The 144,179-nt window shown below is 35.1% G+C and overlaps 5 protein-coding genes across 6 annotated transcripts in view; all 5 read left to right on the top strand.

The window, feature by feature from the left end:
- Positions 1-944: 944 nt before the first annotated feature.
- On the top strand, positions 945-35,634 carry LOC127563238 (cytochrome P450 2J4-like). The gene is made up of 9 exons (XM_051999564.1): positions 945-1,217; positions 4,171-4,333; positions 17,268-17,417; positions 18,121-18,281; positions 19,508-19,684; positions 26,389-26,524; positions 27,834-28,021; positions 30,693-30,831; positions 34,170-35,634. The coding sequence occupies exons 1-9, from the start codon at positions 1,005-1,007 to the stop codon at positions 34,349-34,351; spliced, it is 1,509 nt and encodes a 502-aa protein (XP_051855524.1). The 5' UTR covers positions 945-1,004; the 3' UTR covers positions 34,352-35,634.
- A 4,275-nt stretch (positions 35,635-39,909) lies between these two features.
- Positions 39,910-60,776, top strand: LOC127563236 (cytochrome P450 2J2-like). The gene is made up of 9 exons (XM_051999562.1): positions 39,910-40,243; positions 43,718-43,880; positions 48,942-49,091; positions 51,686-51,846; positions 53,650-53,826; positions 55,471-55,606; positions 56,992-57,179; positions 58,328-58,466; positions 59,402-60,776. The coding sequence occupies exons 1-9, from the start codon at positions 40,031-40,033 to the stop codon at positions 59,581-59,583; spliced, it is 1,509 nt and encodes a 502-aa protein (XP_051855522.1). The 5' UTR covers positions 39,910-40,030; the 3' UTR covers positions 59,584-60,776.
- A 4,649-nt stretch (positions 60,777-65,425) lies between these two features.
- Positions 65,426-87,309, top strand: LOC127563233 (cytochrome P450 2J4-like). 2 transcript variants are annotated; one of them, XM_051999559.1, is made up of 9 exons: positions 65,472-65,776; positions 68,545-68,707; positions 69,325-69,474; positions 71,373-71,533; positions 73,321-73,497; positions 76,603-76,738; positions 77,996-78,183; positions 84,893-85,031; positions 85,979-87,309. In XM_051999559.1, the coding sequence occupies exons 1-9, from the start codon at positions 65,561-65,563 to the stop codon at positions 86,158-86,160; spliced, it is 1,512 nt and encodes a 503-aa protein (XP_051855519.1). In that variant the 5' UTR covers positions 65,472-65,560; the 3' UTR covers positions 86,161-87,309. The 2 variants fall into 2 exon arrangements, 1 of the variants encoding a protein (XP_051855519.1); XR_007953933.1 differs by lacking the exon at positions 85,979-87,309 and having other exon boundaries at positions 65,426-65,776; positions 77,996-80,662; positions 84,893-84,979.
- A 7,598-nt stretch (positions 87,310-94,907) lies between these two features.
- Positions 94,908-124,043, top strand: LOC127563232 (cytochrome P450 2J4-like). The gene is made up of 9 exons (XM_051999557.1): positions 94,908-95,206; positions 100,299-100,482; positions 107,148-107,297; positions 109,344-109,504; positions 111,289-111,465; positions 114,489-114,624; positions 115,881-116,068; positions 121,669-121,807; positions 122,733-124,043. The coding sequence occupies exons 1-9, from the start codon at positions 94,991-94,993 to the stop codon at positions 122,912-122,914; spliced, it is 1,533 nt and encodes a 510-aa protein (XP_051855517.1). The 5' UTR covers positions 94,908-94,990; the 3' UTR covers positions 122,915-124,043.
- A 5,408-nt stretch (positions 124,044-129,451) lies between these two features.
- The window catches only part of LOC127563237 (cytochrome P450 2J4-like), a 27,833-nt gene continuing 13,105 nt past the window's right edge, over positions 129,452-144,179 (top strand). Inside the window, exons 1-4 of the mRNA XM_051999563.1 lie at positions 129,452-129,761; positions 132,609-132,771; positions 143,613-143,762; positions 144,058-144,179. The exon at positions 144,058-144,179 is cut by the window's right edge and continues 39 nt beyond it. Of these exons, the coding sequence (XP_051855523.1) occupies positions 129,549-129,761; positions 132,609-132,771; positions 143,613-143,762; positions 144,058-144,179 (648 nt within the window). The 5' untranslated portion in view covers positions 129,452-129,548. The remainder of the gene's footprint in view (positions 129,762-132,608; positions 132,772-143,612; positions 143,763-144,057) is intronic.

Below are 144,179 nucleotides of genomic sequence, written 5' to 3' on the forward strand. Positions count from 1 at the left end.
GATTGTGAAGTCTGCTGAAGCCCCTGCATTAAATGTCAAAAATAAGATACATAAGATTTCAAATGAAAATTTTAATTATTTTGAAATATATTGGAATTTTATTTCATCATTTCAGTTATTCCAATGTATTCCTGCTTTTTTCTACTTGTATTGAAATTTAATTTCAATTATAATGGAATTTCATTACAATATGATCCAAATTTTATTTTGATTATTTCAATTATATTGGGATTTTATTCAAATGATTCCACTTTATTCCAATCACATTAGAATTTTATTTCAATTATTAAAACTTCATAGTGATTTTATTTCAGTTCATTTCAAATCTTTTGGAATTTTAATTATTCCAACAAAGTTGAAATTATTTTCTCCAGTCAAGTTCACAGACTGACTGAAATCGAACCACATACTCCGCAGGGTCTGTGAACTCTAATTTTAGAGCCCCTCTAAGTTAGTTCCCAAGCTAATTTGGAGTCAGTTTACAATAAATAGGGAGAAGAGTTCTGACTGAGCCAGCTGAGCAGGTTACAGTGAATGTTCTGAAACTTACAAGGAGAGATGGGATCTTGTTGGTTTCCTGGTCTCTCTGGATCCCACCTTGCTGCTCTTCTAAACAAAGGCTGAGGTTCTGGGTCCCTTCTTGCCCAAAAGCTCTTGCCCTGTGATTTGGGGCTCACTGGGTGGAGTTGTCTGTCTATGGAGCCTCCCCAGGTCTCTCTCACCAGGTTGTCTATCTGGTTCCCAGCTGATAAGCCTGGCGTTCTCTTCTGTGGAGTGGGTGTTGTTTGCTCCCAGAAGGCGGGCCTTGGAAGAGGGCAGAGGGCTGGGGCACAGGGCAGAGGCTGGCACTCTCCCTGGGTGGCCAATAAAACGAGCCCAGGGAGCAGCTCTACGGAGATAAACACAGCTGAAGTATAGAACATTGCTTCCGGGAGCCCCATATCAGGAAGAGAAGAGGGAGGAGGAGTTTGGCTTGTCTGGCTTTCCTGCTAGAGCTGAGAAAGATGCAGCTCTCTCTGGGAAACATGATCCCTTCTCTTTGGGAAGGAGCCTCCCTACAGAACCTCCTTCTGCTCTCTGCCATCGTCCTGATCCTGGCACATTATCTGCAGAGCAGGAGGAAACATCTAAACTACCCCCCTGGCCCTCCGGGGCTGCCCATATTGGGCAACTTCCTCCAGATGGACTTCAAATCCCCTCAAATCACCATCCAAGAGGTAAGGACTGAGATGGAAGGAGAGAATCCACTGGCTATGAACAAGGCACAGGAATAGGGGCATGTGCTGGGTTTGTGCTGGGGTGGGCAGCCCTAAACTAGGTGTCCATCCCTGCTCTGGCCCTACCTAGGAAGCAGCCTTTTGCAATGGGAAAGAACTCTGGGTTGGGGCACCAAGGGTTGGGTTCACACCCCCATTCTGACTTAGGGGACCTGGTGGAACTCCTTACATGTGGGGACTTTCCTTTTGTGCATGGTCAGGATTAGATGCCTACTGCAATCCCTTCTAACTCATTTTTTGTGAATCTGTTCCAATGAGATAATAATTGCAAAGTCTTTTGCACATTGAGGGCCACCCATTAATCATTAGATAAATGTCAGCTGTTATTACTATATATATATAAAGAAAAGGATAGGTGAGCTCCTTGAGAGACTGCTTTTTTTTTTTTTTGTATTCCAGGGCTTAGCACAGTAGCTGGCATACAATAATGAATAAATAAATGTTTATTAATTACTAGTCCGACTGGCAGAAATTGTATGGGCAGCCTCTGAGGTCCCTTCAAACTCTAGAAACAGAGGTGCTTATACTGGGCCATTGAATTTTAGTTTAAAATATCTTGTGGTCACTGCACTTTAATATTCTTGGTTTCCTTTATTTAATCCTATTTATTTTATTTTATGCATTTAAAAACTTATCTGAGATGGGATCAATAGGATGAACTAGACAGACAAAAGGACAGCAACAATACACACACACATACATATTTATGAAAAGTTAAGAAGCCATCGTACATGACCTAGATCTTAAGATTTTGGTCAAATTATGTGAAGTTTCTTAGGTTCTGTTGCCTTGTCGATCAATTATGGGTATTGGTATTGTGCTGCCAACATCCCAGTTATTCTTTCAATTAAGTTTACCAGACACTAACTGAATTTTTTAACATATCACACTGTGGACTTATATTCGATCCATTCTATTCAAACCCTATATAAGGATTGTTTCACCTATTTTTATGTCCTAGACCCCTCTGGCACTCTGATGAAATTCAATGGACACTCCATCAAAATCATGGTATTAAATGCATAAAGTAGGACTTTATATAAGAAATGGATTATAATAAAACTCAGTAATCAAAATTAAAAAAAAAAGAAAAGAAAAGAAAACCAAGTAGTCAGAACTTAGATCTTTTTCAGAGCAAGTGAATTTTTGAGAATTTTTTTTTGCATTTGAATGTGAGACTTTACATTTATCTTTTGAATTTGAATTTCATCTTATTCCATTCAGCCTGACTAGTGGTCCATTAATTTTTTTTTTGGTTAACTTCATCACCCAGCTATCCTTCCTGACTAAATGTTAATTGCAAATCAGATTAGCATCCCATCTGTGCCTTTACTGGAGTCCCTTCAGAATGTTATACAGTCCAGGGCCAAGCACAGATCCAGATTTAACCCAGTGGAGACAGCCTCCTTGGGACATTCATAAATTAAGTGTCTTGTCAAGAGTCATAAAGCTGACATGGGCCAGGGTCTGATTTGAACCCAAGTTTTTATGATGCTGATACTGGTGCTGATGCTGGGTCTTTATTCGATATCTCATGCTGCCTCCCAGGTAAGACCAACATGCTCCTTGCACATTTGTAAAGAATTTTCCATGCATTATTATGCAATTTGATTCTCAAAACAACCTATTATTAGAGAACTTATCCCATTTGATCCTCAAATATACCCCTTTGAGAAAGTTGTTACATGTGGAGAAACTAAATATTGGAAAAGCTTAAGTTCGTGGTTCCTGGTGGGCTAGATCAAAGGTAGAATCTGAATCCATATCTTACTAGATTTCATGTTATAAACCCTTATTCTATCTTATCCCTAACGTCAGTTCTTTTTGGGAAATCTAAACATCCCTAGCTTCTGAACTAACCATATGCTATCAACCTGAACTCCTTTACTGCTGTTGAAGCAGAAGACCAGCATTCTTGGGCCCTACTGAGCTGTGATGGCTTCAGATAAGAGTGTACTGACAAAACTATTAGAGTGCCTGTTACCTGAAAAGAAGCCTTGTTAAATTGAAGCTTAGCCTTGCTTAGCTTTATTAAGAAAAACTCATAATCATGTTGGCAACAACATTGTTTGATTTTTCCTTTGGGCTCTGACAAAGACCCTTATTCCATTTTTAAAGGCCTTTGATGTCAGTGGGTGAAAGACCAAATCAATAAATCAACAATTAGCATTTCATAAATCCTTGCTATGTATTGGAGACTACTAGGTGCTGGGGATTAAGAAAGCAAAAATAAATTTTCCCTGCCCTCTGGGAATTTACATTCTACGCACTCCAAAGAACTCCAGTTAGTGTTGACCTCTGAGTCATTTCCACACGTTGTGCTCTGAATTGTTCTTTGTCATGCATTCTTAGTCTAGCATGCTCCCTTTAAGGCTGTATTCACTTCCGAACCTGGAATATACTCCCTTTCCCCTTGAATCTTTTGATATTCCCAGGTTCCATCAAAACTCAGCTTCAGGGAGCCATTTTCTATAAGAAACCTTCCTGAACTCTCCTAGGTGCTAGTGTCCCCTGAAATAACTTAGAATTTTTTTTAATATATTCTGTGTTTATTTATACATACACAGATCATTTTCATTCAATTTCATTTCCTCAAAGGAACTATCTGGGATTTGTGACAGTCTGTTGAGTTCCTAAAACAGCATTTGGAATATAGTTGAATTTTCATTGTTTCTTGGGGTTAACTGATCTGAATTCAGTGAAACTGGATCCGATTGGATTGAGTGGACTCCATCAGAACTGCTGTTTCACATTGCTAGAATGTCATTTGATAATCATATAGACTAAAAAAACAAAAACAAAACAAAACAAAACACACACACACACACACACACACACACACACACAAAAGCTTGAAAGGCACTGGAAGTTCTCATCTCTAATTGTTTTTCAGCTTTGTAAGAAATATGGAAATATTTTCTGCATATATTTGGGCAATCTTTCTTTTATGATGGTTTCTGGATTGCCACTGATCAAGGAGGTTTTGCTTAACCAAGCCCAGGTGTTTATAGATCGACCTCAAGTTCCTGTCCACTCACATGTATTTAAGTCACTTGGTGAGTTCTTTGAATTATGATAATTTTTTTTTTCATCTCTAGGATTCTTTGAAAGATATCTTTGACTTTTGCCCTTCACCACACTGAAAGAGTCAAACGATTATATGTGGCTTGTGACTAGAAGAAATAAGATAGAAAAAATTGGCCTTTGAATTCTCTTTCATGTCGGGGAGATGGGAAAGAGCAATAGGATTGAGGGGAAGGGTGATGACAATGGTGAAGGGGTTCAGATTCATCCTATAGAAGGATCAGTTGGAGCTTTGTGGATTTATGTGAAAGGAGGAATGATAACTTTCTTCAAGTGTTTAAAAGCCTCTTACAAGAAGGGGAAAAAAAACAACTTCTTGTCTTAGCCATTTTAATTTTTACTGAGAGTGATTTAATTTTCTTCTCCCTCTTTTTAATTACATTAACCATTTAAAATCTATTTTATTTTTTCATAAAATGAATTTCTAGTTTTATTTTTTTAATTCAATGGTTCTTTTATTTCAGTTTTATTAATTGTATCTTTACTTTTTAGGATTTCCAATTTAGTGTTTAGTTGGGGCTTTTTAATTTATTCTTTTTTGAGTTTTTATGAGATTTATCAATCTGTTCTTTCTCTAATTTATTGATGTCTAAGAATGTAAAGATATATATATATATATATATATATATATACATATATATATATATATTTCTTCTAACCATTGCTTTTACTGAGTCCTATATGTTTTGATATGTTGTCTCATTATTGTCATTCCATTTAATGAAATTATTAACTGTTTCTATGATTTGTCTTTAGCCACATATTCTTTAAAATTAGGTCATTTGTTTCTGCAATTAGTTTTTAATTTATATTTCCTTGCACCTTTATAAAACGGAAATTTATGTTTTATGATCTGAAAAATATACTTTTTAATATTTTTGCTTTTCTGCTTTTGACTATTTTTTGGATAATATACAGTCAATTATTATAAAGTTACCATACTAAGGGAAAAAAAATGTATTCCTTTCTATTTCCATTCAATTTTCTTCAGATATGCATTATATCTAACTTATATAAAACTATACTCACATCTTTAACTTCTTTTTTATTTATATTCTAGTTAGAATTATCTAGTTTTAAGTGCAGAAGATTACAAATTCCCACTATTAGATTATTATCTATCTGTACCTAACTCATTAAACTTTTCTTTTAAAATTTTACCTGCTACATTATTTGATACATGTAGCTGCAGTATTGATATTGCTTCATTGTCAATGGTAATTTTTATCAAAATGTTGTTACACTTTTTATCACTTTAAATTAAATCTATTTTAGCATAACTTTGGCTGAGATTATAATTATTACTCCTGCCTTTTTTCCATAAGCTGAAGCATAATCAAATTTACTCCAATCCTCAATTTTCACACTGTGTGCATACCTCTTCTTTAAATATGTTTTTGTAAACTGCATATTGTGGAATTTGTTTTTATGCTATTCTGCTATTTCTTTCTACATAATGGATGAGTTTATCTCATTTACAATCAAAGTTTTAATCACAATCTGTAAATTACTCTCTTATTTTTACTATTTTTCTTTTTAACCTTTCTTTTTACCTTGTCCCCTATTTTTCCTTTACCCTTTTATTCTTTTTTTTTTTTTTTTTGGTCCAACCTTTAAAAATTTCTCTTTTGTCTATTCACCTAACCCCTATACTTACATCCATATACCCTTCTAACAGTTTCTTCTTTACTTTATTCCCCAATTTTATCACTTCTCTGGAAGTTCATATGATTATCAACTTATTTCAGCTGCATATATTGTTTTCTTTTCAACTCAAATGAGAGTAAGGTTCCTATATTACCAGTCCTCTACCCCACCTGCTTTTTCTATATTAGTTCTCCTTTTCATACCCCACTTTATGACGTACATTATTTTTTACCCTTTGCCTATCAATTTTTGGTTTTTTATTCATATGACCTCATCATAAACATAAACATTTAAAGAATGAAGGCATGAACTGAAACATGAGATAACATCTTCTTTGAGAACTAGGAGGCTTAGAAATTGGTCCTAAGTATGTCTAGGTAGTAAAGAAGAGAAGAAAAAGGTTTGGAAAAGTCATTGTAAAGACTTTGAAGAGGAGTCATTAAGGACAGAATAGAGTCATTGTCCAAGCATAGTAAAGGCTCAGCTGGAGTTAGCATTGTGAGACTGGATGAACCTGATATATCCTTCCAATTTGGACATTATGAGAGTCTTTGATTCTTTACCACATCATTAATGGCTCTTCTGCCAATCTTTTCATATTTAACTGTGAAATATTGTGTTTATATGCCCCCGTTTAGGCACTCTTTCTCAAATATCCCCCCACTCCCACCCCCAATTTAGTCATAGAACCATAGATTTAAACTTGAGAGAAAATTTAAAATTAATTCTGTCCAATCTCCTACCCCCATTTTACAGATGAGATCCTTGAAGCCAAGAGCTCATGAATACCAGTCATTTAAACCTAGACCTTCTTAACTACAAGACCAAAGCTCTAACCTAGGAATCATGCCTTTATTCCATGTTATATCTTTCATCTTCCCCCCCACACCTTAGTTTCTTTAAATCTTTGAAAAATTAATTTACACACTTAACTTTTCTAGAAAGCCTGCCATTGTCGATAATAAATTCTCCTATTTCTTATATCAAGGATTTTTTTTACTAGTTTTGAACTTATACATTAATTTATAATAATGACCCAATGCTTAGCACAATGCCTAAGATATAATATTTGTTGACTGACATTTATGCATATATAGGGAAGTTCTGGGTTATGTTCCCGACAAGGTGGAAATTTAATTTGCATTAGAAGTCAGTCAGCCTAAAACTGCCTTTTTCTCTGTCATCACTTATCTAATGTAGGGTCTTGGTTTCCTCCATGTAAAATAAGGCATTCATAGTAGATCTTGCTCAGGTTTTGTTTAATTTTTTTCCCAATTCCAATTGTAGAATCCTATGATCCTACTGATGTATCATTAGCAGAACAAGAATTTACATTAAATAATTAAGAGATAAAGGTTTGATGTAAGATCTCCAAATATAGTGAGGTATAAAAGAAGGAGAAAGAAAATATTCCTGGTTATATGGGGATGGCTATCTAGGAGAGAGGGAAGAAAGGCTAGAGGGAAAATATAAACATGTAAAGGGCAGGAACTCTGTATGATTGATTTAATCCTACAATAAAGTGTTAACTTAGTAGAATTGATAAGACAGTGGTTATCTAGTTTAGCATGTGAGTTTTCTAATTCAGTATGATTGATCATGTAATCCCTTTCTTTCATCAGATTGCTTTTTAGGTGGTTGATCATGTCTTAATTTTGAACTTGGGTGTAACCTTGGTTGCCATCATGCCCCACCTGTTTTTTGCCTGGGGACCTGGAGCTGAGCCCCGCCCCTCTCTAGTTTTTCTGAGTTAATCTATATTATGAGGCCCAGTGGAAGCCCTTGTTACATTTTGTATATGGAGTTTTGGGTCTTGTTCTCCTACCCTGTCCTCTCAATCTATCTCTATGTCAACATTGAGCTTTCAGATGCCTTATTTTATCACATTGAAAGCACTGATGAGTATCTCTGGAAGTCCCTTGACGAGAGGGACCCTGTCTTCCCATGTTCTGCATCATAGTATGGATATAAAAGGCATTTTTGCCTACTGTGGCAGTGTCAATCTCCTCTAAAGGAGCATCCTTGTGTAATCCCCATATAATTCTTCTACAAACCTCATTAACATTTTCTTTAACAAATTGTTTTATCATTATTCCTGTTACTGCATTTTCACCAATAGTTCATATGACAGCTATCTTCAGAAGTCCCACAAAAACAGCAAAGTGTTCATTTGGACCTTGCTCTATTTTCCTGAAGGCTTCCCCCCTCTTAATTTCCTGGGAAGGTGCCCCATGCTTTGATAGCAACAGCAGCAGCAATTTGCTCATATATGCTGTCAAAGGGTAATTAATCTGTGCTAACCTTTACCTGCTAGTTGATCAAAGATGACAGGAGAGCCACCAGGACAGTCTCTATCTTGAAGTCTATCTCCTCTCCCAGATCCCTTAGCTCTTATATACTCTATTATAAGTACATCATCATAGGTATCAATCTTGTAGAATAGGTGTCACCTTGTAGAATTATACTAAGTATTATCATTATTTTAATTCTACTGAGTTAATACCTTGTTTTAGGATTAATTCAATCATATTGAACTAGAGAATTCACATAGATAACCATTGTTGTAGGATTAAATCAATGATACAGAGTTTCAGCCCTTTATATAAACATTTTGAAAAAATATATATATTAATGAAATTCTTTTTGAAAGAATTTTTAAAATATCCTTTAAAAATCTAGATATCAGGAGAGTTGTCTAATAGTTGAGTCTTGGAATTATAGCAAGATGAAATATTTATTCATAGAATCTTTTAAAAATAACATGGGAAAGAGTTATTTTGCACAATTGTATGCCAATAAATCTGAGAATCTAAATAAAATAGATGAATACATATAAAAATATAGATTACCCACATTAACAGATGAGGAAATAAATTATTTAAATAATTCCATTTTAGAAAAAGAAATTGAACAAGCCAGTATTGAGCTCTGTAAAAAAACATCTCCAGACTTCTGGTTAAGATGGCGGAGAGGAGGCTCACAGCTGCATAAGCTCCATGCTTTCTCTCACTATCCATTTCATTACAAGCCTCTGAATCAATGCTTGACTGAAAAAAAACCCACAAATAGTTACCAAGAGAAGCCATCCTTGAGATCCGCCAAGAAAGGTCTGTCTTTACTGGAGGGCTGGGGCGGTTTTAGATCGGGCGCAGGCGGCGGGCAGCGGCAGTGAGGGCACAGGAGCAGACTGGAGAGGGGGTGGAGAGTGATCGTAGCCGTCTCTGCAGGGAGAGCTTCGCTACAGCTTTGGATACTTTGCTCCAGCAGCAAGTCAACAGCCCAGCAGAGAAGCTAAAAACACCGGGGCTGAAGAATACAACCCCAAACAGCTGGAGTCTCTCAGGACCTGGCCGCCTCCCCCTTCCCCCCCCTCAGTGACTCAGCACGCTTTGGGATCTCAGAGCGCAGGCGCAGCACAGTCCTGCTATTGCCTCACTGCTGCCCCCTGCAGTCTGTAGAGGAAGCTCAATAACACACCCAGCCCCCCCCCCCCCCCAAAAGAAAGACTCCAGTTTTTTCTGTTTTTCTTTGGTAGTTTGTCTCTGATTAATAGACAGAATGAGCAAGAAGCTGAAGAGGACTTTAACCCTTGACAGCTTCTATACAGATAGAGAGCAGACTCTAAATCCTGAGGAGACTAAAAACAGGCAGTCCCCAGGTGAATCCCCAAAGGAGGAGATCGTCTGTTCCTCAGCACAGATGAACCTCATAGAAGTGATTAAAAAGGCTCTCACAAGGGAGCTAGAAGAAAAATGGGAAAAGAGCCTGGAGAAATCAGTTAAAGAGAGAGTGGATAAAGAAGTAAAATCCTTGAAAAATAGGATTAGTGAACTGGAAACAGAAAACAGCTCTCTAAAAAACAAAATTGGCAAAATGGAAAAAAATTCCACAGAACAAAAGAACTCAATTGGACAATTAGAAAAAGATTTTAAAAAAGTGAGTGAAGAGAATACTTCACTGAAAATCAGAATTGAACAAGTGGAATTGAATGACTCGAGGAGTCAAGAATCAGTCAAGCAAATCCAAAAAAATCAAACAATGGAGAAAAATGTGAAATACCTTCTGGGGAAGACAACAGACCTGGAAAACAGATCCAGGAGAGACAATCTGAGAATCATTGGACTCCCAGAAAAACATGATAAAAAAAAGAGCCTGGACACTGTCTTCCAGGAAATTATCAAAGAGAACTGCCCAGAAGTCATAGGAACAGAGGAAAAAATAAACATTGAAAGGATTCATCGATCACCCACTGAAAGGGATCCTAAAATCAAAACACCAAGGAATATAGTGGCCAAATGCCAGAACCCTCAGATGAAAGAAAAAATATTGCAAGCGGCTAGAAAAACCCAATTCAAGTATCAAAGAACCACAATAAGGATCACCCAGGATCTGGCAGCATCCACATTAAAAGATCGAAGGGCCTGGAATATGATATTCCGAAAGGCTAAGGAACTTGGTATGCAACCAAAAATAACTTACCCAGCGAGAATGAGCATCTTTTTCCAGGGAAGAAGATGGACATTCAACGAAGTAAGCGAATTTCATCTATTTCTGATGAAAAAACCAGAACTTAACAAAAAGTTTGATCTACAAATATAGAACTCAAGAGAAATCTAAAAAGGTAAAGATTAATCTTGGGAACTATATTTTGACTATATAGATGTATAAAGAATACATGTATACCTTGTTCTAGAAATTGATGTGGAAAGGACATTGTACCAGAAAAAGGGTAAAGTGGGGGTAGTACATCTCATGAAGAGGCATAGGAAACCTATTATATCTGAGAGAAAGAATGGAGGGGGATGAATATAGTGGGTATCTTACTGCCTTCAGAATTGGCTTTAAGTGAAAAATCTTAAGACATATTCAATCTATGGTGAAACTTCTCCCATCTCATTGAAAAGCGAGAAGGGAAAAGTGGAAAGGGAAGGAATAAGCTAAGCGGAAGGGAATACGGGAACTGGGAGGGAAAGGGGTAAGATAGGGGAGGAACTCTAAGGCGGGGGGAGGGATACTAAAAAGGGAGGGCTGTGAGAAGCAAGGGGTGCTCACAAGCTTAATACTTGGAAGGGGGGAAAGGGGAAAGAAGGGAGGAAAGCATAAACCGGGGTTAACAAGATGACAAGTAATACAGAATTGGTCATTCTAACCATAAACGTGAACAGGGTAAACTCCCCCATAAAGAGGAAGCGGTTAGCAAAATGGATTAAAAGCCAGAATCCTACAATATGTTGTTTACAGGAAACACACCTGAAGCGGGGAGATACATGCAGGTTAAAGGTAAAAGGTTGGAACAAAATCTACTATGCTTCAGGTGAAGTCAAAAAAGCAGGGGTAGCCATCCTGATCTCAGATCAAGCTAAAGTAAAAATTGACCTAATTAAAAGAGATAAGGAAGGACACTATATCTTGCTAAAGGGTAGCATGGATAATGAAGCACTATCTATATTAAACATATATGCACCAAGTGGGGTAGCATCTAAATTCTTAAAAGAGAAACTAAGAGAGCTGCAAGAAGAAATAGATAGTAAAACTATAATAGTGGGAGATCTTAACCTTGCACTCTCAGAATTAGATAAATCAAACCACAAAATAAATAAGAAAGAAGTCAAAGAGGTAAATAGAATACTAGAAAAGTTAGATATGATAGATCTCTGGAGAAAATGTAATGGAGACAGAAAGGAATACACTTTCTTTTCAGCAGTTCATGGAACCTATACAAAAATTGACCATATATTAGGACATAAAAACCTCAAACTCAAATGTAGTAAGGCAGAAATAGTAAATGCATCCTTTTCAGACCACGATGCAATGAAAATTACATTCAACAAAAAAGCAGGGGGAAGTAGACCAAAAAATAATTGGAAACTAAATAATCTCATACTAAAGAATGATTGGGTGAAACAGCAAATCATAGACATAATTAATAACTTCACCCAAGAAAACGATAATAATGAGACATCATACCAAAATGTATGGGATGCAGCCAAAGCGGTAATAAGGGGAAATTTCATATCTCTAGAGGCCTATTTGTATAAAATAGAGAAAGAGAAGGTCAATGAATTGGGTTTGCAATTAAAAATGCTAGAAAAGGAACAAATTAAAAACCCCCAGTCAAACACTAAACTTGAAATTCTAAAAGTAAAAGGTGAGATCAATAAAATTGAAAGTAAAAAAACTATTGAATTGATTAATAAAACTAAGAGTTGGTTCTATGAAAAAACCAACAAAATAGACAAACCCTTAGTAAATCTGATAAAAAAAAAGGAAAGAGGAAAATCAAATTGTTAGTCTTAAAAATGAAAAGGGAGAACTCACCACTAACGAAGAGGAAATTAGAGCAATAATTAGGAGTTACTTTGCCCAACTTTATGCCAATAAATTCGACAACTTAAATGAAATAGAAAAATACCTCCAAAAATACAGCTTGCCCAAACTAACAGAGGAAGAAGTAAATATCCTAAACAGTCCCATCTCAGAAAAAGAAATAGAACAAACTATCAATCAACTCCCTAAGAAAAAATCCCCAGGACCAGATGGATTTACATGTGAATTCTACCAAACATTTAAAGAACAATTAACTCCAATGTTATATAAACTATTTGAAAAAATAGGGATTGAAGGAGTCCTACCAAACTCCTTTTATGACACAGATATGGTACTGATACCTAAACCAGGTAGGCTGAAAACAGAGAAAGAAAATTATAGACCAATCTCCCTAATGAATATTGATGCTAAAATCTTAAATAAAATATTAGCAAAAAGATTACAGAAAATTGTCACCAGGATAATACACTATGACCAAGTAGGATTTATACCAGGAATGCAGGGTTGTTTCAATATTAGGAAAACTATTAGCATAATTGACTATATCAATAACCAAACAAACAAAAACCACATGATCATCTCAATAGATGCAGAAAAAGCATTTGATAAAATCCAACATCCATTCCTAATAAAAACACTTGAGAGCATAGGAATAAATGGACTTTTCCTTAAAATAGTCAGGAGCATATATTTAAAACCATCAGTAAGCATCATATGCAATGGGGAAAAACTGGAACCTTTCCCAGTAAGATCTGGAGTGAAGCAAGGCTGCCCACTATCACCATTATTATTTAATATCGTATTAGAAACACTAGCCTCGGCAATAAGAGTCGAGAAAGATATAAAAGGAATTAGAGTAGGCAATGAGGAAACCAAACTATCACTCTTTGCAGATGATATGATGGTATACCTAGAGAACCCCAGAGATTCTACCAAAAAGCTATTGGAAATAATTCATAATTTTAGCAAAGTAGCTGGCTACAAAATAAATCCCCATAAATCCTCAGCATTTTTATACATCACCAACAAAACCCAACAGCAAGAGATACAAAGAGAAATTCCATTCAGAATAACTGTTGATACCATAAAATATTTGGGAATCTATCTACCAAAGGAAAGTCAGGAATTATATGAGCAAAATTATAAAAAAGTCTCCACACAAATAAAGTCAGACTTAAATAATTGGAAAAATATTAAGTGCTCTTGATCGGCCGAGCGAACATAATAAAGATGACAATACTCCCTAAACTAATCTATTTATTTAGTGCTATACCAATCAGACTTCCAAGAAAATATTTTATTGATCTAGAAAAAATAACAACAAAATTCATATGGAACAATAAAAAGTCAAGAATCTCAAGGGAATTAATGAAAAAAAAAATCAAATGAAGGTGGCCTAGCTGTACCTGATCTAAAATTATATTATAAAGCAGCAGTCACCAAAACCATTTGGTACTGGCTAAGAAATAGATTAGTGGATCAGTGGAAAAGGCTAGGCTCACAAGACAGAATAGTCAATTATAGCAATCTAGTGTTTGACAAACCCAAAGCCCCTAACTTCTGGGAAAAGAATTCATTATTTGATCAAAACTGCTGGGATAATTGGAAATTAGTATGGCAGAAATTAGGCATGGACCCACACTTAACACCATATACCAAGATAAGATCAAAATGGGTCTATGACCTAGGCATAAAGAATGAGATTATAAATAAATTAGAGGAACATAGAATAGTTTATCTCTCAGACTTGTGGAGGAGAAAGAAATTTGTGACCAAAGATGAACTAGAGACCATTACTGATCACAGAATAGAAAATTTCGATTACATCAAATTAAAAAGCCTTTGTACAAATAAAACTAATGCAAACAAGATTAGAAGGGAAGCAACAAACTGGGAAAACATCTTCACAGTTAAAGGTTCTGATAAAGGCCTCATTTCCAAAATATATAGAGAACTGACTCAAATTTATAAGAAATCAAGCCATTCTCCAATTGATAAATGGTCAAAGGATATGAATAGACAATTTTCAGAGGATGAGATTGAAACTATTACCACTCATATGAAAGAGTGTTCCAAATCATTATTGATCAGAGAAATGCAAATTAAGACAACTCTGAGATACCACTACACACCTGTCAGATTGGCTAAGATGACAGGAAAAAATAATGATGAATGTTGGAGGGGATGCGGGAAAACTGGGACACTAATGCATTGTTGGTGGAGTTGTGAACGAATCCAACCATTCTGGAGAGCAATCTGGAATTATGCCCAAAAAATTATCAAATTGTGCATACCCTTTGATCCAGCAGTGTTTCTATTGGGCTTATATCCCAAAGAAATACTAAAGAAGGAAAGGGACCTGTATGTGCCAAAATGTTTGTAGCAGCCCTGTTTGTAGTGGCTAGAAACTGGAAAATGAATGGATGCCCATCAATTGGAGAATGGCTGGGTAAATTGTGGTATATGAATGTTATGGAATATTATTGTTCTGTAAGAAATGACCAGCAGGATGAATACAGAGAGGACTGGCGAGACTTACATGAACTGATGCTAAGTGAAATGAGCAGAACCAGGAGATCATTATACACTTCGACAACGATATTGTATGAGGACATATTTTGATGGAAGTGGATTTCTTTGACAAAGAGACCTGAGTTTCAATTGATAAATGATGGACAAAAGCAGCTACACCCAAAGAAAGAACACTGGGAAACGAATGTAAACTATCTGCATTTTTGTTTTTCTTCCCGGATTATTTATACCTTCTGAATCCAATTCTCCCTACGCAACAAGAGAACTGTTCGGTTCTGCAAACATATATTGTATCTAGGATATACTGCAACATATCCAACATATAAAGGACTGCTTGCCATCTAGGGGAGGGGGTGGAGGGAGGGAGGGAAAAAAAAATCGGAACAGAAACGAGTGTCAATATAATGTAATTATTAAATAAAAAATTAAAAAAAAAAACATCTCCAGAGCCAGATGGATTTACATGTGAATTCTACAAAACATTTAACAAACAATTCATTCCAATTATATAAAATATTTGAAAAAAATGAGAGGAGTCCTATAAAATTCATTTTATGACACAGATATGATGCTGATACCTAAAGCAGGAAGAACCAAAACTGATAAAGAAATTATAGACTAATTTTCCTAATAAATATTGATGTAAATATGTTACATAAAACATCAACCAAAAGATTACAGCCACTTCTTAAAGCAGAACAGAATCACATTGTACACAGTAACAAGATTATGTGATGATCAAGTATTATGGACTTGTCTCTTTTCAACAATGATTCTAGGCAATTACAATAGATTTGTGATGGAAAGTGCCATCCACATTCAGAGAAAGAGCTATGGAGACTGAATATAGATTAAAGCATATAGATTTTTCCCTTTTATTTATTTATTATAATATTTTCCCCAGTTACATTTAAAGCAATTTTTTTTGCATTTGTTTTTAAAACTTTTGAGTTCTAAATTCTTATCCCTACTCTCAGCCCATTAAAAAATATATGTGTGAAGTTATGCAAAATAATTTTATAAAAGTCATGTTGTGAAAGAAAACATAGATCTCCTGCCATAGAACAAAACAAAAATCACAAAAATCCTCAAGAAAAGAGAGAGAGAGAGAGAGAGAATATATATATATTATTCAGACACAATATGTTCCCCAAGGACAAAGAAGAGCCACTATATATATATATATATATATATGGAGAGATAGAGAGAGAGAGAGTGTATGTATATATTATTCAGACAGAATTAGTTCCTTCTTTGAGTAAGGACAGGGTTTTTCATCAGAAGTCTTTCAGAATAGTAGTGAATCATTGTACTGCTGAGACCGTGCTGAGCACAGTCATTAGAACTGGGCATCCCAATATATTGATTTTTTTTTTTTTTTGTATACAGGACATTTCACTTTCCTTGAGCTCATGGAGAACTTTTCAGGATTTTTCTGAGAACATCTTGCTCATTATTTCCTATAGAATAATAATATTACATCCTAATCACATACCATAATATATTCAGCCATTTTCCAATTGATAGGCATCCCCTCAATTTCCTTTTATTTTATTGCCCTGAAAAGAGAGATGTTATAAATATTTTTGTGCATATAGGTCCTTTTCCTTAATATATATATATATATTTGGAATTCATGTATAATAGTGATATTTTTAGGTCAAAGGTTATGCATGAATGTTTAGTTCTTTGTGCATAAATCATATATTTTGATCATTGTGGAATGGTTCTTATTTTTTATAAATTTGAGCCAGTTTTCTCTATATTTGATAAATAAGGCCTTATTAGGGAAACTTGCTTCAAAATTATTTTTACAATTACTATTGTTAACTGTATTTCCCTCCATTTATTCTATTTTATTTCTCCTTTCACTCTATCCCTCCTCAAAAATGTATTGCTACTGACTACTCCCTCCCCTAATATGCTTCTCTTTTATTCTTCCCTTCCTATTTCCCATCCCCCTCTTACTATCTTGCAGAATATGATAGATTTCTATACCCATATTGAATATGTATGTTATTTCCTCTTTGAGTTAATTCTGATGAGAATAAGGTTCACTCACTCCACCTCTCCTTTTCCTCTTCTTATCCATTGTAAAGATTTTTTTCTTACCTCTTTTTTGGCAGATAATTTATACCATTCCAGTTCGTCCTTTCCATTTCTCTCAATACATTCCTGTTTCCCTAATTGGGTGAATTCCTCGGTATCAAGAATTGTTTGGTTCTTACCTTTGTATATCCAACACAATGTTTAGCACATAATAGGTGTTTTTTTGTTGTTGTTCCTTTTTTAAGTGTTCATTTTATTGAATTCCATTGCTAGAAGAGGAAATTACGACACCAACATAATTATAGATCTTTTGAAATAGTGATATAAATTATTAATATTCTTATTATTTAGGCTTAATAGTTTCTAATGGTCAAGCATGGAAACAACAAAGAAGATTTGCCTTAATGACCCTAAGGAACTTTGGTTTGGGAAAGAAGACTCTGGAAGATCGGATACGGGAGGAGGCCAGATATCTCATTGAGGCTATCAGGGAAGAAAAAGGTGAGCACTGGTCAGAGAGAGATGTTTTTATTTGCTTGTGATTGTCCATTTGTCCAAATGATCATTGCTCCCCAACACATGATGTTTAATCCTCAAAAAGGTTTTCCTTGCCTCTTTTATAGCAAATATTTTTTTTCCCATTCTACCTTTCCCTTTCCCTTTCTCCCAGGACTTTCTGCTCTCACCCATTAATTTTATTTTTATATATTATCCCTTCATATTCAACTTATACCTGTGTCATATATATAGACACATATATATGTGCATATATATATATATATAATTGCCATAATAATAAGAAAGTTCTAATGAATTACAGCATCATCTTCCCATGTAGGAATGTATACAGTTTGTACTTATTACATTTTTTATGATTTCCCGTTCCTGTTTACATTTTTATGCTTCTCTAGAGTCTTGTTTTTGAAAGTTAAATCTTCTATTCAGCTCTGGTCTTTTCATCAGAATGCTTTTCAATCCTTTATTTTATTGAATATCCGTTTTTATCCTGAAGGATTATCTCATATCTATTTAAGCAGTAGCTGGTTATGGACAACAATCATAAAGTAAAGATGTGCTGCTGGATGGGGAGGGAGAGGTGAGAGAAAATTGTTTAGGAGGAAAAGCTGGAAAGTTCTGCTTAGTTGTTTTAAAGACCACAATTGCCTTGGAGAGTAGCCTGTCTACTTTCTCTTCTGGTAAACAGGACAGCCCTTTGACCCACACTATGAGATCAACAATGCTGTTTCCAATATCATCTGCTCCATAACTTTTGGGCATCGTTTTGAGTATCATGATTCTCAGTTTCGGGAGCTGCTGAAGACTTTGGAGGATATTATGATGCTTGAAACCAAGTGGGAATGTCAGGTAACAGACTATCCTTTCCTGGGCAAGGCTGGCTCAGTCTCAACTGGGCCACATGCTTCCCCCATAGGGAAAGAAACAAGAATGGTTATGAGAGGTTGGCAGAAGCTAAATCTGTCTGGGAACATGCTTGTAAGCAATAAAGGGAAATGAAAATGGGAGAGAAAAGAAACAAGATTTTTATAAATAGTGACATGAAAGAACATGCCTGAGGGACCCATGCAGTTCCAGAATACTGTCCAAATAATGAGAAAAGGTTTCAATACAGTTTTAAGTTTGTCTTAAATCTATACCGAGATGACCAATTTACACTTATTATGCATTTACTAGGTGCCAAGTACTGTGTCAAGAGATAGGGATGCAATGATAAAAATTAAACAACCCACAACCTCTGATAGTTTACATTTTTTTGGAAGAAACAATATTCCTTCAAGTGAGTGTATGTGCAAATAAATAAATCCAATGGAAAAGAGAGAGAAAGAGAGAAAGAGGAAATAAGAGAGAGAAAGAGAAAGAGAGAGAGAAAGAGAGAGAGGGAATGGGAATGGGGATAGGAAGGAGGAAGGGAGGGAAAAAGTGGGAGGGGAATAAAAAAAGAGAGAACGGGAGAAAAGAAGGGAAGTTCAGAGACAGAAATAAGAGACACAGACATATAGCTAAAGCAATAGATTGGAAGAGACAGAGAGAAGAAACATAACTACAGAAGCATGGATGATTTAAAGACTTACATTTAAGGTGTACATATTTTAGCTTCCACCTCAGTGCCTTTGGACTGGTTGTCCCTCTTGTCTGGAATACTCTCCTTCCTTTCCTCTATCTCTTGGCTTCCTTCAAGAATGAGCTTAAATTTCGTTTTCTTCTGCAGGATGTTTTCCCAGTCCTTCCAATTGCTGGTGCCTTCCCCTCAGAATATCTTTCAATGAGTGTATATGTCTAGCATGTACTTAGTTACATGGTGATTCTCCCATTAAAATATGAACTATGACAGTGACTAACATAGATAGTTGGACACTAACCTGGATTTTAAGAGAGTACTAGTATGTGAGGTTTAACAGTGATTAAAGTAGAGTCTAGACTTCAGGAATGGTTAGACATGAAACTAGGGTAAGTTCATGATGAAAAAATGTCAAGAACCCTATCCTGACTTAGGATGAGGAAAATGAAGAGATATGATAGTCTAAGAAAAACTGACACTCATCCTTCCCCCTCTGCCCCTTTTTTATATTTAGTTCTTCAATCTGTTTCCTTGGATAATGAAACATCTACCAGGAACTCACCAGAAGCTGTTTAGAAAATGGAAGAAAGTAGAATCTTTTGTAGAATGTGTAATTAAACAACACAAAGAAGACCTGAACCCAGAGGAGCCTCAGGATTTCATTGATGCTTACCTGAAGGAGCTGTCTAAGGTAATAGAAATAATTCAAAAAGTGAGCATTTTGTGTTAAAAAAAAAAGTACAAAGTTGGGGATACATGTATTAAAATGTTCTAAATTTTATAAATATCTCATAATGTAAATATATTTCCTCAGTGACAACTCTGGAAGGTAAAGAATATAAATATGGAGCTTACCACTGGGAAACTCATGATTTCTATTTAGAATTGGAAGGGACAACAGGGCTCATTGAGTTCCACCCCTTGATTTTATAAGAGGGGAAACTGAGGCTCAGAGAGGTCACATAGCTATTAGGAAACTGAGGCTATATTTGAACCCAACTCTTTCTGTCTCCAAGTCTAGAATAATTTTTATTAATACCTTCTCAGGGATTAGGTCTTGGCCATGATATTTCATTCCTATGAATTCATCTTCCTACATGTCTTTTTTCCCATCTACAATATTATAGACCTCTAATCTCTTTATAATTACCATGTGTATATTCTTTGTAAACCTCACAACAATATAAAAATAAATTAAATCATTCATCTTATATATGGAATCAAAATATAACTACCTTTGTGAATTTGTGCAATATGTGGGCAGAATTGCAATCTAGGTCATTTCTAAGTATTACACAATCAGATTAAAAGTTGTAATTTAGACATATTTGACAAAATAAATGGAAATACATCAAAACATAGATAATATAAGACAATATACAGGCTCCAGAGATCCTTACATTTATGAGCCCCTTTCTATATATAAAACACTTGCTTTGATTCCAGCTTCAAGATTTTGTGATTATGTCCTATATATTTCATGAATGCTGGATCACTATTCATATTCCAGTTTCTGAATTCATTATCCAAGTTTACTGGGAACAAATCATTTGTCTAAGTCTCACTATTTTCATTTGAAAAATATATACAACATTAATGGCAATGCCTACTTTACAGCATTATGAGTGATAATTCTAAAGCATTTTGATTAACTTTCTATTAAATGAATGAATCAATGAGGTAAAATATTTATTTTTACCTAGAAAAATAGTAATGCTAAGAAATGGTAATAAAACTACTACCTAGTTGCATATGATACATCAAGGTTTACAAGATGTTTTTCTTCCTCTAAGCAGTACCAAAATATAACTAACACAGGTATTTACTCCATTTCACAGATGAAGAAACTGAAACCAAAAGAGTTTACTATATTTGTCCAACAGTCATGGAGCATGGATATATAAATCCAGCTCTTTGAACTGAGTTCTTTATTTTAAGTGCATGAAACAGCATAACAAGAGAAAGGTTATCTAGGCAACTGCTTTGAACATGGATAGACTTAGAGTTAGAAAGACTTTCCATATGACTGAGGAAAAAAAAAATCACTCAATCTATTGGTCTCAGTTTCCTCAACTGTAAAATGGAAATAATAACATGTTCCATTGCACAGGGTTCTCATGAGGATCAAATGAAAATCTATGTTAAACCCTTATCATAGTATTTGGCAGATGGTAGGTGCTATATAAAAATTGAACTATTTTTATTCTCCATTATCCAATTAGTTTTATTTGTGTCAGAAGAAGAAATAGCAGCAGCTACTAACTAGCATGTGGATGGGTGTGCAGTAGAGTTAAAATGAAAATAATATTAATGATGATAAGGAAGAGAATGAGAAGGGAAAGGAAAAGAATGAAGAAAGAGAATGAAAGAGATAAAATGAAAGAGGATGAGAGAGAAAAGAAGAAAAAATAGAAAAGATGGAAGAGGAAGAGAAAAAATCCAATACAAATACAGATGCAAATTCTATATAAAATTCTATGATTCTAGTACACTAAGAATCTCTACTAAGCACATATTCTGGTCAAATAATAGAACAAAAAACATAATCATGTTCAAAAAATCAAACGCTATATCCATTATTTTTTTTTAATGTAGCATTGGGTGATGGGAATAGGAGTTGGAACAGGGGAGCATGCACACAGGGTTGAGCAGTAGCATGATGAAGCAGAATGGTAGATTTTGGTCAAGGGTCAAGATTCATATTATTTATTAGGCCTATGACTCTGTACAATTAATGTAATTGTCTCTGAGTTTAACTTTCCTCACCTGTAAAACAAAGATCTCTCTTATTTACATGGGTTTAGTGACAAAAAGTACCTACATCCTCCCAATTTAACAAAAATAGACGGAAACAAGATGGTGGATTAAAGCAGAAAATTACCTAAGCTTTCCCTAGGTTCCTAGAAAAAACCTTAAATCAAGCCATTCAACAAATTCTGGAGTAACAGATTCCCTAAGAGGAAAGGTTTAAACAATTTTCCTGGCCAAAATATCTTAGAAGGACTACAGCAAAGGGCTGGCTCATTCGAGTTAAAAGGGAGCACAGCCCAGTGCAGGTAATATAGCAGTATCAGATTTAGGGAAGATCAAAAACAAATTTAGAAAAGGACAAGAATGTCAAAATCCTGACATATGAAACCCCAAAGGAAAATATTAGTTGGTCTCATGCCCCAAAGTCCTCCTGGAAGAGCTTTAAATAGATTTTTAAAATGACATTAGAGAGGAAGAAAAAATTGCAAAAAGAAAAATGAGCTATGCAAAGGAATCATGAAAAAAGAACCAAACAGCTTGGAAAATCAAGCAAAACACTGATTGAAGGAAAAAAAGGCCTTAAAAAGTATGATTGGCCAAATGAAAAAGGAGCTAAAAAGTTAATTGAAGAAAACAATTCCTTCAAAATTAGAATAGGGCAAATGTAAGCTAATGAATCTATGAGATATTAAGAATGAGTCAAAATCAATAAAAATGAAAAAAATAGAATAAAATGTAAAATACTTTATTGGAAAAATACAAATGGAAAATACTTCACCTGAAAAATAGGTACAAAAGGAATAAGCCAGAAGGAATCATACATTTTCAAGCTCTCTAGATTTCCTCTAAAAACATACAGGAAACTACTAAAAACATAATGTAGGACAGCAAATATAAAGAGATGAAGCAGGTATCTTTTTAGGAAATCTCAATAGAATCATAAAGAAGACTCTGTGGACTAAAGTTTGGCCTGAGAGAAGTATAAACATTTCATGGCTGACTCCAGTGAACCAATAGTCTACTTGGAGGGAAGCAGAGAAGACCTTAGAAAATTTCATTTTAACTTTCACTTCTCTCATGGCCTCAAGAACCTTTCCCTCATTTATGTTCACCTCATAAACTTACCTCAAAGATTTTCATTTAAAAAACAGCAGTTGGCTGAGTAAGGGAAGCTTAAAGAATTTTCTCCTGTTTCTGGAAGTTAGTCTCAGCAATGCTAATCACATGTAATCAATCTCTGGCTATGACAGTGAACAAAGAGAAGTGAGTACACATCGTCAGAGCAGTACCACAGGGAGCAAGAACATGTTCAAGACTCTATAGCTGGGATTCAGGTAAGGAAGAGAAGTCCCCAAGATTGAACCCCTGGACAGAATTCAGAAAATAGCCATAAAGAGGACCTGAAGCCTAAGGCTCCATAATCTGCAACTCTGGATTAAAATTCAAAAATAATGATATTAAGCCACTAAAAATTAAAAAAAAAATATAGGCAAATTAAAGACAAAAATGAATAAGCAAAGGAAAAATAACCCAACTGATAGCTACTCTGGTGTAAAGAAGACATGAATTCATATTCAGAGGAAGAAAGTGAGATTTAAAAAAGCCACTCCAACCCAAAAAAGAACTGTTAAATGGTCACAAGCCCAACAAAAAAAAAATGGCAAAAAAAAAAAACAACAACAACAACAACAACAAAAAGGAATTTAAAAATCAAATAAAAGAAAATTGGGGAAAATTAGAAAAAAACAATCCAAGAAAATTATGAAAAGAAAGTTAATCAACTAGAAAAGAAGATATAAAACTTAAGAAAATAAGTCCTTGAAGACTAGTATTGCACAAATGTAATTGAAAAACATCAAAAGACATAAAGATACAACAAAACTAGAAAAATATAAGAGAATCTGAAATATCTCATTAGAAAAACAACTGATCTGGAGAGCAGATTGAGGGGAGATAATATAACATCTACCTAAAAGTTATAACCAGAAACAATATAGCTAAAATATTATTAGCATGTATTAAAGGAAATTAGCTTGAAGGTCTAAAAGAAGATAAAGTAGAAGTAGTAAAAATCCACTGATCACCACTTGAAAGAGAAAAATTTCCAGATTAAAAAGAAAATACTGCAAAAAACCAAGCAGTACAAAACATAAAAATAATGGTCTCTGAGTTTAACTTTCCTCACTGGTAAAACAAAGATATCACCTATTTGCATGGGTTTAGTGACAAAAGCACCTACCTCCTCCCAATACAGTGGGAAGCAATGTGATTTCATAAGCCTTCACAGCTTCTACACCAAAGGACCAAAGGTCTTAGAACATTATATTTCAAAGAGCAAAGAAGATGGGATCACATCCAAGAGTAACTTATCTAGCAAAGTTGAGTGTAATGCTGAATTTGAGTGGGGAAGGATGATTCACTGAATTAATTGAAACTGGATTAACTGAAAAAAAATTAACTAAAATTTGATTAACTGAAAACCACTCAGTTGTTTGTAACAACAACAACAACAACAACAACAAAAAGACCAGAACACAATGGAAATTTGATATGAGATCCAGATGAAATATAAAGGCTACTTATAAGATAGTGATTATAATCAAATTGTTTACTCATGATATATGAAACTTTTATCAATATTAGTAGGGTGGAAAGTATGTTTAGAAAAGACAAATAACTCTCATGATAGGGCTGCCAAGCCCTTTTCAGGGCTGATTTTATCTTTGATGTCCAACTCATCCACCTAATTCTCACCTGTGACTCCAAGAAGCTGTAGCATTCACAGTAGCCACACTCCAGTAAACTGTTTCTGCAGACATGCTAAAACCTGAAGAGTTGGTAACTGAAGAGTCTCAAACCTGTTGGTAAGTTTGGTGGGGTGTCTACCCTAAACATTTCCTGGTAGAATAGATGGATGAGAAACATTTGTTCCAACAGTCATAGTTATGAAAGTAGCTGAAGTGGGCACTATAGATGGGGGAATTCTGAAACTTCTAAATGAAAAATTCTTTTAAAATTCTTAAATAATTAGAAAAAGAAATGGAACAATCAGTGAACTCTAAGAAATAAAACCCAGGTCCACATGAATTTACAAGTGAATTCTACTAAAGAACAATTAATCCCAATAACATATAAACTAGGCAAAGAAGTCCTATCAAATTACTTTTATGACATAAATATGTTGCTGATACCAAAGTACAAAGAGACAAAACAGAGAAAGAAAATTGTAGATCATTTTTTTCTAGTTAATAGTGATGCAAATTTTTAGGGAAAAATGCTATTAAAAAGATTACAGTATTATATCACAGAGTTCATACACTATGACCACATGGTATTAATACCAGAATGTAGGACTGGTTCAATATTAGAAAAATTATCAGAATAAGTGGCCCTACCAATGACAAAACCAACAGAAATTATATAATTATATCAGGAGATGCAGAAAACACTAGAAAGCATAGGAATAAACAATGTTTTTCTTAAAATGGTAAGTAGTATTTGTCAAGAACCATTAACAAGCATTATCCATGATAGAGATAAGCCAGAAGCCTTCCCAATATGATCAGTGATGAAATGAGAATGTCTATTTTCACCACTCTTCTTTAATATTGACCTAAAAATATTAGTATAGCAATAAGAGAAGAAAAAGAAATTGAATGAATTAAAGTAGGTAATGAAGAAACAAAAATTTCACTCTTTGCTGATGATGTGATAATATATTTAAGCCATCCTAGAAAATCAACTAACATTTTATTTGTTATAATTAACAACTCAAACAGATTTGCAGGTCTATAGCCCAAAGAAATCATTTTAAAAGGAGGAGGGAGAACAGACATGGACAAAATCATTTATAGTAGCTCTTTTTATGGTGGGAAAAAACTGGAAATTGAAAGATGCCCAAATGACTAAACAAGTTATGTTGTATGACTATAAGAATATATATATATATATATATATATATATATTATATATATATATATATATATATATATATATATATGATGAGCAGGTAAATTTCAGAGAAGTCTGAAAAAATTACCATGCATTGATACAAAGTGAGGTGAGTAGAACCAGAAAAACATTGTATACAATATTTACAATGCTGAGCAATGATCAACTGTGACTGACAACTCTTCTCAGCAATACAATAAAGACAAATTAAAAAATTCATGGTGGAAAATACTTTCTACAGGCAGAGAAAAAACTGATGAAATCTGAATGCAGACCAAAGCATACTATTCATTTTTTTAATTTCAAAGTGGTCTTTCTTTGTTTAACTTCCTTCACACAATTAATAAGGAAATAAGTTTTATATGAATGTGTTTATATAACCTACATCAAATTGCTTACCATCTTAGTGATTTGGGAGGGGGAGGGATAGAAAATTTGGAAACTAAAAATTTCATATAAAAAAGAATGTAAAAATCGTATTCACATTTAATTAGAAAAATATTTTTCAAAGAAAAAATAGTAATTCTCATTCTTAGGTATAGTTACTATATTCTTGGGTATTAAAAGGAAGTGCCACCTTGACTTTCCCATGATCCCTCTGAGTCTGAAAGCTCCTCATGTTTGAAAAGAGGCATAATAATTATTTTTTGTTGTTGTTGTTTAATGACATGATCCTTGCCTTTTTAATTTAAGGATAACATCCATTCTAGTTTTAATGAAAAAAATTTAGTCTTCTGCACCCTGGATCTCTTCATTGCTGGAACAGAGACAACTTCAACCACTCTGCGGTGGGCAATGCTGTTTATGGCCCTTTATCCAGAGATCCAAGGTACAGTGATGGCAACAGGCTATGCACCCCTATAGAATTCTGCTCCAAAGAATTTATAGAAAACTGGAAAGTTTGCCAGTCATTTTACATACATCATTTTCTTTCATTTCTTATTGGAATCAAGCAATGATTATCATTTTTCACAATTATGAAGACCTCTTTTTAACAGGAAAATTTATTTCTGCTTCCTATATGATAGTAGTTTCTGGCTAGGGTAGTAGAGAGTATGGAATCTAGAGTCAGGAAGATGTGAGTTCAAATTCTGCCTTAAGCACTTACTAACCATATGACCCTGAGCAAATTACATAACTTCTCTGTGTCCTTATCTGCAAAATGGGGACAGTAATGACCCTTATGTCCCACAATTGTTCAGATAATCAAACACGTTAACAAACATGTAGTACTTTGTAGGCTTTAAAGTTATATAAATGCCTGATGTTATTTTATTATTGATTATTATTATTATTATGGTGATTTATAACTATTTTCAATTTTAAAAGTATGTGATAACAAAAATCAACATTTAAAAATGTATTTCTATCTTATTAAATGTGATAAATATCTATAAATATGATAAATCTATGTATTTCAAAAGAAATATAAGTGAATGCTACATTAATTCAATCTACAGAAGGTCATAAGGTCTTTAGATCTAGTATTGGAAGAAATCTTTAGAGGCCATAAACTTTAACCCCCTCATTTTACAGATGTGGAAACCAAGGCTAAGAGAAATTAAGTGATTTAAAGACGCTAGACACAGCCTAGTCTGACTCAATCATTTTAAAGAAAGAGAAAATGAGACTCCAAGAGGTTTTTATTCATGGATACTCAAATAATGAGTGGTGAAGCTGAAATTTGAATCCGGGTCTTTTGTCTCCATATTCTGTATGATTTCCATGACATCACCTTCTTGGATACTTTCCCAACAACATAAATATTTTTATTTTCCATTAAGCGATCAAGTCTCCACCTTTCTAGGCTACAGAGTTTGGCACCGTTGGTTAAGTGTCAAACCAAAAATTTACCCCCCCCTTACATATGGCTGTGTTTCTCCCATATGGTTAGAGGATACAGGCTGAAAGGGGAAATAAAATTATCAGTTAAAAATCTATTAGAAATGCTATTCTGAGCAAGTCACAACTTCTGTCTCAGTTTCATCTATAAAATGGGGATAATAAAAGCACTGTCCTTCTAGCATTTTTGTGAGGATCAAATGAGATACTGTTTATTAAATGTTTTGAAAATTTAAAGTACTCTATAAATGGGAGCTATCTTTTGAGCCTTTAAAAACTCTCTCTCTTCTTTTCAGGTAAAATACAAACTGAGATAGACGGGGTGATTGGCCAATCTCGGCAGCCCACTATGGCTGACAAAGAGAATATGCCCTACACGAATGCAGCTGTTCATGAAGTTCAGAGAATGGGTAATATTCTTCCTTTCAATGTGCCCAGGATGGCTGTGGTTGATACCACAGTGGCAGGATACCATGTGCCAAAGGTAAATGACTTTTTCTCCCATCAAGCTGAAGGGGTTTTATGGCTTCCATCTACCCTGGATGGTGGGTAGAAAAAGGTGAAACAACAACAACAACAATATAGAGTATGGGACAAAGATTTTTGATCTAGAATGCATGAATTTGGTTTTTAAAATATGTATATTTTGATATGCATTTTATGTAATATGTTTTATAAGCCTATATATGTTATTTTACACCATAAATAGAATTGTTCTATAAAGGTGGGCATAAACTTCACTCCACTGACTGCCAAAGGGTTTCATGATTAAAAAAAAAAAAAAAAAAGCAAAGAAACTTTGGACTAGAAACTTAAAATTATTGATTCACACAGTCGAATAAGAAAAACACCCAAACAAGCAAATACTGATTTGGGAGGCAGAGGGACTGGTTTCAAAATCTAGTTTTAACCCGGTGTTTAAATAATTTATGTGCATTTAGGTTCAATATGTGTGGCACCTCCCTGTGTCTCAGTTTCCTCATTTGAAAAATAAGAGGGTTTGATCATGAAATGTTCTTCCAACTGTTCTAGACTCTATAGTCAATGAGCATATGAGTCTAGTATGGAACTTCCCCAACTTTTTTTTTTTTTTCCTATGATGACTTTTTTTTTTTTTTACTATTATCCCAACTTTTGACAAAAGCAAATAATACATACTAAGACAAAAATGATTTCTCGATCACAGGGAAATTCAGAAAGAGTTATTTGCTTTCCTATGGGCTGAATTTCATTTCAGGGACTTGGTAACCAACCACCCTTTCATGAGGTGAATCATGAATCCAGGCTGCAGCTTTTAAAAAAGTCACCTTAGTGCTTAGAGACTAAATGGGAGTCATGATTAACAAATCATTCTGACAGCTCCCAGTTTAAAGCTTAATTAGATCCAAAATAATTTTCTTTATAGAAACATCACAGTTGCGTGCAATAAACATGTATTAAGGGCCTATTATATTTCAATCACTGTGCTAAGTGTTGCTGAGCTTTAAACTGAACTTTCATTTCTTTTTCATTTACTGAGCTGAAAAGCAAGACACTGTGAGCATCACAGAGCGCAATAATGAGCAAAGAAAGAGCTGCCACATTTAATTTCTTCTAGGGTCTCCAAAGCAACACAAGAAGGCCTGGAACTTATATTTTTCTGCCCTAATGTCTGTCCCCATTTGTGTCTAACTCTCTGAGCTCCTCTCATGGGAACAGCTCTTTTCAAATCAGATTGTCTAAATATGCTGAGATGTGTCTTTATAATCAGACACAAGGAAACTGTAGGTTCCAATCTAACAAGGTCCAGTAGATGAAGAGTTGGAACTGGAGTCAGAAAGACTGGGGTCAAATTCAGTCACAAATGCTTAGTATGTAATCCTAGATGAGTCACTTTATCTGCCAGCCTCAGTGTCCTCATCTGTAAATATAAAAAGGCTTCTAGCCCCCAAATCTCGAATGCTATATTTTAATTAATCTGAATCAAAGATTTTAAATGGGATCCCTTATTGCCAGTCTGGGAGAGTTAAAATTAGAGTCGGGTTAGAGTCTTTCATGGTATTTGAAATTTCTAACCATCATTTCTTAAAGGGCTTCTGATGGAATTTACAAATTTATGGCCCATTGATATCTGGGAAAATTATTCATTTACAATGTAATTCATAAGTAGGCATGGAGTAGGGTGGAACAGAAGCCAAGTGAAAGGCAAATCATTCAATGCTATTAAATGTCAAATTTGCCCCAAAAGGGAAAATTTGAATAAGGCAGTTTTGGTTCATTTCCACCTTCTGCCACTAGCTGAACAGACTTGAATGAGTCTACCTTTTCTCAGTTTACCCATGTGTAAAATGAAAGAGATGAACTAAATGACCTCTACAATCCCTTCCAATTCTAAACTCTCTAATGCCAGGGTTTTTAACATGGAATCCATGAGCTCAATTTTTTGTTTTGTTTTGTTTAGAACATGATGGTTGTATCTCTCTCTCTTGTTTATTTTATAATAACTTTTTATTGACAGAACCATGCCAGGGTAATTTTTTTTACAACATTTATCCCTTGCACTCGCTTCTGTTCCGATTTTTTCCCTCCCTCCTTCCACCCCCTCCCCTAGATAGCAAGCAGTCCTTCACATGTTGAATAGGGTACAGTATATCCTAGATACAATATATGTTTGCAGAACCAAACAGTTCTCTTGTTGCACAGGGAGAATTGGATTCAGAAGGTAAAAATAACCCGGGAAGAAAAACAAAAATGCAAACAGTTCACACTCATTTCCCAGTGTTCTTTCTTTGAGTGTAGCTGCTTCTGTCCATCATTTATCAATTGAAACAGAGTTAGGTCTCTTTGTCAAAGAAATCCACTTCCATCAAAATACATGACGGCTGTATCTCAAGATAATCAGTTTCCTTTGTGTTTTGTGTGTTTAATTACATTCATTTTAAAACATGATTCTGAGAACGGGTGTCAAGCCTTGCCATCCTTCTAAAGGGTATGTGACCTCAAACAGGTTGGAAACCCCTGCCTAAGAAGTTTAGAGTTATTGGCCACTAAACAGCTGTATGGCATCAGATTATATTCTCTGAATGGCTCTTAATTTCCTCTTTTGTAAAATGAGAGGGTGGGCTATCTTCCTCTTCAAAGTTCCTTGGATTGAGTTCTTTTTTTCTTGTTTCCAGGGAACCATAGTGATGACCAACTTGACTGCCTTGCACAGGGACCCCAAGGAGTGGGCTACCCCAGAAACTTTCAACCCGGAACATTTTCTGGAGAATGGTCAATTTCAGAAAAGAGAGTCCTTTCTGCCTTTCTCAATGGGTGAGCCACACTTAATAGGGAGGGAGCCCTATGCTTGTGGGTGAGCCATACTTAGTAGGGAGGGGGTCTTTTTAACATGAAGGAACTTGCCAGACTCTACTTTCTGAAAGTCATAGCCATGTGATGGTGTACATACTAGGAATAGTCCCTAACTAGTAAAACATACCAGAAACAAATATGAAAGTCTACAAGACAAACCACATCTTTTTGAAATTCTACAAACACCCCGTGAGGTAGGGACTACAGGTACTCTTATTACAGATGAAGGAATTATATATCAGGGAGGTAAATGATCAGGCCACAGTCACATAATTTTGAAATGTCCAAGATGAAATCACCCTCAGGTCCCTATATTCTTTCCACTGTGACTCCTCGATGTCATGGTCCAATGGACTCAGCAAATCTCTAAATTCACCACTAGATTACCTGTGACCATTTGAAAATAAAAGTATAAGTGAGTCTAAAAGGAGCATGGCAGCCATCTGTCCCTGAGCCTCCGAAGAGACAATGAAGGCTGTTCTGCATTCTTTAAAGAACATCAATGGGGGGAGCAATGTTTCATCCTCAGATTGGGTTCTGTCTGATAGATTTACAGACCCTTGCAAGGACCCTAGAATTCTCCCAGGCCCAGTCATCATCCACAAGCTCTGCATATCCTGGGTGAACCTAACTAAAATGCCTAAGCCTCAAGTTCCCCATCTGTTAAATGAGGGGATTGGATTAGATGGCCAATTGGGTTCCTTCCAGTTCTGAGCCAAAATCCAAGAGCTCCAGGAATTGAAAACAAGAGGATCTGAGTTTTAATTGTGTTGTTTCTTAGTAGTGTGAATTGGAGTGACTCAGACCTTCTCTGAGCCTGTTATATATATATATGTGCAAGGGTTGGAGTAGGTGGCCTGGAGGGTCTCTGTTACCCTCAAATCTGTATTATTCTAGTCCTAAGCACATACAAAGGAATTCCAGTGAAGAGAAAGCTCTTACAATAGAAGACTGTGTCTGAGCTTGAGACTTGAAGGAATTTGGGAGTTCTAATTTAAATTTAATGTATTTAATTTATTATTAATGAATTTTAATTTAATAAATTTAAATTATTATCAATGAATTTTAATTGAAAAACAATCCATTAATAATTTTTTTAATTTAATAAATTCAAAATTTTTAAATAGTTAAAATATATTTACATTGTGTTAAAATTGTATCTATATGTCTGTGTATTCCATTTACATAGTATTTTAAAGTTTCCAAAGAATTACCATCCCTACAGGGCCTATTTGTCATCATCTCTCACATGGACCATTGCATTAGGCTCCTAAGTGATCTCTCTGCTTCAAGTCACTCCCCACACCCATCCATCCTTCACCCAGCTGCCACAGTGGTTTTCTCTAAGTGCACAACTAACCTGGTTACCACCTGCCCTCACTCCTGCTCAGTGATCTCCAGGGGCTTCCCGTGGCTTATAAGATCAAATATAAATTGCCCTAAGATTTAATTTTCTTAGTAACCTGACCTCATCTTGTCCTTTCCCTTAGCCTTCTCTCCTTTGGGCTGGGTGTAATTCTGCCCATGTCACACTCTGAACTCCATGTCTTGGCAGGGCCTTCCCCGCACACTCAGAATGCCCTCCCTCCTCACTTCTGCCTCCTGCAATCTCTAGATTCCTCAAGATCCAGTGCCAGTGCTATTTTTTACAGGAGACCCTTTGGTCCCCCTCCTCTGTAGGTATCTCGTGTATACCTATTTATGAATATGATATTTTCCCTCATAGGATGTAGAGTCTTTGAGGGCAAGAATCATTTCTGCTTCTCCCTTTCATGTGTAACACTCACCTCAGTGCCTGGCTTAAGTGCTTAATAGGCATCCAGGCAGCAAGGCAGTATAATGGAGAGGGGGTTGGGCTTGGATTCAGGGAGGCTTCTCCAGACACATATTAGATAGACAAGCCATTTTAACCACTGTTTGCTTCAATTTCCTCATCTATAAAATGGGGAGAATGACAGACCAACCTCCGAGGGTTGTTAGGAGGATTAAATTAGATATTTTTAGAGGGCTTTGCCAACATTAAAGTGTTAGCTATTAGTATTAGGAGTTTGCTCAATGACATTATTAGTTAATGCCTTACCTGCTCATGATCAAGGTTGTACTAGAGTATTTTATAAGCTAGAAATCTCTAAAGATAAATCACCTCCTATTATTGTGGAAGATCTTATGTCTATTATTTATGGGGGAAAGGAGAGACATGATCATATCGCTTAAATTCTCTGACACTCAGTTTCCAGATTTGTGAAGTAAGGAAGCGGGGCTAGATTGTTTTCTGTGGTGTCTGGGAACTTTATCTCTGATTGAATGATCCTCCTGGCTCCTAGGCCTGTCCTCTGTCCATTTGGATATGAGTCTACAGTGTCTCTATTCTTCCAGAAGCCAGAAGGAAGGCTAAGGGAGGGGAGCTGTGTTCCTGACATTTCTTAGAGAAACAATAACAGATTAAGAGATGGAATTTCAGGGTTTTGAAAAGTGACAGGATCATTCAGTTAATCCATCAGTTGTCTCTGTGCTTTTGTCATGGCATCGAGGGGGTAGATACACAATTTTAGTGTCATATGGCTAGACTTAGCCCTCTCCCACCAGAAATAACTGGAGCTTTCTGAGAGTAGCTCTTTGGAGAAAGGAGTGAGGAGAGCTCCTTCAGGTCTTTGGAAAGGTGACCTATAAAGTAGGTGCTGCCATTATCCCCATTTTACACATGAGGAAGCTGAGACTGAGAGCAGTTGGGTTGCTTATCCAGGCTCACATAGCATTTTAGTATCAGGGTAGGATTTGAACTGAAGGCTTCCTGACTCCAGGCCCAACATTCTCCACTGAACCCATATGGATTAAATTCAGAGCAAGAATCATTCTTTCCTAAGGCTGCAGAGAAGTCAATTCTTAGACATAGGGAAAGGCCTTTGGGGACCACATCATCCAACTCCTTTATTTCCCAGTTGAGAAAAATTAGGTCTATCAGGTGAAGTGACATGTCCAGTGCCATGTGGGTGAGAAGCATCCAAGGGGACCTCAGAACCCAGGTCCTCTGCCTACCGTATGAAGTATTTCACCTGGTAAATTTCTGAGGATGGCTGTGAGATGGCTGGTGGACATGGTGCCTGAAATACAGCAAGGAAGGCTTGGGCCCAGATTCCACCTCTGACCATTATCAGCATTGTGATTGTGGGCTAGTTACTGGCCCTAAGGTCAAGCCCAATGCCAGGATTCACACCCAGGCCTTGGAGATCCCCAATCTCAACCCCTGCCTGTGCCAAGCATTAGTGGATTTATTCCTTTCTGATCTCCTTGCCTTTCAGGAAAGAGGGTGTGCCTGGGAGAACAGCTGGCTCGGGCTGAGCTCTTCCTCTTCTTCACCAGCCTGCTCCAGAAGTTCACGTTCCAGCCTCCTCCAAACACCCAGCTGAGCCTGGACTTCCAATACAGCACCACCATGTCTCCTCTCCCCTACCAAATCCGTGCCATTCCTCGAGAGATGTAGACCAAGTCAGGCCTGAGGCATGAAGTCCGAGGGCCCAGGAAATAATCTGGAACCTCCTCATTCTTCCTTTCCTTTGGAATTTGAGTGAGAAAAGGGAGAGAAGTCAAGGAGGGAAAAAAGAGGAGAGAGACCAAGGAAGGGTATCTTTGGCCCAATGTGAACATTCCCACTCTGAAAAAGAAGCATGAATACTAGCAAAAGGAAAGCAGAGTCCTTACTGGCTTTGATCACAGCCCTGTCATCTACTAGCTAGTTGATTGGAGTCAAATCCCTTGAATCTGTCTCCTTTTTCAAATATAAACTGAGGAGGAAATCTCTAAAGCTCCCCACCCAGATCCTAAATTTACAACACTGTGATGCTCTCCAGGGGTCCTCAAACTTTTTAAACAGGGGGCCAGTTCACTGTCTCTCAGACTATTGGAGGGTCAGACTATAGTAAAAAGCAAAAACTTTGTTTTGTGGGCCTTTAAATAAAGAAACTTCATAGCCCTGGGTGAGGGGATAATTGTCCTTAGCTACTGCATCTGGCCCGTGGCCGTAGTTTGAGGACTCCTGCGAGAACCAATGCTATTCTTTCTTTGACTCAAGCTGTAGAGCCAAACTTTGGTTAATTATTCCTCTCTCTCTTTTGCTTATAACTCATACAATGGATCTGGTTTTAGGAAAGGGAGCAGAAAGTTTAAATCCTTATGGAGTGTGAACTTGTAGGAAAATATTGTTTTCTTTATATCTTTGGATTTACAGCATCCAGTTCAGTGCCTAGCACAGAAAAGGAGCCCGATAAATAGTAACAATTGTTTCATCTCTAAAAAAATTAAATTAAATTAAAAAAAAACAACTTATTTTCACCCATTATTAGTCCATTCATTGATGAACTGGGTTTCTCATTCCTATTAAAAGCCATGTTATTGATGATACATCATAAGCACTCCACTATTAATTATACTTATATGAAGCTAAGAATGCCCCCACCTTTGTTTTGCTTATCTGTTAAAGTTCTTTTTAGGTTTCTTTGTTCTTGTCAGAGATGTTTACACAAAACAGATTTCCATGCTAAAGATGAAAATAGCCCAGTCAAGCACAAAATGTAAATACCCATGTGAATCAGTATGATGAATTTTTCTCATTCAAAGTTTTTTATTATTTTTTCTAATGTTCTTCCATTATACTCCTAAAATTGCTTGCTGGGTCCATAATGAGGTCCTTGTACCAAAGGAAGTCACCATGGATCCATTTTGTTGGCAAATCGCTAGCCACTGCCAATAAACTGATTGTACTTGGAACTCTTCTGTGTCTGTTTCTCTTATATGCAGATTAAAATCATGACAACAACAGCCGTGTAATTGAGTGGGATTAAGCCCGGTTTTCTAAATAAAAAGTCGATTTTTTTAAAGGTATGGGAAAAGGTATAATGATAACAATCTCTGCTAGTCTTTAGAAGTAGAACCAACAATCCTAGTCCAATTTTTTTCATATTTCTCTGAATATGGTTTCAGTTCAGTGAATGTAGTTCAATTCTACAAACATTGATTAATCACCCACTATATACCTGTGCACATAGATAAGGAGTCAGAATCAGAAATGGAAAACAGTCCATGGTATTAGTTGTCTATGTCACTCACTAGGCAGTACTCTACCATGTGAAACTTATAACTCTTGAGGCTTTCTCTTGATGATCATTTGGGACATGGAAAATAGAACTTCCATCTATATCTATTTTTTACTTTAATTTAAGAAACAAATTAAATTTTGCCAAATGTATTTAATATGTAAGTTAATATTAAGTGATAGCCTCCTACTGGGTACATAAGTCATGCCTAAGGAAGAATTAGAATTACTTAATTAGAGGGAGTTGATATTCAAGATATCATATGCTCATTAGATTTCAGTATTATTAATTTTCTCAACAATTCAAGCACTTTTAAAGCACCTACTATGTGTTTTATCATTTACTGTGCTAAATGCTTATTGAAAACCTGGTAGGCATGTTTAACATATAGTGGACTACTTGAAATCTAAGGAGGAGGGTGGGGGAAAGGGGAGAAAATTGGAACATGAGGTTTTACAAGGGTTAATGTTTAAAAATATATATATCCATACATGTGTTTTGAAAAATAAAAAAAGCTTCAATAAAAACAAAAGAAAAAGAAAACCTGGTATGTCCCAGATACTGTGCCATGCAATAATAAATGTGGTCTCTATCTTCAAGGAACTTGCTTTCTAAAAGAGGAAACAACATGGTAATAACCATGTATATATTAAGTTTTATGCAAGGTAAAGAGGAGGTCATCTGAGAAAGATGCTGGAAGGTAGGGACTAGGAGTGTTGAGGCAGGAAAGCCTCTCATATAAAAGATATGATTTAAACTGACTTTTGAAGAAAGCCAAAGCCTGAGACATAAAGAAAATAATTTTCTGAATGAGAAACAGCTAGAGAAAAGTCTAGGAGTTGGGAGCATGTATTTGTTATAACTAAGTGAATGTATGGATGACCTTATCTAGTATTCATTTAGCTGACTCTCTTAACAAAAGCTTTCTTGCCAAGAACTCAGATTGCGGATCACATTAATACTGTTATTTATCATCCTGAAAACAGCCAAATTGAATATTTTAGTATTCAACTCATGTACTTTAGTACAGCTTATGTAATCCAACAAAACCTAAAATCATTCAAACTTATTAAGATTATTAGAAATAAGAATCTCCATATGTTATTTATCTGTCCTTTCTCTGGATACAGATGGCTTTTTTGTATGCCCTTTATAGCTAATTTGGTATTTGTATCAGTTAAAATAACTTATTTGCTCAAAGTCATTTTTAAAACAAATATTGCTGTTATTTTATATTATGGTCTCTTGGTTCAGCTCATTTTGTTTTTTATTTCTTTGTGAAAATCTTTTCACTTTTTTTTTCTAAGACCTTTGAGCTCAGAATTGCTAATAGCACAATAGTGATGCATCACAATCATATACCACAACTTTTTTTATCATTTACCAATTGAGGGGTATCTCTGCAATTTTTATTTCTTTGTCACCATAGAGAAGATTCCAAAGATTTTTGAACATTTATAGAATAATTTCAAACACACACACAAATACCTATTTGTTTCTAATGATGGACATCTCTAGAGAATGGGAAAGGTAGGAAAAAAAAAGACATTTTCATAGTAACTTTGTATATTTAAAAGAAATAACAAATTACACAGAGTAGATTTGCAGTTTCTTATGCAATAATCTTTTTTATTATACTACATTATGGAAATATTTACTTTACTCCATAATTTAAAAATAAAATAAACTTCAAAAAAATTAAGATATACTATCAAGATCGCCTTAAGCCAATTTAAAAGGATACATTTTGGGGTGATTTTGGTGCACAAAAGATTACGGGATACTGCCTAAGAAGTCTGGAATTCAGTTTGATATGATAACCTGGGTATCTCAGACCTGCTATATATAGGCAGGTATGAAAAAGGAAACTTCTGACATAGAGGAATTTATCCAGAATTATCTGGTCAGAGAAGGAACAAAGGGAGCTAGAAATTTGGGGGCTTAAGTGTAGGGAAAAGAAATCAAGGTTGGTTGTAAAATATAAATTCTTGTAAAAATTGCAATTCTTGCTGAGCATTTTTTCAGTTTTTTAAAAAATTTTATTAAAGCTTTTTATTTATAAAACATATGCATGGATAATTTTTCACCATTGACCTTTGCAAAAATTTCTGTTCCAAATTTTTATCTCCTTTCACCCAAGGATGAAAGGAAATATAAAGAGCATTACAAAATGTAAAATAGATAGATCTGATTATATAATAGTAAAGTTTTGTACAAACAAAACCAATGCAATCAAAATTAAAAGGAAAGCAGAAAACTAAGGAAAGAGATTTGTAGCAAGTATCTCTAATAAAGATTTCATTTCTAAAATTTATAAAGAACCTGGTCAAATTTATAAAAGTAAAAGTCATAGATAATAGAGAGAAGCCAGGAAATTACCTAAGTTCTCCCCATTTTCTCTCAACAACTTTTAATCAAGTATCTGAACAAATTCTTTAGGGATAGGGCAACAAAGTAACAAAATGAAACATTTTCAAGTTTAAGCTATCTTGGAAGAACTCTAGGAAAGGTCACCCTTGAGTAAAAAAAAGAGAGCACAGCCCACTACAGACAATGTCTGGGTAAAGCAACAGGAAGGTGATAGCCACAGCACAGATCAGAAACTGATCTTACTCAACAGGACAGTAGCATAGCACTCTAGTGTTGGAGTTGCAATCTCAGCATAGATAGAAAATTGCTAACTCCAGAAACCAAAGACAAATGATGTGTTTGACTGAACTAACTTCACTGTAGTGAGCAAATCACCAACACTTGATTGCTTTGGTCAGAATCCTGGAGGGTCTTTGCCACCCAGATTGACTTTTTTTTACTAGATAAAAGAGGCCATTCCCTGCCTCATTTCTTTCCTTGCCTTAATCACTGATTGGGAGTTGCCTCAATCAAACTGAGATGTTATTGAGGCCTTAGATTAAAAAGGCCAAGGTTTGTCTTTGCATCCAGATCAACCTCCAGTTCTTATCTATAGCTTGCCACTAAACCCAGATGACTCAGGAGAAGAAAGTGAGAGAAGTAACTTTGCACCTACCTTTGTTGCTTAAATCCAATTCATTTATATGTCATGGCATCAGGTGATGTCATGGTCCTCTTAGAGAACAAAGGGCAAAGAAAAAGGGAGAAGAGGAGGAGAAGGAAAATACTGACTTTTTGTTTCAAATGTTTTAATAGAATTGACATTGTATTCTAATTATTCCTTATTATTCTATATGTATTAAAATTTTATTTTAATTATTACATATTATTTTACAAATATTAAAATGTTATCCCAATTTATTCCAATTACATTGGTATTTTATTCCATTTCTTCCAATTTGTTGGAATTTCATTCTAATTTATTCTAATTCTATCCAAATTTTATTATTATCTAATATCTAATTATCTCTATTTCAAATCTATTGTAATTTTATTCTAATTATTCCAATAAAGTTGAAATTATTTTCTCTAAATCAAGTTCACATACTCATTTAAATCTAATCCCATACCACACAGGGTGCCAGAATACTAGGTTTAGAGATCCCTAAGTTAGTTCCCAAGCCCATTTGGAGGCAGCTTGCAATAGAGAATGGAGTACTGACTGGATCATCTGAGTAAGGTCCCATTGAAACCTCTGAACCTTACAGGGAGCAATGGGACCATGTCAGTTTCCTGTCCTCCCTGAGTCTTAGCTTGCTGCTCTCCTAAACAAGGGCTGAGGTTCTGGGTCCCTTCTTTCCCCAAAGCTCTTGCCCTGTGATTTGGGGCTCACTAGGTGGACCTATCTGGTTATGGAGCCTCCCCAGGGCTCTCTGACCAAGTTTTCTCTCTGGTTTCTAGCTGACAAGCCTGACATTTTCTTCCTGTTCAGTGGGAGGTGTTTGCTCTCAGGAGGCAGGCCCTGGCAGAGGGCAGAGGGCTGGAGCATAGAGCAGAGACTGGCACTCTCTCTGACTGGCCCATAAAACCAACCCTGGCAGCAGCTCCACAGAGACAAACATAGCTTGAGTTGGGAACATTACTTCCAGTGGCCCCATATTAGGGAGTGAAGAAGGAGGAGGAGTTTGGCTGGTCTAGTCTTCCTACCAGAGCTGGGAAAGATGCAGCTCTCTCTGAGAAACATGCTCCCTTCTCTTTGGGAAGGAACTCCCCTGCAGAATTTCCTTCTCCTCTCTGTCATCATCCTGATCCTGACACATTATCTGCAGAGCAGGAGGCGACATCTAAACTACCCCCCTGGCCCTCCAAGTTTGCCCATATTGGGCAACTTCCTCCAGATGGATTTCAAAAAGCCCCAAGTCACTCTGCAAAAGGTAAAGAATGAAATGGGAGGGGAAAATCTGCTGGCTGAGAGGGGGGCATAGGAACTGTGGTGTATGCTGGGTAATGTGCTGGACCGGACAGAAAATAAGCCTGGGTGTTCATCTCTGCTCTGGCCCTACCTGGGAAACAGCCTCTTGCAATGGAAAGTACATCTGGTTTGGGGCTTAGAGGGTCAGATTCACAGCCTCCTTTTGACCTTTGGAGACCTAGAAAAACTCCTCACATGTGGGATGTGTCCTTGTAGTGTTTTCTTTTGTACATGGTCAGAATTAGATGCTTTCTGAGATCCTTTCTGATTCAATCTCTGCGAATATGATCCAATGAGATAATTGCAAAATCCTTTGCACATTGAGGGGCACCCAGAAAGCTTAAATAATGCTAAATAAATGCCAGCTATTATTATTATCCCTATGTATAAAGGGATAAGTGAGCTCCTTTAGAGACTGTCTTTTGCTTTTTTTGTATCTCATGGATTAGCACAGTACCTGGTATATAGTAAGCATTTAATAAATTTTCATTATTAGACTGACTGTAGAAATTGCATAGGCAGCCTCTGAATCAGAGGTATTTAACCTGGGGCCGTTGAATTCAAGTTAAAAATATGTTTTGACCCCTGTACTTTAATATAATAATTTCCTTTAAAATCCTACATCTTTTATTAATATACATTTAAAAACTTCCTTCTGAGAAGGAACCCATCGGATTCAGCAGACTAACAGAAACATCAATGACAACAACAAGAAGAACAAAACAAACACTCATTTATGAAAAGTTAAGAACCCAGAGTCCACAATTTTAATCTTCAGACTTTGGACAGGACATGTCAATCTTTGACATTCACTTGGATTGTTGGCCAATTATAGCTATTAACCTTATACTGCCAACACGTTTCAATTAATTTCACCAAACGCTAATTATGATTTTCTTAATCTGATGTATCATAATGCTGAGTAGAATTAGGTACTCTCTTCTCAACTTCTAAATAATATTTTTTTCACTTTTTTGTGTCCTGGACCCCTCCAGTGGTCAGTCTGGTGAAGCCATTTCCTCAGAATCATAGTTTTAAATGCATAAAATGGGACTATATAGGAAACTAATGATAATGAAATTCAGGAAATGCACTTTTCTTTACTTTTCTACATTTTTTTAAATTATAGCTTTTTATTTATAAGACATATGCATGGGTAATTTTTCAGCATTGGCCCTTGCAAAACCTTCTGTTGTAATTTTTCCCCTCTTTCTTCCCACCCGCTCTGCTAGATGGCAACTAGACCAATACATGTTAAATATAGTAAAATATATATTAAACACAAAATATGTATACATATTTATACAATTTTCTTGCTGCACAAGAAAAATCAGACTTAGAAATAAGGTAAAAATAATCTGAGAAAGAAATAAAAATGCAAGCAGAAAATAACAGGAGTGGAAATACTATGTTATGGCCACACTTATTTCCCATAGTTTTTTCACTGGGTATAGCTAGTTCTCTTCATTACTGAACAAATGGAATTGATTTGGTTCATCTCATTGTTGAAGAGAGCCACATCCATCAGAATTGATCATCATATAGTATTGTTGTTGCTGTGTATAATGATCTCCTGGTTCTGCTCATTTCACTCAGCATCAGTTCGTGTAAATCTCTCTAGGCCTTTCTGAAATCATCCTTCTGGCCATTTCTTATGAACAATAATATTCCATAACATTCATATACCACAATTTACCCAACCATTCTCCAATTGATGGCCATCCATTCAACTTCCATTTTCTAGCCACTACAAAAAACATTTTTGCACATATGGGTCCCTTTCCCTTCTTTAAGATCTCTTTAGGATATAATCCTAATAGTAACATGGAGATGCAATTTAAAGAAAAGAAAACCAAGTTTTTTAAGATACAGATCTTTTTCAGAGAAAATGTACTTGTGCAATTTTTTTGATTAAAAAATTAAAATTAAAATTAATTTTTTTTTGATTTCTGATTAAGGCACACTTATTTACATTTATCCCTTTGAATTCCATCTTAATGCATTGAGCCCAACCACAATCCATTAAATCATTTTTGATCAACTCCATTACCAGCTATCCTCCTCAATTTACTGTTGACTGCAAAATAGATGAGCACCCTATCTGTGCCTTTATTGGAGTCACTAATAAAATGTTAGACAGCCAGGGATGGAGATCTCTTATCTGAACCTTTATGATTCCTATGTTGATGTTTGATCTCTATATAGTATCTCCTGCTGCCTCCCAGGTGAAATTGATATCACCTTTGCATATTTATAGAGAATAATTTGTGTATTATACTATTTGATGCTCTACAACGCCTTTGAGATAGATACTAGATAAGCAGAAACAATATCTTGGAAAAGGCTCACTGACTGGTTCTTGGTAGGAGTCAAATGTAGGTTCTGCACCCAGATCTTACTAGATTTCAAGTCCTATACCCTTATCATCCCACCCCTCACCTCATTGTTTTTTTTTTTTTACTTTTTAAAGTCTGAATATCCCTGCCTTCTGAAAATAGTCATCATATGCTATCAAATTGAAATAAGTCACTGTCTAAGGTTCTTGAAGTAGAAGAGAAATATTCTTGGTATAATCAAGCTGTAAAAGTTTCGGGGGGGTGGGGAGGGGATAACAACTCTGAACTTGTGTTACCTGAGGCCAATTTTGCTAACTTCAAAGAAGATCATGACCATGTTGGAAACAGTATCGATTGATTTTTTTCTTATTTTTCTCAGAGACCATCTATTGAGTTTTGAAAGAGCTTTGATTGGTGTCAGTTGGGAAAAGATCTAATCACTCAAATAACAAGTATTTCATAAATGTCTGATATGTATCAGGTACTATCCTAGGTGCTGGAGATTAAAAAAAAAAAAAGTGAAACTGTCTCTGACTTCTGGAAGCTGACATTCTATCCAATCCAATGAACATAATAATGGTTTAGTTGTTAATCCCTAAGTTTTGCCCATGTATTAAACTCTGAATTCTTCTTTGCTACAGTCCAGCAAGCTACTTAGAATGTAGCAATGAATTCAGAGCCTGGAATATATTCCCTTTTCCCCTGAATCTTTTGGAATTCATCATCAAATCTCAGCTTCAATGGGCCACCTTCTGCAGAAAGTCTTCCTGATACCCTCCTATGTAATAGTCTTCCTTGAAATCACTTTGAATTTCCTTATACATAGATCATTTTCTTCCAATACCAGCTCCTCAGGGCAAGGTGCTGTTTGGTATTTGTGAGCATCTGCTCAATTCCTAACACAGCAATTGAGATATATTTGGATAATTCAGTGCTTTTTTAGGGAGAGCTGAAGTTAATGGAGTGGAAATGGATTAGACTGAATTGAGTAGATTCCCCTGGAATTGTTTCACATTAGCTGAATGCCATCTAATAACAATACTTACAAAACATGATCTGAAAGGCAATGGAAATTTCCTACTCAAAATAATTTTTTTCAGTTTGTCCAGAAATATGGAAATATCTTGTCCATGCATGTGGGCAGTGAAATCTTTGTAATAGTAACTGGATTGCCATTGATCAAGGAGGTCCTGGTCAACCAAAGTGATGTGTTTATTGATCGACCACAACTCCCTATCCATCTTCATATCTTTAAGTCATTTGGTGAGTATTCTGCATTATAATACATATTTTTCATCTCTGGGATTCTTTGAAAGATACCTTTGATTCCTATTCTTCATCATTCCTGACAAATTTCAACCCATATATATCTTGTGGCTAGAAGAATTATGATAAAAAGCAGGCCTTTGGCATTTCCTTCCTTCATATCTGAGAGTAGGAATTGAAGTGAGGAAGAGGAAGAGGAGAATGGAGAAAGAGTTCAAATTCATCCCATAGAAGAATCATTTGAAAGATTTTGGAATGTTTTAACAAGGACAGGGAGACTCAGAAGGAGGTGAAAGGAAGTTATGATGATTGTCTTCAAGTATTTGAAGGCCTTTTAACTAAAAGGCATTAACTTGTTCTCCTTGGTCCCAGAATCACAACAAAGAAGATAGATTTTCAGTGGGCTACAGTTTGGCTTCATACCGAGAAATCTTCTTTTTAATCAGAATTGCCCTAAAATGAAATGCTTTTCTTCAGAGGTGGTAGATTCCCCCTCAATAGAGGTCTACAAGCAAAAGTTGTTCAGTATATTTTGCTGGTGTTATTTGCTGGATATAAATTAAATCTGAGATCTCTTTCTACTCAGAAAATCTGTGGATTTATAATTCTGTCTTTAGACACTTTGACCCACATGATGATTCAGGTATCAGCAGAAACACCTTTATATGGAGGAATTCAATAAAATCAAAATTCTACATCAAAGTATGTTTTATTTTTTTTCATTATTAATGTATTTAATCTATTAATAAAACCAGTATTTTCATAATGAAATACAATAAAACGATTATTACACATGAAACTGCAAATCTACTATGAACATCTTAAATTTCCTTTAAAATTTACAACAGTAATTATGTAAATTTCTTTTTCTTTTCCTTTTTTCTTCCCTCCCCAGAGATGGCTATCATTAGACACAATATATATATTTAGACAGATATAGGTTATATATTTATACACATACTTCCATTTATTATTTCTTTCTTTGAGTGCAGATAGATAGTATCATTCTTCAAATATCCTTTATAATTAATTTGGGCATTTATAATAGACAAAATACATTATTAAACATCTTTTAAAGTCAACAAGGTTCTTTGATTCACTTTCACTCTTCATTTTTCCATACAAGTCTTTCCATGTTTTTCTAAGATCATTGAGCTCATGATTTCTTATATATAGTACAATGGTATTCCATCACAATCATATACCTCAACTTGTTCAACCAATTGATAGGCATCAATGCAATCTCCAGTTCTTTACAAAGAATGCTTCAAATACAATGTTATTGTGCCTATCTGCTACTTTAGATTATATTTCTATATCTATTCTTTTCCATTTATTTACTTTCTGTTGCTTATCCAGAATCAGAGTGTTTCAATAATGAGTCCTAGGTCTCCTTCCTTTACATTTTTTTTTATTATTACATTTAATAATCTTCACTTTATGCTTTCCCAAATAAATTCGGTTAATTTTTTTTTCTAATTCAAAAAAAAAATAAAATGAAATGGGAATAGTATTAAAATTTAAATTATAATAAAAATATTGGCCCAGACTAATTTTGAACAATTATATTATTCCAATTATTTAAGTTTAATTTTATTTGTATATATATTTTTAAATTTGTTTATATACTTCCTGGAATTTTTTGGCAGATGTGCTCCCAGGTATTTTATACTATCTGGAGTTATATTAAACAGAGTATCTTTTACTTTATCTTTTTGCAGAATTTTGTTTATGATATAAAGGAATGCTCATGGATTTAATTTCCACCTTTGTACTTTGTGAAAATTATTAATTGCTTCACCTAACTTTTAAGTTGAAACTTTGGAATTTTCCATGAACATTATCATGGCACCTAAAAAAAAGAGGTAGTTTTATTACCTTGTTTCCCATTCTGATTCCTTCCATTTCATTTTCTTCTTTTATTGCTATTGCTAGCAATATTGCTAATTTTCCAATAAAACACTGAATAATGTTGATGATAATAGGCATACTTTTTTTATAATTTGCTTTTACTGGGCATCCTCTAATTTAATGCTTGTTGATGATTTTAAATAAATTAGTTTTTACCAAATTAAGGGAAAACATTTATATCATTAATGTAAATATATTTATTTTTATTGATATAAATAAGTGTTTAATATAAAAGATACATAAAAAAGATTTTTCTGAACATATTGATATAATAATATGATTATAATTGTATGATCAACTGCTCTAATTTTTTGCATTTATTTTTAATGTAATCAATTATATTGATTTTTTTATGTTAATTCTTTCTTGCATTTCTGGTATAGATTCCACTTGATCACGATTATAATCTTTGTAATATATGATTTTAATATTTTAGTTAGAATTTTTTCATTAATATTTATTAATGAAATTGTTCCATAATTTTTCCTGGTTTAGGTATTTGTATGATTTTTTTTTTCAGAAAAGGAATTTGGTAGACTCTCTTCTTTATTATCATTCAAAATGATTTATTTAATATTGGAAGTAGTTGATATTTAAATGGTTAATAGATTTCACCAACATATTCATATGATTCTTATGACTTTTTAGGAAGCTCATTTATGGCCTGTTTAATTTCTTTTTCTAAAATTGTTCTATTTAAAAATTCCATTTTTGTCTTCTGCTAATCTGGCGATTTATAATTTTGTAAATATTATTGTATTTCACTTAAATTATTACATTTAATAGCTGCATATAATTTAGAAAAATAACTCTTTATAATTACTTTTATTTCATTTCCTTTAGTGGTATATTCATGTTTTTGGTTTTTTTTTTTTTTAATACTAGTTATTTAGTTTTTTTTTTCTTTTTAAATCATATTAACCAATTCTATCTATTTTGATTGGTTTTTCATAAGTCTGTAGGGAATCTTGAGTGGCTTTTTGTGGAAAAAAAAATAGCCTTAGCTTTGGCTATGTGGAAGAAGCTTTTAAAATTTAATAGATGTTGCTCCTGTCACATTCCAAATTTAGTAGCAAATCATAAACCTTTTTTAATGGACCATCCCACAATTAAATGGCCTTAGGGCAATTACTAGACTACCATGATCACTAGACTACCAAGGATATGAGAAACTTGGAATTGGGTGTGCTAGAATAGGAGAAAAAAAACTGGACATATAAGGGAGAAAGAGAGACGGTGGGGGGGAAGAGGAGGAGGAAGAGGAAGAGGAAAAGAAGAAGGAGGAGGAGGAAGAGGAGGAGGAGGAGGAAAAGAAGGAGAAGGAAGAAGAAGAGGAAGAGAAGGAGGAGGAAGAGGACAAGGACAAGGACGAGGATGAGGAGGGAGATGAGAGGAAGAACAGGAAGGGATAAAGGGGTAAGGACAGGGAGGGACAGGGACAGGGAGAAAAAAGGCAGGAGGGAAGGAAAGACAGAGAGAAAGAAAGAAAGAGAAAGAGAGTGAAGAGGAGGGAGAGAGCAACAGAGAAATAAAGAAAGAAAGAGAAATTCAGACCGAGAGAGAAAGAGAGTGAAGAGGAGAGAGAGAGACAGAAAGAAAGATAGAGACAGAGACAGAAAGGGAAAGAGTGAGGGAAGGAAAGAGAGAGAAGGGAAAGCTTAAAATGTAACAATCACTTGAATAGGCACAGTCTATGGCTATTGGAATTGTTGATAAAAAAGTAGTAACAATAAGTAGAAATGGCATCAGAACCATCAGGAATGAGGTATAAGTGGTCAGACAACCAGAGAGGTACCTAAACTTAATTTCAAAGTGGCTAAGAGATTATTGCTCTTTTGCAAACTACCCTGAGTATATGTTGGCTGTTTTATCCAACCAATCTCCACTGTGTTACTTGGCCCACCAGGCAGCACCACGCCCCTTGTCTGAGAGCTCAATCAGGAAGGAGGAGACAGCCAGGTGATACAGTGGATAGAGAGCTAGGTCAAGAAGTCCTTAGTTCAAATCTATCCTCAGACACTTACTACATCTGTGATCTTGGGGAGGTCACTAAACCTGCTCCCTTAACAGTAAAATGGAAATAATAATAGCATCTATTTCACAGGATGGTTGTGAGAAGTCAAAGAGAGGATATTTGTACAATATTTAGTGTAGTGTCTAGGATATAGTTGGTGCTTAATAAATGCTTATTCCTTCGCCCTCGTTATCTTTACTCAGTTAAAGGTCTCTGGAAAAGGATTGTCTTTTTTTCCACTATGACAACTAAGTAATTTTTGCAGAAATAGTTTTACCTTCCCCCTGTCATTAAAGAGCAACAGATCTCAAAACAATTCTATCATCTGGCACCTTCCAAAAACTCTTATGTCTTGGTCCTCAAGTTCTTCACAGAAAAGGTACTTCCTGGAAAAAGATTATCCCAATATTTCTCTTTTATAGACTTCCATTCTTGGGTGGAGACAAATAGGGTTGACTGTTTAATAGTATACTGCCAGCAAGATAGAGGACTTATCTGTTCCAGATGACAGTAAGCATAAAAGTGACAATGAGCCTGCTTGTAGCATATCCATCACCCATAGGCCAAAATATCACTGTTATGCCTGGACCATGACATTGATAAAGTCAACAAGGGCCATTTGAGATGGCTTGGGCCATTTCAAGTGGATTTGACCATTTAGATTAGGATTTGGGCTCCTCCCACTGTCCACATCTTTCCTAAGCAGAAAATCATCCAGCAGCCAGTCATCTCTGACTGAGAAAATAAAAAGTTTATGTTTATGTCCCCAAGGCTACATGCAGATGGTTGGACCTCAGAGGCATCGCATCTCTGTTTTGTCTTTAGAACCTCAAGCATTTCTAAATGCTCCATAGTAGAACTTTAAGTTATTTTCCTAATTAATATATAAGTACTTTGAGAACAGAAATTGTCTAGCCCTTATTTTGTATATCCAGTAAAGGGTTTAGCATATAATAAGTGTCAGTATGTTGTGTTTTTTAAGTGTTTGTTCAGTTGAATTTTATCATTAGTGGAGAGAATAAGTAATAAGTAATTGAGTTGAATTCCACTATTAGTAGGGGAAATAACCATATCAGTAAAATGATAGGTCTTTTGAAATAGTGATATAAATTATTATTAATATTGTTACTTAGGATTGATCATGTCTAATGGCCAACTGTGGAAACAGCAAAGAAGATTTGCCTTAATGACTCTAAGGAACTTTGGTTTGGGAAAGAAGACCCTGGAAGATCGGATACGGGTGGAGGCCAAGTATCTCACTGAAGCTATTGGGGAAGAAAAAGGTGAGCACTGGTTAGACAGAGAGGTTTTTCAATTCCTTGTGATTTTCAATTTGGCCAGATGAACATTAAAGAGAATCTGCACTTGTGTTTGGGAGAAGCAGGGGAGGAAAGGGCATCTGTAGAGTAGAGACAGGCAAAATATTACCCCCAAGTCCCCAGGGAATATTTTCAAAGACCCAAAATTGTTCTCTAGGGGAAAATGAGGCCATAAGCCAAGAAAGCAAGCCTTGATGGTTCATTCTCTTGAATGCCAATATAATCATTTTTCTTCCATGAATCCTAAGGCTCTACATGCTTCAGTTTTTCAAATGTCACACATGGAGTCTTACCTTGGTTGGGCCCTACACATATGTGGACACAACCCTGCCTCTATTTTCTCATACAGTCCTTCTCTAACTCTTTTTACTTCCTAATTATTCTTCTACAATTCTAGTTATTGAATTATATATTTCCATTTCTTTGTATCTCTCCTTTCATTCTCTTTTTCCCCCTTTCTCTTTCACTTTTCTCTCTTCTTTCTATACTTTAGAACACACACACACACACACACACACATATGCACACATATTGTTGTCTTCATTTAAGGATTGATAACTTTTTTCAGTTAATCATTATTGTCTTCTTGTTTCATCTTCCACTGGGGGGGGGAACACACTAGTAAGAAATATTTCTCTGTTGGAGTCTTTACAAACTGTTAAGTCATTAGAGTTGATAGAGACAATAATTATCTAATTTAGCATGGTTCAGTATGATTGATCTGATCTTACAAGGAGATGTTATGGGCCAGAAGAAACAAGGTACTAAGTAGAACCGATAAAAACAATGTTTGTGTTCACACCTTTAGAGAGCTCATATAAGCAAGAAGCTCTTAGGGCCAGAGAGCACTCTGGGAGGAAACCCATAGTCCCACTCTTGGAGAAGGAGCATAAATAGAGCTTCAGTGAGCCAGTCAAGGGAATTCAGCTGAATTAGATTGAGAGGGGAGTGTCAAGTGAGTTCAGTTAGAAGCCCTCTCTCGGAGGTAAGAAAGATTCATTACAACTTTTACCTTGGTGCTGGCTAGAAGCTGAAGAAAGCAAAGGCAGAAACAAAGGACAAAGCTGCAAGGGCTCTTACAACCAAGGGTAGGCCTCTAAGAAAAACTAATCAGGCTATTTTGGAGCAAGCAATAAAAGATCTGAACTTTGAACACCTGGCTGCATTTGGGTGATTATTACATTTAACTGAAACTAAGGCTGCCTCCAGAAAACCTCCCCAAAAAACCTGCTCCCAGAGAGAACCATTATATTTTAAAGAAGAAAAACACCACACTTGTCAAACAAAATACATTTTTTTACATTGGTCATGCTCAGGAGGTTAGTAGCTGGTGCATCATTGATTCTCTTGAGTTTTGGTTGGTATTTCACTGATCCAAGTCCTTAAGTCTATCCAAGTTATCTTTCTTTGCACAATGTTCTTATTGTAGACATCCATTCTCTTACTCTTCCTCCTCTTTCTATGCTTCCTTTTCCTTCTGTTCCTCCTCTCATTGTCATCCACTTGCCCTTTCTCCTTATCTTTTGCTTTCTCTTATTATTATAGATTTAGGGTACGTAATTACCTTGGAGCCAATCAAGTCAACTCTCCCTCTCATTCTTAATAACAATAAATGGAGGAATGTAGCAATCAAGTGACTTTCCCAAGACCAGTCAATTAATAAACATTTATTAATGTATTCTAGACACTGAGCTAAATCCTGAGGAAAGGAATAAGACAATCTCTGTCCTCCAGGATCTCCCAGACTAAGGAGTAAGGCAATACGCAAATAACTATGTACAAACATGATAAAGACAGGAGAAATTGGAAATAATCAATAATAGGAAGGCACCAGAATCACAATAAGGATGACCAATTAGCACATGTCTAGGTAGGGTTAGGGTTAGGGTTAGGATTGGAACAAATGTCTGAGATTAGCTGGGTCTCCCTGGCTCCAGGTTCATTTACACATTACTTTATATTGCCTCCCTTCCTTATTTTCATTCTCATAATTTTTCTTTTCATTCCAGTATCTCCAGTAAAAATTTCAAACCCTACTACTCATATGCATACAACTAGCCCACAAGTGTAAACATACTCATGAGGATTGGAATATGCACACATACATCTATGGACACAGATGCATGTGTGTGCTCATGCTCATTACTCAAAAGGGCACAACTTTTTGGAATAATTCGCATGATATATTAGATATAGAACACAGAAGATAAAAAGGCTCTCAGGAGTCATCTAGTCCAATGTCCTTATTTTATTTAATTACAAATGGAAACAAAGACAACTAAAGCAACTTGTTCAAAGCTACTTTGGTATACTGTGTTGAAATAAAATATGCCAATTAAATCTCAAATCTTGATAGAAACATTAAAAATGACACATTCTGTTCCCCCCCTCACATCTATTTAACTAGTAGCTGGTTATAGACAATATTAATAAAGTAGATGTATACTGGGAGTTGGGGAAGGGAAAGTAAAAAAAAGGTATTAAAAAGAAAAAGATTAAGAATTCTGCTGGATTCCTTTAAAGGTCAATGATTAAATCCATTCTATTCTGGTCAACAGGACAGCCCTTTGACCCCCACTTTGTGATCAACAATGCTGTTTCTAATATCATCTGCTCTGTAACATTTGGACATCGTTTTGAGTACCATGATTCAAAATTTCGGGAGCTGCTGAAGACTGTGGATTATACCATGAAGCTTTTGACCAGATGGGAGTGTCAGGTAATACAGCATCTGTGGCTGGGAATGGTTGCATCAATTTCAACTGGCCATGGACTTTCTTCATGGGGGAAAAAAAAAAAAAAACAGGATGATTGTTATTTTGGCATTAGCAGTTTGTGCATGACTTCCTCTAAGCAGTCAAAGGCCTGAGAGTGGGAAAGGAAGGAAACAAGATCTTTGTAAGCTGTGACATGAGGGAATCTCATGTGGGCAAGTCATTAACTTATCTTAACCTTAACCTGGGGGATCCATGCTTTTCCAGAACACTGTGATCTCCAGATAATAAGAAACAAATTTCTCAATAGTTTTAAGTGTTCCTAAAATCTTTACCAAGATGATCAATTTACAAACATTTATTAAGTGTTTATTTTGTGCCAAGTATTATGCTAAGTGTTGGGGATACAAGGATAAAAATGAAACAGCCCCTGACATAAGATGGTTTGCATTTTGCTGGAGGAGGCAACATGCTTCCAAGTGGGTTTATAGGCAACTAAATATTACTTGCAGTATTAGAAGTCAGGAAGACCAGTAAAGGCTTAATCGCGAATTTCTCTTGAGTCATTTGAGAGATATCTGGATTTTTTCCTCACTTCTAGAAAAGTGGGAGAGAGAGACACAAAAAGAGAGATAGAGAAGAGAGAGGGAAGCAGGAAGGAAGAGAGGTTCAGAAACAGAGACAAGATACAGAAACAGCTAGAGAAACAGAACGAGAGACAGAAAGAAGAGAAACAGAGAGACAGATAATTTAACTGCTTCCCTCTAAAGTTTCTAAACAGCAATACAAATATTAACACCACCTAGTGCCTTTGCACTATCCTTGTTATCTGGAATGCTCTCCCTTCTAACCTCTACTTCTTGACTTTCTTCAAGAATGAGCTCCAATTTCACTTCCTACTGAAGGATGGCTTTTTCAGTAGCTCTAACTGGTGGTGCTTTCTCCTCTCAGAATACTTTTCAACAACTCTGCCTACATCTTACATGTCCCAGTTATTTCCATGGTGTCCCTCCTATTCCAAGGTGAACTACCTGGAGAATAGGGAATGGAATTTCTCCCTTTTCCTTTGGATGTCCAGGACTCTCTACAGCATAGTTAACACTTACTAAATGCTTATTGATTAACTGATTTCTTTAGATCATATCTACAATCCTTTAAGATAGATGCCATTAATATTCCCATTTTACTTATAAGAAAACTGAGGCTAAGATAAGTTAATGACTTGCCCACAGCTAATAAATGTTGGATGCAAAATTCTATCTCAGACATTCCTGAGTCTTCCTCCACAATTGCATCTACTTTTCTTACATTGACCCAGTTGGTCAATGACTCATGTGTCACTGGTGTATGATTTCATCTATTTTCTCAAGTGCCTATGAAAAAAAAATGAAGGAAAAGGGTGAATGCCATTGGCTCTCATTTGCCTAAGTGAAACAAACTGTAATTCAGAAGAAGGGAATTCTGTGGGGCTAACTGGGAAAGATGGGCTCGAGTGATGACAATTTCTCGAGACTCTCCACTCTTTCTTTGCAGCCGTGGAGCCTGCCTAGATTGGTCTTATTTTGTGGCATCAAAACATGGCCAAGGGCTTGGTGCTTAGACAGTTGAACAGTAGCTTGAGTTAAAAGAACAACAGTATGAGATGAGAGACAGTGGTTACATGAAGGATGAATTCCAAAAGAGATATTTCATGACCCTAAAAAATGTTAAAAATCATGGCCTGACTTAAGATGAAGATGGAGAGGTGGGGTAGTCAAACATGAACTGACACTCAGCCATCCTACCCTATTCTTTTTTATATTATTTAGCTCTTCAATATAATTCCTTCTGTAATGAAATTCCTGCCAGGAGCTCACCAGAAGCTCTTCAGAGAATCCAAAAAGCTAGAATCTTTTGTAGAAGATGTGATCAAACAACACAAGGAAAACCTGAATCCAGAGGAGCCCCAGGATTTCATTGATGCTTACCTGACGGAGCTATCCAAGGTAATAGAGGCATCACAGGAAGAGAGAATTGTGTATTTAAAACCTCTCAAAAAAATGCTAACTTGGTGTGGGAGGAGTGTGTTGAAATTTTGAAAATCTTATATTTCTATCATAATGTATATATCTTTCCTCAGTGACAACCATGGGCGGTAAAAAGTACAAGTGATGGCGCTTACTAATGGAGAGCTCATGGTTTTTATTTAGGATTGGAAGGGACCATAAGGCACATTTGGATTCAATTCCTAATTTAATACAAGGGGAAACTGAGGCACAGAGATTTTAGTTAACTTAGTCCATTCATAAAGTTGTTAGGAATTTAAAACTGTAATTAGTCTTTTCTGTTTCCAAGTCCAGTGTCCTTTTCATTAGTACCTTTTCTGATTGGAATTAAATCTTAGTCCTGATAGAACATGTCTATGAATCTATCTTTCTGTAACTCGTTTTTCTCACCTATAACATTAATATACCATTCCGCATCATCCTATCCAGAATTATTATGTACATATTCTTTGTAAATTTTATGACACTAGAAAAATAAGTTTAATTATCCATCTTAAGTATAACCACTTTTGCAATTTTATGCAATAGTCAAATATATGGACAATAAGTCTGTGGTCATTCCCAAGTAATATAGAATAAAAATTTTAATGTAATTTAGAAATGTTTAACCAAATAAATGAAAATGCATTAGAACATACATAATTTAAGTCAATATGGAACCTCCATAGGTCCTTATGAGTAATTTGATGACCCCATTTCTCTTTGAGTTTGATGCCATAGGAATTCCACCTCAACTTCTAAGTCTTGTGATTTTATCCTCTATATTAAAAATGCTGGATTTCTACATGAATTATAGATCCTGAATTCATCATGCAAGTTTTTTTTTAAGAAAAAAATCATTTCTCTAATTCTCAGTCTCTCCATTTGAAAACATTAGTACAATATTTTTGGCACTATCTGCTTCACAAGATTATGGGGAAAGTATCTGACAAATTGTAAAGCATTTTAATAGTCTTTGTTTACTCATCAAAAGAATGAATCCAGAGGATAAAATATATATTTAATTAGAATAATAATAATGCCAAGAAATGACAATAAAACTGATACTTAGATGAATATGGTATGTCAACATTTGCAAAATCTTTGGGTTTTTCCCCTCTCCAGACAATGCCATGAGATAGCTAGCACAGATATTATTTACATTGCACAGATGGAGAAACTGAAAGCAAAAGAGATTAAAGTCCTTCATTTATGTCCTTCAGTTATAGAGTGTGGACATATGTGTAAGGATTCCAACACATATGAAACTAGTTATTTTGACTTACTGCTCTAACTAAAGAGCATGCAATATGTGAGATATGAATCATAATGAAAAAAGGGCTTGTCTAATCAACTACTTTGAACAGAATTAGAAGACTGGATTTGGAATTAGGAAAAATTGAGTTCAAATCTAATCTCAGACATTAGCCCTATGATCCAGGAAAAGTTACTCAATCTCAGTTTGTTTCAGTTTCCTCAAAGCCTAAAATCTTCCACCTTGACCTTGACCCATGATTCCATTGAGCCTGAAAGCTCTTTATGTTTGGTCAAAGCCATGGTTATTTTTTTTAATTAACCAACTAATCCATGTCTTTTTAATTTAAGGATAACATCCATTCTAGTTTCAGTGAAAAAAATTTAGTCTACTGTACCATGGACCTCTTCTTTGCTGGAACAGAGACAACTTCAACCACTCTAAGGTGGGCGCTGCTGTACATGGCCCTTTATCCAGAGATCCAAGGTACAGTGATGGCACCAAGCTAAGCAACCTTGTAGAATTCTATTTTTGTAGAAATGAAGCAGTTGGGGTTAATTAACTTGACCAGGGTCACACAGCTAGAAAGTGTTAAGTATCTGAGAACAGATTTGAACTCAGGTCCTCCTTACTTCAGAGCTAGTGCTCTATCCACTGTACCACCTAGCTGCCTCAACCATGTACAATTCTAACTAAAAGAGTTTGAATTTACAGAGATCTTGAAATCTTTCCAAGCATATTACATACAGTGGAATGAAGCAGTGATTACCATTTTTCATTCCCTTTTGACATCAAACTTTTTTTTTCAAATCCCCATTTGATAGTACCTTGCTATCTAGAACAATAGAGTGTCCGAAATTTGGAATCAGGAAGCTACAAATTTAAATCCTGCTTCAAACACTTGTGACCCTGGCAAATCACATAAATTCTCTTAGCCTCTGCATTGTCATCTATAAAGTAGGAACAACAAAAGGTCTTATCTCATATAGTTGTTGCCAGGATAAAAGAAGTTGATAACCATTAAATGCTTTGTAAACCTTAAAAATATTACATGAATATCTGATATTATTTTATTACAGTGCACTATAACTCCTTTTTAATGAAATATAATAAAATAACACTTTAAAATATAGTTCTATTCTATTACATATAATAGTTCATCATAGATTTCAAATTAACTTAACTGAATTACTTAACTGAAGGACCCATTATTAATTCAATCTGCAAAAGGTCATTTTGTGTTGGAAGGAATCTTAGAGGCCATAAAATTTCACAGATGTGAAAAACAAGGCTGAGAGAAACCAAGTGATTTAAAGACTTTAGAGAAAGTCTATTTGACTTGATCAGTTTAGAGATAAAGAAAGGATACCAAGAGGTTCTTATTCATGGAGACTCAAATCCTGACTGGTAAAGCCAAAATTTGAATCCAGGTCTTCTATTGCCAACTCCAGAATGCTTTCCATGGTGTCCCATTTCTGGATACCTTCCCAAACATACATTCTTATTTGTCTTTATTCAGCTCAGTCTCTAGGCTACAGGGACTGGCAAGTTTGATGAAGTATCAAGTTAAGCTTTTAAACAACCATAGGTATGGCTGTATTTCTCCCACATTAAAAAAAAATAATAATAATGAGAAGGGAAAAAAAAAAAGCTTTGAGTTCATACCTAACTAGATATGAGACTGAGAAAGTTCCTTGACTTCTACCGGAGTTTCATCTAAAAAAAAATGAGAACAATAATAGAAATATCCTTCTGGCATAGTTGTAAGCATCAGAGAGAATAATATTTGTCCAATGTTTTGCAAACTTTAAAGTACTCTATAAATGGGAAATACCATTTGGGTCTCAAACAATTCTCCCTCTTCTTTCCAGGCAAAATACAAGCTGAGATTGACAGAGTGATTGGCCAAACTCGGCAGCCCACCATAGCTGATAGGGAGAATTTGCCCTACACTAATGCAGCTGTTCATGAAGTTCAAAGAATGGGTGACATTATTCCTTTCAATGCACCCAGAATGGCTGTGGTTGATACCACAGTGGCAGGATACCATGTGCCCAAGGTAAATATCTTTTTTTTTTCCCCCATGAATTTGAAAAGATTATGTCTCCACCTACTTCCATGTCCTATAATTGACCCAACATCTTTGTCTTGTTCTGTGAGCTCCTCCCCGGAGAACAACTCTTTATAAACCAGGTTACCTAAACATATACTGGTGTGTCTTTATAGTCAAGACATAAGGAAGCTGTATTTTCTGATCCAACAAAACCCAGTGGATATAGAACTAGAGTCAAGAAGACCTGGATTGAAATTCAGTCCTAAATACTTGCTGTGTATTGCTGTACAAGTAACTTCATTTGCCAGCCTCTATTTCCTCATCTGTAAACATGAAATGGCTTTTAACTCTAAAATCTCTAATGCTACATTTTATACAGCCTGTATCAAAATTTTTGAATAGGATACCTTCTCAATGGCCCTATAGGTCTTTCAGAGTATTTGATATTTATAACCATCATTTCTTACAAGAATTCTGAAGGAAATGAATTTACTGATTTAGGGCACATGATATATTGGAAACTTGCTTATTGACAATCTGATTCAAAATATGGTCCCAGATGTGGCATATGTTAGCTGGAAGACGAATCACCTACTGCTAATGGCATCAAACTTGCCCCCAAAAGGCACTTTAGTATAAGGCAGTTTGGGTTGATTTCCTCCTGCCACTAGCTGGATAAACTTGAATTGGTCTATTTTTCCCTGTATTGGTTTACTCATCTGTAAAAATGAATAGGATGGTCCCAATGCCCTCTACAATCACTTCCAGTCCTAAAGTTATGACTCTGTAAGGTCGGGCTTCTTAACTTGGAATCCATGAGTTTTGTTTTATTTAGATTGTAATGATTATATTTCAAGATAATCAATTTCCTTAGTGATCCTGTTGTTTTATTTGATTCATTTATTAAAATTGGTTCTGAAAAAAAGGGCTATAGGCTTACCAGTCTTTCAAAGGGTCCCAACTAGTTGGGAGTCCCTGTCTTAAGAAGTTTGGAGTTCTACAACAAGCCTGGCCACTAAAAAGCAATATGGCTTTAGAAGGTTCTATGCTCCCTCTGATTCTCAATTCCCTCTTCTATAAAATGAGAGAGAGAAAGGACTAGGTCACTTCCTCCTCAGAGTAACTTGAATTCAGTTCTTTTCTCTTATTTCCAGGGATCCATGATGATGACCAACTTGACTGCTTTGAACAGGGACCCCAAGGAGTGGGCTACCCCAGAAACCTTCAACCCAGAACATTTTCTGGAGAACGGCCAATTTAAGAAAAAAGAGTCTTTTCTGCCTTTCTCAATTGGTGAGCCACACGTAGTAGGGAGAAAGCCTTAAGTCTGGGAGCAGTAGCCCTATGTCTGGGAGCAGTAACTTTTTAACATGAAGAAACTTTGCAGATTCTACTTCCTGAAGCTCACATCACATGACTGCATATATTACTAATAATCAGTCATTGTCTGTTTTTGACAAAATAACAATACAAGTAGTAGTAGAAGGAGCAGAAGGAAAAGGAAGAAAAGGAAAGGAGGGAGAAAGAAGAGAAGGAAAAGAGTGTGTGTAGGGGGGAGAAGCAGTCACATTAGTACCTAGCATTTATATAGTCTTTAAGGTTAACAGAGTCTTTTACCTATTTATCCTGCAAAGCACATGCTATTATTACCCCCATTTTACACATGAGACTGAGAGCAGTTGGGTCACTTGTTTCTAATTATCAGGAGTAGGATTTGAACTGAGGGCTTCCTGACTTCAGGTCCAACACTCTCCCCCAACCCACCTGGCTTAAATTCAGAGCAGGAACCATTTTTCTTAAGGCTGCACAGAAGCTAGCTCTTAGACACAGAACTGGAAGAGCCCTTAGGGGCCACATCATCCAACTCCCTCATTTTACAGATGAGCAAACTTGAAGCCACTAAGGTTAAGTGATGTGTCCATTGTCATCTGCATAAGAAGCATCTCAAGTGGGATCTGAATCCAGGTCCTCTGTGGATACAGGATGTCACCTGTACTAAACTTCTAAGGTTGGCTGTGAGATGGAGTGGTGGAAATAGTGCCTGAAATGCAGCAACGAAGGCTTGGGTTCAGATTCCACTTCTGATCAATATTAGCGTTGTGATTATGAGCTAGTTACCGGCCCTAAAGCCAATCCCAATGCTAGCATTTACATCCAGACTCTTGAGATCCCCAACTCCCAGCCTGTGTCAAGTGGATTTATTCTTTTCTGATCTCCTTGCCTTTCAGGAAAGAGGGCCTGCCTGGGAGAACAGCTGGCTCGGGCTGAGCTCTTCCTTTTCTTCACCAGCCTCCTCCAGAAGTTCACATTCCAGGCTCCTCCAAACACCCAGCTGAGCCTGGACTTCCAAATAAGCATGGCCGTCTCTCCTCTCCCCTACCAAATCTGTGCCATTCCTCGAGAGATATAGGCCAAGCCAGGCCTGTGAGGTGATCATCCAAGGGGCACAGGAAAAAAGGGCACACTGGAACCAGTCTCATGCTCCCTGCCTTTGGAGTCTGGCTAGGGACGAGGAGAGAAGTCAAGAAGGCAAAAAGAGGAGAGAGACCAAGGGAGGGTATCTGTTGCTGATTGAATATTTCTACTTAGAAAAAGAAGCATGAACACCAGCAAAAAGAAAACACAGAGTTCTTACTGTATTTGAAATTTAAGATCTTGGGGGTCACTTCTTAGTCCTGTCACCTAGTAGCTGGGTGATTTGGGATCATATCCCTCGAATCTCTGCCTCCTTTTTCAAATATAAACTGAGGGGGAGGAAGATTTCTAAAGTCTTCTCCAATTTTAAATCTATAACTCTGTGATGATGGGAACAGAGAATCAATACCGTTCTTTCCCTGACAAGCAGCAGTGGGGCCAAACTTTGGTTAATTATTCTTCTCTGTCTTGTGTTTATAACTAAACAATGGATGGGATTTTAGAGAAGGGTTCAGAAAATTTAAATCCTCAGGTTGATTAGGATGATTCTAAGAGATCTCTATGGATTGTGAACTCTTTGTGGGCAAATATTATTTTCTTTATGTCTTTAGATCTACAACAAGTGCCTGCCATAGAGGATCCCATTAATAATGATGATTGTTTCATCCCTAAAAGACTTCCTTTCACATTCATAATTTCTTTGACTTTCACAGTGTGAAATAGTAGCCCATTCATTGATGAGCTGGGTTTCTCATTCCTATTAAAAGTCATGTTATAGATACATCATAAACTCGCCACTATTAATTATACTCATATGAAGCTAAGAATACCTCCACCTTTGTTTTGCTCATTTGTTAAAGCTCTCTATTCCTCTTAAGTTTCCTTAATTTTGTCAGAGATACTTACACAAAATAGATTTCCATGCTGCTGATAAAAACCCTTGTAATACCCCAGTGAAACACAAAATGTAAATGACCATGTGAATCAGTGTGACTAATATTCCTCATTTATTGTTTGTTATGTCAAATTATCCATTCATATGTTTTGAAAGGAATAAAGCTTTATTTAAAAAATAGATAATGGGAAGAGAGTACTGAAGTAGAAGGAATAGTCAAGGATGTAGTGGCTATGCTATTATAGATCTTGATCCTTTGTTCTACACAATAAACAAAATTCTTTATTGGGTCACATGTCAATAAAATGAGCAATGCAGTTAGACACAGAAAAGAAAGAGAAATGGAAGCCATGTTGCCGGAATCTTCTCAATCAAACCCCTGCTATTCCAATTTTAAAAATGTTTGTTTATGTCATCGAACCATTACATCAAGAGGAAATTCTAGCATGGCTAAATTTTGAGGTAATAAGTTGAACTGTTTTCCATTAATGATGACCCCATCAGTCAGAATGGCATTTTTTTGTGTAGAGTACTCTGGGCAATTACACAGTAGGTACACCTATTACTAACACTTTTAGGTATGATGATGAGTTTTTTATCAGCCTGGTGGAAAGACTTGTTTCTTTGCTGATAATGACAGGTAATAACCAAAAGAAAAACTCTCTGAATTCTCCTGGTCAGTAAAATCTTTTTTTTTTTTTTTAATTCTCTTCCACGAGCACCATTATATCAAAAGGTAGCTCCTTTTTGTAAGGGACATTATATCAAACAATGGGCTTTATGGGCTTTTCTGGCTGAGTTTCCTTTGGATGGCTTTGTAGCATAACTGTTTGAAAGAGTCTCAGGTCTGTTTCACAATCAGGAGAAACATGAACTCAGCTCCATGAGCAGAAGGTAGAGGAGGAGTCGCTTTATGAAATGTCCTAGAAAGGCTCATCTCCTGCTCATGGGTTGCTCATTTTCCCCAACCAGACTTCTAGGAACTGGAAGAATAACACTGAGGTCAAATAAACACCTACCCTCCTCCTTTTTTTCCTCCCTGGGAAGTATCTGCCCCATTGAGGAAGGGACAGTGCCTTTTACATAACTTTAATTACTTAATAAGTGGTTGCCTCAGACAGAATGACTTGGCCTTACAAAGACTTAAGATCTCAGATTGTATCCAGGATTCAACCACAGTTTGCCAGGCACAAGCTTTGCTTTGTAGGTTCTCCAATATGTGTATCATTTCTGGGTCCTTGACCTAACTCACAGCAAAGACTTCTGGGGACTTACCTTCAGGTACTAAAAGCCAAAGGATTCTGAAAGACCACATGGTAACTAATCACGTTTTTGTTGTGTGTTATATATTGCCTTATGTATTTTGCATTTAAATTTTCTACTCCTAATGGTCACAAATTCTAGATTTATATAATCATTGATCTGGATGATATCTTGCAGATTTTTATTCCAATTCATTCACTTTACAATTGAAGATATGGAGGAAAAAAGATATTAATTTATTGGACTTATGGCAATGGACAAGTAATAAATTCTAAACTATAAGTGAGGCTTATTGAAATGTCCTTATCAACAATTATATTATGTAATGTTTGGTTGGTTTTCTGAAGGTCTTGGACCAGCCTTCATTTCAGAAGAATAATCAACAGAAGAATAGCCAGATGATAAAGTCCAAAAGTCTTTATTATCTCCTTTTCAATCTACCTCTTTGCCTGGGGCTCAGCTAGCTTTATGGAGGTCTTCAGAAATGTCTTGGTTTCTGTGGAGGAAGCAAGAGGACCACCACAACGGTCTCTGTCTTGAAGTCTGTCTCAGTATGAGAGCTTATGCTCCAACCTCCAGTCCTCTGTCTTCTGTCTTCCCCGAGTCTGCCCTAGTCCCCACTCTAGTTCTGACTCTGACCTCTTAAATACTCTATTATAATTAAATCCATTCATCATACTGAGTATAAGCCAATCATTATATCACTAGGGAACCATTATTTGTTGTAAGATTAATTTAATCATACTAAACTAGAGAACTGTTAATCACCATGCTAAACTAGATAACCATTGTCTTATCAATTGCACTGACTTAACACCTTGTAAGAATCCTTGTTTCAGAGTTCTGGCCCATTACAATATTACACACAGACACATACATACATGTTGATTTGCATAATAGTCTGGAAGCTTTTTAAGGACTCGGATGTTTTCTTTACTTTTTTTGTATCCTTAGCACTTAGTATAGTTCCTGGCACACAGTACATACAATACAAATGTTTTCTAAATGATGAGTATTTTTTCATCGATTGAGGAATGCTCATCCAACCTGGAATGGCAATCCAATCAATACTTGAACTCACATGATGAGGAATTAATCCCTCTTAAAAGCATGTCATCATTAAATACTTAGCAAGTGCCTGTTAACTTCCAGATACCACAAATACAGATATAAAGAAAGACTTATAATGCAATAGAAGAAGAAAACTCATTTAAAAGAACTGAAAGGAAGGATGAGAGGCAAGGTTGGTTGGATGGGGTAAAGATGAAGTTCTAAAGGCAGTTGGGGAGTCACCTTCTCAAATGGGGGATCTGGGCAGAGTTCCTTGATGTCCATCCTCCACTTTCTCCAATGAGAGAGAGGGAAGTACCCCAAATCAGGATTACATAGGAGATTTGAGTTTCAAAGAAACAATCCCTTTCATTTTTGGACAACTCTAGTTGGAAATTGGGGTTTTCTTCCATTGTATTAAGCCTAAATATCTTATTGTTCCTAATTCTGCTCTTTGTCACTAAGCAGGACAAAGCTAATCCTTCTTCTACTTAGCAGCCCTTTAAAGGACCTACCTAATCCTCACCTCTTAAATGCATACCCTCTCCTATATCCCCAAATCCATCAATTATTTATTCTATGGAATAATCTCAAGGGTTATTTTTATCTGGAGATAGGGTGGTACAGTGGAAAAACCAATGGATTTGGAGTCAGATTAGATATCTATTCTAATACTACCCATGTGGCTCAAGATCAGTCATTCCCTTCTCTATACTTTAATTCTTCATCTGAAAAATGAGGTGTTTGACTTGGCTAAGTACTAACCTCTCTTTTCAATTAAAAATCTATAAGTATATGAGTCTTCTTTCCCTCCTCTATAGATCACTAGGATCCTTTCTATAACTGTGATGCCCAGAACAGAGCACAATGCTCCAGAGTTTTGAGGAGAATAGCACAGCCATCACTTCCCCAGCCCTGGATCCTTTGAATCTCTTACTATAACCTAGAGGTGGCCACAGTCTTCTTAACTGCCTTAGCAAAGCAGTGGCTGAGACTAATCTTGCTGTGGACTTAATTACCAGCTCTTTTTGTTAGCTAGACTCTCTCTGGTCATACCTTGTCTATCTTGGTTTTCCTGCAAATTGAGTTTGAGGGCCCAAGTATAAGACTTAACATGTAATTTAATTACATTTAATTTTAACTTAAATTCATCAAACAAATTTACCAAATCATAAATGTGTGTGTGTATCACACACACACACACACACACACACACACACACACACGTGTGTGTTTCCCTTTCTAACATAAATTTTCATTGCTGAAACTTCCCAAGATATCAGATTCTCAAGCTAGGACCATGACTTAAATCTAAATCATTCTGTCTGTCTTTGACCATCAATAGGTCCCAGGCCAAGCCCCACAGGATCACTGTTTAGTCATTTAGACAGTGATTATCTCAGAGTGAATGTAAATAGTAATTTTTGCTTTGGTCAGAACCCCTGAGGATCTTTGTCTCCCAGATTGATTTTTTTTTTTTGAATTACATAAAAGAAGCTCTCCCCTGCCTTATTTCTTACCTAGCCTTAATCACTGATTGGGAGTTGCCTCAATCAAACTAAGACTTTCTAGGGGCCTTAAATTAAAAAGGCCAAGGTTTGTCATTGCATCCAAAGCAACTTCCAGTCCTAATCTATATCTTGCTACTGAACTCAGATGACTCAGGAGGAGAAAGTGAGGACAGCAACTTTGGACCACCCTCTTAAATCCAATGCACTTAGATGTCATGGCATCACATGATCTCATGGTCCTCTTAGAGAACAAAGGGCAAAGAAAGAGGAGGAAGATGAGGAGGAGGAGAGAGAGAAAGAGGAGTATAAGGAGAAGAAGAATACTGACTTTTTATTTCAATTGTTTTAATTAAACTGACATTTTATTCTAATTATTCACCATTATTCTACATATATTAGAATTTTATTTTAGTTACTTCCCAGTATTGTACATATATTAGAATTTTATTCTAATTTATTACAAATATATTGACATTTTAATCCCATTTCTTACAATCTCTTGGAATTTCATTCTGGTTTATTCTAATTCTATCCAAATTTCATTATTATTATCAAAAATCTAATTATTTCAACATATTCCAAATCTATTTGAATTTTATTTTAATTCTTCCAATAAAGTTGAAATTATTTTCTCTTAATCAAGTTCACAGATCCATTTAAATCTAATCATATACTATACCTAAAATCTAGTCCCTGAAATCTAGGTTCAGAGCCCCTCTAAGCTAGTTCCCAAACCTATTTGGAGGCAGCTTGCAATAGAGAGTGGAGTGCTGGCTGGACCAGCTGATCAGGTTACAGTGAATCTTCTAAAACCTAAGAGGAGAGATAGGACCTTGTCAGTTTCCTGGCCTCCCTGGGTTTCAGCTTGATGCTCTCCTAAACAAGGGCTGAGACTCTGGGTTCTTTCTTGCCCCAAAGCTTTTGCCCTGATTTGGGGCTCCCTGGGTGGATCTGTCTGTGTATGGAGCCTCCTCAAGCCTCTCTAACCAAGTCATCTTTCTGGTTTCCAGCTGACAAGCCTGGCTTTCTCTTCCTATGGAGTGGGTGGTGTTTGCTCCCAGAAAGCAGGCCCTGGCAGAGGGCAGAGGACTGGGGCACAGAGCAAAGGCAGGCCCATAAAACCAGCCCAAGAAGAAACTCCACGGAGATAAACATAGCTGGAGCTTAAAACATTGCTTCCGGGAGCCCCATTCAGGAAGAGAAAAGGGAGGAGGGGTTTGGCTCATTGGGCCTTCCTGTCAGAGCTGGGAAAGATGCAGCTCTCTCTGAGAAACGTGATCCCTTCTCTTTGGGAAAGAGCCTCCCTACAGAACCTCCTTCTCCTCTCTGCCATCGTCCTGGTCCTGGCACATTATCTGAAGAGAAGAAGAAGAAGGAATCTAAACTACCCCCCTGGCCCTCCGGAGCTGCCCATATTGGGCAACTTCCACCAGATGGACTTCCAAAAACCCCAAGTCACCATGCAAAAGGTAAAGAACGAGATGGGAGTGGAGAATGCACTGGATGTGAGAGGGACACGGGAACTGGGGTATATGTTGAATAATGTGCTGGAGCAAGGAGCAAACAAGTCTAGGTATTCATCTCTGCTCTGGACTTCCTGGGGAGGCATTCTTTTACAATGGAAAGAATGTCTGGTTTGGGGCTTCGAGGGCCAGATTCATAGCCTCCTTCTGACCTGTAGGACCCGAAGAAACTTTGCACATGTGGAGTGTGTCCTGGTGGAGTTCCCTTTTGTACCTGATCAGGTTTACCTGCTTTCTGAGATCCCTTCTGACTCAATTTCTGTGAATCTGATCCAATGAGATAATAATTCTAAAGTCCTTTGCACACTGATGGACACCCATTAAGCATTAGATAAATGTCAACTATTATTATTACTATTATATATAAAGGGATAAGCAAGTTCCTTGAGAGACTTTCATTTGCTTTTTTTGTATCTCAGGGTTTGGCCCAGTACCTGGTATATAGTAAGCACTTAATAAATGTTCATTATTAGATGGACTGGCAGAAATTGTACTGGCAGCCTCTGAAGTCTCTTTAGATTCTACAATCAGAGGTACTTAACTTGAGGCCATTGAATTTAAGTTAGAAAAATGTTCTGATCCCTGTACTTTAATATAATGATTTCATTTATAATCCTACACCTTTTATTAATACACATTTAAAAACTTCCTTCTGAGAAGGAACCATAGGATTCATTAGACTAATGAAGGGACAATAACATCAATGACAACAACAAGAAGAACATATATATACACACACACATTTATGAAAAGTTAAGAACCAGAGTCCACAATTCTTATCTTCAGACTTTGTACAAGACACATCAGTCTCTGACATTCACTTGACTTATTGGTCAATTATGGCTATTAACATTATGCTGCCAACATGTTTCAATTAATTTTACCAAACACTAACAATGATTTTCTATACTTGACATCACAATGCTAAATAGAATTAGGTACACTCTTCTCATATATATAAGAGTTTTTTCTTATATAAGAATTTTTTTCACCTTTTTTGTGTCCTGGACCCCTCTGGCCGTCAATCTGGAGAAATCCACGGATACTCCCTCAAAATCATGGTTTTAAATGCACAAAATGGGACTATATAGGAAACTAATTATAATGAAATTCAGGAATTGAAATTTAAAGAAAAGAAAACCAAATTGCTAAGACTCAGATCTTTTTCAGGGAAAATGTACTTGTAAAAATGTTTTTTGTACTTTAGTCTGATTAAAGTACATTTATTTACATTTATCCCTTTGAATTCCACCTTAATGCATTGAGCCAACCACAGCCCATTGAAATTGTTTTAGTCAACTCCATTAACCAGCTACCCTTTCCAATTTAGTGTTGACTGCAAATTAGATGAGCACCCCACTTGTACCTTTGTTGGAGTCATTAATGAAATGTTAGATAGCCAGGGCCAAGAACAGATCCAGGTATAACCCAACGGAGATCTCCTACCTGAAATTTGATGATTCCTATGCTGATGCTTGGTCTCAATGCAATATCTCCTGCTCCCTCCCAGGTGAAATTGAAATTTGCACATTTATAGAGAATATCCTGTGCATTATCCCATATGATGTTCAATATACATCTCCAAGATAGATACTACATAAGTAGAAACAATATCTTGGAAAAGGTTCACTGACTGATTCCTGGTAGAGGTCAAATGTAGGATCTGTACTCAGATCTTACGAGATTTCAGGTGCTATGCCCTTATCACACAGCACCACTCACCTCATTTTCTTTTTTTCATTTTTTTTAAGTCTAAATATCGCTGCCTCCTGAAAATAATCATCATATGCTATAAAATTGAGGGCTTTCACTGTCTAAGGTCCTTGAATCAGAAGAGAATTATTTTGGGGCACTATCAAGAAGTAATACCATCAGATTAGGGGGTGAAAGCCTCTGAGTGTCTGTTACCTGAGTCCGATTCTTGCTAAATTCATGACAATGTTGGCAGCAGAATTGATTGATTTTTATCTCTCTCAGAGATCATCTATTGAGTTTTGAGTGGGCTTTGTTTGATGTTGGGTGGGGGGGAATCTAATCAGTCAATTAACAAGCATTTCATAAATACCTGATATGTATCAGTTACTATACTAGGTACTGGAGATTAAGAAAAAAAAAATGAAACTGTCTCTGCTTTCTGGGAGTTGACATTTTACCCATTGCAATGAACATACAAAGGGTTCAATTGTTGACCTCTAAGTTTTTCCTGTGTACTAAACTCTGAATTTTTCTGTGTCATATATTCCAAGTTTCATCATGCTCCTTTGAATATAATAGTGACTGAAATTATTCCTTTTTCCCCTGAATATTTTGGAATTCACTGTTGCCATCAAAGTTCAGTTTCAGTAGGCCATCTCCTGAAGAAAGTCTTCCTGATAACCTCATAGGTGCTAGTCTCCCCAAAATCAGTTAGAATTTCCTTTTCATGTATTTGGTATTGACTTAAATATACACAGATCATTTTCTTCCAATATCAGTTTCTCAAGGCAAGTGATTTTGTGTCTTTGTAACTATCTTATTAGCTTATCATCATCTAGCATAGCAATTGAGATATAGTTGGATGATTCAGTGTTTGTTAGAATAAGTTGAACTTAATTGAGTAGAACTGGATAAGACTAAATTGAGTGGACACCAGTAGAATGTCAGTTAATAACAATATTTTAAAAATCAACCTGAAAGGCAATGGAAGTTTTCAACTCAAAATAATACTGTTTCAGTTTGTCAAAGAATACGGAAATATTTTGTACATGAATATGCTCAGTCAAAACTTTATAACAGTAACTGGATTGCCAATGATCAAGGAGGTTCTGGCCAACCAAGGAGATGTTTTTATTGATCGACCCCAAATCCCTATCCAGCTTCAAATCTTTAAGTCATCTGGTAAGTTCTCTGAATTAGTTGGTAAGTTGTTTCAATCTGCACTTCTGTAATCAATAATGATATAGAGCATGTTTTCATTTAAGTTGTGATTTCTTCAATGGAAAACTACCTACTTACTTTCTTTGACCATGACATTGGTGAAATCAGCAAAGGCCATTTGAGACTGCTTGGACCATTCCAAGTAGATCTGACCATTCAGATTAGGATTTGGGCTCCTTGCACTGTCCACATTTGTCCAAAGCAAAAAGTCATCCAGTAGCCAATCATCTCTGATGAAATAAGAAACTTATATTTATGGACCCAAGGCTACACACAGATCATTGGACCTTAGAGGCATAGCATTTCTGTTTTGTCATTAGAACTTCCAGGCATTTCCAAGTACTCCACAGTAAAATTGTGTCATTTTCCTAATTAATCTGTATACTCTTTGGGAACAGGAACTAGCTAGCCAATATTTTATATATCCAGGAGAGTGTTGGGCATATAATAGGTTTCTGTTCAGTTTTTTAAGTGTTTGTTCAGTTGAATTTCATCATTAGTGAGGGGAATAACCACATCAGTAAAATTACAGATTTTTTGAAATAGTGATATAAATTATTATTAATATTGTTACTTAGGCTTAATCATGTCTAATGGCCAACTGTGGAAACAGCAAAGAAGATTTGCCTTAATGACTCTAAGGAACTTTGGTTTGGGAAAGAAGACCCTGGAAGATCGAATACGGATGGAGGCCAAGTATCTCACTGAGGCTATCAGGGAAGAAAAAGGTGAGCACTGGTCAGAGAGAGATGTTTTCAATTTCTTGTGATTTTCCATTTGGCCTGATGAACATTAAAGAGTATTTATACTTGTGGATGGGAGAAGCGGGGGAGGAAAGCTCATCCCTAGAGTAGAGATAGGCAAAATATTTCCCCCCAAGGCCCAAAGGAATGTTTGCAAAGACCCAAAATTGTTCTCTAGGGAAAAATGAGATCATAAGGCAAGAAAACAAGCCTTGATGGTTGTCTCTTGAATGCCATTATAATAATTTTCTTCCATTAAAACAGATTTTACATGTTTCAGTTTTTCAAATGTCACACATGGAGTCTTGCCTTGGTTGGCCTCTACACACACATGGACACACACATGGCAATCCTGCCTCTATTTTCTCCTGCTGTCCTTCTCTAACTCTTTTTCTTCCTAATCATTCTTCTATCTATCTAGTTATTGAATCAGCTATTTCCATTTCTTGATATGTCCTCTTTCATTCTCTTTTTTTCTTATCTCTTCTGCTTTGCTCTTTAGAATGTGTGTGTGTATGTATGTGTGTGTGTATATACATATATATAATGTATACATATATATGTTATATATATTCTTGCATACATATTGCTGAATTCACTTTTTAAAATTTTGATTATTTTTTTAAATAATTATTTCCTTCTTGTTTCTCCTTGAAACAAGTTTTGAGTTTTGGTTAGTATTTTATTGATGCAAGGTCTAAAGTCTATCCATGTTATCTTTCTTTGTACAAGATTCTTACTGTAGAAATTCATTCTGCTATTCTCCCTCCTCTTTCTATGCTTCCTTTTTTTTTTTTCCTTTCCAGCCTCCTCTCATTCTCATCCACTTCCCCTTTTTCCTCATCTTTGCATACTCTTATTATCCTAGATTAAGGGTAGGTAATTAACCTTGGAGATCACCAATCCAAACCTCTTTCCCATTCTTCAAACTAATAAACTGAGGAGTATAATATTTAAGTGACTTTCCCAAGATTAGTCAATTAAACATATTTATTGAGTGCCTAGTACTGTATTCTAGGCACTATGCTAAATACTAAGGATATAACGAAAGGAATAAAAGAGTACCTGTCCTCAATGATCTCCTAGTCTAAGGAGGAAGACAACATGCAAACAACTATGTACAGACATGATAAAGACAGGGGAAACTGGAAATAACCAATAATAGAAAGGCATCAGAATCACAATAAAGTTATCCAATTAACAAATGTCAAGCTAGGGTTAGGGTTAAGGCCAGAATTTAAATAAATGTTTGAGGCTGTCCAGATTTCCCTGTATCCAGGGCCACTTACACATTACTTTATATTGCCTCCATTTCTTATTTTCATTCTCCTAATTTTTCTTTTAATTCCAGTATCTCCAGTTACAATTTCAAACCCTACTACTCATATGCATACAAATAGCCCACATGTGTATATATATTAATATATCATACATATATCTATGCAACACAGATGCATGTGTGTTCTCCTGCTCACTACTCCGAAAAGCACAACTTTTTAGATTTATACACATGATATATCAGATATATAATTCTATATCTGATATATAGAACACAGAGGATAGAAATGCTTTCACGAATCACCTAGTCCAACCACCTCATTTTACTTAATTACAAATAGAGACAAAGACAACTAAAGCAACTTGTTCAAAGCTACTTAGGTAAAATATGTTGAAATAAAATATGCCAATTAAATCTCAAATATTCTGCTCCCCCTCACATCTATTTAACCACTAGCTGATTATGGACTAAAATACTAAAGCAGATGTGTATTGGGAAGTGGGGAGTGAAAGTGAAAAAAAATATATTGAAAAGAAGAAGATTAAGAATTCTGCTGGATTCCTTTAAATGTTCAAGATGAAATCCATTCTATTCTGGTCAACAGGACAGCCCTTTGACCCCCACTATGTGATCAACAATGCTGTTTCTAACATCATCTGCTCTGTAACTTTTGGGAATCGTTTTGAGTACCATGATTCACAATTTCGGGAGCTCCTGAAGACTGTGAATGACGTCATGAAGCTTTTGGTCAGGTGGGAGTGTCAGGTAATAGAGCATCTCCTTCTAGGAATGGCTGAATCAACTTCAACTTCCTCCATGGGAAAAGAAACCAGAATGACTATGTGATTTGGGCAAGAGCTGAGTCAGTTTGTATATGACTTCCTCTAAACAGTAAAAGGGTTGAGAGTGGGAGAGGAAAGAAACAAGATCTTTATAAGCAGTGACATAAAAAAAAATGCCTGGGGGACTTATGTTTTACAGAACACTGTGATCTCCAGATAAGGAGAAACAAATTTCTATACTGTTTTAAGTGTCCCTAAGATATTTACCAAGATTATAAATTTACAAACATTTGCTAAGCATTTATTGTGTGCTAGGTGATGAGATTGCACTAATTGAAAATGAAACAGGTTCTGACTTCAGGGGGTTTGCATTCTGTTAGAGGAAGCAACAGGCCCTCAAGTAGGTGTGTATGTAGCTAAATAAATATAATGGGGCAAACATAATGGTGAGTGCAGTATTAGAAGCTGGGATGACTAGTAAAAGCTTAATGGAAAAATTGTCTCTTGAGCAAAGTGTGAGAGAAATCATTTTTTACAAAAGAGAGATAAACACAGAAACAGAAACAGAGAGAGATAGCAAAGATGGAGGTAGGCAGGGAGATTTAGAGACTGAGACAAGATATAGAAATAGCTAGAGAAACAGAATGAGAGACTGAAAGAAAAGACACAGAGAGACAGATATTTTAAGTGTTTTCCTTTAAGGTTTATAAATAACATTAAAAACATTAGTTCTTACCTCAGTGCCTTTGCAGTAACTGTCCTTGTTGTCTGGAATGTTCTCTCTTCTAACTTCTGCTTCTTGACTTTCTTCAAGAATGAGCTCCAGTTTCACCTCCTACTGCAGGATGGCTTTCCCAGTCCATCCAGCTATTAGTGCCTTCTCCTCTCAGAATATTTTTCAACAACTCTGCATACATCTTATATGTCCCTAGTTTTTTCCATAGTGTCTATCCCATTACAAGGTGAACTACCTGGAGAAGAGGGACTAGAATCTCTCCCTCTTCCTTTGGATGCCCAGGATTCTCTATAGTTCTTGCCAATTACTTAATGCTTAATACATGCTTGTTGATTAATTGATTTCTTTGGATCTTCTCAGCAACCCTTTAAGATAGTTGCCATTAGTATCCCCATTTTAGGGATAAGATAACTGAGACTAAGGTAAGTTAATGTTTTGCCCATAGCTAATAAATGTCTGAGACAGAATTCTAACTCAGGTCTTTCTAAATCTTACTCCAGAATTACATCTACTCTTCTTCCTAGTTGGTCAGTGACGCATGTGTCACTAGTTCATGCTTTCACTTAAGTCCTCAAGTGTCTGACTATGAAAGAAAATGAAGGAAAAAGGTGAATGTCATTGGCTCTCCTCTGCCTAAGTGAAATAAAATGTAATTCAAAAGAAGGGAATTCTGTGGGGCTAACAGGGAAATTTGGGCTCAAGTGGTGGCAATTTCTCTAGAATGCATCTCTCCACTCATTCTTTGCACCTGTGGAACCTGCCTAGATTGGTGACATCTTAAAAGAGTTATTTTGATGCATCAAAATATGGTCAAAAGCTTGGTGCTTCCATAGTTGGACAGCAACCTGAGTGTTAAAGGAACAACAGTATGAGATGAGAGACAGTGGTTACAGGGAGAGTGGATTCAGGAGCAGAGATTTCATGCCCCTAAAAAAGGTAAAATCCATAGACTGACCTAAGATGAAAATGAAGTAGGGAAGTCAAACAGGAATTGACACTCAGCCATCCTACCCTGTCCTTTTTATGTTATTTAGCTCTTCAATATATTTCCATCTGTAATGAAATTACTGCCAGGAACTCATCAGAAGCTCTTCAGAAATTTTAAAAAGCTAGAATCTTTTGTAGAAGATGTGATCAAACAACACAAGGAAAACCTGAATCCAGAGGAGCCCCAGGATTTCATTGATGCTTACCTGAAAGAAATGTCCAAGGTAATGTAGATGTCATAGAAAGTGGGCATTGTGCATAGAAAAAAAAGTGCACAATTGGGAAGGGGGAGTTGTTAAATTTTTCAAAATCTTATATTTCTATCATAATGTAAATGTCTTTCCTCAGAGACAATCCTGGGAGGTAGAGTATAAGAGATGGAGCTTACTACTAGAGAGCTCATCATTTCTATTTAGGATTGGAAGGGACAATAATGCTCATTGAGTTACACCCCCTAATTTAATAAAGGGGGAAACCAAGGCATAGAGATGTTAATTGACTTAGTCCAGTTACAAAATTGTTGGGAATTTGACCCTGTATTTGAACCAGCCTTTTCTGTTTCCAAGTCCACTTCCTTTTTCATTACTAGATAGTCTGATTGGAATTAAGTTTTGTTACTAATATTTCATCCCCAAGATTTTATCTCTCTGTACCTCACTTTTCTCATTTATAACAACATAACTTTCCAATTTTCCCCTCTGTCCTATCCCGAATTATTGTGTGCATATAATTTGTAAATTTTATGACACTATAAAAATAAGTTTAATTATCAACCTTATGTACATATAATCACTTTTGAGAATTTATGTAATAAACAGATGGGCAGTATTACAGCCCTTGTTACTTTCAAGCACTGTAGAATAAAATTTAAAATGTAATTTAGAAATGTTTAACCAAATAAATAAAATGCATTAGAACATAGATAATTTAAGTCATTATGGAACCTCCAGGGATCTTTATGAATAGTCTGATAACCCTAAATTTTTTTGAGTTTGATACCAGAGAGGTTGCTTCCTAATTTCAAAAATTTTGATTATGCCCTCTATATTAAAAAGTACTGGACCTCTACATGAATTATAGATCCTTTATTTATCATCCAAGTTTATTAGGAAAAATATTTTTTTCTAAGTCTCAGTATCTCCATTTGAAAAATTAGTACAATATTATTGTCACTATCTGCTTCACAAAATTATGGAGAAATAAGCCAACAAATTGTAAAGCATTTTATACTATTCATTTACTCATTAAAAGAATGAATCCAGAGGGTAAAATATCTATCTTTAAAAATAATAATATTAATGCAAAGAAATGGCAATAAATCTGTTACTTAGATGCATGTGGTATGTCAACACCTGCAAAATGTTTGGGTTTTTTCCTCTCCCAGGCAATGCCATGAGATAGGTAGCACAGGTATTATCTTCATTGCACAACAGAGAAACTAAAAGAGAGAGAGAGAGAGAGAGAGAGAGAGAGAGAGAGAGAGAGAGAGAGAGAGAGAGAGAGAGAGAGAGAGAGAGAGAGAGATTGAGATTAAAGGATTTGTCCAACAATTATGCAGTGTGGATATATATGAAACCAGTTCTTTCGACCTACTGCTCTAACTACAGAGCATGAGATATGTGATATATGAACATAGAATGAAAAAAGAGATTGTCAAGTCAATTACTTTGAAAATGGTTAGAGCATTGGATTTGGAATCAGGAAAACCTGAGCTCAAATCTGATTTCAGACACTAGCCTTGTGAGCTAGGAAAAATTACTCAATCTCAGTTTGCCTCAATTTCCTCTAAACTAAAATGAATATAATAATAACTCCTGTCTCACAGGGTTGGTCACAGACTGAAAATGAAAATACACTTTTTCTTCAAATTTACTTATTTTTCAAAAAAATCTCCTCCATTTACATTTAAAACAAATCTGTTTTACATTCGTTTTTTTAAGATTTTTGAGCTCATTTATCTCCTTTATCCCCTCCCACAATTAAGAAAGTACATGTGAAGTTATGTAAAACATTTCCATAAAAGTCAAATTGTGAAAGAAAATATAGATCTCTCACCCTAATGAAAATTAAAAATAAGTTAAAATTAAATTAGAGAGAAAGAGAGAGAAAGAGAGAGAAAGAAAGAGAGAGAGAGAGAGAGAGAGAGAGAGAGAGAGAGAGAGAGAGAGAGAGAGAAGAGAATATGAATGCTTCAATCTGTTTTCAAAACAAATCATTTCTTCCTTGGATAAGAATAGAATTTTTCTTCATAAGTCCATCACAATAGTTGTGGATGATTGTAAATCATCAAGGACTCTCTAGTTTGTTTGTTTTTCCTGAGTTCATTATGCCCATTATTTCCCAGAAAACAATATTATTCCATCACAAATGCATATCACAGTTTGATTCATTGCATAATTGATGGGCATCCCCTCAATTTTTTATTTTTTTTGTCTTGAGAAGAGAGCTGCTGTGATTTTTTTTTTTTAATACATGTAGCTCATTTTCCTTCTCCCTTCCTATTTTTTCCTAAATCTCTTTTAGTAAGTATTCATTGTAACAGCAAAACTATGAGATGATCTACTATGATTGACTTAGCTCTTCAAAGCAATACAATGATTATAGATAAGTCAAAAAGACTCATAATGAAAATGCTATTCACATTCAGAAAAAAAATCTGACAAAATAAAATTGTAGATAGAAGTATTCAATTTTCCCTTTGTTTTTTGATTTTTGTTTTTTGTTTTTTTTGTTTGTTTGTTTTGTTTTTGTTTTTGTTTTTTGTTTTGTTTTGTTTCTTTGGTTTTTTTTTTTTTTTTTGCATTTTCCCTTTCATTAAGTTTCTTCTTTCACAACATGGTTAACATGAAAATATGTTTAACATGAATGCAGAACTTATATCAAATTGTGAAACATCTTAGCAAAAAGGGAAGGATGGAGAAAATTTGGTACACACAGATTTATATTTTAAAAGTGTTAACTTTCTGGATTATTTGTTGTCTAGAAGAAGGGGGAGGAAGAGAAGAACAGAGAAAAAACAGAGTTTTGCAAGCGTGAATGCTGAAAACTACCCTTGCATGCATTTGGAAAAACAAAAAGTTATTATAAAAAAATTCACATTTAAAAATGTTTAAATTGTCTGTAGCTGTACTTATAAAAATATTATTTCAAAAAAGGTAGGAGCTCTCATTCTCAACAGGGATTGTGTTCTTGGGGGTAAAAGGGAAGCCCAAAATCTTTCACCTTGACTTTGACTCGTGGTTCCATTGAGCCTGAAAGCTCTTTATGCTTGGTGAAAGCCATGATTATTTTCTGAATTAACCAACTAATCCATGTCTTTTTAATTTAAGGATAACATCCATTCTAGTTTTAATGAAAAAAATTTAGTCTACTGCACCCTGGACCTCTTCTTTGCTGGAACAGAGACAACTTCAACCACACTAAGGTGGGGACTGTTGTACATGGCTCTTTATCCAGAGATCCAAGGTAAGTGATGGCAGCAAGCTATGCAACCCTGTAGAATTATTCTCAGAAGACTTCCCATTTACAGAAAGCTTCAAAATTTGCCAAGCACGTTACATTATTTTGCTTCAATTCTCATTGGAATAAAGCAGTGATTATCATTTTCCCCATTATACGAAACCCTTTTGACAGCAAAACATTTTTCAAGTCCCCATATGATATTAGCTGCAGCCTGGATAATAGAGAGTATAAAACTTTAATCAGAATGATATAAATTCACATATTGCCTCACAAACTTCCCAACCATGTGACTCTGAGCAAATCACATACCTTCTCTCAATCTCTGTGTTTTCATCTATAAAATAGAGACAATAATAGTTCCTATCTTATATGATTGTACCCAGAATAAAAGAAAATGGTAAACATTAAATGTTTTGTAAACCTAAAAGTGTTACAAAAACACCACATATTATTTTATTACCTTTCTTATACTATGTTGTAACTATTTTTAAGGAAACAGTATGTGCTCACAAAAAAATAACATTTTAATATATATTTTTATTCTATTAAATATGATGAATTATCATAGATTTCAAATTAGAAATACTTAATTGAAGGATGTATTATTGATTCAATCTACAGAAAGTCATAAGGCCTTTAGATTAAGTGTTAGAGGAACTCTTAGAGACCATAAAGTCCAACCTCTCATTTTACAGAATTGAAAAACAAGACTGAGAGAAATTAAGTGATTTAAAGACCTTGAGCAAAGTCTAGTGAGACCTGATCATTTTAGATATACAGAAAATGAGATCCCAAGTGATTCTTGTTCATGGATCTCAAATAGTTCCTGGTAAAGCCAAAATTTGAATCCATAATTCCATAATGTCACATTCCTGCATATCTTCCCAACCCCACAAATGGTCTTATTTGACTTTAATCAGTGGAGTCTCCAAGCTACAGGGCTTGGCAAGTTCAGTGAAGTGTCAAGTCAAACTTTTACAAAGCCATGCATGTGTTTCTCCCATTTGATCAGGAAAAAAAAAATGAATGAGAAGGGAAAGAAAGATTTGAATTCACATCTACCTAGATATGAAAATCTGAGTAAGTCCCTTGACTTCTGCCTTAGTTTCATCTACAAAAATGGGGATAATAGCAGGATCCTTATGGAAAACTTGTGATGATCAAATAAGATAATATTTGTCAGATTTTTTCCAAACATTAAAGCACTCTATGAATGGGAGATAATGTTTGGGTCTCAAAAATTCTACCTCTACTTTCCAGGCAAAATACAAGCTGAGATTGACAAAGTGATTGGCCAATCTCGACAGCCCACCATGGCTGATAAGGAGAATATGCCCTACACTAATGCAGCTGTTCATGAAGTTCAAAGAATGGGAGATATTATTCCTTTCAATGTACCCAGGATGGCTGTGGTTGATACCACAGTGGCAGGATATCATGTGCCGAAGGTAAAAAAATCCCCCACCATGAACTTAAAAAGATTATTTTTCCACCTACTTCTAATGCCTTATTATTAACTCACCATTTGTCTTGCTCTAGGAGCTTCTTCCACAAGAACAGCTCTTTCTAAACCAGGTTATCTAAATACACACAGGTATATCTTTATATTCAAGACACAAGGAAGCTAGGGGTTCTTATAAAAAAAAAAAACAACAACAAACAACAAACAACAACAACAACCAAAAAAAAAAAAAAAACCAGTGGATATAGAAATGGAGTCAGGAAGACCTGGCTTGAAATTCAGTCTCAGATACTTACTATGTAACTCTTGACAAGTCACTTCACCTGCCAGCCTCAATTTCCTCATCTATAAATATGAAAGGATGCTAGCCCTAAAGACTATAATGTTAAAATTTATCCCATCTATATCAAAAATTTTGAGTAGGATCCCTTAACACCAGTCCCATAAGTCTTACACAGTAACTGATATTTGTAACCATCATTTCTGACAGGAGTTTTGAAGGAATATCCTGATTTATGGCGCATTACTATCTGTGAAGATTACTCATTTACAATCTGATTCATAAGATGGTCCCATATGGGGCAGAGGGGCAGAGGTCAGCTGGAAGAAAAATTACCTGGTGATGATGGCATCAAACTTGCCCCCAAAAGGCAATTTAGAATAAGGCATTTGGGATCATTTCCTCCTGCCACAAGCTGGATGAATTTGAATTGGTCTACCTTTCCATGTATTGGTTTACTCATCTGTAAAAATGAAAAGGATGGTCCTAATGGCCTCTATAATCCCTTCCAGTCCTAAAGTTATGACTCTGAGGGATGGAGGCAAGATAGCAGAGAGCAGACATAGCTTTATGTGATTTTCTCTGACCTCTCAAGCCAATAGCATATTAAGCCTCTAAACTTGTTTTGGAGTGACAGAAGCTACAAATATTTGGAGTACAACAAATTTCCAAAAGAAGAAACTTTGGAAGAACTTCAGAATGTCTGTTTTAATCAGGCAGGGGGAGAGGCTGCCAAGCCCAGATCACAGTACAGGGAACCAGGCCATTGTTGCATCCCTACTTCAGGGAACCTACTGCAAGGGTTTTAGACTACTATGCCCTGGTTGTAAACATGTATTTTTGAAGATTCCCTGCAAGACACCCCCAAAATCAATACAAAAGGCAAATTGAGAGCCTCTGAGATCAGGAGGATTGTGGGACCAGCTGTGCTTACCCAGCCCCAGAAGCCAGTCAGCAGAACTGCCCCAGGTCAAACTAAAATGGCTATCACTTCTTTATCTTAAGAGTAAACTTCAATCTCAAAAATAATGAGCAAAAAAGCAAAAACAATTCTGGCCATAGACAAATTTTATGGTCAAAGAGAAGAACAGACCTCAAATTCTTAGGATTTAAAAAGGAAGGCAGTTCCAGATGAAGCCCCAAAGGTTGATATGAGTTTTCCATTTTACAAAGCTCTCTTTGAAGAATTAAAAAAAAAAAAGGATCTTAGAAGAGAGTTAGAAGAAAAATGGGAAAAGAAAATAAGATCTTTGAAAGAGGGTGTGGAAAAGAAAAACCAGAAATTATCTGAAGAAAAATTCTTTAAAAGTAGATGTGATGAATGGGAAAATCATATAACTTTTTTTTTACAAAACAGATAAGAAAAAGAAACCATTTATTGAAAAACTAAACCTGTGAAATGGAAAAAAATGCAATAAACAAAACACTTCATATAAAAGTTCAATTGGCTAAATGCAAAAGGAGATAAAACAGTTAACTAAAGAAAATAATTCACTAAAAAGTAAAATTGAACAAAGGGAATGAATTGATGGGACTTCAACAATCAATCAAATAAAACCAAAAAAAAAAAAGAAAGAAAGAAAGAAAAAAAAAGAAAAAAATAGAAGAAAATGTAAAATATCTTTTTGAAAAAAAAATACTGACCTAGAAAATAGATCTCAGAGAGATAATCTAAGAATTATTTGTCTTCCTGAAAACTATGTTGAAAAAAAATTAGCCTAGACATCATCTTTCAGGAAATTGTCACGAAAAACTTCCTGGATGTACTAGAAGCAGAGGGTAAAATAGTCATTGAAAGAACTCACTGATCATCTTCTGAAAAAGACCCCAAAATGAAAACTCCAAGGAAAATTATAGGAATATCTCAGAATGATCAATTCAAGGAGAAAATACTGCAAGCAGCCAGAAGGAAACAATTCAAATATCAAGGAGACACAACTAGGATTACCCAGGACCTAACAGCTTCCACTCTAAAAGATCTAAAGCCATGGAATCTGATGTTATGAAAAGTAAAGGAACTTGGATTGCAGCCAAGAATCAATTATCCAGCAAAATTCATCATCATCTTTCAGGGAAAATGATGGACATTCAATGAAACAGGTGAATTTCATCTATTTCTGATGAAAAAAAGTAATAAATAAAAAATTTGATCTTCAAATTAAGAACTCAAGAGAAGCATAACAAGGTAAAAGGGAAATAAAAAATAACTTTCTTTTAAAAGTTAAAAAAAAAGTTTATATTCCCTTTATATGGGAAGATGGTATGTTTACCTCTTGATATCTGTATCTCTGTTATGGATATACTTAGAGGTTGCAGATATAATTTGATTTTATTGTGATGTTTTAAAAAAGAAACAAGAGAAGAAAACATGATTCTACTGGCAAAAGAGGAAAATTGAGTCAAAATGGTGTAAATTAGATCTCATGAAGAGGCAAAGAAAACTTATTGCAACTGAGGGGAAAGAGGGAAGGGGGATGAGCATTGTGCAAATCTTACTCTCGTCATATTTGGCTCAATGAGAGATTATCAGACACATTTAATTTCACAGAGAAACTTGTTTTACCCTATAAGGAAGTAGAAGAGGAAGAAGGAAAGGAAGGGAAGAGGCTAATAGAAGGGATAAGAGAAGTAGACGTGGAAAGATATAAAAAGGAGGAATTGCAAAATAAGAGGGCTGTTTGAGAAAGGGAGTTACCAATGACAAAATATTGGGGAAGAGGGAAAGGGGGAAAAGGAAGAGAAAAATATAACTGGAAATAAACAAGATGGCAGGAAATACTGATAGTAATTCTACCTGTGAATATGAATGGGATTAACTCACCCCTAAAATGGAAGCAGAATGTATTAAAAGCCAGAATTCTACAATTTGTTGTTTTCACAAAACTCATTTAAAGCAGAATGATACATTTAGAGTAAAGATAAAAGGCTGGAGTAGAATTTATTATACTTCAGCTGAAGTTTAAAAAAAAAAAAACAGAGGTAACAATCCTTATCTCAGATCAAGCAAAAGTAAAAATAGATCTAATTAAAAGAGATAGGAAGGTAACTACATCTTGCTTAAAAGTACCATAGATAATGAAGTAATATCAACACTAAACATATATACACCAACTGGTATGGCAACCAGATTCCTTGAGGAGAAGTTAGAAAGCTGCAAAAAGAATTAAACAGTAAAACTACACTATTGAGGGAATCTCAACCTTTCTCCCTAAGAACTAGACAAATTAAACCACAAAATAGTAAAGAAATAAGTTAAAGTAGAAAATAGAATTCTAGAGAACTTTGGAGAAAACTGAATAGAGCCAGAAAGGAATATACCCTTTTCTCAGCAATGCATGCTACCTATATAAAAAAGAACATGTGTTTGGGCATGTAAACCTCAAAATCAAATGAAGAAAGGCAGAAATAGTAAATGAATCTTTCACAGATTATAATGCAATAAAAATTACATGCAGTAAAAGGCTAGGCCAAAATAGGCAAAAAATTAATTGGAAAGTAAATAATCTAATCCTTAAGAATGAGTGGGTGAAACAACAAATCATACACACAATCAATAATTTCATTTAAGATAATGACAAAAATGAGACAACATGCCAAAATTTGTTGGATGCATCCAAAACAATTAATGGAGGAAATTTTATATCTCTAGATGTTTACTTGCATAGAAAAAGAAAAGATCAATGAATAGGACTTGTATTTTAAAAAAAAAAAAACCTAGAAAAGGAACAAATTAACCCCCTGCCCCAATTAAATACCAAATTTGAAATTCTGAAAATAAAAAGAGAGATTAAAAAAATTGAAAGTAAGAAAACTATTGAATTAAAATAAGAATCAGTTTTACAAAAAAAAAAAAAAAAGATAAACCTCCATTTAATTTGATTAGAAAAAGGAAACAAGAAAATCTAATTATTTGTCACAAAAATGAAAACTAAAAATTTTCCACCAATGAAGAGGAAATCAGAGCAATAATTAGGAGTTATTTTGCCCAACTATATGTCAATAAATATGATAATCTAAGGGAAATGAAGCAATATCTTCAAAAATAAAGATTGCCCAGATTAATAGAAGAGGAATAAATTACTTAAATAGTCCCTTTTAGAAAATGAAATAGAACAAGCTATTAATCAACTCCTAGGAAAAAATCCCCAGGGCCAGATAGACTTATATGTGAATTCTACCAAACATTTAAAGAACAATTAATTCAAATACTATACAAACTATTTGAAAAGAATAGAGAACGAAGGAATCATGCGAAATTCATTTTATGACACAGAAATGGTGCTGATACCTAAATCAGATAGGATGGAAACAGAGAAAGAAAAGCATAGTTCAATTTCCCTAATGAATGTTGATGCAAAAGTCTTAAATAAAATATTAGCAGATTGCAGAAAGTCACCCCTAGGATAATACACCATGACCAAGTCAAATTTATACCACGAATGCAAGGCCAGTGAAATATTAGGAGAAATTATTAGCATAATTGAGTATAGCAATAACCAAACTAAAAAAAGCATATGATTATCTCAATAGATGCAGAAAAAGCATTTGATAAAATCCAACATCCATTCCTATTAAAAAAACACTTGCGAGTATAGGAATAAATGGGATTATCTTTAAAATGATTGGTAGCATCTATTTAAAACCATCTGCAAGTATTATATATGAGGGGGTCAAATTAAAATCATTCCCAATAAGAAAAAAGGATGAAACAAGGTTGCCCACTATCACCATTACTGTTCAATATTATATTAGAAATGTTAGCTTTGACATTAAGAGAAGAAAATGTGATTAATAGAATTAAAGTAGGGAATAAGAAAACCAAATTATCTCTCTTGGCAGGTGATATGAAGGTATACTTAGAGAAGCCTAGAGGATCAACTAAAAACCTACTAGAAACAATGCACAACTTTAGCAATGTTGTAGGATACAAAATAAATCATCAGCATTTTTATAAATCACCAATAAAAGCAAGAGACACAAAGAGAAATTCCATTCAAAATAACTGACAATGATATATTTGTCTGCCAAGGCAAAATCAGGAACTACATAAACACAACTACAAAACAATTTCCAAAAAAAAGTAAAGTCAAATCGAATCAATTAGAAAAATGTCAAATGCTCATGGGTAGGCCAACTGAATATAATAAAAATAAAAATACTACCTAAATTAATATACTTATTCAGTATCATACCAATCAAACTGCCAAGAAATTATTTCACAGACCTAGAAAAAATATAACAAAGTTCATCTGAAAGAACAAAATGTCAAGAATTTCAAGGGATTTAATGAAAAACACATAAAGGAAAGTGGCATAGCTGTACCAGACCAAAAATTATAGTATAAACTCGTGGTCATCAAAACCATTTGGTACTGGCTAAAAAAATAGATTAATTGACCAGTGGAATAGATAAGATTCACAGGACAAAAATGTCAATGACTATAGTAACCTAGTGTTTGACAAACCCCCAAACCCCGGCTCTTGGGTGGAAAAATCTATTTGTCAATATTTGACAGAAACTGCTGGGAAAACTGGAAAGTGGTGTGGTAAAAACTAGGCATTTACCCACCCACACCTAACACTGTATACCAAGATAATGTCAAAATGGGTTCTTGAATGTAGACATAGTGATATTGTAAGCAAATTACAAGAACATAGGATCGTTTGCCTGTCAGATCTGTGGAGGAGGAAGTAATTAATGACCAAAGAAGAACTGAAAATCATTATTGATCACAAAATAGATAATTTTTATTTTATCAAGTTAAATTTTTTTTATATAAACAAAACTAATGCAGATAAGATTAGAAGGAAAGCAATACACTGGGAAAACATTTTTACATTCAAGGGTTTGGATAAAGGCCTCATTTCTAAAATATATAGAGAATTCACTCAAATTTGTTATAATTCAAGCCACTCTCAATTTGATAATCAAAGAATATGAACAAAAAATTTTCAGATGAAGAAATGAAAACAATTTCTAGTCATATGAAAAAGTGGCCCCAAAGGCCTTTCCAGTCATAACTTTAGGACTTCTTAACTTAAGATCAATCTTCTTAACTTGGAGTCCATGAGTTCGATTTTTTTGTTCATATTGTTATGCTTGTATTGCAAGATAATTAATTTCCTTAATGATCCTATGTATTCTATTTGATTCATTTTTTTAAAAAAATTATTTTGAAAAAAAAGGTAATAGGATTGCCAGGCTTCCAAAGGGCTGTGATCCCAAACTAGTTGGCAGTCCCTGACTTAAAAAATCTGGGGTTCTACAACAGGCTTGGCCACTAAAAAGCTATGTGTCTTCAGAAGGTTCTAGGCTCCCTCTGACTTTCAGTTCCCTTTTCTGTAAAATGAGAGGGTGGACAAGGTTCTTTCTTCCTCAAAATAACCTGGACTCAAGTCTTTTCTTTTGTTCCCAGGGGACCATGCTGGCGACCAACTTGACTGCTTTGCATAGGGACCCCAAGGAGTGGGCTACCCCGGAAACCTTCAACCCAGAACATTTTCTGGAGAATGGCCAATTTAAGAAAAGAGAGTCTTTTCTGCCTTTCTCGATAGGTGAGCTACACTTAGTAGGGAGAGGGTCCTGGGCCTGGGGGCAGCAACTATTTAACATGAAGAAACTTCAAATTCCACTTCCTGAAACCCACATTATGTGAATGCATATACTAACAGTCAGTGATTGTCTGCTATTGACAAAATAACAATAGTAGGAATAGGAAAAGGAACAGAAGAAAGAGGAAGAAAAAGAAGGGAGGGAGAAGGAAGAGTAGGAGAAAGAGGGGAAGGAAGAAGAGGAACAGTCACATTCGTACCTAGCACTTATGTTATCTTTAAGGTTGGCAAAGTCCTTTACCTCTTTATCCTGCAATTATCCTGCATGCTATTATTATCCCCATTTTACACATGAGGAAGCTAAGACTGAGAGCAGTTGGGTCTTTTACCCAGGTTCACACAGTTTCTTAGAATCAGGGTTAGATTTGAACTGAAAACTTCCTAACTCCAGGTCCAACAGTCTCTACTGAACCCATCTGGCTTAAATTCAGAGCAGGAACCTTTCCTAAGCCTGCACAAAAGCCAGTTCTTAGGCACAGAACTAGAAGGGCACTTGAGGGCTATATCATCCAACTCCTTCATTTCATAGTTAAGCAAAATTGGGCCTACTCAGGTTGATGTGTCCAGTGCTATCCAAGTGAGAAGCATCCCAGGAAAGATCGGACCCCAGGTCCTCTGCCCACATTATGAAGTATTTCACCTGGTAAATTTCTGAAGTTAATCACAAGATGGCTTGGTGGACAAGGTGCCTGAAATGCAGCAAGGAAGATTTAGGTCCAGATTCCACCTCTGACCATTATGAGCATTGTGATTGTGGGCTAGTTACTGACTCTAAGGCCAATCCCAGTAGCAGGATTCATGCCCAGGCTCTCAAGATCCCCAATCTCAACCCCCAGCCTGTGCCAAGCATTAGTGTGGATTTACTCCTTTCTGATCTCCTTGCCTTTTAGGAAAGAGGGCCTGCCTGGGAGAACAGCTGGCTCGGGCTGAGCTCTTCCTCTTCTTCACCAGCCTCCTCCAGAAGTTCACATTCCAGCCTCCCCCAAACACTGAGCTGAGCCTGGATGTCCAATATACAACCACGATGTCTCCTCTCCCCTACAAAATCTGTGCCATTCCTCGAGAGATGTAGGCCAAGCAATGCCTATGGGGTCATATTCCAAGAGGCACAGGGAAAATCTTGAAGCATCCTGATCCTCCCTGCATTTGGAGTTTGGCTAGGGACACAGAGAGAAGTCAAGGAGAGAAAAAGATGAGACCAAGGAAGAGTATCTGTTGTCCAGTGTGAACATTCCCACTCAGAAAAAGGAGAGGCGTGAACACCAGCAAAAGGATAACACAGACTCTTTGATAGATTAGAAGTTTAAGGACTTGGAGATCACATCTCAGCTCTGTCACCTACTAGTTGGGTAATTTCAGGTCATATCCTTGAAACTCTGCCTCTTTTTTCAAATCTAAATTGAGAAAAAGGAAGATACCTAAAGTCTCTTCCAGTTCTAAATTGACAACCCTAGGATGCTCTGAACTGAGAACCAACACTATTCTTTTCCCTAATTCAAGCAGTGGGGCCAAACTTTGATTAATTATTCCTCTCTCTCTTGGGCTTATAACTCATACATGGGATGTGATTTTGGGGAAGGCTTCAGAAACTTTAAATCCTATGGTTGATTAGGATGATCCTAAGAGATCTTTATAAATCATATATTGCTTGCAGGCAAATATTATTTTCCTTATGTCTTTGCATCTATAGCATCCAGTCCAGTGCCTAGCATAGAGAAGGAGTCCATTAATAATGATGATTGTTTCATCTTTAAAAAAACTTCCTTTCACATTCATAATTTCTTTGACGTTCACAGTGGGAAATATTAACCCATTTGTTGATGAACTGAGTTTCTCATTCCTATTAAAAACCATAGTATTGATGATATATCATAAGCATTCTGCTATTATACTCACATGAAACCAAGAATGTGCCCACCTTTGTTTTGCTCATCTATTAAAATTCTCTATTTCTCTCAGGTTTCCTTGTTCTTATGAGAGATGTTTACACAAAATAGATTTCCATGCTGAAAATCAAAACCTAAATACAAAATGTAAATGCCAATGTGAATTGGTAAGATAATTATTCCTCATTTATTGTTTGTGTTATCTTTTCTAATGTTCCTCCATTAAACAATTAAAAATGCTGAGTGAATCTATAAGGAGGTCCTTGTATCTTGTACCATGGAGACATCTTTTGGAAAATTGCTAGCCAAGGGCAATAAATTAATTGTACTTGTAACTCTTCTGTGTTAGTTTCTCTTATTTACAGATTTTAATCATGACCACAGCAGCCTTATAATGTGAGTGGGATTAAGTCTAGTTTACAAGAAGGGAAAATGAAAGAGTTTTCTAAATAAAAAGGTTGTTTGTTTGTTTTTTGTTTAATTCCTAGGAAAAGATAAGATGATAATCTCTGCCTGTCTTTAGAGGTAGAAAACAACAATCCTAGTCCAAATTTATTTCATATTTCTCTGAATATTTTTTTTGAATTTTGTTCAATTCTACAAACATTGGTTAAACACCCACTATAAATCCATGTATATTGATAAATTGTCTGAGTAAGAAATGGAAAACACTCTATGGTGTTAGTTGTCGTTATCACGCTAATTAGGCAGTACTCTGTGAAGTGAAGTCTATAACACTTGAAGGTTGCTCTATGTGATCATTTGGGGTATGGAAAGAAAATACTTCCATCTAGGTCTATTTCTATTTTTATTTAAGAATCTGATCAAGTTTTCCCTAATATTCAACTGGTAAATTGATATTAAGTGGTAACTTCCTTCCTTGGTACACAAGATATGCTTAGGGAAGAATTAGGATTACTTACCAAGAGGAAGTGGACAATCAAGTTATCACAGGTTCATTGGCTTTCAGTATTATTAAGTTCCTCAACAATTCAAGCACTTTTTAGGTACTTTCTATGTATCTTATTATATGCTGCTGCGTTAAATGTTGAATATAATAGTCAGTCAAAAACATTTATTAAACACCTCCTATATCCTAGGTATTATGATATGCACTAGTAAATGTGTTTCTGGTCCTCAAAGACCTTGCTTTCAAAAATAGGAATCAACATGGTAACAGGCAAATATTTATAAGTTATACACAAGGTAAATGGGATGTCATCTGTGAAAGATGCTGGAAGTGGGGGACTGAGAGTACGGAGGCAGAAAAGGCCTTCATATCAAAGATGCAATTTAAACTGATTTTTGAAGGAAGCCAAAAAACTGAGCCATAAAGAAAATTCATTCCTGACTGAGAAACAGCTAGAACAAAGGTTAGAATGTGGATACAACTTGTGTTGTGTGTGTACACTTGTGTGTGATAAAACTAAGTGAATTTATGAATGACCTTCTCTAGTATTCACTTAACTGACCCTCACACAAAAGCTTTTCTGCCAAGAAATCACAGATTGCAGTTCACTAATACTGTGATTTACCACCTGAAAACAGCCAAATTGAATATTCTAGTAGAAGCACTTCACCAACTCATATAATCCAACAAGATTTAAGATCCTTCCAATTTATTAAAATAGGTAGAAGTGTAGATTTTCAAACATTATTGATTTGTTCTTTTTCTGGATGCAGATGCTTTCTTTCTTTGTATGCCCTTTATAGTTAATTTGCCTTTTATAGTCATTAAAATAACTCATTTGCTCAGTTAGTCTTATAAAAAATGTATTGCTGTTATTTGATACTATTGTCTCTTGGTTCTGCTCATCATGTTCTTCATTTTTTGTGAAAATCTTTTCATGTTTTTCTAAGATCTTTCAGCTCATCATTTCTTATAGCACAGTAGTAATCCATCACAATCACATACTACCACTATTTTAGCATTCCCCAATTGAAAGGTATCTCAGAAATTTGTATTTCTACAGAGAGAGACTACAAAGATTTTTAAACATATATAGAATAATTTTACACACATATACACATATATTTATTTGTGTCTAATGATGGGCATCTCTAGAGAACAGGAAAGGGGAGAAAAAAAGAAAAAAATTCACGATAACTTTGTCTATTTAAAATTACACTTAGTAGATTTTCAGTTTCTTGTGCAAGAATCTTTTTTTATACTATGTTACAAAAATGTTTGCTCTATTCCATAATCTAAAAATAAAATATAATTTAAAATGAAATAAGGCGTGCTATCAAGACCTCTTAAGCCAGTTTATAAGGGTACATTTTGGGGTGCATACAAAATTTTGCATGAGATAGTGACTGAGAAGTGGGGAATTCAGTCTGATATGATGGCCTGGGCATCTCAGACAGGATGTAGGCAGGTATGACAGAGAAATTTCTGGCATGAAGAGATTTATGCAGAATTTTCTGGCCAGAGAAGGGTCAAATGGGGCTAGAAATCTTAGGATTTAAGTATACAGAAAAGAAATCAAGGTTAATTATGAAAATATAAACTCTCGTATAACTTACAATTCTTCTTGAGCATTTTTTCAACTAAACTAGCACGACATTAATTTAAGAGAACTCTTTAAGTATAAGAAGTTTGGAATTCAGTTTGATATAAAGATCTGGGCTTCTCAGACATCTTATAGACAGGTATGAGAGGGAACTTTCTGGCACAGAGGGATTTATCCAGAATTTTCTGGCCAGAGAGTGGCCATACAGGGCTAGAAATTTTGAGGTTGAAGTAGAGGTAAAGGAAATCAAGGCTAGTTGTGAAAATACAAATACTTATAAAGTTCTAATCTTGTTCAGCTTTTTTTTCAGTTATACTAACTAGACATAAATTTAAGGGAACTTTTAAAGTAAAAGTGTTAATTAGATATTTTTGTTCTGAGTTGGGGAAAAGATAGGCAGCAGAGTAAGGCACTAGATAAAATGAGCAAAGAAATATGTTTTTTTTAATTGATATTCCCGTCACATTTTCAGGTAAGTAATTGAATAAGTCTAGATTACGTAATGCAAGTGTCACAGACAAGTAAAGAAAATAACATTTACGTCTCAATTTTGATGTCTAGTCACACAGACTGTATGCTTTTATATGTAATCTGTGTTTAAAGATTAAAAGGGGCATTTAAAACTATGGCTTTCTCTCATTTAATAGTGGCCAAAATTAAGAGGCAGAGAGGGAAGGAGGGTCTTCCCCCTAATTTGGAAGATTTTGAAGATTTAAAAGTAGAAATTATTTTTTAGAATTTGAAAATTTATATCAACATTCAGCTGGAAGAAAAATGATCAAGGCTATCAAGAGAACTAATGAAAATAATCTGAATACTAGATGCTAAACTGTATTACAAAGCAGTAATTATGAAAACAATCTGGTGTTGGATCAGAAACAGATTGATACATCACTAGAATAGATTAGTTACAAATTGCTTAATAATAAATGACCATTGTTATCTACTATATCTTAAACCCAATAATTCAGACTTTGGAACAAAAACTCCTTATTTGATTTAAAAAAAATCTGCTGAGAAACCTGTTAAATAGTAGACAGAAACTAGGTAAAATAACATCTTACACCACATAACATGATAAGGTCAAAATATGTAAATGACTTACATGTAAAGGGGAAACGAGACAAAATGAAAGAAACTACATCTCACAAAGAGGTAAAGGAAAACTATTACATTTGAGGGAAAGAAGGGAAAGGGATGAAAATTGTGTGAATTTTACTCTCATGAGATTTGGCTCAAAATGAAAATGTTACACATTTTTGATTTACATAGAAACTGTTCTTACCTTATTGAAAACTGGGAAGGGAAAGGTGAAAAGGGAAGGGGTAGGCTAAATAGAAAGAAAAACAAAAATAGTAGGGGACAGGTATAAGAAAGGGGAAGGGACTCTAAAAGGGGAGGGATTCTAAAGGGGGAGGGTTGCTTAAGGCAAGTAGTGCTCATAAGTTAAATACTGACGAGAATGGAAAGGGGAAAAGGGAAGAGAAAAGAATAATCTGGGGATAAAAAGATGTCAGGAAATACAGGATTAGTAGTCTTAACTGCAAATGGGAATGGATGAACTCTCCCATAAAGCAGACTGGATTAAAAGCCAGAAATTTACAATATATTGTTTACAAGAACCACATTTAAAGCAGAGTGATACATAAAGAGTAAAAGTAAAAAGGCTGGAGCAGAATCTATTATGCTTCAGGTGAAGTTAAAAAAAAAAAAAAGCAGGGATAGCCATCCTGATCTCAGATCAAGCAAAAGCAAAAATTGATCTAAGTAAAAGAGATAAGGAAGGAAACTATATCTTACTAAAGGGTACCATAGGTAAGAAAGCAATATCAATATGAAATATATATACATTAAGTGGTATAGCATGGAAATTCCTAAATGAGAACTTAAGAGAGTTGCAAGAAGTAATAGACAGTAAAACTATAATAGTGGAAGATCTCAACCTTGCTCTCTCAAAACTAGAGAAATCAAACCACAAAATAAGTAAGAAAGAAGTTAAAGAGGTAAATAGAATACTAGAAAAGTTAGGTATGATAGCTCTTTTATGAAAATTGAATGGAAAGAGAAAGGAGTATACTTTCTTCTCAGCAGTTCATGGAACCTATATAAAAATTGACCATATATTAGGACATAAAGACCTCAAAATCAAATGCACAAAGACAGAAATAGTAAATGCATTTTTTTCAGATTAAGATGCAAAACAATTTACGTTCAATAAAAATCCAGGGGAAAGTACACCAAAAAGTAATTGGAAATTAAACAATCTCATCCTAAAGAATTAATGGGTGAAACAGCAAATCATAGACACAATTAATAATTTCATCCAAGCGAATGACAACAATGAGACAACATACCAAAATGTGTGAGATACAGCCAAAGTAGTAATAAGGGTAAATTTTATATCTCTAAATGCTTACTTGCATAAAATGGAGACAGAGATCGTTGAATTGGGCTTTAAACTAAAAAAGGAAGAAAAGAGCAAATTAAAACCCTCCAATCAAATACCAGACTTTAAAATTTAAAAATAAAAGGAAAGATAATAAAATTGAAAGTTTAAAAAAACTATTGAATTAATAAATAAAACAAAACAAAGAGTTGTCTTTATGAAAAAAAAAAGATAGATAAACCTTTAGAAAATTTGATTAGAAAAAGGAAAGAGGAAAATCAAATTCTTAGTCTTAAGAATAGAAAGGAATAACTTTCCAACAATGAAGAGGAAATCAGAACAATGATTAGGAGTTACTTTGCCCAACTTTATGCCAATTAGTTTGATAACTTAAGTGAAATGGAGAAATACCTACAAAAAATATAGATTGCCCAGATTAACAGAGGAGGAAGTAAATTACTTAAATAGTCCTATTTCAGGCAAAGAAATAGAACAAGTTATTAATCAACTCCCTAAGAAAAAATCCCCAGGACCAGATGGATTTACATGTGAATTCTACCAAACATTTAAAGAAGAATTAACTCCAATACTATATAAACTATTTGAAAAAATAGAAAATGAAGGATTCCTACCAAATTTCTTTTATGACACAGACATGGTACTGATACCTAAACTAGGTAGGATAAAATCAGAGAAAAAATATTATAGACCAATCTCCCTAATGAATAATGATGCAGAAATCTTAAATAAAATATTAGCAAAGAGATTACAGAAAATAACACCCAGGATAACACACTATAATCAAATGGGATTTATACCAGGAATTCAGGGTTGATTCAATATTAGGAAAACTATTAGCATAATTGCCTATATCAATAACAAAATTAACAAAAACCATATGATCATCTCAATAGATGCAGAAAACACATTTGATAAAATCTAACATGCAGTCCTATTGAGTATAGGAATAAATGGATTTTTCCTTAAAATAATCAGTAGCATCTATTTAAAACCATCAGCAAGCATCATATGTAATGGGGATAAATTGGAACCATTCCCAATAAGATCAGGGGTGAAATAAGGTCACCCACTATCACCATCACTATTCAATATTGTATTAGAAATGCTAGATTCATTGGGCTTATATCCCAAAGAGATGTTAAAGAAGGGAAATGTATGTGCAAAAATGTTTGTGGCAACCCTTTTTGTAGTGGCTAGAAACTGGAAATTGAATGGATGCCCATCAATTGGAGAATGGCTGAGTAAATTGTGGTATGTGAATGTTATGGAATATTATTGTTCTGTAAGAAACAACCAGCAGATGAATACACAGAAAGGCCTGGAAAGACTTATAGAAATTGATGCTAAGTGAAGTGAGCAGAATCAGGAGATCATTATACACTTCAACAACAGTACTAACTGAAGAAATATATATATATATATATATATATATATATATATATGTATGAATATGTATACATATATAAATATATATATATGTATGAATATGTATACATATATAAATATATATAAATGTGTATACATATATTGTATTTAACATCTACTTTAACATATTTAACATGTATGGAACTAGCTGCCATCTAGGGGAGGGAGTGGAGGGAAGGAGGGGAAAAGTGGGAACAAAAGATTTTAGAAGAGACAATATTGAAAAAATTACCCATGCATATATTTTTGGATATGGGTTTCCCTTTCTAATGTAAATTTTCATTGCTGAAACTTCCCAGATATCAGATTTTCAGGCTAAGGCCAGGCCATTCCTTGCCTCATTTCTTGCCTGGCCTTAATCACTGACTGGGAATTGCTTCAATCAAACTGAGACTTTCTAGAGGCCTTAGATGAAAAAGGCCAAGGTCTGCTATGCATCTAGAGCAACCTCCAGTTGATCTATACGTATATCTGAACCCAGATGACTTAGGAGGAGAAAGTGTGGACAGTAACTTTGGACCATCCTCTTAAATCCAATGGACTTAGATGTCATGACATCATGTGATCTTGTGGTCTTCTTAGAGAACAAATGGCAAAGCAGGAGGAGGAGGTAGAGGAAAAGGGGAGGAAGAGGAAGAATACAAAGAGGAAGAGTAGGAAAAGAAAGAGGAGGATAAGGAGGTGGAGGAGAATACTGAATTTTTATTTCAATTGTTTTATTTCAATTGATATTTTATTTTAATTATTCCCCATTATTCTACATATATTAGAATTTTATTTTAATTATTTTCCATAATTCTCTATATATTTGACTTTTATTCCATTTATTACACTTATATTGGCACTTTAATCTATCTGTTCCAATCTCTTGGAATTTCATTCTAATTTATTCTGATTCTATCAATTTTTATCATTATTATCTATTATCTAATTATCTCAATTTATTCTGAATCTATGGGAATTTTATTCTAGTTATTCCAATAAAGTTGAAATTATTTTCTCTAAATCAACTATACAGCTGTATTTAAATCTAAATAAGATGTAGGGTCCCTGAATCCTAGGTTTAGACACCCTTAAATTAATTCCCAAGCCCACTTGGAGGCAGCTTGCAATAGGAGGTAGAGTTCTGACTGGATCAGCTGAATAAGGTTCCATTGAAGGCTCTGAACAGTACAAGGAGCAATGGGACCTTGCTGGTTTCCTTGCCTCCCTGCGTCTCATCTTGCTGCTCTCCTAAACAAGGGCTGAGGTTCTGGATCTCATCTTGCTGCTCTCCTAAACAAGGGCTGAGGTTCTGGGTCTCTTCTTGCCTCAAAGCTCTGGCTCTGTGATTTGGGGCTCACTGGATGCATCTGCCTATGTATGGAACCTCCTCAGTTCTCTCCGACCAGATTGTCTCTCTGGCTCCCAGCTGACAAGCCTGGTGTTCTCTTCCTGTGGAGTGGGTGGTGTTTGTTCCCAGAGGCAGGCCCTGAAAGAAGGCAGAGGGCTGGGGTAAAGAGCAGAGGCTGGCGCTGTCCCTGGCTAGCCAATAAAACCAGCCCTGGCAGCAGTTCCCCCGAGATAAACACAGCTTGATTTGGGAATACAACTTCCAGTGGCTCCATAGCAGGAAGAGAAAGAGGGAGGAGGAGTTGGGCTTGTCTGGCCTTCTTGCCAGAGCTTGGAAAGATGCAGCTCTCTCTGAGAAACATGATCCTTTCTCTTTGTGAAGGAATCCCCCTACAGAACCTCCTTCTCCTTTCTGCCATCATCCTGATCCTGGCACATTATCTGAAGAGAAGAAGAATTAGGAATCTAAACTATCCTCCTGGCCCTCCAGGGCTGCCCATATTGGGCAATTTCCTCCAGATGGACTTCCAAAAACCGCAAGTCACCATGCAAAAGGTAAAGAATGAGATGGGAGGAGAGAATCCACTGGATGTGAGGGGGGCATAGGAACTGGGGTATATATTGGATAATGTGCTGGAGAGAGCAGCAAACAAGCCCAGGTGTTCATCTCTGCTCTGGCCCTCCTAGGGAGGCATTATATTACAATGGACAGAATGTCTGGTTCGGGGCTAAGAGGGCCAGGTTCACAGCCTCCTTCTGACCTGTGGGAGCTGAAGAAACTTCTTACATGTGGAGTGTGTCCTTGTGGAGTTCCCTTTTGTATGTGGTCACATTTACATGCTTTCTAAGATCACTCTGACTCCATTTCTGTGAATCTGATCCAATGTGATAAGAATTCTAAAGTCCTTTGCACACTGATGGACACCCATTAAGCATTAGATAAATGTCAGCTATTATTATTATTACCATTACATCTAAAGGGATAGGTGAGTTCCTTGAAAGACTGTCTTTTGCTTTTTTGTATTTCAACATTTAGAATCTGGTATACAGTAAGCACTTAATACATGTTCATTATTAGACAGACTGACAGAAATTGCACAGGCAGCCTCTGAAGTCTCTTCAGATTCTAAAATCAGAGGCACTTAATCTGGGGCCATTAAATTTAAGTTAGAAATATGTTTTGATCGCTGTACTTTAATATACTGATTTCCTTTATAATCCTACACCTTTTATTAATACACATTTAAAAACTTCCTTCTGAGAAAGGACCATAACATTCAGTAAACTAATGAAGGGACAATAACATCAATGACACCAACAAGAAGAACAACACACACACACACACACACACACACACACACATTTATAAGTTAACAACCCTGAGTCCACAATTCTTATCTTCAGACTTTGTACATGACATGTCAACCCCTGGTGTTTACTTGACTTGTTGGTCAATTATGGCTATTAACATTATGCTGCCAACATGTTTCAATTAATTTCACCAAACGCTAACACTGATTTTCTATACCCCCCCTCACATCACAATGCTGGATAGAATTAGGTACACTCTTCTCTTCTTCTATATAAGAATTATTTCACCTTTTTTGTATCCTGGACCCCTCTGGCAGTCAATCTGGGGAAACCCATAGATACTCCCTCAAAATCATGGTTTTAAATGCATAAAATGGGACTATATAGGAAAGTAATTATAATGAAATTCAGGAATTGAAATTTAAAGAAAAGAAAACCAAGTTGCTAAGACTCAGATCTTTTTCAGAAAAAATGTACTTTTAAAATTGTGTGTGTGTGTGTGCATAATTTAGTCTGATTAAAACACACTTATTTACATTTATCCTTTTGATTTCCACTTTAATACATTGAGTCAACCACAGCCCATTGAAATTGTTTTGCTCAACTCCATCACCCAGATACCCTTCCCATTTAGTGTTGAAATGCAAATTAGATGAGCACCCCATCTGTGCTTTTATTAGTCATTAATAAAATGTTAGACAGCCAGGGCCCAAAACAGGGCCAACATAGATCTCCTACCTGAACATTTATGATTCCTATCTTGGTGTTTGGTCTCTATGCAGTACCTCCTGCTGTCTCCCATATGAGATTGCTATCACCTTTACACATTTATAAAGAATATTCTGTGCATTATCCATATGATCCTCAACAAATCCCATCAAGATAGATACTACATAAGCAGAAACAATATCTTGGAAAAGGTTCACTGACTGGTTCCTGGTAGGGGACAAATGTAGGATCTGCACCCAGATCTTACTAGATTTCAGGTCCTATGCCCTTATTACATTTTACCTGTCACCTCATTTTTTTTTACTTTTTTTTGTAATTACTAAATAATATACATAGTTACTCAGTATTATATGGAACTTTTACAACAATTGAGCATATATTAAGGTACAGAGAAATTGTCAATACATGTAAAAAGTCAGAAAAATAATCACATTTTTACAGGTCATTTGGTAACAAAATAGTGATTCAGTGAATTAAAAACATCAGATTTAACTGTAGACTTAGTAAAGAAATAGTAAGTAATAAATGGCTCCAAGAACAAATAATAGAAACAATTAATCATATACAGAACAATGATAATGATAAAAAAAACCTGACAAAATTTTGGGGACACAGTTAAAAAGATTCCCAGAGAAAAAATGTATTCCTAAAAACATAATAAAAATAGAAAATAAATTTATTAATTAAATATTTACTGAGAATATTCAATAGCAGTAAGATATGAGAAAGAAGTTCTTAAAGCCATTGTTTTAGGGGCCAAAGATACAGTAGAATTCTTTATTAGTTGATAACATTATAGTTTGCTTGGAAAAATCTAAGGTATCAGCAGATATACAAATTGAGAAAATATATAGCTTTAGGAAAATTGTAATTACAAAATCATTCCACAAAAAAATAGCATTTCTATATCATAACAAACCCCAATGAAATACAACAAAAAGGGAAATCCAATTCAAATTAACTACAAAATGCACAGAATATTTTGGTGCTTTTTATTTATTTATTTATTTTAATAGCTTTTTATTTACAAGTTATATGCATGGTTAATTTTACAGCATTGACTGTTGGAGTTCAAATGTTGGAGTTCTTGTTCTATAAAATATTATAAAAGTTCTCTCTGGGTGCCTTCCCTGGAATCAGGATTTTGTCAGTCCCTGTTCGGGCGCCAAAATGTGGTGAGCTTTTTCTTCTCAAAACACAGCCAGGTGATAAAAGTTCAGATCTTTTATTATCTCCAATGTAGCCCAGTTAGCTTAGAGGTCTATCTCTCTGCTTGGTTCCAAGAGCTCCCTCCAAATGTCGCCAAATCCAAAGATGTCCTTCAGCCTTTGCCTCTGCTTTCTTCAGTCTCCAGCCAGCTCCACTCTTCATGTCATTCTGGTGAAATCTGATCGAGAGCCTCTGTCTGTCTCTTTTATACAAGAGGGAGGAATTGTGGGATATGAGAGAGAGGGATTATGGGTTTTCTCTCATAGTGCTCTCTGGCCCTAAGAGCTTTAAGGGAGGTGTGAATTCCCAAAGTTACAAAGTTTACTTTGTGAATCTGGCATACTTGTGAACTCTGAGGAGTAAAGGTGTAAACACAAGCATGGTACTAATTAATTCTACTTAATACCTTGTTTCAGGTTCTGGCCCAAAACATCCTCTTGTAAGATCAGATCAACTCTAATTAGTTAGCAGTTTGTAAAGATTCCAACAATTGACAATTGCCAAACCTCTTTGGAACAAGAGTTCCAATTTTTCCCCTCTTCCCCTACCCCCTCCCCTAGATGGCAGGACAACCAATACATGGTAAATATATTAGAGTATACATTAAACACAAAATAAGTATGCATGTCCAGACTATTATTTTGCTATAAAAGAATTGGACTCCAAAATATTGTACAGTTAGGCTGTGAAGGAAATCAAAAATGCAGGCAGACAAAAATATAAGGATTGGGAATTATATATAATGGTTCTTAATCATCTCCCAGAGTTCTTTCACTGGATGTAGCTGGTTCTGTTCATCACTGCTTCATTAGGACTGATTTGGTTCATCTTATTGATGAAGATGGCCAAGTCCATCAGAATTGATCATCATATAATATTGTTGAAATATATAATGATCTCCTGGTCCTGCTCATTTCACTCAGTATCAGTTCTCTCCAGGCCTTTCTGAAATCATCCTATTGGTTGCTTCTTACAGAACAATAATATTCCATATTATTCATATACCACAATTTATTCAGCCCTTCTCCAATGGATGGGCATCTATTCAGTTTCCAGTTTCTGGACACTACAAAGAAGGCTGCCACAAACATTTTGGCACATATAGGTCCCTTTCCCTTCTTCAAGTTCTCTTTGGGATATAAGTCCAATAGCAACACTGCTGGGTCAAAGGGTATGCACAGTTTGATAATTTTTTGAGCATAGTTCTAAATTGCTCTCCAGAATGGCTGGATGTATTCAGAATACCACCAACAATGTATTAGTGTCCCTGTTTTCCCACATCCCCTCCAACATTCTGCATTATTTTTCCCTGTCATTCTAGCCAGTCTGACAGCTGTGTAGTGTTTTTTTTTGTTTGTTTGTTTTGTTTTGTTTTGTTTTGTTTTTTACTTTTTGAATTCTAAATATCCCGACCTTCTGAAAATACTTATTATGTGCTATAAAATTGAGGAATTTCTCTGTCTAAGGTACTTAAAGCAGAAGAGAAATATTTTGGGGGCACTATCAAGCTGTAATACCTTTGGATTAGGGGGTGACAGCCTCTGAGTGTCTGTTACCTGAGTCTGATCTTGCTAAGTTCAAAGAAGCTCATGACCATGTTGGCAGCAAAACTGATTGATTTTTTTATCTCTCTCAGAAATCATCTACTGAGTTTTGAGTGGGCTTTGTTTGTTGTCAGGGTTGGGGGAAAGAATTAATAAGTCAATTAACAAGCATTTCATAAATATCTAATATGTATCAGGTACTAAACTAGGTGCTAAAGATTAAGAAAACAAAAATGAAATTGTCTCTGCCTTCTGGGAGTTTACATTCTACCCATTGAAATGAACATACAAAGGGTTCGATGATCTCTAAATTTTTCCTGTGTACTAAACTCCAAATTTTTCTGCGTCATATATTCCAAGTCCACCATGCTTCTTTGAATATAGCAGTGAATTCAGAACCTGGAATGTATTCCTTTTCCCCCTGAATTTTTTAGAATTCACTGTTCCCATCAAAGCTCAGCTTCAGCAGGCCATCTCCTGCAGAAAGCCTTTCTGATACCCCCCTAACTGCTAGTCTCCCTGAAATCACTTAGAATTTCCTTTGTATTACTTGGTATTGAATTAAATACTCAGAGATCATTTTCTTCCAATATCAATTCCTCAAGGCATGTGACTGTATCTTTGTGACTATCTGATCAGCTTATCAGCACCTAGCACAGCAATTGAGATACAGCTGGATGATTCAGTGTTTGTTAGGGTGAGTTGAACATAATTGAGTGGAAATGGATTAGACTGAATTGAGTGGGCACCACTGGAATTGTTTCACACATGCTAGAATGTCATCTAATAATAATATTTAAAAAATTAACCTGAAAGGCAATGAAAGTTTTCAACTCAAAATTATACTGTTTCAGTTTGTCAGGAAATACGGAAATATTTTGTGCATGCATGTGGGCAGTCAAACTTTTATAACAGTAACTGGATTGCCAATGATCAAGGAGGTCCTGGTCAACCAAGGTGATGTGTTTATTGAGCGACCCCAAATCCCTCTCCATCTTCATATCGTTAAGAGATTTGGTGACTTCTCTGAAATGATAGGTAAGTTATTTCAATCTGCATTTGTGTGATCAATAATGATATAGAGCATGTTTTCATATAAGTTGTGACTTCTTCAATGGAAAACTGCCCACTTATTTTCTTTGACCACATCATTTGGGAAATTACTGGTACTCTTTTAGATTTGACAAAATGCTTTCTATATTACAGATATAAAACTTTCTTCTGATAAAGTCACTAATTCCCTCCCCCCCCCATTTTGTGCTTTCCTTTTGATCTTGGCTAAATTTGTTTTACTTGAATTAAAATTTTCAATTTCATATAATTAAAACTATTCATTTTCTAACATGGATATCTTTTCATAATTTGTAAATTGTTCATCTATCCAGATATCTGATGAAAAAATTCATGATTTTTTCCAAACTTTCTTGTGAAATCTCTCTTTATGTCTAGTTTATGTAACTATTTTGACCCTAACTTGTTAATTGGTATGAAATATTGGTGAATGCTCAGTTTATGCCATACTTTTTTCCCCCATTTTTCCCAACAATTTCTTTAACCAAATAATGAATTCTTATATCAAAATTTTGTCTTTACACTTGTCAAATACAATGTTATTGTGTCTTGTCTGCTACTCTAAATTGTATATCCATGTTTATTTTTTCCATTACTTTTAGTATTACTTTTCTATTACTTAGACAGAATCAAAGTGCTTTGATGATGATTTTCTTATAATACAATTTAAGATCTAATGCTGCTGGATATCCCTTCTTTATGTCTTTATTCATTATTCCTTTGAATAATCTTGACTTTTTGTTTTTCAAATGAATTTCGTTAATATTCTTTCTAATTAAGAAAGAAAATGAAATTTAATCGGAATAGCATTAAATATTTAAACTACTTTGGGGAAAAACTGTTTTTATTATATTGCCCCAGCTTAACCATGAACAATTAATATCATTCCAATTATCTAAATTTAATTTTATTAGTATAATTTTTTAAAACTTATTTACATAGTTCCTGGGATTTTTTGGGCAACTGTGCTACCAGGCATTTTATATTGTTTAACATTATATTAAATAGGGTATCTTTTAATTTGTGTTCTGGTAGAATTTTGTTTTTGATATATAAAAATGATCACAATTCATGTGATTTTAATTTATACCTTGCTACTTTGCTAAAATTATTAATTGATTCACCTAACTTTTAACTTGAACCTTTGGGATTTCCCAAGTACATTAACAAGTCATATAAAGAGGTCATTTTAATACCATTTTTCCTATTCTGATTCCTTCTATTTCTTTTCCTTCTCTTATTGCTTTTGATTGTTCTCCAATACAACACTGAATAATATTGATAATAGCAGGGATACATTTTTTTTCACAATCTACTTCATCACTAGTCCTCTAGTTTAATGCCTTTTGAAGATTTTAGATAAATGCTTTTTATCAAATTAAGGAAAAATTACTATCAAGACATTCCAGGTTTATTAATATAAATAATAGTTTAAGACAAAAGATAAATAAAAAAAAGCTTTTTCTAAACTTACTGACATAACCATATGATTTTTTTTACTTTTATATTTGATGTTATCAATTGCATTAATAGTTTTTCTTATGTTAAATAATCCTTCCATTCCTGGTATAGAGTCCACTTGATCATAATTATATTTTTTGTAATATATTGTTTTAATCTTTTAGTTAGAATTATATTTAGGATTTTTATATTCATATTAATTATTGAAAATTGGTCTATATTTTTTTCCTGAATTAGGTATCAGTATCATTTTTTTTTTCAGAAAAGAAATTTGGCAAAATATCTTCTTTAACTATCATTCAAAATGAGTCACTTAGTATTGAAAGTAGTTGATCTTTAAATGGTTAATAGATTTCACCAACAAATTCATATGATTATTGTACTTTTTAGGAAGCTTATTTATGGCCTGATCAATTTCTTTTCCTAAAAAAAACGGTCTATTTAAAAATTCTGCTAATCTGGGAAATTTATACTTTTGTAAATATTCGTATATTTCACTTACATTATTACATTTAATGGAAGCACACAATTTAGAAAAAAATAACTCCTCATAATTGCTTTTATTTCATCTTAGTGATATATTCATACTTTTCATTTTTTTAATATTAGTTATTTGATTTTTTTTCTTTTTCTAATCATATTAACCAATTTTTATCTATTTTTGAAAGATTTTTCATAAGTCGATAGGGAATCTTGAGTGTGTTTTTTTTCTAATAACTTTTTATTGATAGAACCCATGCCAGGGTAATTTTTTACAACATTATCCCTTGCACTCACTTCTGTTCCGATTTTTCCCCTCCCTCTCTCCACCCCTCTCCCCCAGATGGCAAGCAGTCCTATACATGTTAAATAGGTTACAGTATATCCTAGATACAATATACATGTGCAGAACTGAACAGTACTCTTGCTGCACAAGGACAATTGGATTCAGAAGGTATAAATAACCCGGGAAGAAAAACAAAAATGCAAGCAGTTTACGTTCATTTTCCAGTGTTCTTTCTTTGGGTATAGCTGCTTCTGTCCATCCTTGATCAATTGAAACTGAGTTAGATCTCTGTCAAAGAAATCCACTTCCATCAGAATACATCCTCATACAGTATCATTGTTGAGATATATAATGATCTCCTGGTTCTGCTCATTTCACTCAGCATCAGTTTATGTAAGTCTCGCCAATCCTCTCTGTATTCATCCTGCTGGTCATCTCTTACAGAATAATAATATTCCATAACATTCATATACCACAATTTACTCAACCATTCTCCAATTGATGGGCATCTATTCATTTTCCAGCTTCTAGCCACTACAAACAGGGCTCCCACAAACATTTTCACACATACGGGTCCCTTTCCCTTCTTTAGTATCTCTTTGAGGTATAAGCCCAGTAGAAACACTGCTGGATCAAAGGGTATGCACAGTTTGATAACTTTTTGAGCATAGTTCCACATTGTTCTCCAGAATGGCTGGATGTGTTCACAATTCCACCAACAATGTATCAGTGTCCCTGTTTTCCCACATCCCCTCCAAAATTCTGCATTATCTTTCCCTGTCTTTCTAGCCAATCTGACAGGTGTGTAGTGGTATCTCAGCGTTGTCTTAATTTGCATTTCTCTGATTAATAATGATTTGGAGCATATTTTCATATGGCTAGAAATAGTTTCAATTTCTTCGTCTGAGAATTGTCTGTTCATATCCTTTGACCATTTATCAATTGGAAAATCACTTAATTTCTTATAAATTAGAGTCAATTCTCTATATATTTTGGAAATGAGACCTTTATCAGAACCTTTGACTGTAAAAATGTTTTCCCAGTTTACTGTTTCCCTTCTCATCTTGTCTGCATTAATTTTGTTTGTACAAAAACTTTTCAATTTGATATAATCAAAATTTTCTATTTTGTGGTCAATAGTGATCTCTAGTTCTTCTTTGGTCATAAATTCCTTCCCCTTCCACAGGTCTGAGAGGTAAACTATCCTACGCCCTGCCAATTTATTTATAATCTCATTCTTTATGTTTAGGTCATGAACCCATTCTGACCTTATCTTAATGTATGGTGGTAACTGTGGGTCAATGTCTAGTTTCTGCCATACTAAATTCCAATTTGCCCAGCAATTTTTGTCAAATAATGCATTCTTATCCCCAAAACTGGGGTCTTTGGGTTTGTCAAACACTAGATTATTAAAGTTATTGGCTGCTTTGTCCTTTGAACCTAATCTATTCCACTGATCAACTAGTCTATTTCTTAGCCAATACCAGATGGTTTTAGTAACCGCTGCGTTATAATATAATTTTAGATCTGGTACAGCTAGGTCACCTTCATTTGATCTTTTTTTTTTTTCATTAATTCCCTTGCAATTCTTGACCTTTTGTTTTTCCATATGAACTTTGTTGTTATTTTTTCTAGGTCATCAAAATAGTTTTTGGGGAGTCTGATTGGTATAGTGCTAAATAAATAGATTAGTTTAAGTAGTATTGTCATCTTTATTATATTTGCTTGCCCAATCCAAGAGCATTTAATATTTTTCCAGTTGGTTAGATCAGACTTAATTTGTATGGAAAGTTTTTTTGTAGTTTTGCTCATAAAGTTTCTGATTTTCCCTTAGCAGAAGATTCCTAAATATTTTATACAATCAGTAGTTACTTTAAATGGAATTTCTCTTTTTGTTAGTGATATATAAGAATGCTGATGACTTTTGTGGGTTTATTTTGTAGAGTGTGTTTTTAAGAAAAAAATTAACCCTATCTATATAAAAGGAGCTTTAAAAATTTAATAGTGGTTGCTCTTATCATATTCCAACCCTTGGTAGCAAATAGTAAACATTTTTAGTGGACCACAGTTGTAGTAAGTACAACACTTAAATGACCTTAGAGCAATTACCAGATGACCATGACCACAGGAATTTGAGAAACATGGAAATTGCTGAAATAGAAGAGGAGAAAAAACTAAAAATATGAAAAAAGAGAGAGGGGGGAGAGAGAGACACACACAGAGAGAGGCAGAGAAACAGATAGAGACAGACATACAGAGACACAGAGAGAGACAGGAAGGAAGGAAGGAAGGAAGGAAGGAAGGAAGGAAGGAATGGAGGGAGGGAGGGAAGCAGGGAGGGAGGGAGGAAGAGAAAGGAAGGGAGGGAGCGAGAGAGAGAAGGAGGGAGTGAGGAAGGGAGGAAAAAAGAGGGAGGGAAGGAGGGAGAGAAGACAGGAAGGGATAGAAGGAGGGAGAGAGGAAGAGGGGAAGGAGGAAGAGGAGAAGGAGGGAGGGAGGAAGAGAGGGAAGGAGGGAGGGAGGGAGGGAGGGAGGAAGGGGGAAGAAAGGAGGGAGGGAGGAAGGAAAAAAGGGAGGGAGGGAGGGAAAGAGGGAGGGAGGAAGAGAGGAAGAAAGAAAGAAAGAAAGAAAGAAAGAAAGAAAGAAAGAAAGAAAGAAAGAAAGAAAGGAAGGAAGGAAGGAAGGAAGGAAGGAAGGAAGGAAGGAAGGAAGGAAGGAAGGAAGAAAGAAAGAAAGAAAGAAAGAAGAAAGAAAGAAAGAAAGAAAGAAAGAAAGAAAGAAAGAAAGAAAGGAAGGAAGAAAGGAAGAAGGAAGGAAGAAAGGAAGGAAGAAGGAAGGAAGGAAGGAAGGAAGGAAGGAAGGAAGGAAGGAAGAAAAAGAAAGAAAAGAGAAAAAAAGAAAGAGAGAGAGAGGAAGGGAGAAGGGGAGGGAGGGAGAGAAGGAGAGAGGGGAAGCTTAAAATACAACAATTGCCGGAACAGATACAGTCTCTGGCTATTGGAATTGCTGATTAAAAAACGTAGTAACAATAAGCAGAAGTGGCACCAGACCCATTAGGAATGAGGTATAAATGTTCACACTGGCACAGCAATACCTAAATTTAATTTTGGGTCATGGTTACCTTACCACAGTAAGGTGTCTAAGAGGTTATTGCTCTTTTAAACCTGCCCTGAGTTTATGTTGGCAGTTTTCCCCAACTACTTTCCATTTTATTACCAGGTCAGAAGTCCTCTTGCTGAAAGTCCCATCAAGAAGGAGGAGGCAACCAGGGTGTCTAGTGGATAGAGAGCTAAATCAGGAAGTCCTTTTTCAAATCTAGTCTCAGACATTTACTATTCCTTAGTGATCCTGGGGAAGTCACTAAATCTGTTTCCTCAACTGTAAAATGGAGATAATAAAAGCATCTACTTCACAGGGTTATTGTGAGATTCTAATGAGATAATATTTGTACAATGCTTAGCATAGTGCCTCGCATATAGTTGGTGCTTAATAAATGCTTATTTTCCCCCTCTCTTTTTCTTTACTCAGTTAAAGTTCTCTGTGGAAGGACTGCTTCTTTTCCCCCATGGGAGCTAAGTAATTACACAGAAACAGTTTGACCTCTCCCCTGTCATTAAAAAGCAACAGATCTCAAAACAATTTTATCCTCTGGCACTTCCCCACAACTCTAGACTTTGGTCACCAAATTCTTCACAGAAAAAAATATTTCCTAGGAAAGGATTATTCCAGTGTCTCTCTTCTATAAACTTCTATTCTTGAGTAGAGACAAATGGAGTTGACTGCTATTAATTATACTGTTGGCAAAGTAGGGGCCTCTTCAGTACCAGATCACATCAAGCATAAAAGAGACAAGGAGCCTCCTTGTAGCATATCCATCACCCATAGGCCAAGGTATCACTGTCCTGCCTGGACCATGACATTGGTGAAATCAACAAGGCCCATTTGAGATGGCTTGGGCCATTCCAAGTGGATCTGACCATTGAGATTAGAATTTGGGCTCCTTGCACTGTCCATATCTTTCCAAAGCAGAAAATTATCCAGCAGCCAATCATCGCTGACTGAGGAAATATGAAGCTTATGTTTATGTCCCCAAGGCTGCATACAGACCGTTGGACCTCAGAGACATAGCATCTCTGTTTTGTCTTTTGAACTTCCAGGCATTTCCATGTGTTCTACAGTAGAAGTTTAAGTGTTATTTGCCTAATTAGCATGTAAGTTTTTTGGGAACAAGAACTATCTAGTACTTACTACGTATATCCACTATAGTCTCTGGCATATGAAAGTGTCTCTGGTTTTTCAATCTTATTCAGTTGAATTCCATTATTAGTGTCGGAAATAACCACTTTAGTAAAATGACAGAGCTTTTGAAATAGTGATATAAATTATTATTAATATAATTATTTAGGCTTAATCATGTCTAATGGCCAACTGTGGAAACAGCAAAGAAGATTTGCCTTAATGACTCTAAGGAACTTTGGTTTGGGAAAGAAGACCCTGGAAGATCGGATACGGATGGAGGCCAAGTATCTCATTGAGGCTATCAGGGAAGAAAAAGGTGAGCACTAGTTAGAGATGTTTTCAATTGCTTGTGATTTTCCATTTGGCCAGATGGACATTAAAGAGAATCTGTACTTGTGGATGGGACAATCAGGGGGAGAAAAGGTCATCCCTAGAGTAAAGAAAGGCAAAATATTACCCCTAAGTACCCAGGGAATGTTTTCAAAGACACAAATTTGTATTCTAGGGAAAAATGAGACCGGAAGCAAGGAAGCAAGCCTTGATGGTTCATTCTTTTGGATGCCTTTATAATCATTTTCTTCCATTAAAACTATGACTCTACATGTTGCACTTAAATATTGCCTTTGTTGGCCCCTACACACACATGAACACATAACCTCTGCCTCTATTTTCTCCTGCTGTCCTTCTCTAACTCTTTCTACCTAATCATTCTTCTACCATTCTAGTTATTGAACCAGTTATTTCCATTTCTTTGTTTCTCCTGTTTCATTCTCTTTTTTTCTCTTCTGCTTTGCTCTCTTCTTCATACTCTTTAGAAAGTGTGTGTATATGTATGTGTATGTGTATGTGTATATATATATATATATATATACATATATATACATATACATATATATACATATATATGTATATACATATATATGTATATAATATATACACAGTCTTGCATACATATTACTATCTTCACTTTTAGAATATTGATTATTTTTTAAAAATTAATCATTATTTTCTTCTTGTTTCTCCTTTAACTAGGAAAAAATAAAATGCTAGTAACAAATACTATCCAAAATAAATTTTTTTTTTCAATTGGTCATGTTCAGAAACATATGTCTCATTATGTAATCTAAATCTGTCAGGAGGTGGATAGCTGGTGCATCATTGATCCTCTTGAGTTTTGATTGATATTTCACTGATACAAGTTCTTAAATCTATCCATGTTATCTTTCTTTGCACAATGCCCTTGTTATAGACCTGCATTCTGTTACTCTTCCTCCTCTTTCTATGTTTCTTTTTTTCTTTCTGCCTCCTCCCATTCTCATCCACTTCCCCTTTCTCCTCATCTTCTGCATACTCTTATTATCGTAGATTAAGGGTAGGTAATTAAGCTTGGAGACCATCAATCCAAATCTTTTTCCCATTCTTCATACCAATAAACTCAGGAGTGTAACAATTAAGTGACTTTCCCAAGATTAGTCAATTAAAAATATTTATTGAGTGCCTAGTACTGTATTCTAGGCACTATGCTAAATACTAAGGATATAACGAAAGGAATAAAAGAGTACCTGTCCTCAATGATCTCCTAGTCTAAGGAGGAAGACAACATGCAAACAACTATGTACAGACATGATAAAGACAGGGGAAACTGGAAATAACCAATAATAGGAAGGCATCAGAATCACAATAAAGTTATCCAATTAACAAATGTCAAGCTAGGGTTAGGGTTAAGGCCAGAATTTGAATAAATGTTTGAGGCTGTCCAGATCTCCCTATATCCAGGTCCACTTACACATTACTTTATATAGCCTCCCTTTCTTATTTTCATTCTCCTAATTTTTCTTTTAATTCCAGTATCTCCAGTTACAATTTCAAACTCTACTACTCATATGCATACAAATAGCCCACAAATATCACACATATATCTATGCAACACAGATGCATGTGTGTTCTCCTGCTCACTACTCCGAAAAGCACAACTTTTTAGATTTATACACATGCTATATCAGATATATAATTTTATATCTGATATATAGAACACAGAGGATAGAAATGCTTTCACGAGTCATCTAGTCCAACCACCTCATTTTACTTAATTACAAATAGAGACAAAGACAAGTAAAGCAACTTGTTCAAAGCTACTTAGGTAAAATATGTTTAAATAAAATATGCCAATTAAATCTCAAATATTCTGCTCCCCCTCACATCTATTTAATCAGTAGCTGGTTATGGACTAAAATACTAAAGCAGATGTGTACTGGGAAGTGGGGAGTGAAAGTGAAAAAAATATTGAAAAGAAAAAAAAAAGTTAATTCTGCTGGATTCCTTTAAAGGTCAAAGATGAAATCCATTCTATTCTGGTCAACAGGACAGCCCTTTGACCCCCACTATGTGATCAACAATGCTGTTTCTAACATCATCTGCTCTGTAACTTTTGGGAATCGTTTTGAGTACCATGATTCACAATTTCGGGAGCTCCTGAAGAGTATGGATGACGTCATGAAGCTTTTGGTCAGGTGGGAGTGTCAGGTAATAGAGCATCTCCTTCTGGGAATGGCTGAATCAACTTCAACTGCCTCCATGGGAAAAGAAACCAGAATGACTATATGGTTTAGGCAGGTACTGAGTCAGTTTGTATAGGACTTCCTCTAAACAGTAAAAGGGCTTGAGAGTGGGAGAGGAAAGAAACAGTGATATGAAAGAACATGTCTGGGGGACCCAAGCTTTTCCAGAACACTGTGATCTCCAGATAATAAGCAATAAATTTCTCAATATTCTTAAGTGTTCTTACGATATTTACAAAGAATATCAACTTACAAACATTTACTAAGCATTTATTGTGTGCTAGGTGATGAGACTGCACTAATTAAAAATGAAACAGCCCCTGACTTCAGGTGGTTTGCGATTTGTTAGAGGAGGCAACATGCTCTCCAGTGAGTTGTATATAACTAAATAAATATAATGGGGCAAGTTTTGGTGGATGCAGAATTAGGAGCCAGGATGACTAGTAAATGTTTAATGGAAAAGTTGTCTATTGAGCAAAGTTTGAGAGAAATCATTTCTGCAAAAGAGAGAGAGAAAAAGAGAGACACAGACACAAACAGAGAGAGATAGCAAAGACGGAGGAAGGAGGGAGATTTAGAGTCTGAGATCATATACAGAAACAGCTAGAGAAACAGAATGAGAAACTGAGAGAAGAGACACAATCAGAGAGACAGATAATTTAAGTGTTTTCCTTTAAGGTTTGTAAATAACATTAAAAACATTAGTTCTTACCTCAGTGCCTTTGCAGTAACTGTCATTGTTGTCTGGAATGCTCTCCCTTCTAACCTCTGCTTCTTGACTTTCTTAAAGAATGAGCTCCAGTTTCACCTCCTACTGCAGGATGGCTTTCCCAGGCCATTCAGCTATTAGTGCCTTCTCCTCTTAGAATACTTTTCAACAACTCTGCATATATCTTATATGTCCCTAGTTTTTTTTTTTTTCATAGTGTCTATTCCATTACAAGAGGAACTACCTGGAGAACAGGGACTGAAATTTTTCCCTCTTCCTTTGGATGCCCAGGACTCTCTAAAGCTCTTGGCATATGGTTAATGCTTAATAAATACTTGTTGATTAATTGATTTCTTTAGATCTTCTCAACAACCCCTTGAAATAGTTGCCATTAGTGTCCCCATTTTAAGGATAAGATAACTGAGACTAAGATAAGTTAATGTCTTGCCCAGCTAATAACTGTCTGAGGTAGAATTCTAACTCAGTTCTTCCTGAATCTTACTCCAGAATTATATCTACTCTTCCTGCTAATTGGTCAGTGTCTCATGTATCACTAGTTCATGATTTCACTTAAGTTCTCAAGTATTGGACTATGAAAGAAAATGAAGGAAAAGGATGAATGCCATCGGCTCTCATCTGCCTAAGTGAAGTAAAATGTAATTCAGGAGAAGGGAATTCTGTGGGGCTAACAGGGAAAGGTGGGCTCAAGTGACGGCAATTTCTTTAGAATGCATCTCTCCACTCATTCTTTGCACTGTGGAACCTGCCTAGATTGGTGACATCTTAAAAGAGTTATTTTGATGCATCAAAACATGGCCAAAGGCTTGGTGCTTCCATAGTTGGACAGCAACCTGAGTGTCAAAGGAACAATAGTATGAGATGAGAGACAGTGGTTACAGGGGGAATGGATTCAGAAGCAGAGATTTCATGGCCCTAAAAAAGGTAAAATCCATGTACTGACCTAAGATGAAGATGAAGCAGGAAAGTCAAACAGGAATTGACACTCAGCCATCCTATCCTGTCCTTTTTATATTATTTAGCTCTTCAATATATTTCCTTCTGTAATGAAATTCCTGCCAGGACCTCACCAGAAGCTCTTCAGAGAATTGAAAAAGCTAGAGTCTTTTGTAGAAGATGTGATCAAACAACACAAGGAAAACCTGAATTCAGAAGAGCCCCAGGATTTCATTGATGCTTACCTGAAGGAGCTGTCCAAGGTAAGGTAGACATAGAAAGTGGGCATTGTGCATAGAAAACAAACAAAAAAAAAGAAGTGCATAATTGGGAAGGGGAAGTTGTTAAATTTTTCAAAATCTTATATTTCTATCATAATGAAAAAATATTTCCTCAGAGATAATCCTGGGAGGTAGAGTATAGGTGATGAAGCTTACTACTAGAGAGCTCATCATTTCTATTTAGGATTGTAAGGGACAATAATGCTCATTGAGTTACAAACCCCAAATTTAATAAAGAGGGAAACCAAGGCATAGAAATGTTAGTTGACTTAGTCCAATCACAAAGTTGTTGGGAATCGGAAGCTGTATTTGAACCAGCTTTTTCCATTTCCAAGTCCAGTGTCCTTTTCATTACAAGTTACTCTGATTGGAATAAAGGTTTAGTCCTGATATTTCATCCCCATGATTCTCTACCTCTACCTCACTTTTCCCCTCTATCCTATCCAGAATTAATGTATGCATATACTTTGTAAATTCTATGACAGTATAACAATAAATTTAATTATCAACCTTATGTAGAAAATTAAAAACATAATCACCTTTGAGAATTTGTGCAATAGTTAAACATATGGACAGTTTTGCAGCCCATGTCACTCCCAAGTACTGTAGAATAAAATTTAAAATGTAATTTAGAAATGTTTAACCAAATACATAAAAGTGCATTAGAACATAGATAATTTAAGTCAACATAGAAGCTACAGGGATCTTTTTGAATGGTCTGATGACCCTATTTCTCTTTGAGTTTGATACCACAGGGGTTCCTTCCTAATTTCAAAATTTTGTAATTATGCCCTCTATATTAAAAAGTACTGGACCTCTACATGCATTATAGAACCTGGATTCATCATCCAAGTTTTATTAGAAAAATTAATTTTTTTTAGTCTCAGTATTTCTGTTTGAAAAATTGGTACAATATTATTAGCACTATTTGCTTCACAAGATTATAGAGAAATAAGCCAACAAATTGTAAAGCATTTTATACTATTTGTTTACTCATTAAGAGAATGAATCCAGAGGGTAAAATACCTATGTTTAATAATAATAATAATAATAATAATAATGCAAAGAAATGGCAATAAATATGTTACTTAGATGCGTATAGTGTGTCAACATTTGCAAAATGTTTGGGTTTTTTCCCTCTCCCAGGCAATGCTATGGGATAACTAGAACAGATATTATCTCCATTGCACAGATGGAGAAACTTAAAACAAAAGAGATTGAAGGATTTGTCCAATAATTATGGAGCATGGACATATGAAACCAGTTCTTTTGACTTACTGTTCTAACTAAAGAGCATGAAATATGTAATATATGAACATAGAAGAAAAAGAGATTGTCAAGTCAATTACTTTGAAAATGGTTAGAATGTTGAATTTGGAATCAGAAAAACTTGAGCTCAAATCTGATCTCAGACACTAGCCTTGTGATCAAGGAAAAGTTACTCAATTTCAGTTTGCCTCAGTTTCCTCAAAAGTAAAATGAATATAATAATAACTTCTGTCTCACATGGTTGTTCTGAGACTGAAAATGAAAATACATTTTTCTTCAAATTTACTTATTTTTTTAAAAAAAATCTGCTCCAGTTTCATTCAAAACAAATTTATTTTACATTAGTTTTTAAGATTTTTGAGCTCATTTATCTCCTTTTTCCCCACCCAAAATTAAGAAACCACATGTGAAGTTATGTAAAACATTTCCATAAAAGTCAAATTATGAAAGAAAACATAGTTCTCTCACCCTAATGAAAATTTTAAAAATAAGTTAAGTTAAAAAGAAAGAGAGAGAGAGAGAGAGAGAGAGAGAGAGAGAGAGAGAGAGAGAGAGAGAGAGAGAGAGAATGCTTCAATCTGTTTTCAAAACAAATCATTTCCTTCTTTGGATAAGTATAGAATTTTTCATCATAAGTCCATCACAATAGTTGTGGATGATTGTATTACTGAGAAATATAAAGTCATTTACAGCCGGTCATCCCAAAATATTGCTATTACTCTGTATATAGCATATTTTACTTTGTTCATCAAGGACTTTCTAGTTGTTGTTTTTTTTTCCTGAGTTCATCATGCTCATTATTTCCCAGAAAACAATATTATTCCATCACAAATGCATGTCACAGTGTATTTATTTATTCCATAATTCATGGGCATCCCATTAATTTTTTTTATTTTTTTGTCCTGATAAAAGAGCTGTAATTGTGTGTGTGTGTGTGTGTGTGTGTGTGTGTGTGTGTGTGTGTGTGTGTGTGTAGCTCATTTTCCTCTCCCTCTCCCCCATTTTTGTTTCTAAATCTCTTTTGGTGTTCATTGTATCAGCAAAGCTGTGAGATGATCTACTGTGATTGATTTAGCTCTTCAAAGCAATACAAGGATTAGAGACAAGTCAAAAAGACTCAAAATGAAAAATACTATTCACATTCAGGGGGAAAATTTGATGAAATCAGAATGTAGATAGAAGCATTCAATTTTCCTTTTATGTTTTTTTTTAATTGTTTTCCCTTTCATTCAGTTTTTTTTTCCTTCCTCAATATGGTTAACATGGAAATATATCAAATTGTGCAACATCTTAGCAAAAAAGGAAGGATGGAAAAAATTTGGAACACACAAATTTATATTTAAAATATATTAACTTTTTGGATTATTTGTTTTCTAAGAGAAGGGGGAGAAAAATAACAGACAAAAAACAGGGTTTTGCAAGGGTGAACATTGAAAACTATGCTTGCATGTGTTTTGAAAAATAAAAAGCTATTATTAAAAAATTAAAAAGAATAAAAATTCACTTTTAAAAATATTCAAATTCTCTGTAGCTGTACTTGTAAAAATATTATTTCAAAAAAGTTAGGAGCTCTCATTCTCAACAGGGATTGTGTTCTTGGGGGTAAAAGGGAAGCCCAAAATCTGTCACCTTGACTTTGACCCGTGGTTCCATAAAGCCTGAAAGCTCTTTATGCTTGGTGAAATCCATGATTATTTTTTGAATTAACCAACTAATCCATATCTTTTTAATTTAAGGATAACATCCATTCTAGTTTTAATGAAAAAAATTTAGTCTACTGCACCCTGGACCTCTTCTTTGCTGGAACAGAGACAACTTCGACCACACTAAGGTGGGGACTGCTGTACATGGCCCTTTATCCAGAGATCCAAGGTACAGTGATGGCAGCAAGCTATGCAACCCTGTAGAATTTGGCTCAGAAGAGTTCCCATTTACGGAAAGTTTCAAAATTTGTGAAGTGTGTTACATTATATTGCTTCAATTCTCATTGCAATAAAGCAGTGGTTACCATTTTCCCCATTATATGAAACCCTTTTGACATCAAAATGTTTTTCAAGACCCCATATGATATTAGCTTAAGTTTAGGATAATAGAGAGTATAAAATTTGCAATCAGGATGATATAAATTCAAATATTGCCTCAAAAACTTCCCAACCATGTGACTCTGAGCAAATCACATATCTTCTCTTAATCTCTGTGTTTTCATCTATAAAATAGGGACAATAATAGTTCCTATGTTATATGGTTGTTCCCATAATAAAAGAAATTGGTAAACATTAAATGTTTTGTAAATCTGAAAGTGTTACATACATACCAGATATTATTTAATTATTTTTCTTATACTATGTCATAACTATTTTTAATGAAACAGTATGTGATCAAAAAATAATATTTTAAAATGTATTTTTATTCTACTAAATATGATGAATTATCATAGATTTCAAATTAGAAATACTTAATTGAAGGATGCATTATTGATTCAATCTACAGAAAGTCATAAGGCCTTTAAATTAAGTGTTAGAAGGAATCTTAGAGACCATAAAGTCTAACCCCTCATTTTACAGAATTGAAAAACAAGACTGAAAGAAATTAAGTGATTTAAAGACCTTACACAAAGTCTAGTGAGACCTGATCATTTTAGATATACAGAAAATGAGATCCCAAGTGATTCTTATTCATGGATCTCAAATAGTTCCTGGTAAAGCCGAAATTTGAATCCATAATTCCATAATGTCACATTCCTGCATATCTTCCCAACCCCATAAATGTTCTTATTTGACTTTAATCAGTGGAGTCTCCAAGCTACAGGGCTTGGCAAGTTCAGTGAAGTGTCAAGTCAAACTTTTATAAAACCATGCATGTGTTTCTCCCATATGATCAGGAAAAAAATGAATGAGAAGGGAAAGAAAGATTTGAATTCACATCTACCTAGATATGAAAATCTGAGCAATTCCCTTGACTTCTGCCTTAGTTTCATCTCCAAAAATGCGGATAATAATAGCAGGATCCTTATGGCAAACTTGTGGTGATCAAATAAGATAATATTTGTCAGATTTTTCCAAACATTAAAGCGCTCTATGAATGGGAGATAATATTTGGGTCTCAAAAATTCTACCTCTACTTTCCAGGCAAAATACAAGATGAAATTGACAAGGTGATTGGCCAATCTCGACAGCCCACCATGGCTGATAAGGAGAATATGCCCTACACTAATGCAGCTATTCATGAAGTTCAAAGAATGGGAGATATTGTTCCTTTCAATGTACCCAGGATGGCTATGGTTGATACCATAGTAGCAGGATATCATGTTCCTAAGGTAAATGGCTGCCTCCTCCCGCCCACCCATGAATTTAAAGAGATTATATTTCCACCTACTTCTAAAGCCCAATTATTGACACCATTTGTCTTGCTCTGTGAGCTCCTTCCACAAGAAGAGATCTTTCTAAATCAAGTTATCTAAACACACACAGGTGTGTCTTTATAGTCAAGACACAAGGAAGCTGGTGGTTCTGATCCAACAAAACCCAGTGGATATAGAAGTGGAATCAGGAAGACCTGGATTGAAATTCAGCTTTAGATGCTTACTGTGTAACTCTTAGCAAGTCATTTCACCTGCCAGCCTCAGTTTCATCATCTGTAAATATGAAAGTATTCTAGCCCTAAAATCTATAATGCTAAAATTTATCCAGCCTGTATCAAAAGTTTTGAATAGGATCCCTTAACACCAGTCCCATAAGTCTTACACAGTATCTGATATTTTTAACGATCATTTCTGACAGGAGTTCTGAATGAATTTACTGATTTAGGGCACATTGCTATCTGTGAAGTTTACTCATTTACAATCTGATTCATAAGATGGTCCCATACGGGGCAGAGGGGTAGAGGTCAGCTGGAAGAAAAATTACCTGATGCTGATGGCATCAAACTTGCCCCAAAAGGCAATTTAGAACAAGGCAGTTTGGGTTCATTTCCTCCTGTCACTAGTTGGACGAACTTGAAAGAGTCTGCCTTTCCATGTATTGATTTACTTATCTGTAAAAATGAAAAGGATGGTCCCAATGGCCTCTACAATCCCTTCCAGTCCTAAAGTTGTGACTCTGAGGGGCAGAGGCAAGATGGCAGATAGCAGACATGGCTTTCTGTGATTTTCTCTGATCTCTCAAACCAATAGCATATTAAGCCTCTAAACTTGTTTTGGAGTGACAGAACCCACAAATATTTGGAGTACAACAAATTTCCAAAAGAAGAAACTTTGGTAGAGCTTCAGAACATGTTTGTTTTAATCAGGGAAGAGGAGAGACTGCAAAACCCAGATCACAGCATAGGGAATTATGCCACTGCTGCATCCCCATTTCAGGGAATCTACTACAAGGTTTTTAGGCTACTCTGTCCTGGTTGCAAACCTGTATTTTAGCCAAGTCAATGCAAGACACCCAAAAGTCAATACAAAAGGCAAATTGACAGCTTCTGAGATCAGGAAGATTGTAGGACCAGCTATGTTTACCCAGCCCTAGAAGCCAGTCAGTAGAACTGTCCCAAATCAAACTAAGTAGCTATCACTCCTTCATCTTAAGAGCAAACTTCAACCTTGAAATAATGAGCAAAACCCCAAAGGTCAATATGAGTTGGTCTTCATCTTTGATATATAAATATGGGAAGATGGTATGTTTATCTCTTGATATCTGTATCTCTGTAATGGAGATACTTAGAGAGTGCAGATATAATTTGATTTTATTGTGATGTTTTTTTAAAAAAAGAAACTAGAGAAGGAAATGTGATTCTACTGGAAAAAGAGGAAAACTGAGTCAAAGTGGTGTAAATTAGATCTCATGAAGAGTCAAAGAAAACTTATTGCAACTCAGGGGAAAATGGAAGGGGGATAAACATTGTGCAAATCTTACTTTCATCATATCTGGCTCAAAGAGAGATTATCAGACACATTTAATTTCACAGAGAAACTTGTTTTGCCCTACAAGGAAGTAAGAGAGGAAGGAGAAAAGGAAGGGAAAAGGCTAATAGAAGGAAGAAGAGAAATAGAAGGGCAAAGGTAAAAAAAGGAGGGATTGCAAAAGAAGAGAGCTTTTTGAGAAAGAGAGTTATCAATCACAAAAAAGTAATCACTGCTTTATTCCAATGAGAATTGAAGCAATATAATGTAACACACTTCACAAATTTTGAAACTTTCCGTAAGTGGGAAATGGGGTCAGGGAAGAAAAATATATAACTGGAAGCAAACAAGATGGCAGGAAATACAGAGATAGTAATTCTATCTGTGAATATGAATGGGATTAACTCACTTCTAAAATGGAAGCAGAATGTATTAAAAGCCAGAATTCTACAATTTGTTGTTTTCACAAAACTCATTTAAAGCAGAATGATACATTTAGAGTAAAGGTAAAAGGCTAGAGTAGAATTTATTATGCTTCAGCTGAAGTTTAAAAACAAAAAGCAGAGGTAGCAACCCTCATCTCAGATCAAGCAAAAGTAAAAATAGGGCTAATTGAAAGAGATAGGAAGGAAACTACATCCTGCTTAAAGGTACCATAGATAATGAAGTAATATCAATACTAAACCTATATGCACCAACTGGTATAGCAACCAGATTTCTTGAAGTTAAGACAACTTCAAGAAGAATTAGACAATAAAACTACACTAGTGAGGGAATCTCAACCTTTCTCCCTAAGAACTAGACAAATTGAACCACAAAATAGAAAAGAAATAAGTTAAAGTAGAAAATAGAATTCTAGAGAACTTTAGAGAAAACTGAATAGAGCCAAAAAGGAATATACCCTTTTCTCAGCAATGCATGCTATCTATAAAAAAAAAAAAAAAAAGAACATGTGTTAGGGCATGAAAACCTCAAAATCAAATGAAGAAAGGCAGAAATAGTAAGTGCATCTTTCACGGATTATAATGCAATAAAAATTACTTGTAATAAAAAGCCAGGCCAAAATAGGCAAAAAATTAATTAGAAAGTAAATAATATAATCCTTAAGAATGAGTGGGTAAAACAACATCATAGACACAATCAATAATTTCATGTAAAAGAATGGCAGTAATAGGACAACATATCAACATGTGTGGGATGCAGCCAAAGCAGTTATTAGGGAAAACTTTATATCTCTAGATGTTTACTTTCATAAAATAGAAAAAGAAAAGATCAATGAATAGGGTTTGCAACTTAAAAAGCTAGAAAAAAAAACAAATTAACCCCCCCAATTAAATACCAAATTTGAAATTCTCAAAATATAAAGGCAGATTAATAAAATTGAAAGTAAGATAACTATTGAATTAATTTTAAAAATGAGTCAGTTTTATGAAAAAAATCAAAAATAAACCTCTAATTTGATTAGAAAAAGGAAACAAGAAAATCAAATTGTCTGTCACAAAAATGAAAACTGAAAGTTTTCCACCAACGAAGAGAAAATTAGAGCAATAATTAGGAGTTATTTTGCCCAACTATATGTCAATAAATATGATAATCTAAGGGAAATGAAGCAATATCTTCAAAAATAAAGATTGCCCAGATTAACACAAGAGGAATAAATTATTTAGATAGTCCCTTTTAGAAAATGAAATAGAACAAGCTATTACTCAACTCCTAGGAAAAAATCTCCAGGGCAAGATAGTCTTATATATGAATTCTACAAAACATTTACAGAACTAAATTAATTCCAATATTATACAAATTATTTGGAAAAAATGGGGAAAGAAGGAATCATACAAAATTCCTTTTATGACACAGAAATGGTGCTGATACCTAAACCAGGAAGGATGAAAACAGAGAAAGAAAATCATAGCTCAATTTCCCTAATGAATATTGATGCAAAAGTCTTAAATAAAATATTAGCAAAGAGATTACAGAAAGTTGTCCCTAGGATAACACACCATGACCAAATAAGATTTATACCAGGAATGCAAGGCCAGTCAAATATTAGGGAAACTATTAGCATAATTGAGCACATCAATAACCAAATTAACAAAAATCATATGATTATCTTAGTAGATGCAGAAAAAGCATTTGATAAAATCCAACATCCATTCCTATTAAAAACACTACAGAGTATAGGAATAAATGGAATTAACTTTAAAACTATCAGTAGCATCTATTTAAAACCATCTGCAAGTATCATATGTAATGGGGACAAATTAGAATCATTAACAATAAGAAAAAGGATGAAACAAGGCTGTCCACTATCATCAATACTATTCAATATCATATTAGAAATGTTAGCTTTGGCATTAAGAGAAGAAAATGAGGTTAATAGAATTAAAATAGGTAATAAGAAAAACCAAATTATCACTCTTTGCAGGTGATATGAAGGTATACTTAGAGAACCCTCAAGAATCAACTAACAAACCACTAGAAATGATTCACAACTTTAGCAACATTATAGGATACAAAATAAATCATCAGCATTTTTATAAATTGTCAAGAAAATCCAAAAGCAAGAAATAGCAAAGAAAAATTTCATTCAAAATAACTGACAATAATATAAAATATTTCGGAGTCTATCTCCCAAGGCAAAATCAGTAACTATAAAAAACAGCTACAAAACAATTTCCAAAAAAAAAAAAAAAAATGAAGTCAGATCTAATCAATTGGAAAAATACCACTCATGGGTAGGCCAAGGGAATATAATAGAAATGACAGTACTACTTAAATCAATCTGCTTATTCAGTGCCATACCAATCAAACTCCCAAGAAATTAATTCACAGACCTAGAAAAAAAATAACAAATTTCATCTGGAAGAACAAAATGTCAAGAATTTCAAGGGAATTAATGAAAAACATGCAAATGAAGATGGTGTAGCTGAACCAGACATAAAATTGTATTATAAATCAGTGATCATCAAAACCATTTGGCACTGGCTAAAAAATAGACTAGTTGACCAGTGGAATAGATAAGATTCACAGGACAAAAATGTCAATGATTATAGTAATCTAGTGTTTGATAAATCACCAAACCCCAGCTTTTTTTGGGGAAAAATATATTTGTCAATATTTGACAAAAACTGCTAGGAAAGCTGGAAAGTAGTGTGGTAGAAACTAGGCATTGACCCACATCTAACACTATATAGCAAAATGTCAAAATGGATTCATGATCTAGACATAAAGAATGATATTATAAACAAATTACAAGAACATGATAGTTTACCTCTCAGATCTCTGGAGGAGGAAGGAATTAGTGACCAAAGAAGACCTGGAAGTCATTATTGATCGCAATATTTATTTTATTACGCTAAAAAAAATTATAAACAAAACTAATGCAGATAAGATTAGAAGGAAAGCAATATACTAGGAAAACATTTTTACATTCAAGAGTTTTGATAAAGGCATCATTTCTAAAGCATATAGAGAATTGACTCAAATTTATTATAATTCAAGTCACTCTCCAATTGATAAATAATCAAAGGGTTAGGGTTAGGGTTAGAGTGGATAACAGATAATTTTCAGATGAAGAAATGAAAACTATTTCTAGTCATCTGAAAAGATGGTCCCAATGGTCTCTACAATCCTTTCCAGTCCTAAAGTTATGACTCTGTAATATTGGGGTTCTTAACTTGGAGTCCATGAACTCGATTTTTGTTCATATTGTTATGCTTGTATTTCAAGATAATTAATTTCCTTAATGATCCTATGTATTCTATTTGATTCACTTAAAAAAATTATTCTGAAAAAATGGTAATAGAATTGCCAGTCTTCCAAAGGGCTGTAATCCCAAACTGGTTGGCAGTCTCTGCCCTAAGAAATCTAAAGTTCTACAACAGGCTTAGCCACTAAAAAGCCACGTGGCTTCAGAATATTCTAGGCTCCCTCTGACTTTCAATTCCCTCTTCTGTAAAATGAGAGGGTGGACCAGGTTCTTTCTTCCTCAAATTACCTTGAAATCAATTCTTTTCATTTGTTTCCAGGGAACCATGTTGTCGACCAACTTGACTGCCTTGCACAGGGACCCTAAGGAGTGGGCAACCCCAGAAACTTTCAACCCAGAACATTTTCTGGAGAATGGCCAATTTAAGAAAAGAGAGTCTTTTCTGCCTTTCTCAATTGGTAAGCCATACTTAGTAGGGAGAGGGCCCTAGGCCTGGGGGCAGCAACTATTTAACATGAAGAAACTTCAAATTCCACTTCCTGAAACCCACATCATGTGACTGCCTATATTACTAATAGTCAGTGATTATCTGCTTTTGTCAAAATAACAATACTAGGAGTAGAAGAAGGAGCAGAAGGAAGAGGAAGAAAAGGAAGGGAGGGAGAAGGAAGAGGGGGAGGGAGAAGAACAATCATTTATATAGTCTTTAAGATTGGCAAAGTCCTTTACCTTTTTATCCTGCAAAGTGCATGCTACTGTTATCTCCATTTTACACATGAGGAAGCTGAGACTGAAAGCAGTTGGGTCTCTTGCCTAGGTTCACACAGTTTCTTAGTATCAGGAGTAGGATTTGAACTGAGGGCTTCTTGACTCCAGGTCCAGCAGTCTCCTCTGAACCCATCTCGCTTAAATTCAGAGCAGAAACCATTCGTTCTTAAGGCTGCACAGAAGCCAGTTCTTAGACACTGAACTAGAAGGGTGCTTGAGGACCACATCATCCAACTCCTTCATTTCACAGTTGAGCAAAATTTGGCCTATTCAAGTTAAGTTACATGTCCAGTGCCATCTGAGTGAGAAGCATCTCAGGTGGGATCAGAAACCCAGATCATCTGCCCACAGAATGAAGTAGTTCACCTGTACCAAATTTCTGAGGTTGGCTGTGAGGTAGCAGGGGAAATATGGTGCCTGAAAAGCAGCAAGGCATGCTTGGGTCCAGATTCGACCTCTGACCATTATCAGCATTGTGATTATGGGCTAATTACTGGACTTAAGACCAATTCCAATGGTTAGATTCATGCCCAGGTCCACGACATCCCCAATCTCAACCCCAGCCTGTGCCAAGCATTAGTGGATTTACTCCTTTCTTATTTCCTTGCCTTTTAGGAAAGAGGGCCTGCCTGGGAGAACAGCTGGCTCGGGCTGAGCTCTTCCTCTTCTTCACCAGCCTCCTCCAGAAGTTCACGTTCCAGCCTCCCCCAAATACCCAGCTGAGCCTGGATGTCCAATGTGGCACCACCATGTCTCCTTTCCCCTACAAAATCTGTGCCATTCCTCGAGAGATGTAGACCAAACAATGCCTGTGGGGTGATATTCCAGGAGGCACAGGGAAAATCTTGAACCATCCTCATCTTCCCTGCATTTGGAGTTTGGCTAGGGACACAGAGAGAAGTCAAGGAGGGAAAAAAGATGAGAGAGACCAAGGAAGGTATCTGTTGCCCAGTGTGAATATTTCCATTCAGAAAAACAATAGCACAGACACTTTACTAGATTGGAAGTTTAAGGACTTGGAGGTCACATTTCAGCTCTGTCACCTACTAGCTGGGTAATTTCAGGTCATATCCTTGAAACTCTGCCTCTTTTTTTCAAATCTAAACTGAGGAGGAAGATCCCTAATGTCTCTTCTAATTCTAAATTGACAACCTTTTGATGCTATGAAGTGAGTACCAATGATATTCTTTCCCTAATTCAAGCAGTGAGGCCAAACTTTGATTAATTATTCCTCTCACTCTTGTGCTTATAACTCATACACTGGATGTAATTTTGGGGAGGGCTTCAGAAACTTCAAATCCTATGGTTGATTAGGATGATCCTTAGAGATCTTTATAAATCATGTATCCCTTGTGGGCAAATATTATTTTCTTTATGACTTTGGATCTATAGCATCCAGTCCAGTGCCTAGCATAGAGAAGGAGTCCATTAATAATGATGATTGTTTCACCTCTAAAAAAACTTCCTTTCACATTCATAATTCCTTTAACTTTCACAATATGAAATATAAACCCATCTATTGATGAACTGGTTTTCTCATTCCTGTTAAAAGCCATGTTATTGATGATACATCATAAGCATTCTGCTATTAATTATACTCACATGAATTTAAGAATGCGCCCATCTTTATTTTGCTCATCTGTTAAAGTTCTCTGTTTCTCTTAGATTCCCTTGTTCTTATGAGAGGTGTTTACACAAAATAGATTTCCACGCTAACAATCAAAACCTAAACAAAATGTAAATACCAATGGGAATTGGTGAGATAATTATTACTCATTTATTGTTTGTGTTATGTTTTCTAATGTTCTTCCATTAAACTATTGAAAATGCTGAGTGAATCTAAAAGAAGGTCCTTGTACCTTGTATCACAGAGCCATCTTGTTGGAAAATTGCTAGCCATGGCCAATAAATTAATTGTACTTGTAACTCTTCTGTGTCAGTGTCTCTTATTTACAGATTTTAATCATGCACAGCAGCCTTATAATGTGAGTAGGATTAAGCCCAGTTTATAAGAAGGGAAAACTGTAGAGTATGGACTAGCTCCCTGGAGGGCTTCAGGGTCAGCCAGAGTCAGGATAAATCAAAGCCCTTGGTCTTTGGGGGAGAAGTGGAATAGGCAGGCAAGCAGAATCCTGGATTCAGGAGTCCAGAGTCACCAACTTCTCTCCTCCTCATCTTTCTTGTAAGTGCCTCTGGCCTCCCTCACTCTGCCCTCCAATCCTTGCCTATGATTATCTTAACACCAAATATTCAGTAAGCACCAGGAGTGAGAAGAACCATTTATCCAGATATATGCTAATGGAGTAATTTAGTATTCTCCAGTTGAAAGATATCTCAGAAATTTGTATTTCTACAAAGACTTTTCAACATGTATAGAATAACTTTACACACATATACACATATATCTATTTGTCTATAGCTATTGATGGATGTCTCTAGAGCACAGGAAAGAGGAGAGAAAAAGAAAAAAAAGAAAATTTCAAGATTACTTTGTATATTTAAAATTACACAATAAATTTTCAGTTTCTTGTGCAAGAATTTTTTTTTTATTATACTGTTACGAAAATGTTTGCTCTATTCCATAATCTAAAAAATAAAACATAATTTAAAATGGAATAAGGTGTGCTATCAAGACCTTTTAAGCCAGGTTACAAGAGTGTATTTTGGGTTGCATATAAGATTTTGCATGAGATACTGGCTGAGGAGTCTGGCATTCAGTTTGACATAAAGGCCTGTGCATCTCAGACAGGATATAGGCAGGTATGACAGAGAAGTTTCTGGCATGGAGGGATTTATGCAGAATTTTCTGGCCAGAGAGGGGTCAAATGGGGCTAGAAATCTTGGGATTTAAGTATAGTGAAAAGAAATCAAGGTTAATTGTGAAAATATAAACTCATATAACTTACAATTCTGCTTAAGAATTTTTCAATTAAACTAACTAGACATCAATTTAAGAGAACTCTTTAAGAATAAGAAGTTTGGAATTCAGTTTGATATAAAGACCTGGGTATCTCAGACATCTTATAGATAGGTATGAGAGGGAACTTTCTGGTACAGAGGGATTTATACAGAATTTTCTGACCAGAGAGTGGACATACAGGGCTAGAAATTTTGAGGTTGAAGTAGAGGCTAGTTATGAAAATTGTGAAAATATAAACACTTTTAAAGTTCTACTCTTGTTCAGATTTTTTTCAGTTATACTGAATTAGACATTAATTTAGGGGAACTCTTTAAGTAAAAGTGGTAATTAGATACTTTTGTTCTGAGCTGGGAAAAAACATGGGCAGCAGAGTAAGATACAAAATAAAATGAGCAAAGAAATATGTTTTTTTTATGATGATTCTTGTCACATTTTCAGGTAAGTAATTGAGTAAGTCTAGATTACATGATGCAAGTGTCACAGACAAGTAAAGAAAATAACATTTACATCTCAATTTTGATTTCTAGTCACACCGACTGATTGTTTTTGTATGTGATCTGTGTTTAAAGAGTAAAAAGGGCATTTAAAAATATATCTTTCTTTCATTTAATTGTGGCCGAAATTAAGAGACAGAGAGGGAAGCAGGGACTTCCCCCTAATTTAGAAGATTTTGAAGATTTAAAAGTAGAAAAAATCAAGAGAACTAATGAAAATAATCTGAAGAATGGTGATCTCATCATACTAGATCCTAAACTGTATTGCAAAGCTGTAATTATGAAAACAATCTGTTGATGGATAAGAAATAGATTGATACATCACTAGAACAGATTGGTTACAAATTGCGTTATAAGTGATCATTGTTATCTACTATATCTTAAACCCAATAATTCAAACTTTAGAACAAAAATTCATTATTTGATTTAAAAAAAAATCTGCTGAGAAAACTGGTAAATAGTAAGCACAAATTAGGTATAAATAACATCTCACCATATACCATGATAAGGTCAAAATATGTAAATGACTTACACATAAAGGGGAAACTGGAGGCAAAATGAAAGAAACTACATCTCACAAAGAGGCAAAAGAAAACTATTGCATTTGAGAGAAAGAAGGGAAGGGGATGAAAATTGTGTGAAACTCTTATCAGATTTGGCTCAAAATGAAAATGTTACACATATTTGGTTTACATAGAAACTTTTCTTACCTTATTGAAAAGTGGGAGGGGAAAGATGAAAAGGGAAGGGGTAGGCTAAATAGAAAGAAAAACAAAATATTAGGGGACAAGTATAAGAAAGGGGAAGAGATTCTAAAAGGGGAGAGATTCTAAAGGCTGCTTGAGGCAAATAGTGCTCATAAGTTAAATACTGGGGAGCATGGAAAGGGAAAAAGAGAAAGAAAAGAATAATCTGGGGATAAGATGGCAGGAAATACAGAATTAACAGTTTTAACTGCAAATGGGAATGGGTGAACTCCCATAAAGCGGAAGCAGGTAGCAGACTAGATTAAAAGCCAGAATCTTATACTATGCTGTTTACAAGAACCACATTTAAAGTACAGTGATACATAAAGAGTAAAAGTAAAAGGCTGGAGCAGAATCTATTATGCTTCAGGTGAAGTTAAAAAAAAAAAAAAAGCAGGGGTAGCCATCCTGATCTCAGATCAAGCAAAAGCAAAAACTGATCTAAGTAAAAGAGATAAGGAAGGAAACTATATCTTGCTAAAAGGTACCATAGATAAAAAAGCAATATCAATACTAAATATATATGTACCAAGTGGTATAGCATGGAAATTCCTAAAGGAGAAGTTAAGAGAGCTGCAAGAAGAAATAGACAGCAAAACTATAATAGTGGAAGATCTCAACCTTGCTCTCTAAGAACTAGATAAATCAAACCACAAAATAAGTAAGAAAGAAGTAAAAGAGGTTAATAGAATACTAGAAAAGTTAGGTATGATAGTTCTTTGGTGAAAATTGAATGGAAAGAGAAAGGAGTATACTTTCTTCTTGGCAGTTCATGGAACCTATTTTAAAAAAATGACCATATACTAGGACATAAAGACCTCAAAATCAAATGCAGAAAAACAGAAATAGTAAATGCATTTTTTTCAGATCACGATGCAATAAAATTTACATTCAATAAAAAGCCAGGGGAAAGTAGACCAAAAAGTAATTGGAAACTAAACAATCTCATCCTAAAGAATGAATGGGTGAAACAGCAAATCGTAGACACAATTAATAATTTCATCCAAAAGAATGATAACAATGAGACAACATACCAAAATGTGTGAGATACAGCCAAAGTAGTAATAAGAGTAAATTTTATGTCTCTAGATGCTTACTTGCATAAAATGGAGAAAGAAATCAATGAATTGAGCTTTAAAGTAAAAAAAAAAAAAAAAGGAGAAATAGAGCAAATTAACCCCCCCAATCAAATATCAAACTTGAAATCCTAAAAAAATAAAAGGAGAGAGAATAAAATTGAAAGTTAAAAAAAAAACTATTAAATTAATAAATAAAACTGAGTTGGTTTTATGAAAAAAGAAAACAAGATAGATAAACCTTTAGTAAATTTGATAAGAAAAAGGAAAGAGGAAAATCAAATTGTTAGTCTTAAGAATGAAAAGGGAGAACTTTCCAACAATGAAGAGGAAATTAGAGCAATAATTAGGAGTTACTTTGCCCAACTTTATGCCAATTAGTTTGATAACCTAAGTGAAATGGAGAAATACCTACAAAAATATAAATTGCCCAGATTAATAGAGGAGGAAGTAAATTACTTAAATAGTCGCATTTCAGGAAAAGAAATAGAAAAAGTTATTAATCAATTTCCTAAGAAAAAAATCCCCAGGACCAGATGCATTTACATGTGAATTCTACCAAACATTTAAAGAAGAATTAACTCCAATATGATACAAACTATTTGAAAAAATAGGGAATGAAGAATTCCTACCAAATTTTTTTTATGACACAGACATGGTACTGATATCTAAACTAGATAGGATGAAAACAGAGAAAAAATATTATAGACCAATCTCCCTAATGAATAATGATGCAGAAATCTTAAATAAAATATTAGCAAAGAGATTACAGAAAATCACACCCAGGATAACACACTATGATCAAGTGGGATTCATACCAGGAATGCAGGGCTGGTTCAATATTAGGAAAACTATTAGCATAATTGACTATTAATAACCAAATTAACAAAAAGCATATGATCATCTTAATAGATTTTATAAATAACACCCATTACTATTGAAAACACTAGAGAGTATAGGAATAAATGGACTTTTCCTTAAAATAATCAGTAGCATCTATTTAAAACCATCAGCAAGCATCCTATGTAATGGGGATAAATTGGAACCATTCCCAATAAGATCAGCGGTGAAATAAGGTCACCCACTATCACCATTACTATTTGATATTGTATTCAAAATGCTAGTTTTACTGGGTATGAGAACAAACTGCAAAGAAGGAAGAGGAAGAGTTAGAGGAAGAGGAGGAGGAAGCAGAGGAAGTCGAGAAGAGGAGGAACACAAAGAGGAGGAATAGAAAAAGAAAGAGAAGGATAAAAATACTGAATTTTTATTTCAATTATTTTTAATCGAATTGATATTTTATTCTAATTATTACCCATTATTCTACATATATTAGAATTTTATTTTAATTATTTTCCATTATTCTACATATATTATTTTATTCAATTTATTACACTTATATTGGCATTTTGATCTATCGCTTCCAATCTGTTGGAATTTCAATTTAATTTATTCTAATTCTATCCAATTTTTATAATTATTATCTATTATCTAATTATCTCAATTTATTCCAAATCTATTGGAATTTTATTCTAATTATTCCAATAAAGTTGAATTTTTTTTTCTCTAAATCAACTTCACAGACCCATTTAAATCTAATCACATATCAGTCAAAGTCCCTGAATCTTAGGTTTAGACACCCCAAAATTAGTTCCCATGCCCATTTGGAGGCAGCTTGCAATAGGAATTAGAATTCTGACTGGATCAGCTGAGCAAGGTTCCATTTAAGGCTCTGAACCATACAAGGAGCAATGGGACCTTGTCGGTTTCCTGGCTTCCCTATGTCTCAACTTGCTGCTCTCCTAAACAAGAGCTGAGGTTCTGCTTCCTTCTTGCCCCAAAGCTCTGGCTCTGTGATTTGGGGCTCACTGGGTGCATGTCTGTGTATAGAGCCTCCCCGGGCCTCTCTGACCAGGTTGTCTCTCTGGTTCCCAGCTGACAAGCCTGGCATTCTCTTCCTGTTGAGTGGGTGGTGTTAGTTTTCAGGGGCAGGTCTTGGCAGAGGGCAGAGGGCTGGAGCACAGAACAGAGGCTGGCACTCTCCCTGGCTGGCCAATAAAACCAGTTGTTGCAGCAGCTCCACCAAGACAAACACAGCTTGAGTTGGGAACACTACTTTCAGTGGGCCCATAGCAGGAAGAGAAAGAGGGAGGAGGAGTTGGGCTTGTCTGGCCTTCTTGCCAGAACTGGGAAAGATGCAGCTCTCTCAGGGAAACATGATCTCTTCTCTTTGGGAAGGAGCCTCCATACAGAACCTCCTTCTCCTCTCTGCCATTGTCTTGATCCTGGCACATTATCTGCAGAGAAGGAATAAACATCTAAACTACCCCCCTGGCCCTCCAGGGCTGCCCATATTGGGCAACTTCCTCCAGATGGACCTCAAAAACCCCCAAATCACCATCCAAAAGGTAAGGATTTATATGGAAGGGGAAAATCCGCTGCCTATGAGCAAGGCACAGGAACAGGGGCATGTGCTGGGTAATATGCTGGAGGAGAGAGACAGAAAATAAGCCTGGGTGCCCATTTCTGCTCTGGTCCTATCTGGAAAACAGCCTCTAACAATGGAGAGTACATCTGGTTTGGGGTTTAGAGCACCAGATTCAGAGCTTCCTTCTGACCTGTGGAACCTGAAGAAACTCTTCACATGTTGGGTATGTCCTTGTGGAATTCCCTTTTGTACATGGTCAGGAATAGATATGTGGCGTGATCCCTTCCAATTCAATTTCTGTGAATCTGATCCAATGAGATAATAATTCTAAAGTCCTTTGCGCACTGGGACACCCAGAAAGCATTAGATAAATGTCAGCTATTATTATTATTATTACATATAAAGGGATAGGTGGGCTCCTTAAGAGACTGTCTTTTTTCTTTTTTTTTTTTTAATCGCAGGATTTAGCACAATACCTGGTATATAGTAAGCACTTAATAAATGTTCATTATTAGATGGCAGAAATTGCCCAGGCAGCCTCTGAGGTCTCTTTAGATTTCAGAATCAGAGATACTTAACGTAGGGCCATTGAATTTTAGTTAAAAATATTTTGTGATGCCTGTACTTTACTATAATGGTTTCCTTTATAATCCTATAACTTTGATTCGGTGCATTTCAAAACTTTCTTCTGAGAAGGGACCGTAGGATTCATCAGATTAACAAAAGGACAATATCAATGACAACAAGAAGAATAACAACAACAATAACAACAATAACAACAACAACACACACACACAAACACATTTATGAAAAGTTAAGAATCTGGAGTCCACAATTCTGATCTTCAGACTTTGGACAAAACACATCAGTCTCTGATGTTCACTTGACTTCTTGGTCAATTATGGGCATAAACATTATGCTGCCAACACATTTAAATTAATTTCACCAAACACTAACAATAATTTTCTTAACCTGACATATTATAATGCTGAGTACTATCAGGTACAAGCTATTCAACTCCTATATAAGGTTTGTTTCACCTTTTTTTTTTTTATGTCCTGGACCCCTTTGGCAGTCAATCTGGGGAAACCCATGCACATTCCCTCAAAATCGTGGTTTTAAATGCATAAAATGGGACTATATAGGAAACTAATTATTATGAAATTCAGGAATTGATATTTAAAGAAAAGAAAATCAAATTGCTAAGATCCAGATCTTTTTCAGAGAAAATGTACTTGTGAAAATGGATTTTGTACTTTTAGTCTGAATAAGGCATACCTTTTTTTTTTTTTTTTTTACATTTATCCCTTTGAATTCCACCTTAATGCATTGTGCCCATTTTTGAAGTCATTATTTTGGTAAACTCTATCACCCAGCTATCCTTCCCAATTTACTGTTGATTGCAAAATAGATGGGCACCTCATTTGTGTCTTTATTGAAGTCATTAATAAAATGTTAGACAGCCAGGAACAAGAACAGATCCAGGTATAACCCAATGAAGATCTCCTCCCTGAACCTTTATGATTCCTATGCTGATGCTTGGTCTCTATGCAGTATTTCCTGCTGCCTCCCAGATGAGATTGATATTACTTTTGCACATTTGTAGAAAATATTTTGTGTATTATCCTATTTTATCCTCAACAAACTCCTTCAAGACAGATACTACATATCCAATATCTTGGAAAAGTTCACTGGCTAGTTCCTAGTAGAAGTCATATGTAGAATCTGTACTCAGATCTTACTAGATTTCATGTCCTATGCCCTTCTCATATCCCATCCCTCACCACACTCTTTTTTTTTTTTTTTTTTTTTTTTTTTTTTTTTTTTACTTTTTGAATTCTAAATATCCTTGCCTCCTGAAAATATTCATCATTGATTGAAATACTTCACTGTGTAAGGTCCTTGAAGCAGAAGATAAATATTTGGGGGCACAATTAAGCTGTAATACCTTCAGATAAGGGGTGTCTGTTATCTGAGTCCAATCTTGCTAAATTCAAAGAAGCTCATGACCATGTTGGCAGCAAAATTGATTGATTTTTTTTCTTATCTCTCTCATAGACCATTTGTTAAGTTTTGAAAGGGCTTTGATTGGTACCAGTGGGGGAAGGACCTAATCAATCAAATAATAAGCATTTCATAAATGCCTGATGTGTATGAGATACTATCCTAAGTGCTGGAGATTAAGAAAACAAAAATGAAACTCTCTCTGCCTTCTGGGAGCTTACATTCTACCCATTGCAATGAACATACTAAGGGTTCAGTTACCTAAGTTTTTCCTGTATATTAAACTCTGAATTTTCTTTGTCATATATTCCAAGTTCAGCATGCTGCCTGGAATGTAGCAATGAATTCAGAACTTGGAATATATTCTCTCTTCCCCTGATTCTTTTGGAATTCACTGCTCCCATCAAAGCAGGCCATCTCCTGCAGAAAGCCTTCCTGATACCCTCCTAGCTGCTAGTCTCCCCTGAAATCACTTAGAATTTTCTTTGTATGTACTTGTATTGACTTAATCAGATAGATTGATTGATTGATTGATTGATAGATAGAGATAGATAGATTATTTTCTTCATATATCAGTTCTTCAAGGCAAGATATTGTTTGGTATTTGTGACTATCTGCTTCTAGCACAGCACTTGGGATATAGTTGGATGATTCATTGTTTGGTAGGATGAGCTGAACTTAATTGAGTGGAACTGGATCAGACTGATTGAGTAGACTTCATTGGAATAGTTTCACAAATGCAAAAATATCATTTAATAACAATACTTACAAAAATAAAGTGAAATACGATGGAAGTATTCAATTAAAATTTATTCTTTTTCAGTTTGTCAGGAAATATGGAAATATATTTTACACTCATATGGGTAGTCAAAGCTTTATAACAGTAACTGGATTGCCACTGATCAAGGAGGTCTTGGTCAACCAAGGGGAAGCGTTTATTGATCGACCCGAATTTCCTATCCCTCTTCATATTTTAACATCATCTGGTGAGTTCTCTGAATTATAATAAATGTTTTTTTTTCATCTCTGAGATGCTTTGAAATATATCTTTGATTCCTGTTCATCATTCCTGAAGAGTTTCAAACCATATATGTCTTGTGGCTAGAATTATGACAGAGAAAGCAGGATTTTAAATTTTTCTTCCTTCATATATGAGGGTAGAGGAAGAAAAATAGTAATAAGGGAAAGGGGGAGGAAAATGGAGTTGTTCAAATTCATCTCATAGAAGGATCAGTTCAAGGAATTTGGAGTGTTTCATTTAAGAACGCAAAGACTCAGAAGGGGGTGAAGGGAACTATGATGATTGTCTTCAAGTATTTTAAGTCCTTTTAGCAAAAAGGTATTGACTTTTTATTGTTGGTCCCAGAACCAGAGGCAAAAGGAGAGATTTTCAGTGAGTTATAGCTTGGCTTCATAATAGGAAATATTCCCGCCAATAAGAATTGTCTTAACATGAAATGATTTTCTTTAGAGCTGGTACAATTTCCCCTCATTAGTGGTTTACAGGCAAAAGTTATTCAGCATATTTTGCTGGTGTTATTTGCTGGGTATAAGTTAGACTCTGAGATCTCTTTCTACTTGGGAAATCTGTAGGTTTATGATTCTGTCTTTAGGCCTTTGACCCACATGATAGTGTAGGTAACAGCAGAGAGACACTTACATCTGGAGAAATTCAATAAATCAAAATCCCAGATCAAAGTCCTTGTGTTTTATTTTATTTGGGGATGTTTGTTAATGTATTTTAATTATTAACAAAGCCAGTATTTCTATAATGAAGCACCATAAAAAGTTGATTGAACACAACTGCAAATTTACTATGAACAACTTAAGTTTCCTTTCAAATTTACAAAAGTTATTATGTAAATTTATTTTTTTTCCTTTTTTCTTTCTCATCTTTAGATGGCTATCATTAGACACTAGATAGATAGATAGATAGACAGATAGTATATACATATATATGTATTTAAATACCTCTTCCATTTATTATGCCTTTCTCTGAGTGCAGATGGTTTCATTCTTCAAACATTCTTTGCAGAACATTTGGGCATTTATATTAGACAAAATAATTTCAAAGTCATTCTTAAGGCAATATTATTATTTCTCTATACAATGTTCTCTTGCTTCCCTTTTCACTTTTCAATATTTCATACAAATATTTCCATGTTTTTCTAAGATCAATGATCTCATCATTTCTTATAGAACAATAGTATTCCATTGAAATTATATACTTCAACTTGTTCAGCTGATTGATGTACATCTCTGTAATCTCCAGTTTCTTGCAAAGAAAAGTGCCATAAATACTTTAGAACATGTAGGTTCTTTTCCATTTTCCAAAATCATCTTTGGAAATAGTGTTCATACTGGTATTGCTGGGTCAAAGAAAATAGTTATTTTAAGTTCTCATGGGTAGACCAAGCTAATATAATAAAAATGACAATTCGTTTTAAATTAGTTTACTCATTCAGTGCCTTACAAATCAAATTATTAAGAAATTACTTTTTAGAGCTAGGAAAAAATCTTTAAAATTCATCTAACAGAAAAAAAAAGTCAAGAATTTCCAGGGAATTAGTGAAAAAAAAAATGCTAAGGAAGATGACTTAGCTATACTAGACCTAAAACTATATTATACTGTGGAAGTCTTCAAAACCATTTGGTACTGCCTAAGAAATAGAGTAGTCGATCAGTGCATAGATTAGGTTCACAAGACATAATAGTCATTGTCTATAGTAGTCTAGTATTTTATAAACTCAGAGACTCCAGTTTCTGGAATAAATAACAAAAATTGCTGTAAAAATTGGAAAATAGTATGTCAGAAACTAGACTATGACCAACATTTATCACTCTATACCAAGATAAAGTCAAAATGGGTTCATGGTTTAGACAGAACAGATCATACTTTAAGCAAATCAGGAGAACAAAGGATAGTCTACCTGTCAGAACTGTGAAGAAGGAAGTAATTTATGCCAAAATAAGAATTAGAGAATGTTATAAAATGCAAAATTACTAATTTTGATACATCAAATTTAAAAGGTTTTATACGGCCTAGATGAGAAGGAAAGCAGAAAGCTGGGGAACATTTTTACAATCAGTATTTCTAAGAAAGGCCTCATTTCTAAAATATATAGAAAATTATTTCAAATTCATAAGTAAACAAACCATTCCCCAATTTATAAATGGTCCAAGGATGTGAATAATTTCTATTCAGATAACAAAAAAATCTCTAAATCATTATTGATAAGAGAAATGTAAATGAAGACAATTCTGAGGTATCACTTCACATCTCTCAGATTGGCTAAGACAGCAGGAAGGTGGCTCTTTTGCAAACTACCCTGAGTTTATGGTGGCAGTTTCCCCCAACACTATTTACTCTGTTACCTGAAGTACCAGCCAAAACTCCACTGGCTGGGAAGTGCCACTGCCATCAGGAAGAAGAAGGGGCTATTGGCCAAGATGGCAGAGAGTAGACATGTCTTTATCTGAGTTCCTCTTAGTGTCCTTCAGATCACTGTCTCTGAAGTCTCTGAAGTGATTTTGAAGTGACAGAATGCACAAATATTTGTAGTGTAACAAATTTCCAGAAGAAGATACTTTGGAAGAAATTCAGAAAAGTTCTGTTTAAATCAGACAGTCATAGAGGCTGTTCGAGGGTAGGCTCAGTGCAAGAACCCCTAGGGCGGAATCAGTGCTTTGTGGTGGAGTCTCACAATGAGAAATCTACTTAGACTATTCTGCCCTGCTTACAAGCCAGTTGATCAACAGATTAGCTGTGAGACATGCAAAGCAAACACAAAAAGCAAATAGTGAACCTCTGAACCACAGAAAAATGTGGGATCTGACCATGCCAACCCAGCACCAGAAGTCAGTTAGCAGCACTAGCCTTAGGGAAACCTAAAGCAGCTATGCCCCTTTGACTTAAGAGTATACCTCAACATTTTTTTTTTAATGAGCAAAAAACAAAAAACAAAAAACAAAAAAACTCTGATCATAGATAGCTTTTATGGAGAAAGAGACGAACAGACCTCAAACTCTAAGGAACCTAAAGGCAAATCATCTCCAGATGAAGCCCCAAAGGGTGATGTGAGTTGATCCCAATTTCACAAGATCATCTTGGAAGAATTTTAAAAGGATCTTTAAAGAAGTTAGAAGAAAAATGGGGAAAGAAAATGAGAATTTGACAGGAGAGTTTGGTGAAGGAAAAACAGAAATTATCTGAAGAAAATAGATTTGATGAAGTGGAAAAAATTATATAAAACCTTACAAAATAGATTTGACAAAATGTTAAAGATAAACAACTCCTTAGAAAAATAGATTTGATGAAATGGAAAAAGCATGTAAGTCCTTAGAAAATAGATAGGAAAAAGAAATCAATACTTTGAAAAACACAATTTGTGAAATGAAAAAAAAAACACAATGAACAAAAAAAAATCTGTTAAAAGTTCAATTAGCCAAATTCAAAAGGAAATAAAAAAGCTAACTGAAGAAAATAATTCACTAGAATTTAGAATTAAACTAATGGATGTGAATGACTTGATGAGACTTCAACAGTCAGTCAAACAAAACAAAAAATGAAAAATAGAAGAAAATGTAAAATACCTCATTAGAAAAACAACTGTCCTGGAAAATAGATCTAGGAAAGACAATCTAAGAATTATTGGACTTCCTGAAAACCATGATAAAAATAACCTAGATATTATATTTCAGGAAATCATCAAGGAAAACTGTATGGATGTCCTAGAAGCAGAGGGTAAAATAGCATTTGAAAGAATTCACCAAACACCTCCTGAAAGAGACACCAAAATGAAAACTCCAGGGAACATCGTAGCTAAATTTCAGAATTATCAAATCAAGGGAAAAAAAAAACATTGCAATCAGCCAGAAGGAAACAATTAAAACATCAAGGAGCCACAATCATGATTACCCAAGACCTAACAGCTTCCACTTTAAAGGATAAAAGGACATGGAATCCAATATTCTGAAAGGCAAATGAATTGGATGGTAGCCTAGAATCAATTATCCAGCAAAATTGAGCATTTCATTCAGGGAACAACACAGACATTCAATAAAAAAGGTGAATTTCACTGATTTCTGATGAAAAGAACAAAGTTGAATAGAAAAATTGATTTTCAAATGCAGAACTCAAGAAAAGCATGAAAACATAAAAGAAAAAAAAATGACTTCTTTTTAAAAGTTAAAACGGTTATATCCCTCTATAGGAAAATGATATGTTTAACTCTTGAGCCCTGTATCTCTGTCATGGGTATACTTAGAGGCTGTAGGTATAATTTGATTTTATTGTGATGATATTAAAAAAACTAGAAGAGGAAAAGGCATTATTCTGGAAGAAGAGGAAAATGGACTTAAAATGGAGTAAATTACTTTTTATGAAAAGGCAAAAAAGATATTACAACTAAGGGAAAGAAGGGATATAAGCATTGTGTGAATTTTACTCTCATTAGATTGGCTCAAAGAGAGACTATCAGACACATTTAGCATCACAGAGAAACTTTTCTTATCTTGTAGGGAAGTAGGAGTGAAAAGGCAGGAAAAGAAGAGGCTAATAGAAGGAAGAACCAAAGTAGTTGGGGAAAGGAATGTAAAAGGGGAAAGGGTTGTAAAAGGGGAGAGCTATTTGAAGGAAGAGGTGGTCAGAAACAACATACTGGGGAGGAGGGAAAAGAAGAAAGGAAAAAGAAAGGTATAACTGGGGTAAAACAAGAAGGCAGGAAATACAGAGTTAGTAATTTCAACGATGAATGTGAATGGGATGAATTCTCCCATAAAATGAAAGTGGATAGCAGATTGGATTAAAAGCCAGAATTCTATAATTTGTTATTTACAAGAAACACATTTAAAGCAGATTAAAAGATAAAGTAAAGGTAAAGTAAAGGTAAAAGGCTGGAATGGAATCTATTATGCTTCAGGTGAAGTAAAAAAAGGCAGGGGTAGCAATCCTGATCTGAGATCAAACAAAAGCAAAAATACATCTAATTAAATGAGATAAGAAAGGAAACTACATCCTACTGTATGGAATATAGAGAGATAAGATGAAGAACTTACAGAAATGTATGAATTCTTTTTTCTGTATTTTATTTTCACTATTTCTGTGTTTTCCCTATAACCTATGTAATATGTGCAGGCTCATATTTACTTGAGCCTTGGCCAGCTATAAACATGTTGATTTAATCTGAGCTGATGACTTTTATCAGTATTTGACATTTATCGATATTCAGTCTATTTAGCTAGACCACTATCTGCTTGATTAAGCCTGAAGTCCTGATTTTTTATTTCCTAGAAATCAGGAGATTTGGGGAAAACAGAAACCTTCCATTCCAATCTCTCCAAATAGCAACAACCAATTAGATGCCTTTCCCTCCCCTTCTCAATGCTCTCTTACTTGTGATGTAATCTCTTGTATAAAAGCTATGTATCTTTACTGCTTCTTTAGCCCTCCTACCACAAGTTTTCTCTTTCTTATCTTATGATGGGATGGCTCCATCCTCCAGAGGTTTTCAATAAACAACTTTTCTGCTTTTTACTGAATGATCTCTGAGTAGTCATTTTGGGTAAGGGTCTTCTACATCCCTCACACTACTAAAAGATACCATAGATATAATACTAATTATATATGCACTAAGTGGTATAGCACCCAAATTCCTAGAGGAGAAGAAAGCTGCAAGAAGAATTAAGTAGCAAAACTATACTAGTTGGGGGTCTCAAAATTTCCCCCTTAACTAGGAAAAATGAATTACAAAATAAGAAAGAAGTTGAGGAGGTAAATAGAATCCTAGAAAAGTTAGATATGCTAGATCTTTGGAGAAAATAGAGACAAAAAAGAATATACTTTTTTCTTGGCAATACATGGAACCTATACAAGAATTGATCATGTGTTAAGGCATAAAAACCTCAAAATCAAATGTAGAAAGGCAGAAATAGTAAATGCATTTTTTAGATCATGATGCAATAAAAATTACATGTAATAAAAGGCCAATTTAGGGGGGAATATATACCAAAAATAAACCAATTTATACTAAAATATACCAAATATACCAAAAATTAATTGGAAACTAAATAATCTAATCTTAAAGAATGAATGAATGAAACAACAAATCATAGACACAATTGATAATTTCAACCAAGAGAATGACAATAATGAGACAACATACCAAAATTCATGGGATGCAGCCAAAGCAGTTCTTAGGGAGAGTTTTATGTCTCTAGATGCCTACTTGCATAAACTAGAGAAAGAGAAAGAGAAGAACGATGGATTGGGCTTGCAACTAAAAAAGTTAGAAAAAGAACAAATTAAAGACCACAATTAAATACCAAATTCATAATTCTGAAAATAAAAAGGGAGAATAATAAAATAAGAGTAAGAAAACTATTGAATTTGTAAACAAAAGTAAGACATGGTTTTATGAAAAAAACAACAAAACCTTTAATTAATTTGATTAGAAAAAGGAAAGAAGAAAAATGAATTGTAGAATCAAAAATTTAAAAAAAAAATGAAAAGGGACAACTTTCCAGCAATGAAGAGGAAACTAGAACAACAATTAGGAGTTATTTTGCCTAACTGTATACCAATAAATTTTATAATCTAAATGAAATGGATGAAACTTAAGGGAAAATATAGATTGCCCAGATTACCCAAAGAGGAAATAAATTACTTAAATAGTCCCATTAAAAAAAAAAAGAAATAGAACAAGCCATTAATCAAGTTCCTAAGAACAAATTTCCAGGGCCAAATGGATTTACATGTGAATTCTACCAAATACTTAAAGAACAATTAATTTCAATACTATGCAAACTATTTGGAAAAAATAGACAAAGAAGGAATGCTATGAAATTCCTTTTAAGTTATAGACCAATTTCCCAAATGAATATTGATGCAAAAAAACTTAAATAAAATATTAGCAAAGAGATTATAGCAAGTCATCCACTGGATAATACACTATAGCTAAGTAGGACTTATAGTAGGAATGCAGAGCTGGTTCAATATTAGGAAAATTATTAGCATAATTGACTATATCAATAACCAAAAAAAAAATCATATGATTATCTCAATAGAAGTAGAAAAAATGAGAAAATCTAACACCCATTTCTATGCAAAACATTAAAGAGTATAGGAATAAGTGGAATTTTCCTTAAATGATCAGTAGCATCAATTTAAAACCATCAGCAAGCACCACATGTAATGAGGACAAATTAGAACCATTCCCAGTATGATCAGGGATGAAACAAGGTTGCCCATTATCACCGTTACTATTCAATATTGGATTAGAAATGTTAGTTTTGGCAATAAGAGAAGAAAAAGAGATACAAGGATTTAGAGGTAATACAGAAACCAACTTATCACTCTTTGAAAATGATATGGTGTTTCTTAAAGAATCCTAGAGAATCAAATAAAAACAAATAAAAACAATTCACCATTTTAGCAAAGTTTCAGAATACAAAATAAATGCACAGAAATCGTCAACATTTTTATATATTACCAACAAAGTCCAATGGTGAGAGATATAAAGAGAAATTTCATTTAAAATAACTGTAAATAATATAATATATTTAGGAGTCTACCTGCCAAGGGAAGTCAAGAACTATATAAACACAACTACAAAATGCTTTCCACACAAATCAAGTCAGATCTAATCAATTGGAAAAATATCAATTGCTCATGAGTGGGCCGAGTAAATATAATAAAATGGCAATAGTACCTAAATTAATCTACTTATTCAGTGTCAGGCCAATTAAACTCCCAAGAAATTATTTCACAGATATGAAAAAAATAATAATAACAAAATTCATCTGGAAGAACAAAAGGTCAAGAATCTTAAGAGAATTAGTGGGGAAAAAGAAAAAAACAAAAAAAAAAAAGCAAAAACAAAAAAAAACAAAAACAAAAAAAAAACATGGCCTAGCTGGACCAGAATTAAGATGATATTATAAAACAGAAATTATCAAAAGTATTTGGTACTGGCTAAGAAATGGAGCGGTCAATCAGTGGAATAGATTAGGTTCTACAGTAAATGACTGTAATAACCTAGTATTTGACAAACCCTAATACCTGAGCTTTTGGGATAAGAACTCATTATTTGACAAAAAAAAATGCTGTGAAAAGTTGAAATTAGCATGGTAGAAACTAGGCACAAACATCTAACACTCTATACTAACAGAGGGTTGAAATGTGTTGATGATTTAGATATATAGCATACTATTGTAAGCAAAATAGAAGAACAAAGGATAATTTGCATCTCAGATCTGTGGAGAAGGAAAGAATTTGTGGCCAAAAAAGAAGTGAGGTTTGTTATTGGACAAGAAATAGATAATTTTTTATTATAGTAAGTTAAAATTTTTTGTACAAATAAAACCAATGCAGACAATATTTTTAAAGAATAAACTTGAAAAAAAATCACATCCAAGGGTTCTGATTAAAAGCTTCAATTCCAAAATAGAGAATTGACTCAAATTTATTTTTTTTAATTTAATTTCATTTATTTTATTTTATGTTTTTTTGCTGAGGCAATTGGGGTTAAGTAACTTGCCTAGGGACACACAGCGAGGAAGTATTAGGTGTCTGAGGTCAGATTTGACCTCAGGTCCTCCTGACTTCAGGGCTGGTGCTCTAACCACTGTACCATATAGCTGCCCCTTGACTGAAATTTATAAGAATACAAGACTTTCTCAAATTGATAAATGCTCAAAGAAATTGAACATACAATTTTCAGATGAAGAAATTAATTCTAGCCATATGAAAAGCTACTCTAAATCACTATTGATCATAGAAATGCAAATTAAGACAATCCTGAGATACCATTACATACTGCTTAAATTGGCTAAATTGACAGGAAAAGAAAGACAATGATGAATATTGGAGAGGATATGGAAAAAAGCAGGACAATAACACATTGTTGGTAAAGTTGTGAACAGATCCAAATATTGTGAAGAGCAATTGAGAACTATATCTAAATGGTTATCAAAATGTGCATACCCTTGGCCCAACAGTATTTCTAGTAGGCTTATATTTCAAAGAGATCTTAAAGGAAGGAAAGGGACCCACATGTGCAAAAATGTCTGTGACAGCTCTTTTTATAGTGGCAAGAAACTGGAAAGTGAGTGGGCGCCCTTCAGTTGGAGAATGGATGAATAAGTTATGGTACATGAATGTTATGGTATATTATTGTTTTATAAGAAATGATCAGCAGGATGATTTCAGAGAGGCAAGGAAGCCTTATATGAATTGATGCTGAGTGAAATGGGCAGAACCAGGAGATCATTGTACACGGCAGCAAGAAGATTATATGATGATTAATTCTGAGGAATGTGGCTTTTTGCAACAAATAGATAATTAAGGCAAGCTCCAGTGATCTTGTGAAGAAAGCCATCAACACCCAGAGGACTGTGGGAACTGAATGTGAATCACAACATTCCATTTTAACTTGTTTTGTTGTTGTTTTCATCTTATTTTCCTTCTCGTTGTTTTTCCTTTTTGATCTGATTTTTCTAGTTCAGCAAAATAATTGTATAAATGTATATGCATATATTAGATTAACATATATTTTAATATGTTTAACATATATTTAATGATTTAACATCTAGGGAAAGGTATGGAGGAAGAAAGGGAAATTTAAAACACAAAGTTTTATAAAGCTCAATGTTGAAAAATTACCCATACATATGTGTTGAAAATAAAAATATTTAATAAAAAAGGAAGAAGTAGGCAGTCAGGTGATACAGTAGATAGAGTATTAGGTCAAGAAGTCTTTAATTCACATCTAGCCTCAGACACTTATTAACTCTATAATCCTGAAAAAGTCAATTGTAATAATAATAGAATCTGCTTCATAGGGTTGTTGTGAGGATCCAAAGAGAAAATATTTACAAAATGCTTAGCATAATACCTAGCATATAGTTGGTGCTAAATAAATGTTTATTCCTACCCTACCCTTTTCTTTACCCATTTAAAGGTCTCTGTGGTAAGATTGCCCGTTTTTTTTTTCCCTATGTGAGCTAAGTAATTATGAAGAAAAAGTTTGACTTCTCCCCTGTCATTGAAGAGCAACTTATTTCAAAACAATTTTATCCTTTGACACCTTCCAAAAATTCTATGTTTTGGTCCCCAAATTCTTTATAGAAAAGGTACTTTCTAAGTAAGGATTATCCCAATGTCCCTCTACTATAACCTTCCATTCTTGGGTAGAGAGAAATGGGATTAATTGTTTAATACCATACTGTTATCAAATAGGGACCCTTATCTGTTCCAGATGATATCAGTAATAAGGGAGACAATGAGCCTCCTTGTAGCATATCCAGTACCCATTGACCAAGGTATCACTGCCCTACTTGGCCCTTAACATTGGTGAAGTCAACAAGAGCCATTTGAGATGGCTTAGGCCAATCCAATTGGGTTTTGCCATTCAGATTAGGATTTGCAGTTCTGCCCTACATCTGTCCAAAGCAGAAAATCATCCAGGAGCCAATCATCTCTGAGTGAGGAAATAAGAAGCTTATATTCATGTACCCCAAGATATATAGTCTACTTCTAGACCCTCAGACCTCTGACGCATAATATCTGTTTTGTCTTTAGAACTACCATGTGTTCTACAGTAGAAGTTTAAGTGTTATTTTCCTAATTAGTGTGTAAGTTTTTTTGGGAACAAGAACTGTCTAATACTTATGATGTATATCCAGTACAGTTTCTGGCATATAAAAGTGTCTCTCTGGTTTTTCAAGTCTTGTTCAGTTGAATTCCATTGTTAGTAGGGGAAATAACCTGTCAGTCAAATGACAAGCTTTTGGAATAGTTATATAAATTATTATTAATATAATTATGTAGGCTTAATCATGTCTAATGGCCAAGTATGGAAACAGCAAAGAAGATTTGCCTTAATGACTCTAAGGAACTTTGGTTTGGGAAAGAAGACCCTGGAAGATCGGATAAAGGTGGAGGCCAAGTATCTCGCTGAGGCTATCGGGGAAGAAAAAGGTGAGCACTGGTTAGACAGAGAGGTTTTTCAATTTCTTATGATTTTCCATTTGACCAGATGGATATTAAAGAGAATCTGTATTTGTGGATAGGAGAAGCAGGGGAGGAAAGGTCATCCCTAGAGTAGAGATAGGCAAAACATTACCCCTAAAACCCCAGGGAATGTGTTCAAAGACCTATCATTGTTCTCTAGGGAAAAATAAGACTATAAGCCAAATAAGAACTATGTTGGATTCCTTTAAAGCTCTAGGGTGAAATGAAAAGTACTCTTTTTCCTTTCTATTTTGCTCAACAGGACAGCCCTTTGACCCCCACTTTGCGATCAACAATGCTGTTTCCAATATCATCTGTTCTGTAACTTTTGGATATCGTTTTGAGTACCATGATGCACAGTTTCGGGAGCTGCTGAAGACTATG

This window comes from Antechinus flavipes, chromosome 4, assembly GCF_016432865.1.
Source record: "Antechinus flavipes isolate AdamAnt ecotype Samford, QLD, Australia chromosome 4, AdamAnt_v2, whole genome shotgun sequence".
In the NCBI taxonomy this organism is placed as follows: Eukaryota; Metazoa; Chordata; class Mammalia; order Dasyuromorphia; family Dasyuridae; genus Antechinus; species Antechinus flavipes.

Excerpts from the sequence above, each read along its gene's own strand:
- LOC127563238 (XM_051999564.1), top strand. The coding sequence starts at position 1,005 with ATGCAGCTCTCTCTGGGAAACATGATCCCTTCTCTTTGGGAAGGAGCC. Across the intron at positions 1,218-4,170 it reads CTCAAATCACCATCCAAGAG|CTTTGTAAGAAATATGGAAA; the intron begins GTAAGGACTGAG and ends ATTGTTTTTCAG. Across the intron at positions 18,282-19,507 it reads AAACCAAGTGGGAATGTCAG|TTCTTCAATCTGTTTCCTTG; the intron begins GTAACAGACTAT and ends TTTTATATTTAG.
- LOC127563236 (XM_051999562.1), top strand. The coding sequence starts at position 40,031 with ATGCAGCTCTCTCTGAGAAACATGCTCCCTTCTCTTTGGGAAGGAACT. Across the intron at positions 49,092-51,685 it reads AGCTATTGGGGAAGAAAAAG|GACAGCCCTTTGACCCCCAC; the intron begins GTGAGCACTGGT and ends TCTGGTCAACAG. Across the intron at positions 55,607-56,991 it reads CCTTTATCCAGAGATCCAAG|GCAAAATACAAGCTGAGATT; the intron begins GTACAGTGATGG and ends TCTTCTTTCCAG.
- LOC127563233 (XM_051999559.1), top strand. The coding sequence starts at position 65,561 with ATGCAGCTCTCTCTGAGAAACGTGATCCCTTCTCTTTGGGAAAGAGCC. Across the intron at positions 68,708-69,324 it reads TCAAATCTTTAAGTCATCTG|GCTTAATCATGTCTAATGGC; the intron begins GTAAGTTCTCTG and ends ATTGTTACTTAG. Across the intron at positions 78,184-84,892 it reads CAGGATATCATGTGCCGAAG|GGGACCATGCTGGCGACCAA; the intron begins GTAAAAAAATCC and ends TTTTGTTCCCAG.
- LOC127563232 (XM_051999557.1), top strand. The coding sequence starts at position 94,991 with ATGCAGCTCTCTCTGAGAAACATGATCCTTTCTCTTTGTGAAGGAATC. Across the intron at positions 100,483-107,147 it reads TGACTTCTCTGAAATGATAG|GCTTAATCATGTCTAATGGC; the intron begins GTAAGTTATTTC and ends ATAATTATTTAG. Across the intron at positions 116,069-121,668 it reads CAGGATATCATGTTCCTAAG|GGAACCATGTTGTCGACCAA; the intron begins GTAAATGGCTGC and ends ATTTGTTTCCAG.